This window comes from Pongo pygmaeus, chromosome 16 (genome assembly GCF_028885625.2).
Source record: "Pongo pygmaeus isolate AG05252 chromosome 16, NHGRI_mPonPyg2-v2.0_pri, whole genome shotgun sequence".
Classification (NCBI taxonomy): domain Eukaryota; kingdom Metazoa; phylum Chordata; class Mammalia; order Primates; family Hominidae; genus Pongo; species Pongo pygmaeus.
In genome coordinates, this window is record NC_072389.2 from 95,810,216 (window position 1) to 95,948,746 (window position 138,531).

The following is a 138,531-nucleotide window of genomic DNA, read 5'->3' on the forward strand; positions in this document are numbered from 1 at the left end:
CTCGTGGCCAGGCTGGTCTTGAACTCCTGACCTCATGATCCACCCACCTCAGCCTGCCAAAGTGTTGGGATTACAGGCGTGAGCCACCGTACCCGGCCCAAAACAGCTTTTTCAAAAATTCGTTACTATGAGATTCTTTGAGATATCAACCTGTATAACTTAAATGACCTATTGATATTCTCGGCTTTTCAGAAATGTATTTTCTTGAAAGAAGGAAGGAAGGAGCGAAGGAGGGAAGGAGAAAGAAGAAAGAAAGAGAGAGAGTGAGAAAGAAAGACAAAGAAAGAAAGAAAGAAAGAGAAAGAGAGAAAGAAAGAAAGAAAGAAAGAAAGAAAGAAAGAAAGAAAGAAAGAAAGAAAGAAAGAAAGAAAGAAAGAAAGAAAGAAAGAAAAGAAAAAATGAATGGTGCAAATTCTCCAAAAAGGCCAACATGCTGCGTGGCTCCTGGCCACGAGGGGGCATGGTCTCCCTAGTCCTAGGCTAAGGAACCAACGATGGGGACCCCAGCTGTGTCCAGCCTCAGCCTAGTGGAGCTGGGAGGAATGCCCTCTTGGCCAAGATCCAGGAGTTCCAGGAGACTCCAGACCTCTTTTCCTGTACTAGCAACTCCCCGCAGCAGAGTGTATGTCTGGGGTGTAGAAAGCCATGAGCGCTCTAGGCTGAAGAGGACTTCATGTTTAAATTACAGACTGAGCAGGAGTGCTGTGCTGGCAGCTTCACCCAGGAGCCAGCAGGGCGGGTGGTGTCTGGGGCATGACCTTGGGTGGCTGTGTTGCTGGTTAGGGTGCCGGGTGGAGCCTGGCTGGCGAGGCTGGAGAACATGGGCGTGGCAGCCACAACACAGATGGGGCCACACAGAGCCTGTGGGAGCCGCTCTGACTGGCCAGCTGCTCCCAGCCCTGCCAGCGTTGGGATTGTGTGGTGTAGTCAAGGCAAAGACCATGCTTTTCCGCAAGGTTGTCTGCAGTCTGGCTTCAATCTCCCTCCCTCTGCATTACCTTTTCCAAAAGGACCTCTTCTCCAGCCCAGCTGAATGACCTGCTCTTCCCGAAAATGACTTAAACTTTGCTTCATTGATTCATTTTTGCACTTACTTCGACACACAGCGAACACTTATTGAGCGCGTATGGTAGCCAGGCACTGTGGAAATACAGGACCTTGTCTGTGACTTCATAGACACTATAGTTTTTGTTTGTTTGTTTGTTTGTTTAACAGAGTCTCGCTCTGTTGCCCGGGCTAGGGTGCAGTGGCGCGATCTCCGCTCACTGCAGCCTCCACCTCTCTGGCTTTTCTGCCTCAGCCTCTCAAGTAGCTGGGACTACAGGCACGCACCACCATGCCAGGCTAATTTTTGTATCTTTAGTGGAGATGGGGATTCACCATGTTTGCCGGACTGGTTTTGAACTCCCGACCTCAAGTGATCCGCCCGCCTCGGCCTCCCAAATTGCTGGGATTACAGGCATGAGCCACCGCACCCGGCCCATAGGCACTACAGTTTTATGCCTTTGAATCTTTATTCATGTTTTTCTATTTGTGGAAAATTCTCCTCATCCCTCTCTGCCTGGCCAGATTTTACCATCTTTCAAGTGACCTCCTCAGGCCCCACCAACTCCAGGATCCCCCTCTGATTACTCCAAAGTGAGAAAAGAGACCAGGCCCTTCTCATTCACTGTTACATCCTGAGTGACTAACAGGTGCCTGGTACAAGCAGGCACTCAAAAATATTGACAGAATGAATGAGGCAGTCTTGTGCATCTCTGACTTCACAGCCCTATTGCCCAGAACTTTCACTTCCAGTCCTGCCCACGACATTTCTCCTACTGAACTCTTGCGTTTATTGCTACTCAGTGCTGGGTGGTTGGGTTAGGCAGTGCTCTGGATTTGCCAGGAACAGAAAGGAATTTATTGGTTCATTGAACCACACCATGGGGGGGGCAGCAGGAACCATAGGGGTCTGGGAATACAACGTCAGGACACTCTGCCACTCACACTGGCTTCTTTCATTGATGTCTTCATCCCCTACTACTGCAGAAAGCCTTTTGCCACCCAGAAAATGGCTATCAGCTGGTCAGGATTCACATCCTACCAGCTTAGCAATCCAAGAAGAATAGTATTTCCCCTCCAATTACTTTTTTTTTTTTTTTTTTGTCTTTTTGAGACAAGTCTCACCCTGTTGCCCAGGCTGGAGTGCAGTGGCACAATTATAGCTTACTGCAGCCTCGACCTCCCAGGCTCAAGTGATCCTTCTACCTCAGCCTCCCAAGTAGCTGGAACTACAGGTGTGTGCCACCATGCCTGGCTAATTTTTTTAATTTTTTGTAGGGACGGGCGGTGGGGGTCTCATTATGTTACCCAGGCTGGTCTCGAACTCCTAACCTCAGGCAATCTGCCCACCTTGGCCTCCCAAAGTGTGAGATTACAGGTGTGAGACACCACACCGGGCCTATTTTATTTATTGTTTGTTTTTTTTGGCGGGGGGTGGGGAGGCGGTGGGCGGTGGTTTGAGACAGCATCTCACTCTGTCGCCCAGGCTGGAGTGCAGTTGCATGATCTTGGCTCACGGCAACCTCCACCTCCCAGGTTCAAGCGATTCTCCTGCCTCAGCCTCCTGAGTAGCTGGGATTGCAGGCACCCACCACCACACCTCGCTAATTTTCATATTTTTAGTACAGACGGGGTTTCGACATGTTGGCCAGGCTGGTCTCAAACTCCTGACCTCAAGTGATCCACCTACCTCGGCCTCCCAAAGTGCTGGGATTACAGGCATGAGCCACCACACCTGGCCTTTCCCTAGACTTTACAGGAGACTACAACAGTCCATCTTGTCCTCTTGTCACCACTGCTGTGGGTGGGGTCATTTGTCCTGTCTGAGGGTGTGGAAATAGAATCCTGGTAACCATGTTATGACTTGAGCGGTCACTCAAACCAGAGTTTTTCTTCTGAGAAAATCTTCTGAGCCCAGCTGTATGAGTAATATTGGCTTTTTGTCTCAAATGGGAAATGGCTCTAAGACCGGTTTTTCTATTTGTGTTTCTTTGTTTATTTTGGTAGAAAGCAAAGAGGGCGATACGTAAAACGGCATCTTCCTTGGATGGTCTCAGGATCACAGCCTTCTCTAAAGAAGTATTCCTCTCCAAAGAGCTGCAGGCCTTCAACAGCCTTATTAGGTAATCTTATCACACCTGTTTACTTGAGGAAACTGATTCTCAGTGGTAGTAACAAGCCCAAGGTCACAGAAATATGGTGGCAGGGAGGGATGAAGACAAGACCTGTGGATTCAGATCCTGGTGCCAGAGGCTTTGCTTACATCCAGTCATTCAATCCGCACTGCAGTCTTCTAGGGTCAGAATCAGACGACAGGTTCTATGAAATGTATATATCTTGCCCAAGGTCACAGAGGAAAACAGGGTTGGGATTTGCTGATTCCAAAGCCCATACTATTTTCACTTCAGGTCACCTTACCTCTCTGTGCTTGCATTTCCTAATCGTGAAATGGGAATAATAATAATAGTACATGCCTCTGGGTTTGTTGTGGGAGTTAAATGGAGTGATACACCTGGCCCGTAGTGAGCTCCGTAAGTGGACGCTATTGTTGTTATCGTTATAATGTTATCACGAGGCCTCCTTCTGGTCAGGAGTTGGCCACTCCCTGTTGCAGGAGAACCAGATCCCGCGGGAGCCCCTTCGTGGCCCAGGTGCTCCTGAGGCTCAGTGCAGGTGCTGGGAAAGTTTGCAACAGGAGTAAAGGGAACAAAGGCTCCAGGTGCCTGTCGATGCTTTGTCTGGCTGGAGGCCAGCTTCCTGCTGGATCAGGTTGCTCTTGGCTGTCTGGGTTCATGGAGCTGACCCGTCCTCCCTGTCCCTGCCAACTGAGGGCTGAGGGCTAAGTCTGGTGACACCAAACAGGGCCCAGCATGGGCAACGTACTTCCTTTCTGGAACCCAGTGCTGGGATCTCACTGACTAAACCAGGAAACCTTGGGGCACTGAGAGAGACCTATTCTGGGTCCTCATTCCACAGTGTGGCCTCAGTGAGCCCCCTCCCAACCTCTCCTGGAGGGGTAGTCTTGGGTGTAGAGGCGGCACCTGGGATCTGAGATCTGGGTTTGAATGCCAGCCCAGGATGAGGCACTGGAGTGACCTTAGGCAAGCCAGCTCTCTGTGTCTCAATTTTGTACTATGAAGGTTCGGGAGGTTGTGCTAGTTCATGCATAAAGCCCTTGCAAGCCCTTAAAACTCACTGCTGTCCCCAACACCGCCTATGGAGATGAACCTTTTTTTTTTTTCAGACAGGGTCTCTGTTGCCCAAGCTGGAGGGCAGTGGCGCGATCTCGGCTCACTGCAACCTCTGCCTCCTGGGTTCAAGCGATTCTCCTGCCTTAGCCTCCCGAGTAGCTGGGATTACAGACACACACCACCACACCAGGCTAATTTTTGTATTTTTAGTAGAGATGGGGTTTCACCACGTTGGCCAGGCTGGTCTTGAACTCCTGACTTCAGGTGATCCGCCCACCTTGGCCTCCCACAGTGTTGAAATTACAGGCATGAGCCACTGCACTCGGCCTAGGAAATGAAACTTCAAACCCAGCGGAGGGTAATCTTTGCGTAACACAAACTAGACTATGTCTTGCTTGTCCTCAAAACCTGCCACAAGCCCTGGCCTGCTCCCTTCCAACTTCTGCTGTTGCTCCCAGTCACCAGGCTTCTTTAAGTTCCTTGAATAGGACTTTGTTCCTGCCTTAGGGCTTTTGCACCCGCTGTCCCTTTGTCCTGAAACACTTTGAGCTCCAGGTCTTTCCATTGCTGTCTTTATCACTCAGGTCTTGTGCTCAGGTGTGACCTCTTCAGAGCAGCCTTCTGTCACCCCTGCCTTGTCCCTCTCAACCAACATCATCCAGTTTTATATCCAGAGCATACCTCTCTCTGAAATTATCCTTTTTGTATTTATCTCCTTTTTTTTTTTTTTTTTTTTTTTTTGAGACAGAGTCTCGTACTGTCATCTGGGCTGGAATACAATGGCGCAATCTTGGCTCACTGCAACCTCCGCCTCCCGAGTTCACGCGATTCTCCTGCCTCAGCCTCCCGAGTAGCTGGGATTACAATTATACGCCACCACACCCGGCTAACTTTTTGTATTTTTTAGTACAGATGGTGTTTCACTATGTTGGTCAGGCTGGTCTCAAACTCCTGACCTCATGATCTGCCCGCCTCGGCCTCCCAAAGTGCTGGGATTACAGGCATGAGCCATCACACCTGCCATGTCTCCCTTTTTATTGTCTGCCTCCCTCCACCAGAAGCTAAGCTCCGTGAAGACAGGGAACCTGTCTGTCCTTTCTCCCTTTATCTCCCCAGAAGTGCCCAGAGCAGTGCCTGGCAGAGTAGGCACTCAGGGACTCTGTAGACTTCCCATTCTGTAAGAACCACCTTGAAGTAGGGTCTGGGCTGCCTGTGCCCATCGTTTCTCTGTGCTCTGGGTCAGTGGCCCTGGCACCGCAATGAGGCAGCTTTGTGAGCATGAAACACTGTCCATTTCCAAAATACTTTCACCTGTGGTGCCTCATTTGCACCTCCCAATAACTCTGTGAGACAGGTAGAGCAGGATCATAAACTCCATTTCATAAATCAGAAAATCGACGTGTTCAGAGGCTTACAGGAACTTGCCTAAGGTCATATCCCTCATTTGGTGCAGAACCAGGAAGAGAACGATTAGTCTTAGGAAGCTCCAGGACCTCCAGCCAGACATAGAATGCCGAAGATCCACATATCAATCCCATTTCTCCATTAGGTCATGTTATCCATGTACACATGTTGAGAATTACTGCAATGAGGGGGTACTATTCTGATCTCTGAAATGCTTTTGAGCTCTAAATTTTTCTAGGGCTCTTGGATATATATGATGAGACTTACCTTTAGGTCTCTTCCAGGGAAACTAAAATTCTTGCCCTCTTCCTGGACTGAGAAGTCAAAGTCTCTGCCCTATTCTGCCACAGAATCCCAGTAATGCCTCTACGGAGTACACAGCACATAGTACTGAACAGCCGGTTTCACATATATTCAACTGCAGATGAGGTTCAAAGAGGTGAAGGGACTTGCCCACATAGGAAAATGGCAAAGGGAAGTCTAGAACTCAGCTGGTCTGACTCTAAGCACAGTGTTCCTCCTGCCATGACCGTATGCATGTAAATTCACTTCCAGCTGCATGGAAGATGGAGTTCTTCACGGCTAAATTGTTAAAACCATAATGCCATCTTTAGATGCCTTTATTAGGCTCATTAAAAGCATATCTGGGCCGGGCGCAGTGGCCTACACCTATAATCCCAGCACTTTGGGAGGCCGAGGCAGGTAGATCACCTGAGGTCAGGAGTTCAAGACGAGCCCTGGCCAACATGGTGAAACCCCGTCTCTACTAAAAATACAAAAATTAGCCGGGTGTGGTGGCGCATGCCTGTAATCCCAGTTACTCGGGAGGCTGAGGCAGGAGAATCACTTGAACCCAGGAGGCGGAGGTTGCAGTGAGCCGAGATCGCATCATTGCACTCCAGCCTGGGTGACAGAGTAAGACTCCATCTCAATTTAAAAAAGAGAAAAAGCTTATCGGCCGGGAGGCCAGCCATGTTGGCTCACGCCTGTAATCTCAGCACTTTGAGAGGCCAAAGTGAGAGGATTGCTTGAGCCCAGGAGTTTGAACCAGCCTAGGCAACATGGCAAAACCCCATCTCTACCAAAAATACAAAAATTAGCCAGGCATGGTGGTGAACACCTGTGATCCCAGCTACTCAGGAGGCTGAGGCAGGAGAATCACTTGAACCTGGGAGGTGAAGGTTGCAGTGAGCCGAGATCATGCCGTTGCACTTCAGCCTGGGCAACAGAGCAAGACTCTGTCTCAAAAAAACAAACAAACAAAGATTAGCAGTATGGTGGCATGTCGCTGTAGTCCCAGCTACTCGGGAGGCTGAGGTGTGAGGATGATTTGAGCCTGGGAGGTTGAGGCTGCAGTGAGCCAAAATAACATCACTGCACTCCAGCCTGGGCAACAGAGACAGACCCTGTCTAAAAAAAAAAAAAAAAAAAAAAAAGAAAGCTTTTTAAGTCCTTGCCATGGCCTTCTGTTAGATCTGCAGCAGGAGAGGGAGGAGACGAGAAGCACCCTTGTGATGGAATATGGGGCAGCTCCTCCAAATGAGGGCAGAAATCTATACTTATTGGTAACTTTGCAAATATGTGTCTCCATTGTGTGCAGACACACATAGAGAAAGTCTGGAAGGATGTGCTCCAAAATGCTAATAGCAGCATCTCTAGGAATCACCTTATGGGTGATTTCACTCCCTTCTATATACTTATCTGAAATTTTATTTTATAATGGGCAAGCATTTCCTTTATAATCAGCCTTTTTTTTTTTTTCTGAGATGGAGTTTTGCTCTCATTTCCCAGGCTAGAGTGCAATGGCACAATCTCGGCTCACTGCAACCTCCACCTCCCGGGTTCAAGTGATTCTCTTGCCTCAGCCTGCTGAGTAGCTGGGATTACAGGTGTGTGCCACCATGCCTGGCTAATTTTTTTGTATTTTTAGTAGAAATGGGGTTTTACCTTGTTGGTCAGGCTGGTCTTGAACTCGTGACCTCAGGTGATCCACCTGCCTCAGCCTCCCAAAATGCTTGGATTACAGACATAAGCCACTGCACCCAGCCAATAAAGCCATTTTCATTCTGAAAAAGAATTGAAAAAAGCTACTGAATAGGCCAAGCATGGTGACATGGGCCTGTAGTCCCAGCAACACAGGAGGCTGTGGCAGGAGGATCACTTGAGGCCAGGGACTGGAGGCTGCAGTAAGCCATGATTATGTATGTGAATAGCCACCACACTCCAGCCTGGGCAAAACAGTGAGACCCTATCTTACGAAATAGGAAGGAAGGAAGACCACTGAATAGAAATAAAAGAATGGGAAGAAGTCCTGATACATGTGTCTAATGTTTTCAGTCAGATCACTCTGGGGATGCAGATGGAATCTGTGTCACCCGTGAATGGGCCCTCTACTTGGGGGGGCATTCAAAATATTAAGTTAATGAGGACTAAGTAGACATCTTCCAATGAATGACACAGAAATTATAAACCTCTTGGCAGTCTCTTTGAACAACTCTCATCTTTCTCAGGATCGTAATGATTCATGTCACAGGCCCTTCCCAAAGATTGTGTGGTGGCTCTGGAGGAAAACCGAGAAGTGATATTACTCGTTTCTGGATAATTGTCAGTGAGTCAGACCTCGTTCAGTGCTCTGGAGTTTCCAGGCCGTTAACTTCTCTGCCTGAACTCATGAGTCAGGGTCAGTCAGCCCAGAGTTGTAATGTGTACGTGCTTCCCGGCCCTGCTCTTCTGGCCCGCCCCCCACGCTTCACACATGCACACCTGCAGGCACTTACCAGCCTCCTCATCCATATATCCCGGAAAGGGTGCAAGCATGCCTGGCTTAGTCATCCATCCACAGGAAGCTTGCACAGCCCTACCTGAGTGCTAAGATCAGGCTGTAAACTGCCAGAATGAAACAAAAGAGGGAAAATAAATATCAGCACTCTCCCATAAATTTTGCAATAGTCAGCTGTAGTCTAGCTGTGATTTAGAACATTTGTTTTGTGAATAACCGGATGTGAATAATCTGTATGTGAATAACCTATACGTCTGTCAATAGTGATCCATTATGATACATTGTGGTGGTGGGCACCTTGTAATCAGCTACTCAGGAGGTTGAGGTGGAAGGATCACTTGAGTCCAGGAGTTCTGGATTGTATGTGCTCTATGCTTATAGTGTGTCCTCACTAAGTTGGGCATCAATATGGCGACCTCCTGGGAGCTGGGGGGACCACCAGGTTGTCTAAGGAGAGATGAACCAGGCCAAGTCCGAAACAGAGCAGGTCAGAACTCTGGTGCTGATTAGTAGCAGGATGGTTCTGTGAATAGCCACTGCACTCCAGACTGCACAACTTAGCAAGACTCTGTCCCTAAAAAAATGTGTGTGTGTGTGTGTGTGTGTGTGTGTGTGTGTGTGTGTGTGTGTTTGTATAAAATACATTGTGGTATATCCAGAGAACAGATTACCATGCAGCTATTTAAAAGAATGAGGTAGAGCTATGTAGGTTGACACAGAAAGGGTCAGTTTGGCCGGGCACGGTGGCTCACACCTGTAATCCTAACCCTTTGGGAGGCCGAGGCAGGAGGATCATTGAGCCCAGGGGTTCCAGGCTGCAGTGAGCTGTGATCACACCACTGCACTCCAGCCTGAGTGACAGAGTGAGATCCAGTCCCTAAAAAAACCCAAAAACCAAAAACAAAAACGTAGGGTCAGTTTTAAGAATAAGAGGAACATTGGATAGCAGTGTATATATTATGCTCCCATTTGTGTGCATGTCTATTATTCTTATTTTTTAAATTATTTTGCTCACTGTGTCACCCAAGCTGGAATACAGTGGCACAATCTCGGCTCACTGCAGCGTCGACCTCCCAGGCTCAGGTGATTCTCCCACCCCAGCCTACCGAGTAGCTGGGACTACAGGCACATGCTACCACGCACAACTAATATTTGGGGTTTTACCATGTTGCCTAGGCTGTTCTCAAACTGCCAGATCAAGAGATCCTCCCGCCTCAGCCTCCCAAAGTGCTGGGATTACAGGTATGAGCCGCCATGACAGGCATATTATTTTTATTTTTAAAAATTATAAATGGCATTTTCTCATTGTAAAAGGATAAAAATACAGAAAAGGCTAGCAGAAGACACAAAACTCTCTCATAACCACTTGCATCAGTCAGGACAGGCTAGGCTATGCTGTAGTAACAAACATCTCTAAAAATGTCAATGGCTTAAAACAACAAAGATTTATTTCTTGCCCATGCTTTATTCCTAACATGGACACAGAGATTCAGCTCATTGTAGTCAGCACCATAGTCACAGCACCACCAACATATGATGCCACCATCCCATTGTGATACTTCACAGTTCACCATTATAGAGGAAGAAAGCTTGAGAACCAACACAGGATCTCAAATGCCTCCTCTGGAAGGGACTCTTGACACTTTTCCTCACATTTCACAAGCAAATCTTAAGGATACACCTAACTTCAAGACAGTGTGAAAGTATAACCTTCCCATGGACACGGGAAGAGAGCTGGAAATATTGATTCACCTTGGTAATGTCTACCACCCCATCCCAAACCACCCTCCTTCCCAGAGGGGAGTTAACACGTTGCTACTGAATCCCTCCAGGCCTTTTTGATATATAGGCATACCTTGGAAATATTGCAGGTTCAGTTCCAGACCACTGCAATAAAGCAAGTCACATGAATTTTTTTGGTTTCCCAGTGCTTATAAAAGTTATGTTCATACTATCCTGTAGTCTATTAAGTGAGCCATCATATTATCTCTAAAAAATATGCAGATATCACAGAAATTAGCCAGGCATAGTGGCGGGTGCCTATAATCCCAGCTTCTTGGGAGGCTGGGGCAGGAGAATCCCTTGAACCCAGGAGGCGGAAGTTGCAGTCAGCCAAGATTGTGCCAGTGCACACCAGCCTGGGTGACAGAGAGCAGTCAGAACACGCAAAACGTTTATCAATTGTGGCTGGGCACAGTGGCTCACACCTGTAATCCCAGCACTTTGGGAGGCCGAGGCGGGTGGATCACCTGAGGTCAGGAGTTCGAGACCTGCCTGGCCAATATGGTAAAACCCCATCTCTACTAACAACACAAAAATTACCCGGGCGTGGTGGCACACTCCTGTAATCCAAGCTACTCCAGAGGCTGAGGCAGGAGAATCGCTTGAACCCCGGAGGCAGAGGTTGCGGTGAGCCGAGATCACACCACTGTGCTCCAGCCTGAGCGAGCGAAACTCCGCCTCAAAAAGAAAAAAAAGAAAAAAAGTTTATCAATTAAGTTTGCCATCTTGTATGGGCCCGGTTCATGGTACCCCAAAACAATTAAATAGTAACATCAAAGATCACCAATCACAGATCACCATAACAGATATATTAATAATGAAAAAGTTTGAAATGTTGAAAGAATCAGCAAAATGTGACACAGACACTAAGTGAGCACATGCTGTTGGAGAAGCTGTGCTCATAGACTTACTTGACCTTGCCACAAACCTTCAATTTATTAAAAAATGCAGTATCTATGAACCGTAATATCTTCAAAGAGCAATAAAACGAAGTTTGCCTGTATATAGTTTTGACATACATTAATAGTTTTACAATAAATTTAAAATATATCTGGCTGGGCACAGTGGCTCATGCCTGTAATCCTAGCACTTTGGGAGGCCAAGGTGGGTGGATCACCTGAGGTCAGGAGTTTGAGACCAGCCTGGCCAACATGGTGAAATCCCATCTCACTAAAAATACAAAAATTAGCTGGGCATGGTGGTGAGCACCTGTAATTCCAGCTATTCAGGAGGCTGAGGCATGAGAATCACTTAAACCTGGGAAATGGAGGTTACAGTGAGCCAAGATTGTGCCACTGCACTCTAGCTTGGGCAACAGAGCAAGACTTAGTCTCATAAAAAATAAAATAAAATAAAAATATACCAGCCTAGACAACATAGTGAAACCCCCAACTCTATTAAAAAAAAAAATAGAAAAATAGCCGGGCACAGTGGCTCATGCATGTAATCCCAGCACTTTGGGAGGCCGGGGCGGGTGGATCACCTGAGGTCAGGAGTTCAAGACCAGCCTAACTAACATGGTGAAACACTGTCTCTACTAAAAATACAAAAATTAGCTGGGCATGGTGACACATGCCTGTAATCCCAGCTGCATGGGAGGCTGAGGCAGGAGAATCACTTGAACCCAGGAGACGGAGGTTGCAGAGAGCTGAGATCACACCATTGCACTCCAGCCTGGGCAATGACAGCGAAACTCCATCTCAAAAAATAAATTAATTAATTAAATAAAAATACAAACATTAGCCAGGTGTGGTGGCATGCGCCTGTAGTCCCAGCTACTTGGGAGGCTGAGGCACAAGAATCGCCTGAACTTGGGAGGTGGATGTTGCAGTGAGCCGAGATCACACCACTGCACTCCAGCCTGGGTGACAGAGGAAGACTCTGTTTCAAAAAAAAAAAAAAGAAGAAGAAGATATTAGCCAGGCATGGGTGCATGCCAGTAGTCCCAGCTACTAGGGAGACTGAGGTGGGAGGGTCGATTGACCCCAGGAGGTCAAGGCTACAGTGAGCTGTGATCATGGCACCACACTCCAGCCTGGGCAACAGTAAGACCCTACCTCAAAAAAAAAAAAAGGAAAAAATATATATATATGTATACATATATATTAATAAATATATAGGCTGGCACGGTGGCTCATGCCTGTAATCCCAGCACTTTGGGAGGCCGAGGTGGGTGGATCACGAAGTCAGGAGATCAATACCATCCTGGTTAACACGGTGAAACCCCGTCTCTACTAAAAATACAGCTGCTTACAAAAGTTGTAATAGTGATGTCTAACTTGGAATGAGGAGTTTTTGAAAGTGACTGTTTAGAGTGCTGGAGGTAGGATATGCAAAAACACATGCAACAACAAAAAATCCATCCATCAGAGTTTTCTAGGTCAATATCTGGACCAGTTTCTCATATATCCCGTAGCCCTTGTTGTGATGTGGGGTAGGAGAAAGGGACATGGACATCTTACTGGCCAGGTCTTATCTTTTTTTGTTTTGTTTTGTTTTCTTGAGACAGTCTTGCTCTGTCACTCAGGCTGGAGTGCAGTGGTGCAATCTCGGCTCACTGCAACCTCCGCCTCCCGGGTTCAAGCAATTCTCCTGCCTCAGCCTCCCGAGTAGCTGGGACTACAGGCACGCGCCACCACGCCCAGCTAATTTTTGTAGTTTTAGTAGAGACAGGGTTTCTTTTTTTTTTTTTTTTTTTTGAGACAGAGTCTCTCTCTGTCACCCAGGCTGGAGTGCAATGGCACAATCTCGGCTCACTGCAACCTCTGCCTCCCAGGTTCAAGCGATCCTCCTGAGAGACAGGGTTTCACCATGTTGGCCAGGATGGTCTTGATCTCCTGACCTCGTGATCCGCCTGCCTCAGCCTCCCAAAGTGCTGGGATTAAGGTGTGAGCCACTGCGCCTTAATGGTGTCTTAATGCCTGGGCACATGGAGGAGTGAGTCAGGTACAAAAAACAAAAACAAAACAAAAAAAACCCCTGCTCAACCCTGCTCTCTGTCCATGGACCAGTACCCCTTCAGCCTATCTGGGCTCTCCTTCCTACACCCTCGGGTTTCCCAAAGCTGAGTGTTGTGTTGAAGAGAGCAGCTTTCCAGGTAAAGAAGGACTGGCCAGGACCAGTGCCTTATACCTGGAATCCCAGCACTGTGGGAGGCCAAGGCAGGAGGATAGCTTCAGGGTAAGAATTGGAGACCAACCTGGGCCACATGGCGAGACCCCTGTCTCTACAAAAAATAAAAAATTATACTTCTGGAATCTTCAGAAAGAAAAATAAATAAACTAATTAAACAAATAAAATAAATTATCCAGGCCTGGTGACACACACCTATAGTCCCGGCTACTCAGGAGACTGAGGTGGGAGGATCACTTGAGCCCAGGAAGTTGAGGCTGCAGTGAGCAGTAAGCCATGATCACACCATGGTACTCCAGCCTGGACAACAGAGCCAAACCCTTTCTCGGAAAAAAAAAAAAAAGAAGAAGAAGAAAAGAAAGCAAGAAGGACAAGTCTTCATATAGAAATATGTTGAAATATGTTAAGAAATAACAATTTTCACAACATTTCTCACGAACAATCTGACAGTGTATCAGAAGCCTTTAAAAAATATAGAGATCCAAGCCAGGCACCACCTGTAGTCCCAGCCATTTGGGAGACTGAGGTGGATCACTTAAGCCTAGGAGTTTGAGTCTAACTGGGCAACATAGCAAGACTTTGTCTCTTTAAAAATATATGTGTAAAAAAATAGACAAAAATTTAAATGAAAAAAATATATGTGCACATGTTGGCTGGGCGCGGTGGTTCACACCTGTAATCCCAGCACTATGGCCGCCAAGGCGGGAGGACCGCTGGAGCCCAGGAGTTCGACACCAAAGTGGGCAACATGATGAAATCCCATCTCTACAAAAAATACAAAAATTAGCCTGGCAGGGTGGCAAGCACCTGTGTTACCAGCTACGTGGAAGGGTGACGTGGGAGGATTGCTTGAACCCAGGAGGCAGAAGTTGCAGTGAGTAAAGATCGCACCACTGCACTCCAGGCTGAGTGACAGAGTGAAACCCATGTATACACACACATACACATACACAGACCCTTTGATCCAGCAGTCCACAGAGCGTAGTTTATTCTAAGAAAATAAAAGAAATGAATAAAGATGAGTGTATCTTGCTCATAATAATGTAAATATTGAAAACCTAAATATCTAGCTAGAGGAGATTAGACAAACTATAGAATGCTTTACTTATCTATCTAACTATAGGTAGACATTAATGGATGTAAATTATCCATTGAAATGTTAAATAGAAACAAAAAGAGCTAGTTCATGGCAGGGTTAGGCAAAAAAATAAATAAATAAAATAAGAGCAACAGGAATGTAAAAGCATATGTATCCTATGATCCATCTTCAAAAAAATTTCGTAAATACACACCTTGAAACTATGAAAGGATAAACACCAGAATTTTAGCAGTTATTAACTCCAGGGGATGGGAATATAAATTTATTTTTCTACGTGCTTATCAGAATTTTCTTTTCTTTTTTTATTTTTTATTTATTTATTTATTTTTTGAGATGGGGTCTCACTCTGTCACCCAGGCTGGAGTGCAGTGATCCAATTACAGCTCACTGCACCCTCAACCTCTCTGGACTCGGATGATACTCTCACCTTAGCCTCCTGAATAGCTGGGACTGCAGGTGTGTGCCACCACGCCCAGCTAATTTTTGTACTTTTCTGTAGAAAAAGGGTTACACCATGTCCCCCAGGCTGGTCTTGAACTCCTGGGATCAAATGGTCCATCCATCTCAGCCTCCCAAAGTGTCAGGACCACAGGCCTGAGCCACCATTCCTTGTCAGAATTTTCTAATTTTTCTACAAAGAACATGATTAAGTAATAAAAGACAAAGATTATTTAAATATGCCTTCAGCCACTTTTATTTTTTTGAGACAGGGTCTTGCTTTGTTGCCCAGGCTGGAGTGCAGTGGTGCAGTGGCGGCAGTGGTGGACTGCTGCCTCAACCTCGCAGGCTCGAGCTATCCTCCCACCTCAGCCTCCTGAGTAGCTGGGACTACAGGAACATGCCACCATGCCCAGCTAATTTTTTTTTTTTTTTTTTTTGAGACAGAGTCTTGCTCTGTCGCCCAGGCTGGAGTGCAGTGGCACGATCTCGACTCACTGCAACCTCCACCTCCCGGATTCAAGCAATTCTCTTGCCTCAGCCTCCTGAGTAGCTGAGATTACGGGCGCCCACCACCACGCCCAGCTAATTTTTTTGTATTTTTAGTTGAGACAGGGTTTCACCATGTTGGTCAGGCTGGTCTCGAACCTCTGACCTCGTGATCCACCCGCCTCGGCCTCCCAAAGTGCTGGGATTATAGGCGTGAGCCACTGCGCCCGGCTGTCCAGCTAATTTTTTAATTTTTTTGTAGAGACGAGCTCTCACTGTGTTGCCCAAGCTGCTCTTGAACTCCTGGACTTAAGCCATCCTCCCCTTTGCCCTCCCAAGGTGTTGGGATTATTGGTGTGAGCCACCACGCCCAGCTTCAGCCACTTCTTATTTTCTATGATATTGATGCTCAAGGTGGTAATCTGTGGGCAGAGGTGACTGGGCTTGAGGCTGGGATCAGGAAGCCTTGTTTTGTGCTGTGTGTGACCTTGGGCAAGCCACCTGACGGGGAGGTATTTGCATCCACTTTTTACAGATAGATAACTGATGTGCAGAGAGGACCCATGCTGTGCTCAAGACCCCACAGTTCTTAGTGCCAGAGGTGGATTTTTTTTGTCATTTTATTTTTTGTTTTGTTTTTTCTTTTCTTTTTTTTTTCTTTGAGACGAAGTCTCTCTCTTGTCCCCCAGGCTGGAGTGCAATGGTGCGATCTCGGCTCACTGCAACCTCTGCCTCCCGGGTTCAAGCTATTCTTCTGCCTCAGCCTCCCAAGTAGCTGGGATTACAGGCGCCTGCCACCACGCCCAGCTATTTTTTTTTAATTATTTTTTTTTATTTTTAGTAGAGACGGGGTTTCACCATGTTGGCCAGACTGGTCTCGAACTCCTGACCTCAGGTGATCTGCCCTCCTCGGCCTCCCGAAGTGCTGGGATTACAGGCATGAGCCACCGCGCCCGGACTTGTTTTGGTTTTTTGAGATGGAGTCTCATTCTGTCGCCCAGGCTGGGGTGCAGTGGCGTGATCTCGGCTCACTGAAACCTCCACTTCCCAGGTTCAAGCGATTCTCCTGCCTCAGCCTCCCGAGCAGCTGGGATTACAGGCTCCCGCCACCATGCCCAGCTAATTTTTGTATTTTTAGTTAAGACAGGGTTTCACCATGTTGGCCAGGCTGGTCTCGTACTCCTGACTTCAGGTGATCCGCCCGCCTCGGCCTCCCAAAGTGCTGGGATTATGGGCGTGAGCCACCGCGCCCAGCCCCAGGGCTGAATTTTGAACCCAGGTTTCCCAATTCTGGTTAAGGATTTTGTCCACTACACCAGAGGTACCCTTTTCTGAGCCTCATCTCTAAAACGACAGGGTCAGGATACAGTCCCTTCCAGCTGAAAATATTCAGTGTCCGCAGGAAGTTTTTCTCCTCCCCCATCACTCCTGGCACGTCTACAGGCCGGGAACAGTTGGTGTATGTGCCCCATTTATCGGATGGGGCCGATAATTCCCTGGCCGGCGGGATTTCAGGCTGGGTTAAGAGAACTCCAGCCTGCCCCATGGCCACAAAGTGGGGAGGGTGGGGGTGCTCTATGGTTGGGCATCTGGCCGGGTGCCTGCAGAACCAGGCAAGAACTGCCCATGAAAGCTGGCTGGCTGCCGGGAACTCGTTGTCTTTCCTTTAAACAGACACTGGCTGTCTGTTGAGTTTCTGGAAACATCTGACCTTTTGCAGAGCATCTCAAGAGTTGTCAGGGAGGGCTGGAGGGAGGCTTCTCACTTTCTGTAAACGGTTTAACCCTTCCTACAAAACCCTTAACAATAAAAAGAAGAGGTCAATTTCCAGGGAACTAGAAAGGTTTGTTTGTCCTATTTTTTTTGGGGGGAGGGGGCGACAGAGACAGAGGGTCTCGCTCTGTCGCCATGCTTGAGTGCAGTGGCTTAATCTCAGCTCACCGAAACCTCCGCCTCCCAGGTTCAAGCGATTCTCCTGCCTCAGCCTCCTGAGTAGCTGGGACTACACGCACGCGCCACCACGCCCAGCTAATTTCTGTATTTTTAGTAGAGACGGGGTTTCACCATGTTGATCAGGATGGTCTCAATCTCCTAACCTCGTGATCCGCCTGCCTCGGCCTCCCAAAGTGCTGGGATTACAAGCGTGAGCCACCGCGCCCGGCCTGTTTCTCCTATTTTGTTGTCTGGGAAGGTAGATCATGTCTGGGAGCAGGGAAGAGACATTGAACCCAGGGACCTCCTGTGTAGTTTTTTTCTGATCCTCTGTTTCTGGGACTGGAGGCTGCGGCTCCCGGGTGAGTGAGGGGGAGGGGGTGGGTGAGATGGAGGTCCTGGAGGAAGGGGAGGGGCTGAAAGGAGGCAGCTCCCTCTGCCCAGAGCAGAGGCCCTACTGAGGACAAGAGTTTGGCTCACTAGAGCAGGGACTACTTCTCTGACGTAGTGAGCAATGTACTTTATCCTGCAAATGTTTGTAGCGCACCTCCGATGTGCCAGACACTATGTGAGGCACTGGTGACATGAGAGCAAGCAATCTCAGACAGACATGTCTCATGCCTTCGTGGAATGCCATTTTTTTTTTGAGACGGAGTTGCTCTGTCACTCAGGCTGGAGTGCAGTGGTGCGATCTCGGATCACTGCAACCTCCGCCTCTCGGGTTCAAGCAATTCTCCTGCCTCAGCCTCCCGAGTAGCTGGGACTACAGGCACAAGCTGCCACGCCCAGCTAATTTTTTGTATTTTAGTAGAGACGGGGTTTCACCTTGCTGCCCAGGCTGGTCTTGAACTCCTGAGCTCAGTCAATCTGCCTGCCTCGGCCTCCCAAAGTGCTAGGATCACAGACGAGAGCCACCGCGCCCGTCCGGAATGCCCATTTTATGGACGAGTAAACTGGGAGCACGAGCACAAATGTCAAAAAAGCCTTAAGTGCTATGAAGGAGACTTTAATGTAGGAAAGTTGGGGATGCTTTTCCAAGGAGCCTGTTGAGCAGAGATTTAAAGCTTTACTGCCTGAAGATAGTGCACAGCATCGCACTCATATTGAAATGTGTTAAAATGAAGAATCTTCAGCCCCAGATCTACAGTTTCTAAATGTGCTTTTTATTTTTATTTTTTATTTTTATTTTTATTTTTTGAGACAGAATCTCACTCTTGTTGCCCAGGCTGGAGTGCAGTGGTGCTATCTCAGCTCACTGCAACCTCTGACTCCCGGGTTCAAGAGATTCTCCTACCTCAGTTTCCGGAGCAGCTGGGATTACAGGCACTCGCCACCACACCCGGCTAATTTTTGTATTTTTAGTAGAGATGGGGTTTCACTGTGTTGGCCAGGCTGGTCTCAAACTCCGGACCTCAGGTGATCCACCCACCTTGGCCTCCCATCGGCCTCCCAAAGTGCTGGGATTACAGGCATTTGCCACCGCACCAGGCCTAAATGTGCTTTTTAACAAGATCTCCCAGGTGCACAGCAGCATACATATTAGGGTTTGAGAAACAACGCCAAGGGTGTAACTAAGTTACCAGTCTGGGTGCAGCTTGGAACCAGAGGAGAGCATTCTAGCTAAGAGCCCTGGGATGGGAAGGAGCTTGGAGCAGGATGTGAAAGTCAAGGAATATTTGTGAGTATTTGCAATTTTTTTTTTTCCCGTAAGTGGGAGAGACTTGATGATGTTGAAAAGTCTTTAGGCCATGTGCGGGGGCTCAGCCTGTAATCCCAGCACTTTGGGAGGCCGAGGCAGTGGGATCACTTGAGGTCAGGAGTTCGAGGCCAGCCTGGCCAACATGGTGAAACCCCATCTCTACTAAAAATACAAAAATTAGCCAGGTTTGGTGGCACACACCTGTAGTCCCAGTTACTTGGGAGGCTGAGGCAGGAGAATCACTTGAATCTGGGAGGCAGAGGTTGCAGTGAGCTGAGATCGCGCCACTGCACTCCTGCCTGGGTGACAGAGCGAGACTCCATCTCAAAAAAAAAAAAAAAAAGGCTTTAGAAGTAAACCAGTTGAGAGGGAGGGAGTGGGAGACAAAGTACAGTGGAAGCATAGATAGGACGAGGGGCAGTTTCTGTAGGACTGGCTTCCCAACCCCCAACCTCTGCTGCTGGCTAGAATCACCTACAGAATTAAAAAATTCACATGTGTTTGGCTGGGCACAGTGGCTCGTGCCCATAATTCCAGCACTTTAGGAGGCTGAAGCGGGCGGATCACTTGAGGTCAGAAGTTCGAGACCAGCCTAGCTAACATGGTGAAACCCCGTCTCTATTAAAAATACAAAAATTAGCTGGGCATGTTGGCGGGTACCTGTAATCTCAGCTATTCTGGAGGCTGAGGCATGAGAATCACTTGAACCCGGGAGGCAGAAGTTGTGGTGAGCGGAGATTGCACCATTGCATTCCAGCCTGGGCAACAGTGCAAGAATCCATCTCAAAAAAACAAATAAATAAATACTGATGTTGGTTGGGCGCAGTGGCTCATGCCTGTAATTCCAGCACTTTGCAGGGCCAAGGCAGGCAGATCACCTGAGGTCAGGAGATCGAGGCCAGCCTGGCCAACATGGTGAAACCCCGTCTCTACTAAAAATACAAAAATTAGCTGGGCCTGGTGGCACATGCCTGTAATCCCAGCTACTCAGGAGGCTGAGGCAGGAGAATCGCTTGAACCCAAGAGGTAGAGGTTGCAGTGAGCCAAGATTGTGCCACTGCACTCCAGCCTTGGTGACGGAGTGACACTCTGTCAAAAAAAAAAAACAACTGATGCGTGGACTCACCCCCAGAGAATCTGATTGAAATGATATGCAGAATTGGCCAGCTCCTCCAAGCGATTCCAATGAGCAGCTGGGGTGGAGAACCATTACTTTGGTGAGAAGAAGGATAGGAGGGGACAGGGCAGTGGGGGGCTTGCAGGGAGTGGCTTGGAAGTGGATGAAGCCTGTTACGTACCAAGGAGGGACCATTTACCTAGGTTCCCAATTCAGAAAGGGCTACAGATTTAGACTTTGTATGTTATTGCAAAATGTATTTGCATCTATAGTCATTGTACTTGCATGTGTTAAAGAGCACTGTTTTGTTGTGTCTAAACACGTAAAATAACTGCATTTCTTGTAAACAGCTATCTATCCATCCATCTATACCAAGACCACCCCCCTTTTCATGAAAGTAGACTGGGTGTCTCTCAATGCAAATGGAAAAAAATAAGGAAGACCCCATCTGATGACTTTAATTTTGTTTGTTTGTTTGTTTGAGACAGGGTCTCACTCTGTTGCCCAGACTGGAGTGCACTGGCATGATCATAGTTCACTGCAGCCTCAACCTCTCAGGCTCGGGTGATCCTCCCACCTCAGCCTCCCAGATAGCTGGGACTACAGATGTGTGCCACCACACTTGACTAGTTTTTAAAAATTTTTGTAGAGGTGGGGCGGTGTCGCTATGTTGCCCAGGCAGGTCTTGAACTCCTGGGCTCAAGTGATCTGCCCACCTTGGCCTCCCAAAGTGCTGGAATTACAGGTGTGAGCCACCACGCCTATTATGACTTCTATTTTGGTTTTTGGTTGTTGTGGTTTTTGCAATCTCAGGCCAGAGATCTTCACTTCTATTTTGTATGTGAAGTAAAGGACAGAAGGGAAAATGTTTAAGAGAGTTGGTCCAGAGAGCAGTGTAGAGAGGTGGCCAGAGAAAGGAGGACAGCCCAGGTGGTGCTGAGGGCCTGAGGCTGATGACCTAGATTTGCGATGGAACCCTCCAGCCTAAGTGACTCTCTCCAGCCACTGTTGAGGAAGAGGTACTGAGAAAGTGGGTCACAGAGCTCATCTAGAGCTTTCTTTCTTTCTTTTTTTTTTGAGATGGAGTCTCACTCTGTCGCCCAGACTGTAGACTGGAGTGCAGAGTGCAGTGGTGCAATCTCAGCTCACTTTAACCTCCATCTCCCGGGTTCAAGCCATTCTCCTGCCTCAGCCTCCCTAGTAGCTGGGACTACAGGTGCGCGCCACCCTGCCTGGCTAACATCTAGAGCTTTCCCACATGGTGAAAATGACCACAAGGGACGTTAGAGAATTGAGGCAATAGGTTGTTGGAATGGTGGGAGAAAGGCTAGTAGATCGGGAGAAGGTGGGACATCAGTGACCTGGAGAGGCTGCTGAAGTCCAAGGAAGGTCTGAGCGAGTGTGTTAAACCAGGAAGTAGGAAGGAAAAGAGATGGGAGTTAGAGAGTGGGATGCCTGAATTTGGGATCTTGCTGATGGAGCTGTGACTGCTGGTAAAATTGGAGTGGCGGTTGAAGTGGCGTCAGGGAAGTCATCAGAGATGTAAGAAAGTAGATGCAGGACTTGTCACCAAGACAGTGACTGGAGCTTTAGGTGAAGAACTGGGAGCCACATGCCAAGTCTCTAGTGACAAGGAAGTGGCCAGAGGTGGGTGGCCAGCCTCAGGGCTTTTTTTTTCCTTCCAGCAGTTTGTTATAGCCTCAGGGTTTTTATCAGAGGATGGAAGACAATCATTCAAGAGGGGCATGGGGATGCCTCAGGTCCTGGGGAAGGAGAGGAAGATAGGGGAGAGATGCAGGAAGCAGCAGAAGCAAGGAAAGGCAGGGGTTCTGGAGGATGCCAGTAATGTAGAGAAAAAAGTCAATGAGTCAATGAGGCAGGCTCACACCTGTAATCCCAGCACTTTGGGAGGCCGAGGTGGGTGGATCACCTGAGGTCGGGAGTTTGAGACCAGCCATGGCCAACATGGTAAAACCTTGTCTCACTATAAATACAAAATTAGCTGGGCGCGGTGGCACATGCCTGGAATCCCAGCTACTTGGGAGGCTGAGGCAGGAGAATCGCTTGAACCCGGGAGGTGGTAGTTGCAGTGAACTGAGATTGCACCATTGCACTCCAGTCTGGGCAACAAGAGCAAAACTCCCTCTCAAAAAAAAAAAAAAAAAAAAATTACATTAAAAAAATCACAATGAGATATTACTATGCACCTATAAGAGCAGCTAAAATAAAAAACAGTGATAACAGGAAATGCTGGCAAGAGTGTGGAGAAAATGGATCTCTCTCCACATTCCTGGTGGAAATGTAAATGGTACAGCCATTCTGCAAAACATCATGGCAATTTATAAGACTAAATATGCACTTACCATAAGACACAGCAATGGCATTCTTTGTACATATATCTCAGAGAAATGAAAACTCACATTCATATAAAAACCTGTAAACAAATGTTTAGAGTTGCTTTATTTGTAATAGCCCAAAACTGGAAACAACCCAAATAGCCTTCAATTCAATGGGTGAATAAACTTGAGCTGGATGTAATGGCTTATGCCTGTAATCCCAGTACTTTGGGAGACTGAGGTGGGAGGATGGCTTGAGCCCAGGAGTTGAAGACCAGCCTAGGCAACATAGTGAGACCCCCATCTGTACAAAAAAAAAAAAAAAAGTTAAACTCTAGTACATGCATTCCATGGGATACTACTCAGTAATCAAAAGGAAAGAACTATTGATACACACAATGACTTGGTTGGATATATCTCAAAGGCATTATGGTGATTGAAAAAAGCCAATCTCTGCACTCCAGGCTGGATGACAGAGAGAGACATTGTCTTAAAAAAAAAGAAAAAAAAGAAAAAGAAAAAAGCCAATCTCAAAAGGTTATGCACTATATTTACATAACATTCTTGAAATAACAAAACTATACAGATGGAGAAGAGATTAATGGTTGTGAGGGGACAGTGACAGGAGTGTGACTATAAAGAGGTACCATGAAGGAGTACCCCACAGGGATGGAACAGTTCTTGATGGTGGTGGTCAGTACACAAATGCATTCATGGGTTCAAATTACATAAAACTATACACACATATATATGTGCAGGCACAAATAAGTACATGCAAAAACTGAACGATAAGGTCTGCAGTCTATTTACAGCACTGACCAATGTCAATTTCTTGATTTTGCTATTCTACTACAATTATATAAGTTCATCATTGGGGAAAGCTGGTGAAGTGTTCATGGGACACTATGTACTATTTTGCAACTTCCTGTGAATCTATAATTATTTCAAAATTAAAAAGTTAACAGGCCGGGCCCGGTGACTCACACCTGTAATCCCAGCACTTTGGGAAGCCGAGGTGGGCAGATCACGAGGTGAGGAGATCGAGACCATCCTGGCCAACGTGGTGAAACGCCGTCTCTACTAAAAATACAAAAAAAATTAGCCAGACATGGTGGCGGGTCCCTGTAGTCCCAGCTACTTGGGAGGCTGAGGCAGGAGAATCGCTTGAATCCAGGAGGCAGAGGTTGCAGTGAGCCGAGATCGTGCTCCTGTACTCCAGCCTGGCGACAGAGAGAGACTCCGTCTCAAAAAAAAAAAAAAGAAGTTAACAAAAACATGTATCTAATTCTAAAATTACACATTTTAAAGAATGCGTAAGAACAAAAACATGTATATTAAACACCTTAATGGTTTTCTATCAGGAGAGAGAGCGGGAGGAGGAATGAAATAAACAGCTGCATTAATCAAGGGTCCCTGTGTAGACAAATGATAATAGTGTGCTGTGAACCGAAAAGGTATTAACTCAAACCTCTCTGCACCTGAGGTCCTGCAGAGAGGAAAGGGTATGTGTGTTGGGGGTCGGGGGATGAGATGAGAGAAGGGGGGATCAATAACATTAAAGACAGGGCTTTGTTTCAAATAAAGATTCAAAAATCTTTATTTAAAGATTTTTCTCTTTATTCAATAGAAGACTGGAGGAGGTTGGAGGAGAAGGAGCAGGAAAAGGGAGGAGGCAGTGGAAAGTACTCTTCTGGTCTGGGGACCACTAGCCGAATCCCTGCGGAGCTCTGAGGCCCCACGGGGGAGTCCTAGTTTCCAGGTGCTTCTCTGAGCAGTGGTGCTCCCAAGGTGCTCTGTGTGCTGGAAAATTGGAAGTGCTGATTTTAATTTTTATCAAATCTGCTTTAATTATTTTAATATTTTTTCTACAGGGTGTTATGAAGAAAGAAGTGCTGATTTTTAACATTGCCTCTTGCAAGGCACAGCTTGCAGGGGCTGGGTGACCTTAGGCAAGACCTCTAATTTAGCTGTGCTTTCCATATCCTTAGCAAGGAGTGTCCCCGCCCCAGCACTGTTTGAAAGGCAGAGCTAATAAGAGGATTGAGAGGATTTTAAAAGCCGTTTGCACAAGTTCATGGCCTTAGTTATAAACGCAGTACGTATTGCTGCTAATTGGATGACTATAAGGAGGAAGAAAGAATATAAGGGGCAAAAGGAAATAATTCAGGAAGTGCATAAAGGTTTATTGACAAGGATACTCATCTCAACATTACTTAAGATAATAAACAATTAGAAACAACTTAAATATCCACTTGGTTAAAAACGTACGGTACATTCGTGTGATAGAATACATTAAAATGAAAGTACGCAAGAATTCTTTTATTTATTTATTTATTTATTTATTTATGTTGAGACGGACTCTCACTCTGTTGCCGAGGCTGGAGTGCAGTGGTGTGATCTCAGCTCACCGCAACCTCTGCTTCCCGGGTTCAAGCGATTCTCCTGCTTCAGACTTCTGAGTAGCTGGGATACGCACCACCACGCCCTGCTAATTTTTGTATTTTTAGTAGAGACGGGGCTTCACCCCATCTCTACTAAATACCCCATGTATTTTTAGTAGAGACGGGGTTGGTCCAGGTTGGTCTTGAACTCCTGACCTTGCGATCCGCCCACCTCAGCCTCCTAAAGAGTTGGGATTACAGGCGTGAGCCACTGCGCCCGGCAAGAATTTTTAATGTTATAGAAAAATGCGATATAGGCCGGGTGCTGTGGCTCACACCTGTAATCCCAGCACTTTGGGAGGCCAAGGCAGGCAGATCATTTGAGGTCAGAAGTTCGAGACCAGCCTGGCCAACGTGGTGAAACCCCGTCTCTATTAAAAATACAAAAAATACAAAAATAAAAATACAAAAATTATCTGGGTGTGGTGGTGGGTGCCTGTAATCCCACCTACTTGGGAGACTGAGGCAGGAGAATCGCTTGAATCTGGGAGGAGGTTACAGTGAGCCGAAATCACACTGCTGCACTCCAGCCTGTGCAACAAGAGAGAGACTCCATCTCAAAAACAAGAAAAGAAAAATGTAATATAATGCTGTCCTAAGTAAAAGTTAGAAAACAGTATGTACTGAATAATCTCTTTTCTAAAAGATGTAAGTGTATAATTATGCATAGGAAACACACAGGAAGATATTCACCAAAATGTTAACACCAGTATACCTAAGACTTGTGCGGTTTACTACATGCAAATTAATCTCAATTTTTAAAAACTTTTAAAAAATATTAACGCTGCCAGCCGGGTGTGGTGGCTCACGCCTGTAATCCCAGCACTTTGGGGGCCAAGGCAGGCGGGTCAGGAGGTCAGGAGTTCGAGACCAGCCTGTCCAATATTGTGAAACCCTGTCTTTACTAAAAATACGAAAATTAGTCAGGTGCAGTGGCGGACGCCTGTAATCCCAGCTACTTGGGAGGCTGAGGCAGGAGAATTGCTTGAACCCGGGAGGCAGAGGTTGCAGTGAGCTGAGATCAAGCTGCTGCACTCCAGCCTGGGTGACAAAGCAAGACTCCGTCTTGGAAAAAAAAAAAAATTAACACGGTTGATGCCGATGTGTAGGTAAAATGAAATTATGAGTGATATTATTTTTGATTGTGTTTTTGTGTTATCTAACTTTCTTGTACTAAATATGTGTTTACTTTTATAGAGAGGTAACAAAAGTAACCACTTTTTTCTTTTTCTGGAGGAGCTAGGCAGCAATTCCCGGAGAGGAGAGGCTGCAGAAAGACAATGTACACTTAGGCCAGGCCTGCCCGGCCCTGGAACGGGCTGCCACTTGGCCTCTGGTTTCTGCAGTCCCTTGACCAGTCAGCTCAGGCCAGCTCAGCCACTTACAAGTCCAGAACTGGTTGTTTCAGTAACCGCCCTGAAAGCTGCTGTTGCTTTCCTGGAAGATAGCACCGGGACGCAAGAGCTGGAGAGCGAGGAGCCAAGGTCACTTGATAAATGAGGTATATTTATAACCCTATCTTTCACCCCTCCTGCAGATCTCCGTTTCGTTTTACTCTCTGAGCACGCCCGCCCACTGCATGTTAAGGGAGCAGTGAGCAGCATTTATCTCGGGTGGAGACGTAGGTGGTTTCACAGAGTGTGGCTTTGCCCTCCTCTCTTTCACTTGCCTCCTTCTGTAAACAATATTACCATTATTGAGAGCTGACCATGTGCCAGGTGTGTGCCTCCACCGTTGCATTTCCCATCACAACCTTGTGAGGTCTCTAGTGTTCTGATGCCCACTTTACAGATGAAAAACTCAAGGCTCAGAGAGGTTAAGGAACTCGTCCTAGGTAACACAGCCAGTTAGGTGAGAGTGGATCTAGGATTTCAACCCAGGCCAGCCCAGACTCCAGCTAGTGAGGCTGCCCCCGGTGGCCCAGGTCCAGCGAGGCCAAGTCTCCCAAGGTGAAGGACCGCACAGTCCCTTGGGCTCCACGGCTAACTTGGGCCGACGAGCGGTCGTGGAGAGGCGGACCCGACAGGCCAGGGTGGTCGTGGCATCGAGTCCAGCGTTGGTGCAAATGGCCGGGGGCCGGTGGCGGTGGTGGGGCGGGGGGCACGGCCCGCATCAGGCAAATCCCGGAGGCGCCCTCTGGACAATTCCCGTAAACACGGGCAGAGCGGGGCGGGGCTGGGCGGGGCTTGGCGGTGGCCCAGCATTTCCGGGGACGCCGCGCCGGACTGAGGCTGTGCGCCCGAGACTCCGGATCCCCAGGGACTGCGCCGGGCCGGCCTGGCAAGGGGGACGAGTCAGTGGACACTCTAGGAAGAGCGGCCCCGCGGGGGGCGATGACCGTGCGCTGGCCCTGACTCACTCCAGGTAGGCGCGGGGGGCGCCCGGCGAGGTGGGAGCCGCGGCCCGGGAGGTGGCGGACCAGGCGAAAACCGCCGCGCAGTCGCTGCCCCCACCCCTGCACCCGCACCTCCCGCCCGGCCCCTCTCCCCAGAGGGCGCCACCTGCACGCTCTGATGGGCACTGGTGCCCGCCGCCCGGGGAGCCTGTTGCCATGGCAGCGCAGGAGGCTGGGCCCGCGTTCCCATGGCCACCGGGGGCCTTTGAGCAGCGTTCACATCGCGCCAGTGCACCACCCCTACTCCTAAATCCGGGACCTGGCCCTGGGGGGAAGTCATTTGGAATTCGGAAAAGGCCTGGGCCCCTGCGGAATGGTCGTGGGTATGACCTCCGAGTTAGGCCCTTTGTCATGGCTTCTTTCTTCTCACTGAGCACCAAGGTGATGGATACAAGGCTAGAAGGAGAAGGAAGTTGGGGTTCTGGGCATGAAGCTGTAGTTGCGGCTACTCGGGAGTTATTCTGGTCTAGCAAAAAGGCGCAGGAGCCCTGGGTCATCTCGGGAAGGTCATCAAATCTCTGCCCACATTTCCTCACCTGTAATATGAGTATGTTATTTGAGTTAAACACAGGATTCTTCTAAAGGTTGAAATGCCTTAAAGTTTTGTGTGGGAAGCATACAAGTTTAAAAAAGTTTTTTTTCCCATAATGCCTTAGAACTGGAAAAGATTTAGAAATCACCTTGGCCCATCCCCCCTCATTTTCATAAGGAAAACTGAACCCAGAGAGATTAAATCGCTTCCCAAGATGACAGTGAGCTAGTGGGAAGGTCAGGATTTGAAATCAGGCCATGCATGGCCGTTTCTTTTGGTGATTTTTTTTTTTTTTTTTTTTTTTTTTTTTTTTTTTTTTTTTTTAGACAGAGTCTTGCTCTATCCTCCAGGCTAGAGTGCAGTAGCGCGATCTTGGCTCACTGCAACCTCCACCTCCCCGGCTCAAGTGATTCTTCTGCCTCAGCCTCCTGAGTAGCTGGGACTACAGGCGTGCGCCACCACGCCAAGCTAATTTTTGTATTTTTAGTAGAGACAGGGTTTCACCATGTTGGCTAGGCTGGTCTCCAACTCCTGAGCTCAGGTGATCCGCCCACTTTGGCCTCCCAAAGTGCCTGGTTTATAGGCTTGAGCCACCGCGCCCGGCCGTTTTGGAGATTATACCTTCTGAAGCTCAGGAAAATCTAGGATATGTCTCCTTGCACCTGGGGCTCAAACTGTTGGTGACAGGTAATCTAAATATGGGGACATTGGCCAGGCATGGTGGCTCATGCCTGTAATCCCAGCACTTTGGGAGGTCGAGGCAGGCGGATCACCTGAGCTCAGGAGTTTGAAACCAGCCTGGTCAACATGGTGAAACCTGATCTCTAGTAAAAACACAAAATTAGCTGGGCATGGTGGCGCATGCCTGTAATCGCAGCTACTTGGGAGGCTGAGGCAGGAGAATCGCTTGAACCTGGGAGGCGGAGGTTGCCCTAAGCCAGCCGAGATTGTGATTGCATTCCAGCCTGGACAACAAGAGTGAAACTCCATCTCAAAAAACAAACAAAAAATAAAATAAAAAATAAAAATAAAGGCTGGGCGCGGTGGCTCACGCCTGTAATCCCAGCACTTTGCAAGGCCGAGGCGGGCGGATCACGAGGTCAGGAGATTGTGACCATCCTGGCTAACACGGTGAAACCCCGTCTCTACTAAAAATACAAAAAATTAGCCAGACGTGGTGGCGGGCGCCTGTAGTCCCAGCTACTCGCGAGGCTGAGACAGAAGAATGGTGTGAACCCCCGAGACGGAGCTTGCAGTGAGCCGAGATTGCGCCACTGCACTCCAGCCTGGGCGACAGAGCGAGACTCTGTCTCAAAAATAAAAAATAAATAAAAATAAAATAAATAAAGATTGGGGACATTGGCAACAGTTGAACTAAAGATGGGAAACGGAGACTTGTGCCTTGGGGAGAGCTGAGTCTCCCTGCTGCATGGGTCTTTTGCCTTGAGGCTCTTGCTTTAATGTAGTATCTGACTACATTGGACAGGATGGTCCAAAATGAGTCCCTGGGAGCCAAGCATTCAGCCACTCTCCAAAATACCATCTCTTCTGAAGCCAGCAAAGCTGGTGAGCCTGGAGCTAAGCAAGAAAACTGTTTAGCTTCCCTAAAGCAGGGAAATGGGACTCTAGTCCTGCCTCTATCAGTGTGGTGCTGTTTCCTTTGAAAGAGATAACAGAAAAGTGGGGGAAAAGATCCAGGAAGGAACACTTGAATGAATCCTTTGGAAATAATTTGAGACAGCTAGAGCAGAAAACATTTGCTGGGTACCTGCTATTTCCATGTTCTGTCCTGGGGCTGGAGATGAAAAAGCTGAGTTAGGCAGGCCTTGTCCCTGCATTCAAGGAGCTTGTAGAAGAGAAGGGAAGAAAGGGATGTGATGTGTAAATGAGTATTTCACTGCAGCATAATGAGGTCCTAATAAGAATCTGAGCAGAGTGCAGAGGGAACTCACAGGAGCAACTCTGGAAATTAGTTGAAAACAGCAGGATTCTAGTCTGGGAGCACTTCTAGAACTCTGCCAAGTTGGCCCTGGCCACTACCTTTGTTGGAAACAAAGAATAAGGGAATGAAAGTGTCTAAAGAAAGGTGAGGGCCAGGTGCAGTGACCCACGCCTGTAATCCCAGCACTTTGGGAGGCCGAGGCAGGCAGATCACGAGGTCAGGAGATCGAGACCAGCCTGACCAACATGGTGAAATCTTGTCTCTACTAAAAATACAAAAATTAGCCGGGCATGGTGGTGCATGCCTGTAATCCCAGCTACTCAGGAGGCTGAGGCAAGAGAATCGCTTGAACCCAGGAGGCGGAGGTTGCAGTGAGCTGAAATCATGCCATTTGCACTCCAGCCTGGGTGACAGAATGAGACTCCATCTCAAAAAAAAAAAGAAAAAAAAAGAAAGAAAAAAAAGAAACGTGGGCCAGCCATGGTGGCTCATGCCTGTAATCCCAGCACTTTGGGAGGCCAAGGTGGGTGGATCGCTTGAGTCCAGGAGTTCAAGACCAGCCTGGGCAACATGGTGAAACTCAGTCTCTACATAAAATACAAAAATTAGCCGAGCATGGTGGCCCACGCCTGTAGTGTCAGCTATCCAGGGCGCTGAGGTAGAAGGATCACCTGAGCCAAGGGAGGTTGAGCCTTCAGTGAGCCATCATCCTGCCACTGCATTCCAGCTTGGGCGGCACAGTGAGACACTGTCTCAAAAATAAAATAAAATAAAATAAAATAAAAGTAACCAGGCGAGGTGGCTCACGCCTGTAATCCTAGCATTTTGGGAGGCCGAGGTGGGCGGATCACCTGAGGTCAGGGGTTCAAGACCAGCCTGGCCAACATGGTGAAACCCTGTCTCTACTAAAAATACAAAAATTAGCCAGGCGTGGTGGCACGTGCCTGTAATCCCAGCTACCCAGGAGGCTGAAGCAGGAGAGTTGCTGGAACCCGGGAGGCGGAGGCTGCAGTGAGCCGAGATCACACCACTGCACTCCAGCCTGGACGACAGAACAAGACTCCATCTCAAAATAAATAAATAAATAAAAATAAATGTAGATCAGGATACGTATTCTGTTTTTTGTTTGTTTGTTTTTTGAGACAGAGTCTTGTTCAGTCTGGGTGCAGTGGCGCGATCTCAGCTCACTGCAAGCTCCGCCCCCCAGATTCATGCCATTCTTCTGCCTCAGCCTCCCGAGTAGCTGGGACTACAGGCGCCCACCACCACGCCCGGCTAATTTTTTTGTATTTTTAGTAGAGACGGGGTTTCACCATGTTAGTCAGGATGGTCTACGATCTCCTGACCTCGTGATCCACCCGCCTCAGCCTCCCAAAGTGCTGGGATTATAGGTGTGAGCCACTGCGCCCGGCCAGGATGAGTATTCTCTGAAAGAACAGTTTAAAGGATCCTGATAAACTAAGCTCTGTGAAGGCAGCAACCATGTCAGTTTCCTTAAACTTCAGCAATACTTAGAAGGCAGCAAGTGCACAAGAAATATGTGTTGCATGAATGAAAGAAGGAAGGTGGGGGGGAGGAAGGAAAAGGAGGAAGTGAGCAAGGGCAGGAAGAAAAGGGAAGGAAGGGAGAGGAGAGGAGTGAAGGAAGGAAGGAAGAAAAGGTAGGAAGGAGGGAGGGAAGGAAAGAAGGAAGGATAAACATTGGCTTATATTATCAGAAGAGGTGGATGGCTATAACTTGAGACAAAACGTCGTTGAAATTCTGACTATAGGTTGAATATCCATATGGGTTCTGGAGTCAGCAGATCTGAGTTGTGGTCCTAGTCCTGACTTATCACTTGTGTGACCTTAGTAAGTCCTGGAACCTCTCTATGCCCCAATTTCTCACTTCTGAAATGGGAATACAATAATAACTCATATCTCACCCTGTAGTGAGAATTAACTAAATGACTGAATGTAAAAATTTGGCACGGTCCTCACTTATAGTAGGTGGTCAATAAATATTAATTAGCTATATAAATGTCAACTTTGATGTAGGTGGAAAGAATTTGCCAAATATTTCATGTCAAGGTTATATAACTATTCCAAACTGAGGTATAATTTGTTTTTTCTGATAAAGGCTAATTTTGAAAGTTCCCTGTGTCTGCAGACTAACACACGTTACAGAAATGGTTCTTTACTTTTTTCGGGGGGGGAGTGGGGGCTGGTAGCAAGGAGCTTTTGAAATTAAGTGAAAGCTCTGATTCCCTATCTCCTGAAATGGCATCTCATTCTTGGCGTTCACAGCTCCCTGAAGCCCACCCGTGTGGTGAAGGGGATCCCTGCTCTTCTGCACTGCTCACAGGCTATAGTGAAAGAACTCAGGCAGCATTCATAGAAGAGGTGGCTGGGAGGAGCAAGCAGGGTCAGCTGTCTTTCGAGGGCTTTGTGGAAACCAAAAGATGAGATGGCTAGAGATAAGCACATATGGCCCCGTGGGTGGGTCCTCTTAGAGCCCACTCTCCTGCTAGGGCCAAGCTGGGCTCACTCAGAACCTTGTGGGCTCCAGAGTCCCTGGTGTGGTGCCCACCAGCCGGACCCTCATTCACAGTGCATAAATGGTGCTGCAGGGTGGCTGCTGTGTGAGATTCCTATCCAGGCATGGATCTTTGGTGCCACCCTCACATCAGCTTTCTGTGAGTGTTGTCTCCTAATACCACTGCTTTAGGGTGGCAAGTGGGCACACTGCCACAGGTGGTGCATTCCTCAGAACCTCCACCCTGGCAAAGCAGGGTGAGAGTACAGCCTACAGAGCCTTAGGAAATCCGTGGCAACCCGTCTGTGCATCCCCGCCACCCTCCTAGGCATACCTGTTCCTGCCCACTCTCTGGGATCAGCATCAGAACCAAGAGCAAGGCTCTGTCTGGGATTAAGAGCGGCAGCCACCAGGCGACCTGAGGTGATGGGGAAACTCCAGGGTCAGAGAGCTCCTCCTCTCTGGGAAGGAAGGGGCAGAGGGGAGAGCCTTGGGCCTTTGGGAAGGAAGGTTCGTTTCCTGAGGTGGAGGGAGGGCCCTGGCCTGTTCCTCTTTCCCCTCACAGGGGTCTGGGGATCAGACTGGGATTTTAGAGGGAATAACTCGATAGCAAATGGGGAGGTAGATTCCTCACTTCATGGGATCTTTGGAACCAGGGCGCGTGTCTGTGTGTGTGTGTCAGTGTCTTGCTCTGTGTGTGTGTGTGTGTGTCAGTGTCTTGCTCTGTCACCCAAGCTGGAGGTGCCATCGTGACTCATTGCAGCCTCTACCTCTCAGGTTCAAGTGATCCTTGCCCCTCAACCTTCCAAGTAGCTGGGACCACAGGAGCACACCACCACACCTGGCTAATTTTTAATTTATTTTTTGTAGAGACCGGGTCTTCCTATGTTGCCCATCTGGTCTCCCCTGGACAGGCGAGTGGGTGCAAAGGCAGAGGCAGACAGCGCCTCCTGAACTCATATTGGGGGAGCAGAGGAGTGACAGTGGCAACTTCATGTTCTACCCTGTCAGGACAGGGACAGGTTGAGCCCTGCTGATTGCCCCACAGCCCTGTGGGGCGGAGGGATCCCCTCCCAGGGAGTGGCCAGCTCAGGCCCCAACAGGCCCCAGTGGGGGTGGTGCTGGGTGTCGGGCTTCTCACCACAGCGGACGCACCTGGGACTTGGGCTGGGCGGGCCGGTTCTTTCTCCCCATGAGAGTTGCAGCCTCAGCACCAGCTTTGCAGGAGGTGGCTGAACTTGAGGGAGTACCCAGAAGGGGGTCCTCAGAGATGGGCATCTAAGATACTTCAGAGTTGTTGATGCCATGGGGCAACTTTCAGATGGGGAGGTGAACCAATAACATAGCAGGCATGGCCTTGTTCGTTGAGCATTCACTACATGCCGTGCTGCCTGTGGCTTTATATGTACTCTCTCCAGCCACCCATGACGTGCTGTTCATAGCGCTCCGCCCTAGATGAAGAAGCTGAGGTTCAGAGTGATTGTGTGGCTTGCTAAAAGTCCACAGAATACGGAAGGTACTGAATTCTTCTGACAGAAGAACCTGTGTGCTCAACCACTGGACTCTACCACTTCCAGGAGCAAGAAAAACAAGAGGCCGGTAGCAGGGAAAATGGTTTGGGGAACGGAGATGAAGCCATTTATTTACATTTGTTGCCAGACCCTGAGTAAAAGCTGCCAGTGAGTTTTGAAGGCAGTATAAGTGCTGACCCGGGGTGGATGCCCTCTGCTGCAGAAGGCGCTGCCCCAAGGAAGCTCCCAGCCCTGAGGACTTGGCAGCCATTGGCTGATTTGAAAGAATACACAGGGTGTGCCAGCTGGTGTCGCTTCCTCTTCAACATGTATTGATGCTGCAGCTGAGCTGCTGCCCAGCCCCTGGGGAGAAGACACCAGCAGCGTGCCCAGCCAGGGCAGGGTGGAGAGCTGCAGCTGCAGGTTGGCATAAGAGGAGAGCTCAGGGCTACAAGGGGATGGTGGTGGGGGGCCAAGACCTGGAGAGCCGGGCTGCAGCCAGTGTATGTCTGCGAGGCCTTGCTGGGCAGCCTGCCAGTCAGCACCCGAGAATGGGGAGGAGCTTGAGTGCTACCCCAGGAGGGGGCGGGTGGGACCTTTGGGTTCAAGCTCCACTGGGCTTGGCAGGAGGCCGCTCCCCCACAGCCAGCAAACAAAGCAACAACTCCCAGAGTAGAACTGTGGGAGCTCCAGAGCCAGGTTCCCCTGGGTGGGAATTAGAGCAGGCAGACCTGGCCAGGAGCTGCCTGGCAGGGGCCATCCGTGCCCAAGGACATGGCCTGCATGCAGCTGGGCAGAGGCTGTACCCATGGATGATTAATGGGTATTGATCACTTGGGAGGCCAGATGTAGCCTGGACACTGCTGGCACTTGCCCTGCGTCTGTTCCCTTTGTACTAGGCAGGGTAGATAAGCCGCAGGGATATGTGTTCATTTGCTTTATACTTTTAGCCATGCTTCCCTTTATTTTCTTTCCCTTGTAGCTTTTCTTTTTTTTTTTTTTTTTGAGACGGAGTCTTGCTCTTGTCACCCAGGCTGGAGTGCAGTGGCATGATCTTGGCTCACTGCAGCCTCCGCCTCCTGGGTTCAAGCAATTCTCCTGCCTCGGCCTCCCGAGTAGCAGGGATTACAGCCTCACGCCACCATGCCTGGCTGATTTTTGTACTTTTAGTAGAGATGGGGTTTTGCCATGTTGGCCAGGCTGGTCTCGAACGCCTGACCTTGTGATCCTCCCGCCTTGGCCTCCCAAAGTGCTGGGGTTACAGGCGTGAGCCACTGTGCCTGGCCTCGTTTGGGCCTCTTTTTAATGGATTCCTATGCACAGTTTATCTTTCATTCTTGTGCTTCTGTCCTTATGTATGTATGTGTGTGTGTATGAGAGAGAGAAAAATGAGGAAGGTCCATGGGGAGGAGGCGCCAGAGCGTGTGAGTGTGGATGGAGAAGGGGCCAGCCTTGATGATGACTTCATTTTGCTGGCCAAGGCACGAAGGAAGCAGTGCTTTTCTCTTCGTCTCTTATTTTGGTACTCCCTTTCCAAGCTGCCTCCTGAGCTCTTTATAAACACTGGCATTCTGGCCGAGAAAGACTCGCCAACATCCAAGAGTGGCAAAGGGGAACAGGAGACACATCGTTGGCTTGGGAACCGCTCCCGCTCACAAGAAGTCTGCTCACAGGAGATTTTTCTCTCAGCGTCCTCCTGTGGTTTCTAGTCTGGGGAGAACACATCAGCACACTAACGGAAGAAAGGGGAGCCTGTGAAGACCAAGGCTGCTGCGCTGGGGGTGTGGATTCGAGGGCTCTTCTCCAGCCTGACAGCTGGGACCCTCATTTTGTCAGCCCTGTGGAGTTCCTACTAGAGTGCCATGCAAGGCAGTGGGGGTTTGGAAGACGGAAGTCCTGTCACTGCCCTCAAAGGGCTTGCTGCCCAGTTGACATAAGACATATTGGAAGCATTTGAGCAGGATATAATTATCCGTTTAGTGAGGCCGCATCAGCCCCTGTCTCCTCTCCTCTGAGATGAACACAGCAGTCACACAACTCATGTGTTGCCAAGACACCAGGGCAAAGCAGCCCCACTGCCATTTTAGGATCTGCCTGATGTGGAGATTCAGGCACTCAACAAATAGTGATTGAGCATGTGGCCAACATCAGGTGCTGTTCTAGGTGAGTGCAGTAGGCAGAAGGTAGAAGAAGGAAATGTTGTAGCTAGTACCTTGACTTTGACAAGATTTCTTGCAATCTTTTTCATAATATTCTCTTTTTTTTTGGGGTTGGTGGGGGGAACGGAGTTTCACTCTTATGCCCAGGCTGGAGCGCGGTGGCGCGATCTTGGCTCACTACAACCTCTGTCTCCCGGGTTCAAGCAATTCTCCTGCCTCAGCCTCCCGAGTAGCTGGGATTATAGGTGCGCACCACCACGTCCGGCTAATTTTCGCATTTTTAGTAGAGACAGGGTTTCACCATGTTGGCCAGGCTGGTCTCGAACTCCTGACCTCAGGTGATCTACCTGCCTCAGCCTCCTAAAGTGCTGGGATTACAGGCATGTGCCACTGCTTTCGGCCCATAATAGTCTTATGGATAACATGGAGAAATGTGGGCTGAACAGTGCAGTTAGGAGGACACATAGCCAGTTGTTCAGCCTATAAAAGATATTGATCAGGCCAGGCGTGGTGGCTCACACCTGTAATCCCAGTACTTTGGGAGGCCAAGGCAGGTGGATCACCTGAGGTCAAAAGTTCGAGACCAGCCGTGACCAACATGGTGAAACCTCATCTCTACTAAAAATACAAAATTAGCCAGGCATGGTGGCGCGTGCTTGTAATCCCAGCTACTGGGGAGGCTGAGGCAGGAGAATCACTTGAACCCACGAGGCAGAGGTTGCAGTGAGCTGATATCATGCCGTTGCACTCCAGCCTGGGCAACAAGAGTGAAACACCATCTCAAAAAAAAAAAAAAGATATTGATCTGTTTTAACCTTGATGGAGGTCTCTAGTGGCGTGCCATTGGGCTCCGTTTGTGACTCTGTCTCGCCCATTGATTGATTGATTGATTGATTGATTTTCAGGCTCCCAAAGTGCTGGGATTATAGACGTGAACCACCGTGCCTGGCTGTCATCCATTTTTTTTTTAATCACTCAAATTTTTAAATGGAAAGATTAGTACAAAAACACCCAATAACTCTTCACCTATATTGACCAGTTTTTGCCAGTCACATTCATGTTCTTTCTCTCTAGTACATGCACATACATATATATGCACGTTTGTTTTTGCTGAATCATTTGAAAGTAAGTTGTAGACATCGTGACACTTCACCTGTAAAGCTTCAGCAGGTGTCTCTGAAAGACCAGGACTTAATCATATCTGAGAAATGCCATTATCATACCTAAAAAAAATGAAGAATGCCATAATATCATCTAATACACAGTCCATATTAAAATTTCCCCAATTGCTCCATGGCTTTTTTTTTTTTCCTCAACATTCAATCTTCAATCAAGTTTCACACATTGCTATTGATTTTGTTTGTTTGTTTTTTTAGACAGGGTCTCATTCCGTCTCTTAGGCTGGAGTGCAACAGCATGGCTCCCTGCAGCTTTGACCTCCTGGGCTTAGGTGATCCTGCCACCTCAGCCTTTTGAGTAGCTGGGACTACAGGTGCGCACCACCATGCCTGAGTAATTTTGCATTTTTTGTAGAAACCAGTTTCACCATGTTGCCCAGGATGGTCTTGAACTTCTGGGCTCAAGTGATCCACCTGCCTTGGCCTCCCGAAGTGCTGGGATTACAGGTGTCAGCCACCTCGCCTCGCTGCATTTGATTATTATGTCTTTTTAGTCCCTTAACCTAAAACAGCCCCACTCCTGTCTGTTTTGTCTCTCACTAGATTGCCCTTTCTGAAGAGTCTAGGCTAGTTGTCTTGTAGAATACTACTCATGCTGGATGGGTCTGATTGTGTTTTCATTATTAGATCAGGGTTACAACACACCTTTGACAAGAATGCTGCAAAAATTGATGATGTTTTGTACTTGTTTTTTTTCTTTTTTTGAGACAGGGTCTCACTTTGTCACCCAGGCTGGAGAGCAGTGGCGTGATCTCAGCTCACTGCACCCTTGGCCTCCCAGATTCAAGCAGTCCTCCTGCCTCACACCCCCGAAGTAGCTGGGACTACAGGCATGCGCCACCATACCTGGCTAATTTTTGTAGAGACGGAGTTTTGCCGTGTTGCCTAGGTTGGTCCCGAACCCCTGAGCTCAGGCAGTCTGCCCACCTCGGCATCCCAAAATGCTAGGATTCCAGGCCTGAGCTGCTGGGCCCAGCCTGTTTTGTACTTCTATTTGGTTTTTTTTTTTTTTTTTTTTTTTGAGACAGAGTCTCGCTCTGTCGCCCAGGCTGGAGTGCAGTGGCACGATCTTGGCTCACTGCAAACTCCGTCACGCCATTCTCCTGCTTCAGCCTCCCAAGTAGCTGGGACTACAGGCGCCCGCCACCACGCCTGGCTATTTTTTTTTTTTTTTTTGTATTTTTAGTAGAGATGGGGTTTCACCGTGTTAGCCAGGATGGTCTCGATCTCCTGACCTCATGATCCGCCCACCTCGGCCTCCCAAAGTGCTGGGATTCCAGGCTTGAGCCACCACGCCCGGCCTGTTTTGTACTTCTTATTGCATCATATCAGGAGGAAAATTACGTCCAACAGTCCCATTACTGTGATGCTACTTTCATCTACTTGGTTAAGATTGTGGCCACGAGATCTCTCCCTTAGAGATAAATGTTCCCTTTGGTAATTAGTAAGTCATCTGTGGGACAGACTTTGTTAATGTATAGTTTCCTAACAATCTTCCACCCAATGGTTTCCCATCCACTGATGATTCTTACTTGAATCTAGATTTTCTAATTCTATCACCATTTCGTCTACATTTTTTTTTTTTTTTTTTTTTTGAGACAGAGTCTCGCTGTCGGTCAGGCTGGAGTGCAGTGGCGTGATCTCGGCTCACTGCAACCTCCACCTCTTGAGTTCAAGAGATTCTCCTGCCTCAGCCTCCCAAAATAGCTGGGACTACAGGTGCCCGCCACCATGCCTGGCTAATTTTTTTGTATTTTTAATAGAGACGGGGTTTCACCATGTTAGCCAGGATGGTCTCGATCTCCTGACCTCGTGATCCGCCCGCCTCAGCCTCCCAAAGTGCTGGGATTACAGGCATGAGCCACCGCGCCCGGCCTCTTCTACATTATTAACCAGCATTTTTTGGTAAAGAAAAGCTTCCTTTTCACCCCTTATTTTTTCTCTCTCTCTGGGTTTCACTGTGGACTAATGGATTGTTTTTAAATTTAATGTATTAATCCATAACTTCATTATGTTTTAATGCTCAGATTGGTCATCAAGCTGGTTCCAATGTCCTTTTAACATGACTTCATTAGTTTCTGATCACTACTTTCTGGCCCAACAAAATGTCTCATGTTTACGTTGTACTTTCCCTTACATTCACCCAAAGAATCTTGGTTCTCTTATTAGTAGGATTAGGAAACCAAGATTGGCCAGGTACAGTGGCTCATGCCTGTAATCCCAGCACTTTGGGAGGCTGAGGTGGGCAGATCACTTGAGTCTAGGAGTTTGAGACCAGCCTGGGCAACATGGTGAAACCCCTTTCTCTACAAAAAAATTACAAAAATTATCCGGGTGTGGTGGTGCACGCCTGTAGTCCCAGCTACTCAGGAGGCTCAGGTGGAAGGATTGCTTGAGCCTGAGAGGTGGAGGTTGCAGTGAGCTGAGATCTTGCCACTGTACTCCAGCCTGGGTGACAGAGTGAGACCCTCTCTCAATAAAAAAGAAAAGAGTAAACCAAGATTTAGGTGCTAGATCTGCTTACCCAATTTTTTTTTTTTTTTTTTTTTTAGACAGAGTCTTGCTCTGTCGCCCAGGCTGGAGTGCAGTGGTGCGATCTTGGCACACAGCAAGCTCCGCCTCATGGGTTCACGCCATTCTCTTGCCTCAGCCTCCCGAGTAGCTGGGACTACAGGCGCCCGCCACCACGCCCAGCTAATTTTGTGTATTTTTGGTAGAGACGGGGTTTTACTGTGTTAGCCAGGGTGGTCTCAATCTCCTGACCTCATGATCCACCTGCCTCAGCCTCCCAAAGTGCTGAGATTACAGGCATTAGCCACCACGCCCGGCCCTGCTCACCCAATATTTTTATCAATAGCTTGAATAAAGGCATAAGAAATGGTTATCATGTTTACAGATGACTCCAAACTGGGAGGGGAAGCCAAATGTATGATAATAGAATCAGTTTTCTTTTTTTTTTTTAATTTTTATTTATTTATTATTATTATTATTATTATACTTTTTTCAATATGACTTCAGTGGGATGACATCTGAGCCAGAACCACTAGATTTATTTATTTTATTATTAATTAATTAATTATTATTATTTTTTTTTTGAGATGGAGTCTCGCTCTGTGGCCCAGGCTGGAGTGCAGTGGCACGATCTCAGCTCACTGCAAGCTCTGCCTCCCGGGTTCATGCCATTCTCCTGCCTCAGCCTCCTGAGTAGCTGGGACTATAGGCACCCGCCACTGCGCCCGGCTAATTTTTTTTTGTATTTTTAGTAGAGATGGGGTTTCACTGTGGTCTCGATCTCCTGACCTTGTGATCTGCCCGCCTCAGCCTCCCAAAGTGCTGGGATTACAGGTGTGAGCCACCGTGCCCGGTTGGTAAAACTCTTTATTGGACCAAAGTTGATATAAAAAAAATAGTTCTGGTTGTCAGCTGACATGAGTCAGCAGTATTCTGTGACTCAAGTTGCATTCATTCATTCATTCAGCCAATAATTACTGAAGTCCTGCTTACCATGTGCCAAGCACTATTCTAGAGGCTTGAGATACATTACTTAACAAACCAAATAAGCAAAAATCTCTGCCCTCTCAGTCAGCATTCTGGGGGAGATGGGATGTCAGACAATAAAGAAAAACCATAACTAATATATCGTATGTTATTCAGTGATGAGTGCTCTGAAAAAATATCTCAAGGTATTTTTAAGGAGATAAGGGGCATATTAGGAGGAAGTTCAGATTCTTCAAGGTGATAAATGAGCAAAAGGAAGCAAGGGACTCAGTCCTGTGGTTATCTAGGGGGAGAGTGTGCCAGGTGAGGGAGCAGCCAGGTCAAAGGCCCCGCTGGTTCAGGTTACTATACATGTACCTGGTGTGAATGAGTGAGGGGAAAAGTAGTAGAGGATGCAGTGGTACTGGTGGTGAGGATGACATGGAGGGCTTTGCAGACCACTGCAAGTAAGGTCATTCTGAATGAGATGGGGGAACCCTTGGAGGGTTTTGAGCAGAGGAACGCCGTGACCTGGCTTGTGTTTTGTTTTGTTTTGTTTTGTTTTGTTTTGTTTGAGATGGAGTCTCGCTCTGTAGCCCAGGCTGGAGTGCATTAGCAGAATCTCAGCTCACTGCAACCTCCGCCTCCCAGGTCCCAGTTCAAGCAATTCTCCTGCCTCAGCATCCCGAGTAGCTGGGATTACAGGCACACACCACCATGCCCAGCTAATTTTTGTGTTCTTAGTAGAGATGGGATTTCACCATGTTGGCCAGGCTGGTCTTGAACTCCTGACCTCAAGTGATCTGCCCGCCTCCGCCCACCAAAGTGCTGGGATTACAGGCGTGAGCCACCACGCATGTCCTGGCTTGTGTTTTAAAGACTCACTCCAGCTGCTGTGTTGAGAATAGATTGTAGCGGAACCAAGGAGGAAACGGGGAGAACAGTTAGGAGGTCCTTGCAGTAACCAGGAGAAAGAGGGTGGTGCCTGGGCCCTAGGGAGCTGGGAAGTGGTCAGATTATAGATTTTCTAATGGACTGGATGTGAGGAGTGAGATAATGAGAGGAGCTGAGGGTTTTGGCCTGAGCAACTTAAAGATGGAATTGCCATTAAATGAGATGGGAAAGCTGTAGGTGGAGCACATTTTTGAGAAGGGGGAGAGATCAGGAGCTTAGTTTGGGACATGTTGGGCTTGAGATGCTTTTCAGACAGCCAAGTAGAAATGTTGAGGCCGGGTCAGGTGTGGTGGCTCACACATGAAATCCCAGCACTTTGGGAGGCCAAGGCAGGCGGATCCCAAGGTCAGGAGTTCAAGACCAGCCCGGCCAACATTGTGAAACCCTGTCTCTACTAAAAATACAAAAAATTAGCCGGGCGTGGTGGTGTAAACCTGTAATCTCAGCTAGTCAGGAGGCTGAGGCAGGAGAATCGCTTGAACCCAGGAGGCAGAGGTTGCAGTGAGTGGAGATTGCACCATTGCACTCCAGCCTGGGCGACAGAGCAAGACTCTGTCTCAAAAAAAAAAAAAAAAAAAAAAAAAAAAAAGTTGAGGCCATTTGGAGTTAAGGGCTGAGCAGGGCTGGACTAGGCAGCAGATAGGAGTTTGGGTATCACTGGCTGTAGGTGGATTGAACCCATTTAGAGTAAAGCATCCAAACCTGGGCAATAGTAGCACTGTGGGTGCTTGGTGCTGTCCATATCCCATGTGGAATTCTGTGTCCAGTGCCGGGAGCCCCTTTAAAAGGGATGCTGCTAGCCTGCACCATGTCCACAGAAGGGTGATGGAGGTACAGAAATCATGGAGCATGAGGAAACTTAGCTGTAAGAAAGGAGACCTGGGACCATGTGGGTGCTGTGCCCACCCTCTTGACAGCATCCCTATTGTGGGAGCAGATGTGGCAGACCCTGAAGGTCGGGAGGAGAGGAAAAGAGGTGCTCTGAGGAGGCTGATTTTGGCTGGGGGTGAAGAGGAGCTTTCCTGCAGTTGCAGCAAATTTATGGAGAGATGGTCTCTACTGCCACAGAAATAACTAGAAGAGGCTTTCACTCTTTTGGACTCTTAACTACAGGAGGAACTACTACATTTTTCTGTAATCCTGTGCACACTTAGGAAAAGTTGAAGTAGCTTTCCCAAAATTACTTATCCTTTGAGATTATTGCTTAGATAGTTTCTATGTTTTGTTTGTTTCTTAATGCTGTTGGGATCCACTAAATTGATTTCAGAATCTGCTAATGGTCCAGGCTGCAGTTGGAAACCCCTGGTCTCAGCAGAGCTGAGCTCCACCCCTGGAGATGTTAGGAGCCAGGAGGATTGGGGATGGGTGCCTCTGGGCTTCCACTCCAGTCTTAGGGGTTCCCTTCCCCTGCCGGGTCACGTGCAGGTTGTGAAGGTCTTACCTCCTCAGCAGTACATTAAATCCTATTATCCCACTTAAGCTAATCTTGCCCTTCCCCCACCCGAGGGCTTCGCGTGGACAGAATATTAAGTGGACAAGCCCGCAGGGTTCCTAGACTAAGTGCTGAGCTTGTAGTGAATGCCCGGCCATGACTTGCAGTGGATTGACCTGTGCAAAAATTGGACTCTCAAGCTGCTAGCCCCGGTGTCAGCACGAGCTCGGCCGAGTTCATTTGGTCGCAGGAACAAGGGGGGCGCCAGGAGCAAGAGGGGAGGGGGCGCCTAAAGGGAGGAGACCAAGGCCTAATCACCAGCCGCCCCCTAACTCCCTAGGCGCATAGCGGGGACGCAGCGTGTCCCCAAACCAACGCTACTAGCAGAGGGTCCCAGAGGAGCCGGAAGGGGCCAGGGCCTGGGCGGCGGTGGGAGGGTCTGAGCAGTGGGGGCGGGGAGCTGGGGGTCGGCTTTCGTCCGCGTCCCAGCGCTCCGGCGGCCGCCGGGGCTACCGATCCCGAGCTTGGCCCCCTGCGGCCGCGCCCCGAGCTGCCGCCCCTCGCGCTGCCAGCGCCCGGGAAGGACGAAAGGGGAAGGGGCGGGCCGGCCGGGCTCACGGCCGACTTCCTCCTTCGGCCCCGCCCTCCGCCGCCTGCGGGTGAGCTCTGCCCAAGCCGAGGCTACGGGGCCGGCGCTGGCGGGAGGACTGCGGTGCCCCGCGGAGGGGCTGCGTTCGCCAGGGCCCACGTGACCCTGTTTCCCACCTCCCGCCCACCAGGTCCGGAGGCGGGGGCCCCCGGGGCGACTCGGGGGCGGACCGCGGGGCGGAGCTGCTGCCCGTGAGTCCAGCCGAGCCACCTGAGCCCGAGCCGCGGGACACCGTCGCTCCTGCTCTCCGAGTGCTGCGCGCCGCGATGGGCCCGAGGAGCTGGCTCGCCGCCCCATGGGGCGTGCTGCCGCCTCGGCCACCGCTGCTGCTCCTGCTGCTGCTGCTGTTCCTGCTGCAGCCGCCGCCTCCGACCTGGGCGCTCAGCCCCCGGATCAGCCTGCCGCTGGGTGAGTGCCGGGGACCCGGGGGCGCGGGCCGGGGGAAGGAAGGCTGCCGGGTACGTGCCTCGTGCGGAGGTGGCCGTGACAAAGGACCGAGGAGGGGACCTGTCGGAGGCACGGGATCCATTAGGACCCCTTCTTTTTTCAAAGCGCTGCGCGGAGGGAGGGAGAGGAGAGGGGAGCTGTGGGGCCGCGGGCCCCTTTCTTCAGTTTTCTTTCTGGGCAGGGATGGGGTCTAGCCTGCTCTGTCGTCCCTGCTAGTTCCCTTAGGAGGATGAACTTTCGGCGGGGTCCGCCTGCCCATCTACTTGTCTTTGATGCTGACCAGAGCCGACCGCGGTGCCGCCCCCGAGGGCGGCTCGGGGTAGAGGGAGGCCACTGCTTGCAGTCCTATAAACACTGGGGTTCTGGTATTCCCAGCAAGTCGCAGCAGGGCCGGGAGCTTTGGTGGGGCGGGCGGGCGCCCGATCCTCCCTCTCCGCCCCTCCATCCCTGGCTTGTCAGTGCAGCCCCAAGCCCCAGCATGGAGAGACCTCCGGGCCCTGGGAGCGACCAGACTGCGGATGGGGGCAGCTCTGGGCGCTGACATTCCCAAGTCCTGGGCGCGACCCCTCCTCAGAGTGACCTGGGAGTAACATCCTGGTTGGCTGGGTTCCTTTCCTGGTCCTCACATCTGCTTCTGTGGCCACCTCCTGTTTCAGCCCTCCGCCCTTCCCTCTCCTTTTCCCTTCCCTCTCCTTTTCCCTTCCATCCGGTTGCTTCTCCAGCTCTTCTTGGGGTACTTGGGCTTTAGATTCAGAGGGGCCTGGATCCCAAGTCTGTGTTCTTCCACTGGGCAAGTAAGTGCCTTCTACTCCCAGTGCCCCACTTTTCTCATCTGCAAAATAGGCAGAGTCATAGGTGCCTTGCAAGGTGTGTTACTCGGGTATGAAGTTTATAAGTGCCCAACAGATGTTGTATCTGCAAGCCCTTTAACTTGTTGGTTGTCATATTGTATGAATTGGAATAAAGCATGTATAAATTAGAAGTTACAGACTGAAACTGTACCAGACTTCGATCTCCTCACAGCATCCCCACCTCTAAAAGCATCCTATTTACAAAGGGAAATAGTAGAATCAGCACTTAAATTAAGGCAGGGCCCTAGCGGCTTCAAGTGACCCTGTCTGAACCCCTGTCTGAAATATTGCAGATGACCTGGGTTCAAATGCTACCTCAGCCACTTAGTAACCATGTGACCTTGAGCAGGCTACTTAAAGTTTCTGGGTCTTGATTTCTTCATCTGTAAAACAGGTATAATAACAGAACCTACCTCAAGGTAGTGAGGATTGAATCAGCTCATGTTTGAAAAGTCGTTAGGACAGGGCCTGGTACAGGAACCGCTGAATGAGTGTTACTCAGCTCAGAGTTTACTCCTGTACATCTCGCCCAGATCTGGGGTGATTCTACCTGGGGTTAGGACAGGGTTGGGGTGTTAGTTTGACTGTAGCCCCTTGGGTGCTTCAGCTTGTGAAGTCAGGATGAACAGGTGTAACCAGCCCCAGGCCTGCTGCCTTGCTACTTCTGTTGTTGCCACAACTCCCTTTGCCCTCAGACCCTCTCATTTTTGGGAGAAGGCAGGGTGAGATGGGGGCAGATGCTCCAATGGACTCCACTTATGGCCTTGGGAAAGCTGGGCTAGCTCATGGGACCATGTCAAAAGACAGTAGGTTTCATGTCCAACTCTGGAACTGGATGGGACAATCATAGGGTAGCTAGAAGGCAAAACTGGAGAGCAGTGAGGGGAATCGAGAGTACCTGCTTCCCGAGGAGCAGCTAGAATACTTGGTTATTATTACCAACGCAGCTGCAGCTGCAGGACCTGGCCCACTTCTACAAGCCTGTGACTGTTCCCAGGCTTCTGTCACACACCAGCATTCACCTGTCAGGGCTGCCGTAGGCGGGCTTGCATTTTGTGCATTGTACCAAGGTGCCCAGCTGAGGGTTGAGAGGACCTGAAATGCAGTCCACACTCAGCTCTCCAACCTGGGAATCCTGGAGCAAAAGACCCCTTCTGCTATGTTCTTGGGGCTAGGTCTGCCCAGAGTGGCCCATTTTTCCAGTCCCACCAAAGCCCTGGAATAGTGTAGTGGCACCTAGCTACCTGAACTTGTGAGCAGGTATCTACAGTCGACTGAGTTGCCACTATACCCTGGAGTGCCCCCTCTCTGGGCTTCCTCTTGGCCCTCATACCCACCTCCTACTCTTACCTACGTGCAGGTCCTAGGGCTGGCTGGGAGTCCGGGAGGGGAATGCCCTGGTAACTGAACAGGCTCACCCTTGAGTGTGGCCTAAGGCGGTTTCCTGCCTCATCCCAGTGGGCTCATTAGATGTTCCTGGCAGTGTGCCTATCCTGGGCAGGCTCGTGGTGACCATGGGACGCCGGGCCCAGGGCCCTAGTGCCCTCCCTCACACGCATCTTAGGAGAAAGGGTCACGGAACTGGAGATTACACACCCCCCTTTCCTCCTGCCACTCACTCCTCTACTGAATTCCCACCCACGCCCCGTAAGGACCCAGATGCCTAGGGACAGTGGGGCTATCTATGTCTGTGGTTTAAAACAAAATCCCTTGAAGTGGAGCATCCAGCTTGCCCTGCATCTGGGGTCCTTCATAGGGAACCCTAATTGTTGTTGATGAACAGCACGTTCCTGGGGTGCTTAAGATGCAGGGGGCCGATTTGTGGCCTTGCCCAGTGGCCAGTAGGGGGAGGAGGATGGGGGGACAGCCACTGGGGGCTCCACAGTCAGCTGGAAGTCTCTGAAAGGAATACTTCAAAGAAGTTGTAGAATTTGGGTTCTCTTTCGTTGGAACTACGATGCAGAGCTCCAGGACCAAAGCCTCGGTCAGGAGCAGGAGTGGTGCTGAGTAGAAACAATGGCGCCCAGTGCCTCCCAGCCTGGCCGTGTGGGGAGAAACAAAACACACCTGCTCTCATGGCCCTCCAAAGTCTTTTTGGGCCACCTTATTTGGACACTTAAAGGGAGTTATTATTATTATTATTATTTTGAGATGGAGTTTCGCTCTGTCTCCCAGGCTGGAGTACAGTGGTACCATCTCCGCTCACTGCAGCCTCCACCTCCCAAGTTCAAGTGATTCTCCTGCCTCAGCCTCTCGAGCAGCTGAGACTACAGGTGCCCGCCACCATGCCTAGCTAATTTTTGTATCTTTGTAGAGATGGGATTTCACCATGTTGGCCAGGCTGGTCTCGAACTTCTGACCTTAGGTGATCTGCCCATCTTGGCCTCCCAAAGTGCTGGGATTACAGGCATGAGCCACCACGTCCGGCCTTAAAGGGAGTTATTAATTCCCTCCTGCCCCAGAAGTGCCGGGCGGGAAAGCTCTGGACGCAGTATTTCTGAAGCAGATTGGACAGAAATCTGTAGGCCTGCAAACTGCAGTCAACAAAACCCCATTGAGCAGAGAGAATGGAGCATTTGGCACAAATCGGCTGCTTGCCCTCTGGCCCTGGAGGAGGCAGCCAGGGTCAAGGCTGCCCTGGGAAGCCCTGATGCTGGTCGCTTGTTGAGCCTTCAGCCCGGTTACTGGCTTCCCTCCTTGACATGGTCTCAACTGGACATGAGCCTTTGTGTCCAGCTCTGTCCTGGAGGCCGGCATCTCTCTGGCTCTGCAGAGGCTAGTGGAAGGCGCTCTAACTGTGGATGCTCAGAGCCTGGCTTTGTAAAGTAGCTTGCCACCCTTACTAACCGCACAATCTTGGGCAAGCTCCTGGCCTTCTCCAGGCCCATTTTCACATTAGCAAGATAGGAATAATGGCCATCTTCACAGTGTTCTGAGAGGATTACATGAAATGATGTATGTAAAGTGTTTGGCATGGTGCCTGGCACGTGCTGCATCCATAGTAAAAAGGTAGCTTCTGCTCTGGTGTGCTAGAAATCCCCTGCCAGCCTTGCTTGGTGAGGTTATTTGCATCCATTTTTGTGCACACTGGTGGTATGCAGGCCCTCTGCTAGGTGCCAAGCCTGTCAGGCTTAGCGCCTGCCCCGGTAGAAAAGACAAAGCAAGGCCCCCAGGGGCTGATTGGAGGTCATTATCAGGGGTCCTGCTTAATTATAGCCCAGTTATTAAGTGCTCCTGATTCAGCCTTTTCAAAGTCCTCCTTTGCATGAAGAACCTCCTCTGCATGGGGCTGGACCATGCCTCTCCCTGCCTGCCCTTCACTGGTTCTGCTCTGCCTTCTGCACAACCCACATCCAGCTGGTGTTGAAATACCTATGTGCCAACCCAGGAAAGCTCTAAACTTGCACAACTTTTGGGGCACATCTGGATATACCAGCATGTTCATCCTCTAGGCAAGAGGCAGAGGGTGGCACGGGGCCTGGAGAAAAGGCTAGACTTGGGTCATGTCATCAGTCACTCCTTCCTTTATCTTCTTAGAGCCTGTTGCGTCTCACTCCACCCCCATGGGTGCTCAGGCTGGCACAGGACTCAGGGGGCCTCTGATGTGGCGCTCCCTGGGGATTGGGGGAACAGGAACAACACAACGCAAGACTCGTGTGGTCGAAGCCTGCCTTCCCTCAGATTAGCTTTTTGGGAAGTCTGCTCCCTTGGACTGCATTCTCCATGCTTTTCCCCAGCTGGTTTCCCTGCCCCTCGTCTTCACATTCTGACCTCCCTGTGCTGGGAGTGGGACAGCTAGCCTGTCTGTAAGATAAGATAATTAAAAGCCTGGTGGCTCTTTCCCTGCCGCCGCCAAGTCATGCAGAGACGGAGGCTCAGGCTCGGTTGCGTTCAAGATTCGGCTTCACCCGTAACCCACTGCCACGGCCGAGGAAGGCATTGCTGCTGGAGGTGTAATGGACATTAATGCTGCTTTACAAGAGGTGCTGAAAACAGAGGTGCCTCTTCCACGATGGCCTAGCACGTGGAATTCGCAAAGCTGCCAAAGCCTTAGACAAGCGCCAAGCCCATCTTTGTGTGCTTGCATCCAACTGTGATGAGACTGTGTATGTCAAGTTGGTGGAGGACCTTTGTGCTGAGCACCAAATCAACCTAATTAAGGTTGATGACAACAAGAAACTGGGGGAATGGGTAGGTCTCTGTCAAATTGACAGAGAGGGGAAACCCCGTAAAGTGGTTGGTTGCAGTTGTATAGTAGTTAAGGACTATGGCAAGGAGTCTCAGGCCAAGGATGTCATCAGAGAGTACTTCAAATGCAAGAAATGAAGAAAATATCTTTGGCTCACAAAAAAAAAAAGCCTGGTACCCACAGTGGCTCTATACTTATTAGCTCACCATCGACCCTCTTCTGGGCGCTGAATACTGGAACACTAAGGGCTGGCTCCTGCCCTGTGGCAGAGATGGTCACAGAAGGGCAGAGTGGCTACAGAGTGATACACAGAGGTGGAGTGTTCTGTCCAGCTGCTAGAGTTCTGCCTCCCAGGCCTGTGATCTGACCTGTTGTGCATGGAAGCTCTATTCTGCACTCCTGGATCCATCTGGAAGCCCATCCTGCAGTCTAACAGGCTTCCGAGAGGTGGGGGGCCTGTGGCGAGGGGGTTTCAGTGGGGATGGTAGGTAGGAGACAGAAGCCATCATTTTACCATATTCCTAAAGAGGAGCCAAATTAGCCAACTTGTGTCCTCTTTTTTGGCATCTTTTGGCCCATCCTCTAGGAAGAGCAAAGAAAAGCGGCCATTATGGTGCACTCACTGTGTGCCAGGCACTGCTGTTGGGTGTGGAAGTGCATTGCTTTATCTCATGCAGATGAGGAAACCCAAGCTCAGTGAAGCTAACTCATTATCAAGGTCATGCAGCTATAGAAGAGTTTGGGACCAGGCCTTGGGCCACAGTTCTTGATTCAGCAACCACATTCTTTCCATTAGAACAGCTGCCTCCTGCTTCACCTGTGAATCGTACAAAAGCAGCAAGATGACCCGGCTCAGCCCTTGAATAATTGCAGGTTATATATTTCCATCTGTTAAAGAAATCTGTTGAGGTCAGTCTCTGGACGGGGCAGGGGATCCAGCCGAGGCCCCTGGTGGCATGGCCATGGTTGGAAAGAGGGCAGAGCTGGCAGACTTGGTCAGGAATGTGGCACACAGGAGACTGGGGCACACATCTCAGACATAAGTTTGCAAACTGAGGGGTAGTGGGCCACAGCCAGCCTGGAGATATTTTGTTTGACTTCAAGGTTCTTTAGAAAAATTTTGATTAGGCCGGGTGCGGTGGCTCATGCCTATAATCCCAGCACTTTGGGAGGCCGAGGCGGGTGGATCACCTGAGGTCAGGAGTTTGAGACCAGCCTGGCCAACATGGTGAAACCCCATCTCTACTAAAAATAGAAAAATTAGCTGGGCATGGTGGCGGGCACCTGTAATACCAGCTACTCAGGAGGCTAAGGGAGGAGAATCACTTGAACCTGGGAGACAGGGGTTGCAGTGAGCTGAGATTGTGCCATTGCACTCCAGCCTGGGCAACAAGAGCAAAACTCCGTCTCAAAAAAAAAAAAAAAGAAAGAGAAAAATTTTAATTAGTCACTGATATTTAAAACTTAGAAAATTTTACATAAAAATCTAGGTTTCCAGCTTTTCTGAAGATCTGGTAAGGTTGGACCCCCATTCCATGTAGCAGCACACGTCTGGGGCTACTACGTCTTGCCTGTGAAAAAGGGCTAGAGTAAAAGTAGAAGGCAAGAAGCAAGGGGAGGAGTAGGGAGCATGGAGAGAACCCATCTTGATTATTGATGGTCACTGACCCCTAATCTTTGCAGAACTTGGCACTGCCACTTACTGTGTTTATTTAGTCTTCTCAGCAATCCTGCAAGGCAGCCCTCTCAGGGCTGAGGATTTGTTCGGGGTTGCACAGCGGGTCAGTGATCAAGTGAGGATTCACACACATGTCTTGTGCACCTTCCAGTCCCTGAAGCTTGTTTCCTGTCTCCCTACCATACTTTCAGCTGTCATACTTCCATCTGTCATACTTCTTAATTCTTTTTTCTTTTTGTTTTTTTGAGATGGGGTCTCACTCTGTCACCCAGGCTGCAGTGGTGAGATCTTGGCTCACCGCAACCTCCGCCTCCCAGGCTTAAGTGATCTTCCCACCTCAGCCTCCTGAGTAGCTGGGACCACAGGCATATGCCACCATGCCCAGCTAATTTTTGCATTTTTGGTAGAGACAGGGTTTCATCATGTTGCCCAGGCTGGTCTAGAACTCCTGTCAGCTGTTATACTTCTGTGTGTTCAGTGCTTTTGGGAGAGGTCAGAGTGGTAGCAGTGCTTCTCAGACACACTTTTGTGAGTATGATGCTTCAGGACCCCCATATTGCCCCATTTTTCTCTGGGGCCCCTCTCTGGGCTGGAGCACTCTGACTGGGACTGTGTCATTCATTTGTTCAGTCAACAAACATTTATGGAACAACTGCTGGGAGCTCACCTGACCAGTTGATACAAATATGAATAAGACATGGTCTTGATCTTGAAGATGCTCTCAGCTTGGTGGAAGAGAAGAGCACAAAGACCGGGCGCGGTGGCTCACGCCTGTAATGCCAACACTTTGGGAGGCCGAGGCAGGCGGATCACCTGAGGTCGGGAGTTCAAGACCAGCCTGGCCAACATGGTGAAACCCCATCTCTACTAAAAAAAAAAAAAAAATACAAAAATACAAAAATTAGCCGGGCATGATGGCGGGTGCCTGTAATTCCGGCTACTCAGGAGGCTGAGACTGAGGCGGAAGAATTGCTTGAACCCAAGGTTCAAGGTTGCAGTGAGCCAAGATCATGCCATTGCACTCCAGCCTGGGTGACAGAGCAAGACTGTCTTAAAAAAAAAAAAAAAAAAGAGTAGAGCACAGAAAGACCATCATCATCATCATCAAACATTGCCATCATCAGATAGTGTCACCAGTGCACTGCAAGATGTGTGAACAGGAAATGATGGGCATACGGAGAAGGGCCCTTGCCCAGCCGGGGATTCAGGAAGTCCTCCTGGAGGAGGGGGAACTGAGCTGAGTCTCAAAGGATGAGTGTGAGTTAGTCAAAAGGAAAGCCTTCTGGGTGGAGGGGACTTCCTGAACAGACTGGAGATGAGAATTGGGCCCTTGAGTTGCAGTTCCATGTCACTTGGTCAAACCAGGAGGTGGGTGGGTGGCAAGGGCTGGCAAGTTAGGAGCTCGGACGATGGGGTGCTATTGAAGTTTTTAGGCAGAACAGTGATGGCTCCCAGATGCAGCATAGCAGCTAGCCTGGAGGTGGGAGGCTGGTTGGGAGGCTGCTGTGGTGGTGGCCTAGGTGAGAGAGGATGGTGCCAGGCTCAGGACTGTGGTAGTGTGGATGGTGAGGGGAATGGATTTGGAAAATATTGAGAGAAAATTGGCAGGATTTGATTATAGACTGGACTTCCGAGGGAGGAGGATGGTGAGACACCCAGGTGAGTGGTGCTACACACAGACACAAAATCCCGAGCCAGGGAGTGGGACTGGAAGGGGGCGGTGAGGTGGTGGGAGGCACCCACAGAGGCCCTCCTGCACTGTGTGTGGGGTCTGATGTGTTGGAGGAAGATCTGCTCTTGGATGAAGAGATTTGGGGATCGCCAGCATCCACGTCATTGAAGTGATGAGCATGGACGTGTGACCCAGGGGCTTGAACAGAGTAAGAAGAGCAGGGCCAAGAGCAGACGGACCCAGAGAGCAAGAACATTCAGGAGAAAATTCTGAGGCAGGAGGGTGGTCAGCAACACAGACGCTGCAGCCAGGTGGCCCAGGGTCAGGTGGCATCCCCCCCACTCCTCCCGGGGACGACTCGCACCTGAAACAAAGGTAATAAAACACGGCAGCCTTGTGAGGATGACATGACTTAATCCATTTAAAGGGCTGAGGAAGTGTTCACATACTTTAGCTCTTTGAGGGCTAGAGGCCCAGAAGGCATGCGAGGGAGACATGGGGTGATGCTTGAGACTAGGGGCACAGACACCTAGAGGACGGGGCGGTGTGGCCCGTGTCTGGGATCTGTCAGCGAGGCAATCCCTGGGATCTTGGCAGGGCTGGCCCTGCTGAGCATGGGGCTGGCTGAGGCCCAACTTCTGTGGAGGAGTGAGTGGAAGGTGAGAGGCAGAGATGGCATGGGGTGGCTGTTCTCTTTGGGAGCTTGTCTAAGGCAGGTGGAGGGAGGCACAAAAGTTTCTAGAATGGACATTGGAACAAAAACTGCTTTCTGAGAGGCAGAGTTGGTGACATAGGATTTGGTCTCTGAGGAGATGGGGCGGGAAGTTGAGGTTGTTTATGCCTGATGACCCCGATTTCCTTGGAAGAACTGGAGACATCTATAAAGGCAGGAAGGCAGACCCAGGGCAGAGGCCCTAGGAGCGGGGTTGTTAGCGGGGAGCCAGCCCCTGAGCAGAGGGACTGAGCGTGGCCCTGGGTAGGCCTGTGAGGAGGCAGGCGGCGGGCAGGCTCCTAAGGTGACAGCAGTGGTCTCTGCAGCCGTGGCACAGGCCCTAGGTCGGGGCTGGGACTGCCTGGGGGTTCTGGAAGAGGCTCTTGGTCTGCCCCCTTGGGGCTGTAGCAGTGGCTTTCCAGGGCATGCCCCAGGAGCACAGATGCTGTGAGGCCAGGTTCCCTTGCCCTCGTTGCCACTTTCTTGGTGACCTCAGTCCATGGGAGGACCCTTGGCACACAACACCCCCAACCTCTGCCCAGAGTCCCTGGTCAGAGACTCGACTCTGGCACTGGGCTGGTGTCAGCAGAATGTGGCCCCCCTCCTCCATGCTCCGTGAGGAAGAGGTGGCTGCCCTGCCCAACACTGGCCGTGTGGAGGAAGGAAGTGCACCCAGGTTGGCAGTGTGTCCCAGTTTCCTGCTGACTGCGGCCCCGTCAGCACTCCTGCCCTGGAGGTGGGGCTGCTGCTGGGATAAGTGGGTCCAAGGTTCTGGTGACTTATTGTGACATCCCTGGGGACGAAGGGCTACAACAGCCTTTCAGGAGGCTCTCTGGGGACTTGTCCCGCCCAGACCCCTCTCTGAGAGTGGGGGAGGCCACTGGCTGCCTCCTTGTACTGGAGGCCCCTTCCCCGCCGACTCCACAGGGAAGCTGGTGTTTTCTGGCCTGATCCTGCTGGGGCCTGTAGAGGGTGGGATGTTAGGGCCAGGTCAGCGTCTTGCTGCCGTGCCCGGACCCACAGTAGAGAGAAAGGTGGGGTGGGGCTCTGAGTCACAGCGCTGCTGCAGCTAGCTGGCTGGCCTGGGGTGGGGACTACCCAGGGCGGGGATGGTGCTGAGCCCTATTCCTGTCTCACCCCAGAGAGCTCCAGGCTTCCGGCTGAGTCCCATGGAAGGAGGACCCTTACATGGGGCTGGGGGCTGAGTATTCCCATATCACTTCCTACTCAGAACCCCACTTCCTGGGGTGGGGGGTGGGGACCCTGCAGGTGACTCTTATGCGCCCAGTCCATGTGCCGTCTCCCTCCAGGGAGGGACAGGGCAGCCCCAGACCAGCCCCATTCTGCCTTCTTGAAGGATGATCTGCCTAGTGGGATGCACTGGCCTTGGAGAAGCCCCTGGCTGAAGCCTGTCGGGGTGGAGGGAGAGGGTTCACCCTGAGTGGGAAAACCGGCCGCAGCCTCGGCGTGCCCTGCTTTCTTCGTACTGGACTAACCCACTGGATAGATGGATTTAGAGGATGTCCGAGCAGCACAGGCAGCCCAGGAGAGCGAGCGAGACACTCTTTGACACAACGGAAAGCATAAAAGCTAAGACTGACCCCAAGGTGCGCCAGCCCCTCACAGGAAGTAAAGTGCAGAAACACCCTCTCCCCGTCACCCCTGCACAAAGAGCACCTAGGAGTGAGTGTGCAAGCGTGGACAAGCCCTGCGGTACCGTGTATACACACACACACACACACACACACACCACACAGGCAAGCTCAGGCAGGGTCCTGCACAGATGTCTGCAGTCACTCTGGAGGTGACCCAAGCACCTGGGCCCTTAGACAGTAACACCACTCACACCGACCACAGACTAGCTCGCGCCCACAACATGAGCCTGTGACACGCAAGTCTCTGTTTCTGAGCTGATGCTGTCTGGCTTTGGCCATGAGACCCTCGTGTGACCAGGTGTGTGCCTAAGTTAGAATCGCCCAGGCTAAGTTCGTGAACCCCCTGGATGAGGGAGGCCCGACTCCTGCAAGGAGCCCTGCCCTTCTGGCAGCTCTCACTGGGCCGGATTTTCCTGCGGGGCTTTTGGATTTTGTTTTTGAGTCACTCATTGACTGTTGGTCGTGTGCCAGACACCATGCCACACTGCAAACCATGTGCAACGTTGTTTTGAGGAAAGCTGTCTCAGTAAATGTGGGTTATTATGTATATTATTATTTACATACGTAATCTCATTTTTTCTACTAACAACCCCATGAGGCAAAGTGTTATTATTTTCCCCATTTTACAGATAAGGAAAACGGGGCTTTGAGAGGTTAAGTGGCATGTCGTGGTGGCACACAGCCAGTAAGTGGTAGAGGATGGCTTTGAACCCAGGTCTCTAACTCCACTCTGCACACCATGGCTGTCTGAGTCTCAGAGCAGAGAGATGAGGGCAGGTGTGGAAGGGAAGCCCCAGAAGGAGAAAGCCTGGTTAAGGGGCCCTTCACCCCCATCTCCAAGGCACATTCCACTTTCTGTCCCTTTGTCGTTTCATTCACTCTACTCCCAGCATGGCTGGAGGGCTTGTGGCTGGCTCGTTTGGAGGCCTGGGCTGAACCAGGGACTGGCTGGTCTGTAGGTTTCCCCTCCAGCCGGCTGCACTCTCTAGTGCCCGAGGCAGGTTTCCACCCCTTCTCCCAGGCGTAAGTGGGATTGAGTTGCCACCTGGGACTGAGGCTTATCTCTGACTCTTGGCATTTCTTTGTCTGGACAGATTCCAAGGGCGGTCTGCTGCCCAGTCTTACAGGGCCCGCCCAGGTGGAAACGCTCTTCTGCAGGTAGATAAGCACGGGCAACCAGCTTATCTGAACCAGCCCTTGCTTCCAGAGAACTATGGAAAAATCCAAAAGATAAGGAGGGACCGCAGTGTCTGTCTTGGTCTCACTCCTCATGAGACTCCTGTGATCTTTATATGTCTCATTCCTCCCGTGACATGTATGAGAAACTACAGCTCAGTGAGACGATGTCTCTGCTGCCTGACAGAAGGGCCTACTTGAGGGCCGGGCTCGCTGGCTCAGCCACCTGACCCCCGTCATCCTGTTGACTAGTGTCACCCCCACCCGAGGGCTTCCTTCCCCATTTGCTGCCAGGTGTAAAGCTGAGCTTCAGCTGGGCGCGGTGGCTCAGGCCTATAATCCCAGCACTTTGGGAGGTCGAGGCGGGCGGATCACCTGAAGTCAGGAGTACGAGAGACCAGCCTGGCCAACATGGTGAAACCCTGTCTTTACTGAAAATACAAAAATTAGCCGGGCATGGTGGTGGGCACCTGTAATCCCAGCTTCTTGGGAGGCTGAGGCAGGAGAATCACTTGAACCTGAGAGGTGCAGGTTGCACCATTGCACTCCAGCCTGGGCAACAAGAGCGAAACTCCGTCTCAAAAAAAAAAAAAAAAAAAAAAAAAAAGCCTGAGCTGCTGGGCGTGGTGGCTCACGCCTGTAACCCCAGCACTTTGGGAGGTCGAGGCGGGTGGATCACCTGAGGTCAGGAGTTCGAGACCAGCCTGACCAACATGGAGAAACCCTGTCTCTATTAAAAATACTTTGCCAGGCATGGTGACGTATGCCTGTAATCCCAGCTACTCAGGAGGCTGAGGCAGGAGAATCGCTTGAACCTGGGAGGTGGAGGTTGTGGTGAGCCAAGATTGTGCTATTGCACTCCAGCCTGGGTAACAACAGCAAAACACCGTCTCAAAAAAAAAAAAAGGCTGAGCTTCCCCCAAATGGCTGGTATGTGTTCCTCCTTATGGACATTGAGGATGGAGTAGCTTCATTTCCCATTTTTCTTTGGCCACCAGGAGGCCCAGCACTAAAGGCACAGCCCTTCTCTACCAGCTGTGCGAAGACTCATTGACCTACTCGTGAATTTTTACTTCCTTGCTGGTTGAGATGTTTTTCTTCAGATTTGGGTTTTCTCTGCTCCTGATTTTAATGTTTATATTTCACTACTTTTTTTTCTTCACGTCTCCCCACCCTTTATGGAACCAGGCTGGGGGTATGTAAAAACACTCCACAGGTAAACACACATGAAGTCATCTTCACAGCTGCTTGGTTGGGCATGTTGCACTTTTTGCTTCCTCAGCTTCGTGAGAATGTTTGTGTGGTCATAACCAATGGTCCGCTACAGCGTGCCTGAGGTTGGTCAGGGTGCTGCTCTTTGCTTGTTTTTCTGTTCTCATCAGCTGCTTAGAATTTTAAAAATAATTTCTCTCCAAACCCTTTAGTTACCCAAAGCATAAACAGTACCTTGGTGGGTAAGTGTATGTGTGTTTCTTTTTTTTTCTTTGATTTATATATTTCACATTATATAAGGATAACCTGCTTATTAGAGAATCTAAAAATGATAACAAGTAAAAAAGAAAAGAAAGCTACCTGTAATTCTACCAGGGAGCTCATGTTTTAGTATTTTGTGATACATCCTTCTGGATTTTTTCCTATGCTTATATTTTTCCCACAAAAAATAGAATTCGACCATACATATTAAATATAACCTTAATTTTCACTTCGTGGTAGATAATTCGTGTCTTTCCTTGTTGTTGTTCTGCAAAAACAAAAGATACTTAAAATGTGTACCAAGGTCTGGGCGCAGTGGCCCACACCTGTAATCCCAGCACTTTGGGAGGCTGAGGCGGGCAGATTGCTTGAAGCCAGGAGTTCAAGACCAGCCTGGCCAACATGGCAAAACCCTGTCCCTACCAAAAATACAAAAGTTAGCCGGGCATGGTGGCACATGCCTGTAATCCCAGCTACTCGGGAGGCTGAGGCAGAAGAATTGCTTGAACCTGGAAGGCAGAGGTTGCGATGAGCTGAGATCATGCCAGTGCACTCCAGCCTGGGCAACAGAGTGAGACTCAGTCTCAAAAAATAAATAAAATAAAATTTGTATCAAGGATACATGCATGTATATATATATTTTTAAGTATAGAAGGGCTTATGATAAAAAGCAAAAATGTCTGTCCTCCCCCGCTCCAGGCCAATTTAAAAGGGACTTTTAATCATTTAGGGTTCTTAGGGTTCTTGTTCATTATTTCCTCCATTTTTTTTTTCTTTTTGAGATGGAGTTTCACTCTTGTTGCCCAGGCTGGAGTGCAATGGCACGACCTTGGCTCACCACAACCGCTGCATCCCAGGTTCAAGCGATTCTCCTGCCTCAGCCTCTCGAGTAGCTGGGACTACAGGCATGTGCTACCACGCCTGGCTAATTTTATATTTTTAGTAGAGACGTGATTTCTCCATGTTGGTCAGGCTGGTCTCGAACTCCCGACCTCAGGTGATCCACCCCAAAGTGCTGGGATTATAGGCGTGAGCCACCACACCCGGCCTATTTCCTCTATATTTTTAAGTAAAATACTTACACCACTATTTCTTGGCTTATTTGAATTCCTGACTTTCCCTCACTTACATCTCCCTTCCCTTCCTCCCCCCAACATATTCTGTCACCGTACTGTATTCATTTCCTTTATTGGTTACCTTTGCAATATAAAACAGTACACTTGACCTGTATTTATTATTCCATTAGCCATTGGCAGCAGCTTGTGACAACCCTGCTACCATATTATGATGTCTGTCATCAGTTCTGGTTTCTGAGGTCAAAATTGAAAACACTCCCATTCTGTGTAATAACCATCAATCTCAAAGTTAAAGACCAGTGCTTTTTTGGGAGGCTGACGCGGGCAGATCACTTGAGTTCAGGAGTTTGAGACCAGCCTGGCCAACATGGTGAAACCCCGTCTCTACTAAAAATACAAAAATTAGCTGGGTGTGATGGTGCATGCCTGTAATACCAGCTACTTGGGAGGCCGAGGCAGGAGAATCACTTGAACCTGGGAGGTGGAGGTTGCAGTGGGCCAAGATCATGCCACTGCACTCCAGCCTGGGCAACAGAGCGAGACTTCGTCTCAAAAAGAAAAAAAAAAAAGCCAGTGCTCAACATTTGCATTACTCTGTCAATGCAAATAGCATTCACTGCAGGGCCCACTTAACGTTTCCTTCTCTTTGGGTCTAATGTCACTCAAAGGAAAGTGTTAAATGTATTTTCCTTTCTTAATATTCTATTATGTGCTCAAAACTCATCACTTTATATTTTAGTTTGCTTGATATTTTGACCATGCCTTTCTTGCTTGTTTTTCTGGAGCTTCTAATACATCATCTTTTTCCCCAGCTGCATAGTATTCAGTTGGATTGGGGTATCATAATTTATTTTGACAAGGTCCCCTCTGGTTGGACTGACTCTTTGGTTTCCAGTTTTTTATTAATGTGAAGGGTGCCGTAGTAAGTATCCTTGTACATACATCTCTGCATCATTTCTTATGTAATGTTTGAGAGTCCAGGAATGCTGCTCGCCCATCAAACCTGATCCCCCTGCCCCCAGCCCCTTGCCACCCTTTGCCTTGCTGATTACCTTCCTTTAAGCCAGTCCATCTAGAGGTTGGTGTGAAGAGGCATCCCGTGGGAGGGGTGGCCCCAGGTAATACCCATCTTCCTCTCCCCAGGCTCTGAAGAGCGGCCATTCCTCAGATTCGAAGCTGAAAACATCTCCAACTACACAGCCCTTCTGCTGAGCAGGGATGGCAGGACCCTGTACGTGGGTGCTCGAGAGGCCCTCTTTGCACTCAATAGCAACCTCAGCTTCCTGCCAGGCGGGGAGTACCAGGAGGTGAGAGATGTTGCCTGGAGCTGGCTAGGCTGGGCAGAGGACCACAGAGGGAAGATGGACGGGAAGCTTGACCTTCTGGGTCTGAGGTTGATGCCAATGGGAGAGGAGGGAGGCTTAGCAAACCCTCCATTTTGTCCACTACCTTCCCCTTTCTCATTCCCCAGCTGCTTTGGGGTGCAGACGCAGAGAAGAAACAGCAGTGCAGCTTCAAGGGCAAGGACCCACAGGTGAGCCCACACCTGGAAGGGAGCTGAGCTGCAGGAGGGATGGAGGGTGGTGGACTTCCATCCAGGCCAGAGGCGGGAGGTGGGAGCAGATACAGCCATGTATGGTGGGAAGGGCATAAGCTTCTGAGATGGCCAGGCCTGGGTTTGAATCCCAGCACTACACTTACATCTCTATGACCTTCGACAAGTAGATTCACCTTTCTAAGCTTTAGTGAGCCCACCTGTGAAATGGGGATATGATCTGGTCTCACTGGGCTTACAGTGAGGATTCAGGAAACTAATAGGTGTAAGGCACCTGGCTTATAGATACAAGAACTAACAAGTCAGCTTCCAGCATGAACAGGGATTGGGTGGGGTGAGAGTTGTGTCCCTCTGCAGATGATTCCTGATGTAGCACATCTGACAGATTCTGGTGTGGTTTTGGACAAAGCACAGGATGAAATCTGGTCCAACCCAGGTTGTCCTGGAGGACTCATCATCATCCCTAGAGGCCTCCTGCTCCTGCTCCTAAGTGCAGCAGGTGCTGGGTAAGGTGAGGGCAAAAGAGTGCTGGACTTGGGATCAAGACACAGGTTCAAGTCCTGGCTGCCATTCTGTTATTCAGCTAACATTGATTAAGCACGCACTCTGTGTCCGTGTACTTTTAGGTACTGGAGATTTAATTGTGAAAAAGCAGGCTTGGCACAGTGGCTCACACCTGTAATCCCAGCACTTTGGGAGGCTGAGGCAGGTGGATCACAAGGTCTCCACCTCATGGTCTCCTGAGTGTCTCAGGAGTTCGAGACCAGTCTGGCCAACATAGTGAAACCCCGACTCTACTAAAAATACAGAAAACGTTAGCCAGGCATGGTGGCAGGTGCCTGTAGCCCCAGCTACATGGGAGGCTGAAGCAGGAGAATCGCTTGAACCTGGGAGGTAGAGGTTGCAGTGAGCCGAGATCGCACCACTCCAGCCTGGGTGACACAGTGAGACTGTGTTTCAAAAAAAAAAAAAAGAAAGAAAAAGAAAAAGTAGTCAGTTTACAAATGTTATTGGCGGGGGTGGGATGGAATAAGGTGGTCAGGTTACATTTCATTAAAAAAGTGACATTTGAGCCAAAATCAGGAGAGAGTGAGGAGCTGACCGTGGCACATCTGGAGGAGGGCAGGACTTTTCATTTCACTCTGAGGGAGGTATTTGGGAGGCTAGGGGAAGGCTGAGCAGAGATGTGACATGGTCCCACCTGTGTACTAAGAGGGTCACTCTGGCTACTGCGGTAGAGTAGCCTCCATGGGGAAGGACAGGAGGAGGGAGAGCAGTGAGGGGTGAGAGATGGGGTGGCTCGGACCAGTGAGGAATACTCAGATTCCGGATGCATTTTGAAGATGGAGCCACCAGGATTACTGGGTGGGAAATGATGGGGTATGACCAACAAGAAGAGTCAAGGCTGAGTGGATTTAGGGCCACGGTGACTGAAAAGACAGAATTAATGAAAGTGGCAAGATCTCGGGGGGAAGCGTGTCTTTTAGGGAGGACCAGAAAGAAGCTTGGTTGCAGGTGCCAGTTAGACACCCACTTGAAGGTGATGCATGAATCTGGGGTTCAGGGTTCAGGGCTGAGCATTCCTCCTGCTCTGGGCTGTGGCTTCATCAGCTCGCAGCTTGGTTGGGAGGGGCCTGTGGTTTTCAAGGACGCTTCTGGGGGCCAGTACAACTCAAGGAGGTAGGATTCTGTGCCCTCACACCTAGGCCGAAGGAAAGTTTGCCAGTCACAAAACTAGCTGAGCCCCTGGGCTCCCTGCAGCACACACACTCTACACACACTCTATGCACGCTCCACTGTGCCCCTAGAAAACCCGTGGGTTCTTTGTTCCTAGACTTGAGTGCCCCATCCCCAGTCCTGGGAGCAGAGGCCGGGCCTGGGTGTCGTGGGGGAGGGCTCGGCGGTGCCCCCTGGTGGCATGCTTGGGCATGGGACTGACATCCCCTCGCTTCTTCCCCCCAGCGCGACTGTCAAAACTACATCAAGATCCTCCTGCCGCTCAGCGGCAGTCACCTGTTCACCTGTGGCACAGCAGCCTTCAGCCCCATGTGTACCTACATCGTGAGTGCCCTGTCCTCAGCCCTGAGGCTGGCCTGGGAACTGCCCCTCTTTCTGCCCCAGGGATCCAGTTCTGTAGCGTAGACCCCGGGTGAAAGGCAGGGCCCAGAGGGAGGTTTCTAGGTACCACTGGCCTCCAAGAGCCCTGAGGTCCCACACCCTGGCACAAAGCTCAGCCCTGACAGCCATGTGTCCCTGTGCAGGGAGGCGGGGGCACATGCAGTCACTCACCCATGAAGATCCTGTGCCACCCAGGCCTTGCTGCCCTCTCCTGCTTCTTCCAGCATCTCTCCCTCTCCTTTGCTTGATTCTCTTGTCTTATCTTGTACACCCCCTCCTCAGCACACACCCCTAGCAGAGGGTGGCATTTGATGCTGTGAGTTGGAGCCCGGCTTTGGGGTCAGACACGCCTGGGTTTGAATCACATTGCTGCCCCTTCCAGGCTCACATCATTTTTTTTTTTTTTTTTTTTTTTTTTTTTTTTTTTTGAGACGGAGTCTCGCTCTGTCGCCCAGGCTGGAGTGCAGTGGCACGATCTCGGCTCACTGCAAGCTCCGCCTCCCGGGTTCACGCCATTCTCCTGCCTCAGCCTCCTGAGTAGCTGGGACTACAGGCGCCCTCCACCACACCTGGCTAATTTTTTCTATTTGTTAGTAGAGACGGGGTTTCACTATGTTAGCCAGGATGGTCTTGATCTCCTGACCTCATGATCCACCCGCCTCGGCCTCCCAGAGTGCTGGGATTACAGGCGTGAGCCACTGCGCCCGGCCAGGCTCACATCATTTTCTAAGCCTCACCTCCTCCGCCAGGTGGGTCTGATAACGTGTCCCGCGTCGGGTCACTGTGAGGCAGTGCGGCACTGTGTCTGGGTGAGGCCTCTCCAGAGGCCGACTGTCTGGGTTCAAACCTTTCAGCACCGTGTCCTGGCTGAGGACGGCCTCCCTGACACCTGACCCCTTCTGTCCCGCACACCTCACCTGCCTGCAGAGTTGCCTTTTCCTGCACTCCTCTCTTTTTCTCACCAAGCCCGCTCCTCATCCCTGGAGTGCCCCTGAGCCCATGTGTCCGCCCTCCTGCAGAACGTGGAGAACTTCACCCTGGCAAGGGACGAGAAGGGGAATGTCCTCCTAGAAGATGGCAAGGGCCGTTGTCCCTTTGACCCGAATTTCAAGTCCACGGCCCTGGTGGTTGGTGAGTGTTGAGGGCAGGATGGGTTCATTGAGGTTCCATGTAGGGGCACGCAGGGCCAGAGGGCTAGCTTTGGACAGGCTGGGTCCATGCCATGCTTATTTCCAAGGGGACAGAATGGCCAGGGGCTTGCCTTGGGTTTGGTTTTTCCAAGTTCCAGCTTCCTTCTCTGCCCACCACAGACAAAACGGGCAGTGCTGGGGTCACTCTGGGCCCTGAGCAGGGAGAAGGGGCCGTGCTGAGGAGCCTGTTCCCATGGGAATGTTTTCTTGGCAGATGGCGAGCTCTACACTGGAACAGTCAGCAGCTTCCAAGGGAATGACCCGGCCATCTCCCGGAGCCAAAGCCTTCGCCCCACCAAGACCGAGAGCTCCCTCAACTGGCTGCAAGGTGAAGTCCTCTTGCCACCACTCAGAGGGCAGGGATCCTGTTCACCTGGCCCTAGAATGGGACACTTTCCCCCAGCAGGGCCTGTCTCCAGGGTTCCTGGGCTGACTCTGAGCTCCTGACCTGGTCCCTACAGACCCAGCTTTTGTGGCCTCAGCCTACATTCCTGAAAGCCTGGGCAGCTTGCAAGGCGATGATGACAAGATCTACTTTTTCTTCAGCGAGACTGGCCAGGAATTTGAGTTCTTTGAGAACACCATTGTGTCCCGCGTTGCCCGCATCTGCAAGGTGAGGGGAACGGGCCAACAGGGTGGCCACCCCAGGGACCTCAAAGCCTCCACAGCTGCAAGATCACCCACATCCATGCATGGCCTTTCCCATCCCCCAGGGAGTACAGCTTGGCTAACAGCTTTTCTCTCTCACCTTTTAAATTAAAATATCTTACTACTTTTTTCTTTTTTTTCTTCTTATTTTTAGACAGGATCTTTGCTCTGTCACTCAGGCTGGAGTGCAGTGGCACAATCACGGTTCACTGCAGCTTCGACCTCCTGGGCTCAAGCAGTTCTCCTACCTCAGTCTCCCGAGTAGCTGAGACTACAGGTGTGCGCCCCCATGCCCAGCTAATTTTTGTATTTTTTGTAGAGATGGGGTTTTACCACGTTGCCCGGGCTGGTCTCAAACTCCTGGGCTCAAACAATCCACCCACCTCGGCTTCCCAAAGTGCTGGGATTACGGGCATGAGCCACTGCACCCAGCCATTTTTTTTTTTTTTTTTTTTTTACTTAAAAAATGTGGAAATAGCCGGGCATGGTGGCTCATGCCTGTAATCTCAGCACTTTGGGAGGCCGAGGTGAGTGGATCACCTGAGGTCAGGAGTTTGAGACCAGCCTGGCCAACATGGTAAAACCCCATCCCTACTAATAATACAAAAGTTAGCTGGGCGTGGTGGTGCACGCCTGTAATCCCAGCTACTCGGAAGGCTGTGGCAAGAGAATCGCTTGAACCTGGGAGGTGGAGGTTGCAGTGAGCTGAGATCGTGCCACTGCACTCCAGCCTGGGTGACAGAGCAAGACTCCGTCTCAAAAAAAAAAAAAAAGTGAAAATAGAGAACTATACACACAAAAATCACTTACAAGATAAAGAGGCACTGTAGCATCAGCTGGAGAGCACAGACCCCAGAGGCCAACTGCCCAAGTTCAAACCCTGCTGGCCTAGGATCTTGGGCAAGTCCCTCACCCCCTCGGTTAACAGTTTCCTCATTTGTTAAATAGGAATAATAACACTGACCTCAGAGTTGTTATGTGAATTAATTAATCCATGCCAAGCTCTTAGAAATGTGGTGGGCAGTGACTAAATGTGAACTATGAGTATTACCCCACCACCCCAGCACAAGAAGGAGTCACTGGTAACATTTTAGAATGCTCCCTCCGAATGTTTTTTTGTTTGTTTGTTTGTTTGTTTTGCATATATGTAACTCTGTGTATTTATATATATATTTTTTTCCCTTTTGAGACAGGGTCTCACTTTGTCACCCAGGCTGGCGTGCAGCAGTGAGATTTCACTGCGACCTCCGCTGCCCAATCTCAGGCAATCCTCTCACCTCAGCCTCTCATGTAGCTGGGACTACCAGCATACACCACCATGCCCAGCTAATTTTTTTGTATTTTTAGCAGAGACAGGGTCTCAAACTCCTGAGCTCAAGTGATCCACCCGCCTTGGCCTCCCAAAGTGCTGGGATTATAGGCATTAATAATATAAGTACAGTCCCGACCTTGTACTTACATTATTAACTCACTCACGACCATGGCATTAGGCTATATTGGGGTCCTTTGGCTGCCTTGTTTGCTCAGCAGTGAATCGCATCCATATTTAGGAAGGCTCTGCTTAGTCACAGTAAGGACCATCCTCCTGATGGATGTGTACACTGCTCTTCCTGACTTTAGATGGAACTTGGTCCTGGCCTTCTCCTGCCCTTCAGTCCTGGTGTCTGGGGTGGGTCCATCGAGGCAGTCCTGTGCCATGCATCCCCGTCATGGCTCAGCGTGTGCCTAAGCCCAGCCCATCTGCCTCTCCCTCCAGGGCGATGAGGGTGGAGAGCGAGTGCTGCAGCAGCGCTGGACCTCATTCCTCAAGGCCCAGCTGCTGTGCTCACGGCCCGACGACGGCTTCCCCTTCAACGTGCTGCAGGACGTCTTCACGCTGAGCCCCAGCCCCCAGGACTGGCGTGACACCCTTTTCTATGGGGTCTTCACTTCTCAGTGGTAGGGCCTCCAGACCTCGCTGGAGATGGAAGGGTGAAGGGTGGCTGGGACTGGGGCCCCCAGGGCTCCTGGGTTAATCTGGTTATTTCCTCTGCAGGCACAGGGGAACTACAGAAGGCTCTGCCGTCTGTGTCTTCACCATGAAGGACGTGCAGAGGGTCTTCAATGGCCTCTACAAGGAGGTGAACCGTGAGACGCAGCAGTGGTACACCGTGACCCACCCGGTGCCCATACCCCGGCCTGGAGCGGTGGGTACTGGCTCCCTGCACCCAGAAGAGGTGCTGGGAAGATGTGGGTCCCCACACCATGCTGGGACCAAGATTGCCTAGCCTCGGGCAGATCACTTGGCTTCTCTGAATCTGTTTTCTCATCTTTATTATGGGGATATAGGCCCAGGCCTGCTTGTCTACTAGGTTAGATATAACTATGAATGTCAGAATATCTTCAGTTCTGTTTCAGGATACAAGTGTGTCCCCATCAGCGCACTTGCTGCAGGCTGTTACAATCGTCTCTTCACTTGGTGCTCTCCCCTACTCAGCTGCAAGCTCCTTATTTCATTATCAAGTGACTGAATGGGCAAGCTGTGGGGAAATAATCCTTTCTTCCTCCCTTCTAGCCTAATGGGCTACCCTGAAAGCAGACCTTGAGACAAGGATACACATGCCAAATAGTTTATTGGGGAGGTGATGCCAGGGAGCAGCATGAAGGAATAGGAAGGTTGAGAGGAGGAGGGAGGGAAACCAAAAGAGGGTGTGTCAGCGAGCCGGTGTTGCTGTGGGCAGCTGGAGCTGGGTCCTGCTGGAGCCCCTGACAGATGGTGTGGAGCATCTCTCAGAATTTCAGGAAGCCCCAGGCAGGGCAGGAAAGAACTGCCGAGTGCACTGGGGCGCTCTGCCCAGCCAGGGCTTCCTGAGAGCACTGGTGAAGGGTGCGGAGGAGCAGGGAGTGTGGTCCTGGTTCTTGAGGCCCCTGGGCATATGAGGCTGGGGTGGGGGCGGGGAGGAGGCACAGCAAGGAAGCCCTCCAAGCACTCGGTTTCCCCACACCCTGGGCTTTGTCCTTGCATCCTCAGATGTGCACACCGGCTCTGTAGAGCACTGCCAGGGATATGCCCTGGCTCCGGGCGAGGGGACAGACACCGCTACTGTCCACTGGGGAAGCAGGGCCCGCATCCTGCCTGCTGCCCTGAGGTGTGGCTGGCCTCACACCGCTGCTTTCTCCCCAGTGCATCACCAACAGTGCCCGGGAAAGGAAGATCAACTCATCCCTGCAGCTCCCAGATCGCGTGCTGAACTTCCTCAAGGACCACTTCCTGATGGATGGGCAGGTCCGAAGCCGCATGCTGCTGCTGCAGCCCCAGGCTCGCTACCAGCGCGTGGCTGTACACCGCGTCCCTGGCCTGCACCACACCTACGATGTCCTCTTCCTGGGCACTGGTAAGTGTCTGCAGCCCAGCAGGCTCAGGGGAAGGGGTGCACATGACTGGTGGGTCATGGGCAGTGGGCTCCACCAGGGCCTGAGTCCTGTCCACACCCCAGGTGACGGCCGGCTTCACAAGGCAGTGAGTGTGGGCCCCCGGGTGCACATCATTGAGGAGCTGCAGATCTTCTCATCGGGACAGCCTGTGCAGAATCTGCTCCTGGACACCCACAGGGTGAGCAGGCCAAGGAGGAATCCTGGCAGGGTACTTGGGGGGTGCCCTCCATTAGCACCAAGCAGTCCCCACCCAGCTTCTCCTCCCTTGCCTCAGGAGGATGGAAAGATAAAGGGTCCAGTCATGAGCTATTAGAAATGGGGGTTGCCAGTTACATAACAGGCCTCTTGGGGGTGGCTCTGGGAGGCATACAAGCCGGGTGGCCATGGGTGAGGGCCCTGGCTGCCCGTGTCTGCTTCTCATCCCTGTGTCTGGCTGCGCAGGGACTGCTGTATGCGGCCTCCCACTCGGGCGTAGTCCAGGTGCCCATGGCCAACTGCAGCCTGTACCGGAGCTGTGGGGACTGCCTCCTCGCCCGGGACCCCTACTGTGCTTGGAGCGGCTCCAGCTGCAAGCACGTCAGCCTCTACCAGCCTGAGCTGGCCGCCAGGTGAGCACTCCCAAAGGCCCCTTCCCATCTGTCCAGCCCTGCACAGGTGGCCTCAGAGCACCATCCTGGGCCCTCCTCGGGACCACCACACGGCCTCGTTTATGTCCACTGTCTCAGCATAATTATTAATTAGCTCTCCTGCTTCCTCTCAAGTGCAATTCAGACAGGAAATTATGTCTTTATCTTGGCTACCTGTAAAATGAGGACATGATTTGGTAAAGTATGAAATACCACAGCTTTGAAAAGCCTTGCAGGAAAATGTGGATTAGCATGTGAACATGCTTTAGTAATAGTAGGGCTAGGAAACAGCCCATTAACAAACCCAGTAAAAATTGGTTTCAGAATAACCTATTTGGATTATAAAGTGTTCATTTAGAAAATAGGGATGAACACGAACCAAAACTACCCCTCATCCCACCACCTAGAGAGAATCACAGTGAGATTTTGATATAGTATTCTCTCAGGTTTTACTACATATGTGTATAGATAACAAAAATCCTTTTATTTTATTTTATTTCATTTCATTTCATTTCATTTCATTTATTTATCTTTTTTTGAGACTCGCTCTGTTGCCCAGGCTGGAGTGCAGTGGCACAATCTCGGTTCACTGCAACCTCCGCCTCCCGGGTTCGAGCGATTCTCCTGCCTCAGCCTCCCGAGTAGCAGGGATTATAGGTGCCCGCCACCACGCCCGGCTAATTTTTGTATTTGTAGTGGAGGCAGGGTTTCACCATGTTGGCCAGGCTGGTCTCGAACTCCTGACCTCAAATGATCTGCCCACCTTGGGCTCCCAAAGTGCCAGGATCACAGCCATGAGCCACCGCGTCTGGCCAAACATTCATATATTTCATATAACATTGGGAACTGTCCTGTTTGTAGTGTTCTTGCTTCACATATGGATACATCTGGTGTCAGTTTTTACAAAAACCAAGTGAGTTTTGGTGCGTATGCCAGGAGGGACACCCCAGAATGTTAACTGTCATGATCACTGGCTGGTAGATGCTGTGATTTTTGTAGTGTTTACATCCTTCATGCCTGGTTATCTGTCTCCTGAGTGTATCCAGAATTACTGTCCTTTATTTTTTATTACACAGATGTATGCATGTGCATTGTTTTAAAAAAAAGATGAGAACACATCAAAAAAAATTATAATTAAAAAAAAGAAAAAAAGAGAGAGATCTATACATACAGATCCCAGCTGTCCTTCCAATGTTTTTCTGAGGGTACATACTATTTTTTGTTATTATTTTTTGAGACAGGGTCTCTCTGTGTTGCTCAGGCTGGAGTGTAGTGGTGTGATTACAGCTCACTGCAGCCTTGACCTCCTGGGCTCAAGTGATCCTCCAACCTCAGCCTCCTGAGTTGGTGGAACCACAGGCATGCGCCACCATGCCTGGCTAATTTTTCTATTTTTTGTAGAGATGGGGTCTCGCCACGTTGCCCAGGTTGTCTTGAATTCCTGGGCTCAAGCGATCTACCGGCCTTGGCCTCCCAAAGTGCTGGGATTACAGGCGTGAGCCACCGTGCCTGGCCACTGAGGGTACATACTGTTTATGTAATTAAGGGAAGTGTTATCTTAGCTTTGACTTGAAAGAATGTGTAGACAGAGGAGATGCTGACTCCTGTGGGTGGGGAATCAGCTCAGGAAAGGCCCTTGCCCAGGCCCAAGTCTGCAGTGAGGGGTGAGGGAATGTGGGCTCAGGGGACTTCCTGGCCAATCCCAGAATTCCCTCTGGTCCTCAGGCCGTGGATCCAGGACATCGAGGGAGCCAGTGCCAAGGACCTTTGCAGCGCGTCTTCGGTTGTGTCCCTGTCTTTTGTACCAACAGGTGAGGTGCCCCCTCAAAAGGTGGAGGAGAGAGGTGGGGACAAGTGTGCTTGGAAGGCTCCCCCAGGCACAAATGTTATAAATGCCTTTCCTCGCTTCCTTGCCCCCACCCCTGTAAGCAGGTCCCCAGGAAGACTCAGTCCCAGGGGTCCCCAGAGTTGCCCATCATGGCACCAGGGGCATAGCCCAGAGGGAGGCAGGGGAGCTTGGAGCTACTGTGGACACTGGCACCCCCCTACCCCATGCCTTTTCTGCCTACAGGTGAGAAGCCATGTGAGCAAGTCCAGTTCCAGCCCAACACAGTGAACACTTTGGCCTGCCCACTCCTCTCCAACCTGGCGACCCGACTCTGGCTGCACAACGGGGCCCCTGTCAATGCCTCGGCCTCCTGCCACGTGCTACCCACTGGGGACCTGCTGCTGGTGGGCACCCAACAGCTGGGGGAGTTCCAGTGCTGGTCACTAGAGGAGGGCTTCCAGCAGCTGGTAGCCAGCTACTGCCCAGAGGTGGTGGAGGATGGGGTGGCAGACCAAACAGATCAGGGTGGCAATGTACCCGTCATTATCAGCACATCGCGTGTGAGTGCACCAGCTGGTGGCAGGGCCAGCTGGGGTGCAGACAAGTCCTACTGGAAGGAGTTCCTGGTGATGTGCACGCTCTTTGTGCTAGCCGTGCTGTTCCCAGTTTTATTCTTGCTCTACCGGCACCGGAACAGCATGAAAGTCTTCCTGAAGCAGGGGGAATGTGCCAGCGTGCACCCCAAGACCTGCCCTGTGGTGCTGCCCCCCGAGACCCGCCCACTCAACGGCCTAGGCCCCCCTAGCACTCCACTTGATCACCGAGGGTACCAGGCCCTGTCAGACAGCCCCCCGGGGGCCCGAGTCTTCACTGAGTCAGAGAAGAGGCCACTCAGCATCCAAGACAGCTTCGTGGAGGTATCCCCAGTGTGCCCCCGGCCCCGGGTCCGCCTTGGCTCGGAGATCCGTGACTCTGTGGTGTGAGAGCTGACTTCCAGAGGACGCTGCCCTGGCTTCAGGGGCTGTGAATGCTCGGAGAGGGTCAACTGGACCTCCCCTCCGCTCTGCTCTTCGTGGAACACAACCGTGGTGCCCAGCCCTTGGGAGCCTTGGAGCCAGCTGGCCTGCTGCTCTCCAGTCAAGTAGCGAGGCTCCTACCACCCAGACACCCAAACAGCCATGGCCCCAGAGGTCCTGGCCAAATATGGGGGCCTGCCTAGGTTGGTGGAACAGTGCTCCTTATGTAAACTGAGCCCTTTGTTTAAAAAACAATTCAAAATGTGAAACTAGAGTGAGAGGGAAGAGATAGCATGGAATGCAGCACACACGGCTGCTCCAGTTCATGGCCTCCCAGGGGTACTGGGGATGCATCCAAAGTGGTTGAGACAGAGTTGGAAACCCTCACCAACTGGCCTCTTCACCTTCCACCTTATCCCGCTGCCACCAGCTGCCCTGTCTCACTGCAGATTCAGGACCAGCTTGGGCTCCGTGCGTTCTGCCTTGCCAGCCAGCCGAGGATGTAGTTGTTGCTGCCATCATCCCACCACCTCAGGGACCAGAGGGCTAGGTTGGCACTGCGGCCCTCACCAGGTCCTGGGCTCGGACCCAACTCCTGGACCTTTCCGGCCTGTATCAGGCTGTGGCCACACAAGAGGACAGCGTGAGCTCAGGAGAGATTTAGTGACAATGTACGCCTTTCCCTCAGAATTCAAGGAAGAGACTGTTGCCTGCCTTCCTCCATTGTTGCGTGAGAACCCGTGTGTCCCTTCCTGCCATATCCACCCTCGCTCCATCTTTGAACTCAAACACGAGGAACTAACTGTACCCTGGTCCTCTCCCCAGTCCCCAATTCACCCTCCATCCCTCACCTTCCTCCACTCTAAGGGATAGCAACACTGCCCAGCACAGGGGCCCTGAATTTATGTGGTTTTTATATATTTTTTAATAAGATGCACTTTATGTCATTTTTTAATAAAGTCTGAAGAATTATTGTTTAATCCTGGCTCTTCCTCTTCAAGGACAGTTGCTTTTTGAGGTAGGTCTAGTTTTCTGAGTTCTGAGAGGTTCTGAACCTCCTCTTTGCAGGGTCAAGTGAGCCAGAGTCAGCCTAGCCTGGTCAGCAACATCTCCCTGTGGGGCGGCTCTGAGGTGGGGAGCTTAATGCACTGATAGGCAGAGGCAAGGGGTTCCTTGTGTTTACCTCAACCCCTTTATTCTGCATCGCCAATTCAGTTTAGCAAGGGTAGGGACACAAGGGATGGGATGGGATGGGGGGCCCTTTGTCAAAGTTTTTAATTCTTCAAGTCACGCAGCAAAATAGACTTCACTGATGTACGGTTCTCTACATTTTGACGCATATAGAGACTCATCTAACCACCACCCCAATCAGGGTACAGGAGAGTACCACGCCTCCTGCTGCCCCTTCATCCTCACACCCTCCCATGGGGACAGCCAGCATGGGTGCGGCTTGACTTCCCACTGGCCTCTGCTCAATATGCTGCTTCTTCCTAGGATGATTGAAGGCTCTTAGAAGAGAAGTCCAGTCCTTCCTCACACCAGTGTATCTCATGTCACACATAGGGTCAAACTTCTAAACCTTTATTACTGATTAGTACAAACACAAATGGAGCAATGACAACAGCAGTGAGGAGAGGCCCTGACAACGAGGGCTGCCCCTGCCCGGAGTGAGGCTGCACAGTGCCAGCTCCAGGCTGGGCCAGCTTGGCCCGCACTGGCAACACAGGCTTGACCTTGGCCACAGCTCAGCAGTAGAAAGGTTCTTGGACAGGGTGCCAGGATACATGATGGGGCTGCTGTCACAGGACAATCTTAAAGGAGCTGAACAAGAGAAAAGGGGTGGGTTTTCTGCTGGAAGAGGAGGGTAGGGACTAAACCCAAACTTGCCCCCTTCTCCCTTTAGACCCTTCTTTGGAACGGGCTGTGTCCCGTGTGTCAGCCCCCTCTGGAAGAACTCACTGAGACATCCAGAGGGAGCTTTCTGGACCCACAGACAGGGTCAGAGCTTCTAAACCTTTATTACTAATTAGTACAAACCCAGAGCAATGACAATGGCAGTGGGAAGGGGAGAGGCCTTGACAAGGAGGGCTGCCCCTGCCCAGGGCGAGACTGCCAGCTTTGCTGGCCCTGTGTGTGGGGACTGGGGCTTTCTCTCACCCTGGCACCACCTCCTGTAGCAATGCCCTAGGCCCAGAGGCAGCAGGTCGGAACCTGCAGGTACCCAGAATGAAGGGGGACCACTGTCATACCTGGCAAAGTCTGGAGAACGGGAGATGACGTGCTGGAACTCAGAGAGGTTGATGGTTCCATCCCTGTCAATGTCAGACTCCTCCAGGATCTGGGAAAGGGAGAGTTTCAGGCCGGAGCCTCAACCCCTCCCTCCCGCTCCCAGGCCCAGCTGGGGGCAGGGCCTGGTCAGCTGCTCACATTGTCGATGAGCTGCTTCATCTCAGATGCACTAAGCCGTGTGTCCTCGCCCTCCCCCGTGAGGCAGTTCACCAGCCGGCTCAGGTCTTCTCTGTTCAAGGTTCCATCATCATCAAAGTCTAGAGAGCAGACACAGGAAGCCAAAAGACACGGTTGGGAGGGGCTCTGAGGTTCCCCAAACGGCGCCCATTTCCCAAGCAGGGCCACCACAAAGCCCACGTGGGAAGGAGTGGTGTCCTGCCGGGCTGCTCCTGGTTCTCACCGAAGATGCGGAAGGCATAATGGGACTTGATGTCCGGCGTGGCTGTGTCACTGAACACACTGAGGAGATCCAGGAAGTCCTCAAAGCTAAGGCTGTCTCTGGCTGGGGATGTGGAGAAGACCCTGCAGATTCGCTCCTTGAAGGGGTTGGCCTAGGAGAACAAACGTCACAGGACGTGGCCCAGGTCACACACTCATTAAACCCTACCAGAAACTTGAGAGAGCAGGTCACAGGACCAGCACCAGGGAGCTCAGGCTCGTGGGGGTGAACGATCAGTGCTTTGGGGCCAACATGGAGGGCAGTGGGAGCACAGGAAAGCAAACTGACCCAGTTGGGGAAGGGACTGAGATGGCTTCCTGGGAGTCAAGTGTTTAACCCAAAGGCAGGTCACATACAACATAAGTGTGGGCAGAGAAGGAAGAAGAAGTCATCCTAAACAAAGGGAACGAGATGGGCTGGTTATTTTAAAACACAAATATTTAAATGAACAGTTATTGTGTTACAGGCACTGGGCCAGGCCCTTTGCACAGAAATTTTGCAGCAGCCCTACGGAGTGGCAATCAGCCTCTAGAATACGGTTCCTCAAACTTTAATAAGGTAACTCAACTCCTCTTAAGGGACAAAACTTCTTTGAACTTCCAAGATTATGCTCTAGAATCCCCATTTGAAAAGCACCATTCTAGATAATTCTGCCAGGTGATTTTGGTGAAGTCCTTGCCCCTAGAAAATTAGAACTAAGCAGAAAAATGACCAGAATGGGGACCAGTGACCCCATGATCTCAAAGCTAGTGGCAGATGGAGTTAGGGGGTCTAGCAGGGAGGGAGTAGTGGGAGAGGTGTCAAGGGGGGCGGGGAGCGCTTGCACCTTGAGCTCTGGAAGGCTGAGAATCTGCTCGAAGGGCACTTGTGCCTGAAGTGACGACTCCACGCTCCGCTGCTCCTGGGGAAGCAGCTCACAAAACCGCCTGTGGGCTCTGGTAGAGAGAGGGGAACTGTCGGTGTTCTCAGCGATGGGTCTCCCCTGTGTTCATTCCCACTCCTTGCCTGCTGCTCATTATCAACCAGGTGAGGAGCTAAAACCACGTACACAGAACTTCCAAGTCATCAGGCAACAGTAAGCAAAAGAACATGTCACAAGGTAGTACAGCCTAGGAGTCTATTCTTGCAATGAGTATTTACTGAGCATTTACTATGTGCTTGGCACTGATTCTAGAGATCCCCAAGGGATGAAGAAGTTGGGAAAGGAGCCAGAAGTTGGCCCTAAAGAATTGGCCAGGCACGGTGGCTCACACCTGTAATCCCAGCACTTTGGGAGGCCAAGGCAGGTGGAGCATTTGAGGTCAGGCGTCTGAGACCAGTCTGAGCAACATGGTGAAACCCCTTCTCTACTAAAAATACAAAAATTATCCGGGCATGGTGGCGGGTGCCTATAATCCCAGCTACTCAGGAGGCTGAGGCAGGAGAATAACTTGAACCCGGAGGTAGAGGCTGCAGTGAGCCGAGATCGTGCCCCAGCACTCCAGCCTGGGCGACAGAGCGAGACTCTGTCTCCAAAACAAAAACAAAAACAAAAACAAAAAACAAAAAAAACGGAGAAAAGAGCAAAACCAAAAATCTCATTCTCACCTTCACTCCAGGGATCTCTTGCCCTCAAAGCCTCCTTTTTAGCAGCCACACTGAACTGTCCTCCTCCTCAGCCTCCACCTCCTTCCCATGAGATTATCTTTGCCACAGGAAGCCCAGGCACCTCCTCACTCAAAGTGCCCTGGCCTGCATAAATCTGGCAAAAGGGCTTCCAGCCCAAGTTCAAATCTACTTACTCAGAGTGTTGTCTTAAGCAGTTACCAAACCTTTCTGAACCTGTTCGTTGTCCAATACCTCTCTCCTAAAGATTAAATTAGGTAATGCAGGCAACCATTTAGCACAGTCCCTGGCACATGGTGAGTGCTCAGAAAGCGATAACGGTTACTGTATTAGTCAGGTAAAGTTGGGAGAAGGAGCCAGGCTCCCCAAGGCTTCTGTGGTTTAGCCACTGGGCAAGGTCGGCCCCTGCCGGACTGGGGCAGGAAGTTCGGCAGTGCTGAAGCTAGTGGAGCTCAGGGTCAAAGAGCGCCTAACTTTTCCTGGAGGCTGTAAGGCAGCTCCGCGGTGCCACGCTGGGGCCTCAGGCGAGGGCAAGGAGGGCGTGCCCGGAGGAGGGCGCAGCCCGGGCTAGGTCTCCGGGCCTCCAGCTCCTGCTCCTCTGCAGACCTCAGGCCAGCCCCCGCCCCTCCCTCGGGACAGCGCCCCCGAAGCTGTCTTTAGAGGATCCCGGGGTCGGAGGCAGGGTTTAAGGCAGCACTTACAGGAGTATCTCCTGCTTCGTCAGGAACGTCAAGTCCTGGAAGGCAAAGCCAGAGCGGGGATTAGCGGACCGCTGGGAGGCCGCGACCGCCCCGCAGCCAGCTCCCGGATCCTGCTCCCGAGAAGAGGCCCGCACGCGAGCTCCCTAGGGCCAGGCGTCCCGCGCACCTGGTACTCGGCCAGCAGCTCCTTGGACAGGCGACTGCCCGAGCCCCCCATCGCCCCGCCGCGCGCACAGCTCCGCCAACTCGCCTCGAGACGCAGACAACTTTCTCACTTCCGCCCTTGGGCCGCGTCACTGCCCAGTCCCCGCGGCAACCGCTCCTGGGGCCACCACCCCCGGGCCCGCCCCCTCCTAAAAGCGGCCAGGCGTTCCCAGCTGGGTTTGGTAGGCGAACTGCCGGCTCCGAGCGGTCCTAGGCGAGCTGGAGGCGGGGCCCGGGGAGGGGCCCGACGCTCCGGGGCGGAGCCCAGGACTCACGGCCCCGCCTCCAGGGCGGGCGGGGGCGGGCCACGCCGCGCGCGTGCGTGCTGGCTGCGTATGCGTCACGGGCGTCGTGACCTCGCTGTGGCCCCGGCAGCGGCTGCGGGGAAAGTCGCGAGGAGCATCCGCTTCGGCTGCAGTAGGTGGTGGCGGCGGCAGCCCTGGGTGGGGTCCGATAGGGACGTCTGAGAAGTCACTGGAGCTAGCGTTTCCGGGAAACCTGGAGACTCGCTGAGTGGCCGGGGTCGTCGGCTGCCCCTCTGCCCAGCAAGGGCTTTTCTAGATGTTATCATTAGGCAAGCGCTGCACCTGTCGCAGCCCCCAAGCCACCTCTTCCAGAAGTAACCATAACCTTGCTTCCTTCTTAGGCTATTTACTGAGGACCCACTGGATGTCAAGTACTGTGCATAGTTTTCTTCGATTGTTGCAACATCCCTTGCAAGGTAGGTTCCCATTTTACAAAGATGGAAATACGTAAGTCCAAAGGGTTTTAGTGATTTTTCCGGGCGCCGGCATTTAGAAGGTAATCGGTCCAGTCCAAGGCACTTTTAAAGGCTCTCCACTGCTGTTCTCATCATTCCAGCTGACCTGCCGTCCTTTTGACTCCATCTCACCCCTAGGCTGCTGGCCCTTTGCTCTTGTCCCCTCTTAACCTCTGGGATAATGTTCGGCACATAGTAGGCTCTCAGTAAATATTATCGAATTTATAATAAATGAATGAACGTATACTACTGCAAAAGGTAAGGATTCCAAACTGCTGGGAGGAGGAAGTGGAGGTTGTGTTGGTCAGGCTGGGATTAATTCTTGATCCTTCCAATCGATTATACTTGCTGATCTTTGTAAAGTCTAAATCTGAGCATGTTAGTCTCAGTTTATAACCATTAAATGGTTAAAAACCCAAATCCTGGCCCTCTGTAACTGGACTTCCTCCTATTGGCTCTCTGTGTTTCAGCCACTTTGGGCCCTCACTCCCTCTTCCATCTTATCCTCAGGGAAGCCGTTCCTGACTCCCTAGACTGCCTAGGAATCTACTTTACACTTGAAGAATACCCAGTGCTTCTCCTTGGCAGCACGTGTTTAATAAGACCCACTGTATTAACATGTACATTCCATCATTGTAGAAATACTCAAGGCCAGGCGCGGTGGCTCATGCGTGTAATCTTAGCACTTTGGGAGGCCAAAGCAGGCAGATCACTTGAGGCCAGGAGTTCAAGACCAGCATGGCCAACATGACAAAACCCTGTCTCTACTAAAAATACAAAAATTAGCCAGGCATGGTTGAACCTGGGAGCTGGAGGTTGCAGTGAGTGGAGATTGTGCCACTGCAGTCCAGCCTGGGCAACAGAGTGAGACTCTTTCTCAGAAAAAAAAAGATAACTAGGGTATAGGCCCATCCCAACCTGATCATGTTTCTCTTTTTTTCTCTAGTCTCGCTCTGTCGCCTAGGCTGGAGTGCAGTGGCACCATCTCGGCTCACTGCAAACTCTGCCTCCTGGGTTCACGCCATTCTCCTGCCTCAGCCTCCCCAGCAGCTGGGACTACAGGCGCCCGCCACCACGTCCGGCTAATTTTTTTGTATTTTTAGTAGAGACGGGGTTTCACCGTGTTAGCCAGGATGGTCTGGATCTCCTGACCTCGTGATTCGCCCACCTCGGCCTCCCAAAGTGCTGGGATTACAGGCATGAGCCACCGTGCCTGGCCGATCATTTTTCTCTTAATAGCAGGCTCTTTCTGTCCAAGAAAGAGTTAGTCTTCTGTTAGTAAAAGCTTAGGCAAAAAGCAAGAAGCTATCATTATGTCTGCTGTACTAAATAGACCTTGTTTGCCTCTTACAAGCCAAGGCTGCATGGTAATAAGTATCTGTCTTTTTTTTTTTTTTTTTGAGACAGAGTTTCACTCTTGTTGCCCAGGCTGGAGTGCAATGGCATGATCTCGGCTCACCGCAACCTCTGCCTCCCGAGTTCAAGCAATTCTTCTGCTTCAGCCTCCTGAATAGCTGGGATTACAGGCATGTGCCACCACGCCTGGCTAGTTCCGTATTTTTAGTAGAGATGGAGTTTCTCCATGTTGGTCAGGCTGGTCTCGAACTCCCAACCTCAGGTGATCGCCTGTCTTGGCCTCCCGAAGTGCTAAGATTACAGGCGTGAGCCCCTGCACCCAGCCATAAGTATCTCTTTATAGTGAAGACATGAGGGTCAGCTTTGTGCCTGGTGACCAGCTGTGATCTAGATCTCTCAGCCACTTCACTTGGCTCTGAACCCTTCATGGAACAACCTTCTGGTTTTCATTTTGCTTCCTGATTCATTTTGTACACTGACCAGCCAGCAAGAACCTTTTGTGCCATTTGGCACATTTCTCATTGTAAATTATTATTTTTGAGACGGAGTCTCACTCTGTCACCAGGCTGGAGTACAGTGGTATGATCTCGGCTTACTGCAACCTCCGCCTCCCAGGTTCAAGCGATTGTCCTGCCTCAGCCTCCTGAGTAGCTGGGATTACAGGAGTGCACCACCACACCCAGCTAATTTTTGTCTTTTTTTTAGTAGAGACGGGGTTTCACCATGTTGGCCAGGATGGTCTCGATCTCCTGATCTCTTGATCCGCCTCCCTCAGCCTCCCAAAGTGCTGGGATTACAGGCATGAGCCACCGCGCCCGGCCTCTCATGGTAAATTATTAAATGCGCAGTCTGAATCATGTGGTAGTCCTTGGTGAATCTGGTTAGCATATTGTCCCTCCTATACCTGATCAACTCTTGGTACAGTGATAAAACCGAGCTGCTGATATACTTTTATTTTTTATTTTATTTATTTTTTTGAGACAGAGTCTCACTCTGTCGCCAGGCTGGAGTGCAGTGGTGCGATCTTAGCTCACTGCAACCTCCGCCTCCTGGGTTCAAGCGATTCTTCTGCCTTAGCCTCCCGAGTAGCTGAGATTACAGATGCCCACTACCACACCTGGCTAATTTTTTTGTATTTTTAGTAGAGACGGGGTTTCACCATATTGGCCAGGCTGGTCTCGAACTCCTGACCTCGTGATCCACCCACCTTGGCCTCCCAAAGTGCTGGGATTACAGGCGTGAGCCACCATACCCGGACTTCATTGTAATTTTATTTTTTTCCCTTTTTTTTTTTGTTTTGAGATGGAGTCTCGCTTTGTCACCAGGCTGGAATGCAGTGGCATGATCTCAGTTCACCACAACCTCCACCTCCCAGATTCAAGTGATTCTCCTGCCTCAGCCTCCCAAGTAGCTGGGACTACAGGTGCGCGCCACCACCACGCCCAGCTAATTTTTGTATTTTTAGTAGAGACAGGGTTTCACCATGTTGGCCAGGATGGTCTCGATATCTTGACCACGTCGTGATTCACCCGTGTCAGCCTCCCAAAGTGCTGGTCCAGGGATTACAGGTGTGAGCCACCGCACCCAGCCCCTCATTGTTATTTTGATTTGCCTTTTCTTATTGATTAATGATGTTAAACATCCCAAATGTGCTTGTTGGCCATCTTTATATCTTATTTGAAAAAATGTCTAAGATTATCTCTTTTTTTTCTCCTTTTTTTGGTTTTGTATTATTTTTATTATCTCATTTTAAATTTTTTCACCTGTCAGATAAGATTCTCTTTTATTAGAATAAGATACTACATTAGTCAGGCCTGGTGGCACGTGCCTGTGGTCCCAGCTACTTGGGAGGCTGAGGTGGATGGATTGCTTGAGACTGGGAGGTAGACATGCAGTAAGGTGAGAATAAGATACTACATTTTATCATCAAAATTATGCTTAGCTTCACTTTTTTTTTTTTTTGTCTTTTACCTTGCAGCTCCAGCTCGAAGGATTAGCTTCACTTTTAAACGTTTTTGGCCAGATGCGGTGGCTCATGCCTGTCATCCCAGCATTTTGGGAGGCTGAGGCGGGCGGATCACCTGAGGTCAGGAGTTTGAGACCAGCCTGGCCAACATGGTGAAACCTAGTCTTTCCTAAAAATACAAACATTAGCTGGGCATGGTGACACACACCTGTAGTCCCAGCTACTCAGGAGGCTAAGGCATGAAAATCGCTTGAACCCAGGTGGCGGAGGTTGCAGTGAGCCAAGATCATGCCACTGCACTACAGCCTGGCTGACAAGAGTGAGATTCTTTTAAAAAAAAAAAAAAAAATTGACCATCTTAACCATTTCTAAGCGTATAGTAGTGTTAAGCACATTCACGATATTGTGCAGCAAATCTCCAGAACATTTTCATCTTGCAAACTAAGCCTCAATACCCATTCAACTTAGCTTGACTTTTGATATGTAATTTTTTATATGTTTTGTTTCCTTTCTGTTTTATTACCATGAAGTTTCTGGACCAGCAAAGCTGAAGAAACCCAAACTTGGACTGAAGTGACTCTACTAAGGTAATGCCTCCTTTTGACATCCTACTGGGCCAGTGGCAGACCCCTCTCCCTGACAGTGCTGGGTCCAGGTCTCCAGGCAGCCACGGGGAAGATGAAGACAGGCACTAATTTCCCCCTTGAAAGGTTGGCCCTGGGCACTTACACACACACTGGTGCCATCCTCACCCAAATGTTTCTATGCATGACCAGTTGGAATCACTATGGAACATGGAAAAGCTTTTCCCACAAAAGAAGTGGTCATCTTTGAAACCCTGAGCACTCATACACTGGAACTCAGGTGTGATTTTCTGGAGGGCAGTTTGATGGTGTGAATCAAAAATCTGAGACATGGGAATTTGAGACCACCTGAACAGCGTAGCAAGGCCCTGTCTCTCCCAAAAACAAAACCAAACCAAACCAAAACCTGAGACATGGACCTACTCTGACCCAGTGGTATACCAGGATTTTATTTTAAAGGAAAATAGAAACATGACGTGTTCAATGATGAGTGTGTGAGTGTACAGGATGTTCATTGCTACATTGTGTATAATAGAATGAAACTAGCTACAACCTATAAAAACAACAGTTGAAGATTGGTTAAAAAGTCAAGATCCATCTATGTATGAAAATGAAGCTAAACATAAATTGTGATTTTTCCTTAGGCATTGTAACAAAGGGTTATATTTTATGTTTATTTTTTCTCCATTAAAAAAATTTACTCAATATATATAATTTTTAGAAAGAAAAAATAGTTGATCTATATGAGACATAACATGTGTGTGTGTGTGTGTGTGTGTATTAGTCTGTTCTCACGCTGCTATGAAGAAATACCCAAGACTGGATAATTTCTAAAGGAAAGAGGTTTTATTGACTCACAGTTCCGCAAGGGTGGACAGGCCTCAGGAAACTTATAATCATGACAGAAGGGAAAGCAAACACATCCTTCTTCACATGGCAGCAGCAGGGAGACGTGCAGAGCAAAGAGGGAGGTAAAGCCTCTTATAAAACCATCAGATCTCATGAGAACTCACTATCACCAGAACAGCATGGAGGTGACCGCCCCCATGATTCAATTACTTTCCACCGGGCCCCTCCCACAACAAGTGGGGATTATAGGAATCACAAGATGAAATTTGGGTGGAGACATAGCCAAACCATATCTATATATCTATCTATTTTTTTTTTTTTTGGAGACAGAGTTTCACTCTTATTGTCCAGGCCAGAGTGCAATGGCGTGATCTCAGCAGTGCCTGGTGGCACATGCCTGTAGTTCCAGATACTTGGGATGCTGAGGTGAAAGAATCCCTTGAGCCTGGGAGGTCAAGGCTTCAGGGAGATGTGTTTGCACCACTGCACTCCTGCCTGGGTGACAGAGTGAGAACCTGTTTCAAAATAAAATAGGCTGTGGCTGGGCGCGGTGGCTCACGCCTGTAATCCCAGCACTTTGGGAAGCCGAGGCGGGTGGATCACCTGAGGTCAGGAGTTCAAGACCAGCCAGACCAACACAGTGAAACCCTGTCTCTACCAAAAATACAAAATTAGCTGGCTGTGGTGGCACATTCCTATAATCCCAGCTACTTGGGAGGCTGAGGCTGGAGAATCGCTTGAACCTGGGAGGTAGAGGTTGCAGTGAGCCAAAATAGTGCCATTGCACTCCAGCCTGGGTGACAGAGTGATAAATAAATAAATAAATAAATAAATAGGTCAGGCACGGTGGCTCAGGCCTGTAATCCCAGCACTTTGGGAGGCCGAGAGGGGAGGGTCACCTGAGGTCAGGATTTCAAGACCAGCCTGGCCAATGTGGTGAAACCCTGCCTCTACTAAAAATACAAAAATTAGCCGGGCCTGGTGGCGGGTGCCTGTAATTCCAGCTGCTTGGGAGGCTGAGGCGTGAGAATCACTTGAACCCGGGAGGTGGAGGTTGCAGTGAGCCAACATCACGCCACTGCACTCCAGCCTGGGCGACAGAGTGAAACTGTCTCAAAAGAATAAATAAATAAGCTGGGCATGGTGGCTCATGCCTGTAATCCCAGCACTTTGGGAAGCCAAGACAAAGGGATCACCCGAGGTCAGGAGTTCAAGACCAGCCTGGCCAATATGGTGAAACACCATCTCTACTAAAAATACAAAAATTACCCGGGCGTGGTGGTGCCTGCCTGTAACCCCAGCTGCCCAGGAGGCTGAGGCGGGAGAACTGCTTGAACCCAAGAGGCGGAGGTTACAGTGAACCAAGATCACTGCCACTGCACTCCAGCCTGGGTGACAGAGTGAGACTCCATCTCAAAAAAATAAATAAATAAATAAAATTAAAATCTCTGGAAGTGGGTTACCATCATGTGTTTTTCATCTTTTATGATTATTTCAGGTCAGCTCTATGGCTCTTCCACATGATTCAAACGAAACTTCCTATTTGCTACCTCCAAACAATGAGGACTGGGACGGGCAAGCCATTCCTGACTTTGTTTATGGGCAGAAGGATCTCATGGCAGAAGGGATTCAGTGGCCAAGAAATGCACCTGGCATCCTGGATGCTCTGCCGCAATCTCCCTTTGATGCTGCACTCTGCTCTACCTGGAAGCAGCGGGTGGAGCTGGGGCTGTTTCGCTACCGCCTAGGGGAGCTACAGACCCAAATCCTCCCTGGTGCTGTGGGTTTCGTGGCTCAGCTGAATGTGGAGCGTGGTGTGCAGAGGAGACGCCCGCAGACCATCAAGAGCGTGAGGCAGGCATTTGACCCTGAACAGTTCAACTTCAACAAGATCCGGCCCGGAGAAGTCCTCTTCCGTTTACACCGGGAGCCTGATCTCCCTGGGACTCTGCTGCAAGAAGACATCCTCGTGGTGATCAACGTCAGCCCCCTGGAGTGGGGCCACGTGCTGCTGGTGCCTGAGCCTGCCCGCCAGCTCCCCCAGCGCCTGCTGCCGGGTGCACTGAGGGCGGGGATTGAGGCTGTGCTGCTGAGCTTACACCCGGGCTTCCGTGTCGGCTTCAACAGCCTGGGAGGCTTGGCCTCGGTGAACCACCTCCACCTGCATGGCTATTACCTGGCCCACAGACTGCCCGTGGAGCAGGCGCCAAGCGAGCCTCTGGACCCTGGAGGCCATTTGCATCTGCTCCAGGGCCTCCCAGCTCCCGGCTTCCTCTTTTACACTCGTGGGCCAGGGCCTGACTTGGAGTCCTTGATAAGCAGGGTATGTCGGGCCACTGATTACCTGACTGACCATGAGATTGCACATAACTTGTTTGTGACCCGGGGAGCTCCGCCGGGAAAGACATCACCTTCCTCAGCCCTCACAGGGGTCCGAGTAATTCTGTGGGCCCGGAAGTCCAGCTTTGGGATAAAGGATGGTGAGGCTTTCAATGTTGCCCTCTGTGAGCTCGCTGGGCACCTCCCTATCAAAACATCCCAGGACTTCAGCAGCCTGACAGAGGCAGCTGCTGTGGCCCTCATTCAGGACTGTCGGCTGCCCCCATCCCAGGCAGAAGAGGTACAGGCAACACTGGTGGCCCTGATGTCCCAGGAAGAGCAATGATACTTCTGGATGTGTTTATGTTCTTTTTTTCTTTTCTTTTGAGATAGGGTCTCACTCTGTCACCCAGGCTAGAGTGTAGTGGTATGACCCTGGCTCACTGTAGCCTCGACCTCTGGGGCTGAAGTGATCCTCCCACCTCAGCCTCTTGAGTAGCTGAGACTACAGCCACACACCTGGCTTTTTTTTTTTTTTTTTTAACGATTAGGTGATTTTGTATTTTTTTATATAGACAGGGTTTCACCATGTTGCTCAGGCTGGTCTTGAACTCTTGGGCTGAAGCAGTCCTCCCATGTCAGCCTCCCAAAGTGCTGAGATGACAGGAGTGAGCCCCTGATTCTTTTCTTTTTCTTTTTTTTTTTTTTTTTTTTTTGAGACAGAGTCTCGCTCTATCACCTAGGCTGGGGTGCACTGGCACAATCTCGGCTCACTGCAACCTCCACCTCCAGGGTTCGAGTGATTCTCCTGGCTCAGCCTCCAGAGTAGCTGGGACTACAGGCTCCTGCCACCATGCCCAGCTAATTTTTTTGTATTTTTAAAAGAGAAGGGGTTTCACCATGTTGGCTAGGCTGGTCTTGAACTCCTGACTTTAGGTGATCTGCCCGCCTCGGCCTCCCAAAGTGCTGGGATTACGGGCGTGAGCCACCACGCCCAGCCAGGATGTATTCATTTTCTACCTGATGAGTCCCTTTCCAGAGCACTGTCCATCATGGTCATTTGGACATTTGTTTTCATGGCTGCCTTCTCACCTGTCTCAGCCTAAGAAGAAGGATGAAGAAAGAGCTGATAATGATCTCTTAAAGGGGAGAAAGATAATGGTCTCTTTAAAGGGGAGCTGATAATGGTCTCTTTAAAGGGGAGAAAGCCTGGAATAATTCTACTGAGTAAGACTTCTTGAATGTATCTGCTACCTCTCCCCGTTCTTCTTGTTCAAGCCCCAGGGGTGTTAAAAAGGAGTGTGTGTGACAGTTACACACTCCTGATTTTACATTTGGACTTTGTCTTCCTTTGATACCAAATGTTAGCAAGGTGATAGTGCATGTGCCTCCAGTATTGAGCTGCCACTTCTGTTCTCAGCCTCTCTGTTTATTCCCCTTTGCTCACCACTTATTTTTATTTCTTCGTCCCTTCTTTCCATTTAGCCCTGCTCCACCCAAATGCCCCACTCCTTCACTTTCCCAGCCACCTTGAGCTTTCCTCTAGCCCCCAACACCAAGTTGAATGCTCTTCACTGACATCTGATGTAAAAACACAGTGTCGTCACAACTTTCCAGGTGCCCGTCTTTTTTTTTTTTTTTTTTTTTGTAAGGCTGGGGTGCAGTGGTGCAATCACAGCTCACTGCAGACCCAAACTCTTGGGCTCAAGCCACCCTCCCACCTCAGCCCCCTGAGTAGCTGGGACGATAAGTGTGCACCATCACACCTGGCTAATTTTTAAATTTTTTGTAGAGATAGTGTCTTGCTATGTTGCCCAGGTTGCTGTCAAACTCCTGGCCTTAAGAAATCCTCCCACCTCGGCCTCCCAGAGTGCTAAGATGCCACCACACCTTGCTGCAGGTTTTTTGTTTGTTTGTTTTTTTGACACAGGGTCACTGTCACCCAGGCTGGAGTGCAGTGGTATGAACACAGCTAACTGCAGCTACAACCTCCTGGGCTCAAACAATACTCCCATCTCAGCCTCCCTAGTAGCTGGGACCACAGGCATGCACCACCACACCCGGCTATTTTTTTGGAGAGACAGCGTCTTGCCAAGTTGCCCAGGCTGGTCTCGAACTCCTGGCCTCAAGATCCTCCCACCTCAGTCTCCCAAAGTGCTGAGATTACAGGCATGAGCCACTGTACCTGGCCTGAGTTGTTTTTTTTTTTTTCTTGAAACGGAGTTTCACTCTCTTGCCCAGGCTGGAGTGCAGTGGCGCGATCTCGGCTCACTGCATCCTCCGCCTCCCGGCTTCAAGCGATTCGGCCTGAGTCTTCTTAATACCCACATTCAAAACAGGGGATGGAGACTGACAGTTTGTACTTTGTTCAAGGTCAGACAGCTGGAGTCGGGACCGCAGCACAGGCAGGTACCAGAAGATGAGCTGGGACAATGTGTGCTTGTGACCGCCTCTGCAGTCAGTGGTTCCCATGGTAGGTAGCGCTGTCCTTAACGGTTTGCCCTTCCTGAGCCTCAGCCATCCCTCTTGGGGTCTTTCCCAAGCACTTTAGAAGCTCCTCTTGATGTAGACACAAAATCCAGAGCTAAGTCGTCGTTCCTCTATCTGCATCTGAGTCAATGTGGGAAATTTTTTTTTATCTCATTGCTTTGTTCTGTCCTGTTACTCCAGAGATTTCACACTGGTTCCAGAGGAACTAGTCAGTAGACACTATTCTAAGAGAGTATGTGGGTGTGAAATCTCATTTTCCTTTTAGCTCCCTTGAGTGTTATACAGCAGAAGTAAAAGAAGTCTTGGGTTGGCTGGGCACGGTGGCTCACACCTTTAATCCTAGCACTTTGGGAAGCCGAGGCAGGCAAATCACTTGTCAGGAGTTTGAGACCAGCCTGGCCAACATGGTGAAACCCCATCTCTACTAAAAATACAAAAATTAGCCGGGCGTTGTGGCAGGCGCTTGTAATCCCATCTACTTGGGAGGCTGAGGCAGGAGAATCACTTGAACCCAGGAGGTGGAGGTTGCAGTGATCTGAGATTGCACAACTGTACTCCAGCCTGGGCGATAGTGCAAGACTCAGTCTCAAAAAAAAAAAAAAAGTCTTGGGTCTAGCTCTCAACAGAGATTATCACCGCCACCACTCCTTCCTCAAACATCCTGAAGGAATGAGAGTCCCTGTTCATAGTGTAAGGGTGAAAGGAGGCTCACACACGTGGGTTCTGGCTGCTGGCTGAGTGGGCTCACCCAGGAAGGGTTTTGATTTCTCTGCTTCCCAAAATGTGGGTCCTAGCCCTGGCTTAGGCCTTCAGGTGGTTGGCTCCCTATACCCAGGCCTGTATAAAGCCTTAGTTTCAAGTTTTCATTAGAGGTTTTACATCCCAAATGATGTTACAAAGTCTCCCTGTGATAAAGCAGAATATGCGTCCATAACCCATTTTATAAGAAAAACAGTTTAGGCCAGGTGTGGTGGCTCACGCCTGTAATCCCAGCACTTTGGGAGGCTGAAGCAGGTGGATCACAAGGTCAGGGGTTCAAGACCAGCCTGGCCAATATGGTGAGACCCCGTCGCTACTAAAAATACAAAAATTAGCTGGGCGTGGTGGTGCACATCTATAGTCCCAGCTACTCGGGAGGCTGAGGCAGGAGAATTGCTTGGACCTGGGAGGCGGAGGTGGCAGTGAGCCGAGATCGCGCCACTGCACTCCAGCCTGGGCGGCAGAGAGAGACTTTGTCTCAAAAAAAAAAAAAGAAAAGAAAAGAAAAAGAAAAACAGTTTAACATTCTAGCAGAAAATGTTGACCACCCTCATATTTTTGGTAAACTGCAGTAATTTTTCCTTAATACTTTTTGCAAGCTTTTGCATGCATAAGCTCCAGTATCACACTTGATTTTGCTTGCTTGCTCTCTGAAGGGAGTTCGGATGACCATTACAGCAAAGTGGATTTTGCGTCCAAAGTGATAAGCCAAATATCAGGGTTTTCCCAGTTTCTCCCTAGGACTGATGTTTAGAGGAAAGCCTTCCCTGACTCAAATATGTTTCTCCATATAAAAGGGGGAAAGTAAAATGGGTTTTCTTTCTGGTGGTATTTCTCAGATATTTATATGCTTTGTGAATCTTCAAGAAGGGCATTTGGACTGCAGCTTTTTCTGCTGAGTAGGAAACATGTAGGGGCCCTTTGTACTCTGAGCCCTGGGCTTTGAGTATGGTAGGAAATGCTGACCCAGCCCAGGACCTCCCCACGTTTTTGCTTAACTCTTCATGCAGAGGCCGGGCACAGTGGCACACTCCTGTAATCCCAGCACTTTGGGAGGCCGAGGCAGGCAGATCACCAGAGGTCAGGAATTCAAGACCAGCCTGACCAACATGGTGAAACCCAGTCTCTACAAAAATACAAAAATTAACTGGGTGTGGTGGCATGCGCCTGTAATCCTAGCTACTCAGGAGGCTGAGGTGGAAGAATGGCTTCAACCCGGGAGGCAGAGGTTGCAGTGAGCCAAGATCGTACCATTGCACTCCAGCCTGAGTGACAGAGCGAGACTCCATCTCAAAAAAAAATACAAAACAAAAAACGATAATCAGAATTCTTCATGCAGGGCCTCATGTACTAAGAGGGTTTAGACTTGATCTAATGGGAAACCTTGAAGAATACTTAATGTGGAGTAACAGCTTTGCATTTGAGGAAGAATACTTATGCTGTAATGGGGAGGATGGATGGAGTGAAGAATAGAATCAGGGAATCCAGTTAACAGACTGCTGAGGCCAGGTGCGGTAGCTCACGCCTGTAATCCCAGCAGCACTTTGGGAGACCAAGGCAGGTGGATCACCTGAGGTCAAGAGTTTGAGACCAGCCTGACCAACATGGTGAAACCCCGTCTCTACTGAAAACACAAAAATTAGCCCGGTGTGGTGGCAGACGCCTGTAATCCCAGCTACTCAGGAGGCTGAGGCAGGAGAATCACTTGAACCCGGGAGGCAGAGGGTGCCGTGAGCTGAGATTGAGCCATTGCACTCCAGCCTGGGCGACAGAGTGAGACTCTGTCTCAAAAAAAAAAAAAAAAAAATTGCTGAATTGTGGCAATTCAGGCAAGAAATGATGGTCCAGGTCCTAGAACAGTCCCTAGAACACTAAATTGTTTGTTGATGCAATGAGTGTCCTGGAAGTCAAGGGACTGCAGAACATTTCCAGGAGGACCATTTCTTTCCTTTTTTTTTTCTTTTGAGACGGAGTCTCACTCTGTCATCCAGGCTGGAGTGCAGTGGCACGATCTCAGCTAATTGCAACCTCTGCGTCCCGAGTTCAAGCAATTCTCCTGCCTAGGCCTCCTGAATAGCTGAGACTACAGGCGTGCGCCACCATGCCCAGCTAATTTTTGTATTTTTAGTAGAGACGGGGTTTCACCATATTGGCCAGGCTGGTCTCCAACTCCTGACCTCGTGATCCACCTGCCTCAGCCTCCCAAAGTGCTGGGATTACAGCCGTGAGTCACCGCACTGGCCTTTTTTTTTTTTTTTCTTTTTTTTTTAAGAGATGGAGTCTCGCTGTATTGTCCAGCCTGGTCTCAAACTCCTGGCCTCCAGTGATCCTCCTACCTCAGCTTCCCAAGGTGCTGGGATTAGAGATGTAGGCTACCACACCTAGCCAGGAGGAGAGTTTCATATGAGAGTATCATATGCTGAGGAAAGATCAAGAAGTCTGTGAATCGGGCAGCCCATTTCTCCATCAGCCAGGAAGGACATTGGTGTTGAGGTTAACATACCTATCAAGGACAATAACTACCATGGCTTCCAGTGTTTTGATGAAACCTCAGAGGCATGACCTCTGGTTTCACATTGCTGTATCCCTGTATAGAGGGTTGTAGCCCCCTATACATTTGCTGTGGCTGAACCAGGAAAGAAGGCATATGCAGATTTCTAGAGAAATTATAATTCCATCAAAGATTTTTTTGTTTGCTTGTTTTTTTTGAGACAGAGTCTCCCTCTGTCGCCCAGGCTGGAATGCAGTGGCGTGATCTCCGTTCACTGCAAGCTCCAGGTTCACACCACTCTCCTGCCTCAGCCTCCCAAGTAGCTGGGACTACAGGCGCCCCCACCACGCCTGGCTAATTTTTTTAAATTTTTTATTTTTAGTAGAGAGGGGGTTTCACCGTGTTAGCCAGGATGGTCTTGATCTCCTGACCTGGTGATCCGCCCACCTCAGCCTCCCAAAGTGCTGGGATTACAGGCATGAACCATCACACCTGGCCAGATATTTGTTTTTTTAAATACGAGTTCTCACTCTGTCACCCAAGCTGGAGTGCAGTGGCATAATCATAGCTCACTGCATCCTCTTAACTCCCATGCTCAAGAGATCCTCCCATCTCAGTCTTCCTAGTAGCTGGGACTACAGGGCCTGCCACCTAGCCCGGCTGATTCTATGAAAGATTTTGAGGAGATGAGGAAGGCTGGTATCTTTCAAAGTGCAAAGTGATTTTGGAATATAAACAGTTTCTTTGGGTTGAATTACATAGAAGTTTATCACTAACCTATGTTCCTGAACTATGAAACATGAATATGTGGGCAAAGAAATAGTTTATTTTTATAGACAATTAACAACAAAAACAGTCTATGAATTAGAGAATGTCCATGCCTTTTTAGGCCGGGCGCAGTGGTTCATGCCTGTAATCCCACCACTTTGGGAAGCCAAGGTGGGCAGGTCACTTGAGGCCAGGAGTTCAAGATCAGCCTGGCCAACATGGCAAAACCCCGTCTCTACAAAAAATACAAAAATTAGCCAGGCATGGTGGTGCGCACCTGTAGCCTCAGCTACTTGGGAGGCTGAAGTGGGAGGATTGCTTGAGCCTGGGAAGCTAAGTAAAGTTGCAGTGAGCTGTGATCACACCACTGCACTCCAGCCTGGGCTACAAAGCAAGACCCTGACTCAAAAAAAAAAAAAAAAAAAAAAAAGTCCATGTCTTTTTAAAAGGGTGGAAAAATTTTAAGTGTTCTCTAGACTTAGCCACAGTATAATTTTAGGGTGACAAGTTGAGCTGAGTTGGGTGGAGGCGGTGAGCAGAAATCAAAGTGGGTGCATGTCAGGAAGAGAAGGTGCCAGTGAAGAAGCACTGTGATAAGGCGGTTTGGTTATTCCTTAATGGAGCTGTCTTAGTCCACCAGAGGGAAAGCCTTGAAAGGCACGTGGCCTTACCATGGCTGTCACTCTTGAATGCATAGGCTTTGCTAGCTAAACTTAGAGTTACTAAAGAATTGAGCCCGGCGTGGTGGCGCGCTCCTGTAGTCACAGCTACTGGGGAGGCTGAGACAGGAGGATTGCTTGAGCCCAGGAGGTCCAGGCTGCAGTGAGCTACGATGGTGCATTCCACTGCACTCCAGCCTGGGTGACATGGCAAGACCCCGTATCAAAAAAAAAAAAAAAAAGAATTGAGGAAAGGCAAACAGCTATTTGCCCTGATCATATGCTTGGCCAAATTCCTTGGCCCGGGGTTTAGGGAAAGATGGGAGTGCGGTGAGAACTGGCTTCGAAGCGGGAGGGCTGCAAGTCCCATGATGCACCGGAGGAATCTGGCCTCGAGGCCGGCCAGCTCCAAAGGGCAAACGCTGTCTCCCCCGCCCAAGGCGGCCTCCGCGGGCGCCCAAGTGGGTGTGGCTGCGGGAAAGCCCCGCCCCCAGAACCCTTCTCCAATGGGACCTGCCCTCGTGTCCATGGCAACGGCGGCGGCCACGGGCTTGCTTAAGGAAGTGCTGCCTCTGCAACTGCAGCCACGGCCGCTGAGAGCTAGGAGTGAACCCCTGAGGGGGAGCAGGTTCCCCCTCGCGATCGTGGGGACAGCCAGTCCTGTGAAACGAGGAGGCGGTTCCGGATGCCCAGAAACGCCCAGGGATAAGTGGAGCCGGGGGAAGAGGGGACATGAGCGGCCAGCTGAGTCCATCCCCAGGCCGCTAGGGGCGGACCCAGCAGCCCCTCAGCTCTCCTCGGAACCACGGGTGGGCAGTGTCCACCGTCACAGCCCAAAGGGTCTTAGCCATTGGGTGCCTGTCCCTAGTGTGTACACGTGCAGAAAATGAGTCCTGGGAGAGGGAAAGGGCCAGCGTAAGGGGCTTTTGGTCTTCGGCTGTATTTTATTTTATTTATTTATTTATTTATTTAGAGACAGACTCTTGCTCTGTCGCCGAGGCTGGAGTGCATTGGTGTGATCTCGGCTCACTGCAACCTCCACCTCCCAGGTTCAAGTGATTCTCCTGCCTCAGCCTCCCGAGTAGCTGGGATTACAGGGAACGCACCACCAAGCCCAGCTAATTTTTGTATTTTTAGGAGAGACGGGGTTTCACCGTGCTAGCCAGGCTGGTCTCCAACTCCTGACCTCAAGTGATCTGCCCGCCTCAGCCTCCCAACGTGCTGGGATTACAGGCGTGAGCCACCGCGCCTGGCCGATTCAGCTGTATTTTAAAGCGAAGTTCCCCCCAGCACTCCCAGCCATCCTCTTTCCCAATCAGGAACAAAAGAGCCATGGTCATGGCCCGTACCATCTGTGTCCAACTCCTGAAGGCACCCCTGTGCGTTGTATGATCCAGTGTGATCCTGGATGATTGGGGCTTGTCATCAGGGAATCCACATCTCACTGGTATCTTCCACCCCCATGCACCTCCACCTACCTGGACACATCCCATTCCTCAGTGAAACTGTTTTGTCCTGAAGGGGCAGCAACATTCCCTTATAACAGCATGAAGGTCGTTCTGGTGGATTCCTTCAGGCTTTCTAGGGCCTGAGGGAGGTCTGATATACACTTCATTCCCACCCCCCAACCCCTCCCTCAGAATCTGAGAGAATGGAGCCCAGTACCTGTAGGACCAGCGTATCAGAGGAAGACTATGTTGAGGAAAAGGAATCTAAGAAGTGTGTTAAAGAGGGAGCTACCATCCCCTCTAACTCTTCACAGCAGTCTCTCTTAAAAGCTGACTATAAGGCATTAAAAAATGGGGTTCCCTCACCCATTATGGCCACAAAAATTCCGAAGAAAGTCATAGCCCCAGTTGACACAGGCGACTTAGAAGCTGGGAGGAGGAAGAGAAGGCGGAAACGCAGGTAACTATTCCCTAGATCCCCTCAACTGCCCAGCTCCAGGGAGTCACCCATTGGCCTCCCTTCAACATTTGGGGGAGCTGGGATCTAAGGTCTTCCCTTTAGCCTACAAAAGAGGACAAGAAATGCTGGAGCATCATTAACCCTTTGATACAACAGAAACAAAATGCGGAACTATTTAGGCTGGCTCATTTTGGAATCCCAGCCTGTTTATGTCATCCTGGTCTTTCTTTTAAGTGGCTTCTAGAGAAAAGGAATTGTGTTGTGAATTTGTTGGATGTCTCTTCATCTGAGTGCCTGTCCTTCCCTCCCACTCTGCCTGATTTATGCTATTCCTCCATTCCAGATCCCTGGCCATCAACCTGACCAACTGCAAGTATGAGAGTGGTAAGCACCCAGCCCGTCGCTCACACTGTGGTGCATAACAGGGTGCCTACAGCTGCTGTTCTTCCTCTGGAATGGATCCCCCCATCAGGCTTCCAGCCCCTGGGGCCTGGCAGGCTTGCCTATAATCTGTACTGAGCTTCCTAGGTGTCCTCTGCCTCAGACACTGGAAGCTGAGACATTGCTGTTCCAGGTAGTCTCAGTGTTAGGGAGGGTATCTTCACAGTAAACAAGAAAAAAAAAAGTTAAAGAGCCACTACTGCCCCACACTTCCCAGATTTTATTTATTTATTTTTGAGACAGAGTCTCGCTTTGTCATCCAGGCTGGAGTGCAGTATTGCAATCATAGCTTAATGCAGCCTTGAACTCCCGAGCTCAAGCCATCTTCCTACCTGAGCTTCCCAGTAGCTGGGACTACAGGCCTGCACCACTATGCTCAGCTAATTCTTTTTTTGTTTGTTTTTTGAGACCGAGTTTTGCAATTGTTGCCCAGGCTGGAATGCAATGGCATGAACTTGGCTCACTGCAACTTCCACCTCCCAGGTTCAAGCGATTCTCCTGCCTCAGCCTCCCAAATAGCTGGGATTACAGGCATGTGCCACCATATCTGGCTAATTTTGTACTTTTAGTAGACGGGGTTTCTCCATGTTGGCCAGGCTGGTCTTGAACTCCTAACCTCAGGTGATCCACCCACCTCAGCCTCCCAAAGTGCTGGGATTACAGGCGTGAGCCACCGTGCCCAGCCTGCCCCGCTAATTCTTAAATGTTTTGTAGAGACAGAGTCTTACTATGTTGCCCAGGCTGGTCTTGAACTCCTGGGCTCAAGTGATCCTCCCACTTCAGCTTCTCAAAGGCCTAGGATAACAGGCAGGAGCCACCATGCCAGACCCTTCCCAGATTTTACCAGAGATGAGACAAGTTTGAAACAGTTTTTTCAAGGAAGATTTGAAGGGACTTCAACGATTAAGAAAAAAAAAAAATCTCCAGCTAGGTCCTTCCCCTAATATTCCCTCTGGCATCTTTATAAAGAGCCACACAAGTATGGAGTGTGAAGTGCCAGTGTGACCCCTACCTGTAGGCAGCTCTCCAAGCCATAAACATCCCTGATTGAGAGATAAGACTGACAGGAGCAGCCAGGCACATCGGCTCATGCCTATAATCCCAACACTTTGGGAGGCCAAGGCAGGCAAATCTCCTGAGGTCAGGAGTTCGAGACCAGACTGGCCAACATGGTAAAACCCCATCTCTACTAAAAATACAAAAATTACCCAGGTGTGGTGGTGGGCGCCTGTAGTCCCAGCTATTGGGGAGGCTGAGGCACGAGAATCGCTTGAACCTGGGAGGCGGAGGTTGCAGTGAGCCGAGACCATGCCACTGCACTCCAGCACAACAAGGGCGAAACTCCATCTCTAAAAACAAACAAATAAACAAACAAAAAACCAGGTTCTAGTTTTCTCTGCTAGGTATTTTGGAAGGGCCCTGACAGCCCCTAAGAACTTGAAATTGTCATGTGGTAACTAAAGTACAGGGCTAAGGCAAGAACTACCTCCCTCTTCAACCTGCCCTCCAGTCAGGTGTATGCCTTACCTGACCCGGCTACACAGTTCCAGGGCTTGTTGCTGGTGTCCATGCTGGCACTACTGATCTCCCTGTCTCTGCAGTGCGTCGGGCAGCCCAAATGTGTGGCCTGAAGGAGGTGGGGGAGGATGAAGAGTGGACTCTGTACTGGACAGACTGCGCTGTCTCGCTGGAACGAGTCATGGACATGAAAAGGTTTCAGGTACCCATCTCCTGACCTGAGAGCCGACAGGGGCTAGGGCCCCAGAATGACTATTCCCACCTCCTTGCCCAGGCACCCAAGACTCTTACTCTTTGTGGCTGTCCCCTTGTGCAGATAGGAAAGACCACCCCCAGGGTCTTCTTTTCCAATGGAAAGATCTACTCTTGGAGATCTTGGGTTTCTGGAATTACCCGAAGGAAGTGTCTGGTGGGCACATCTTATCTCATTATTTGCACTTTGCTTGGTGGCATCTGTGTGTAGCTGGCCCTCTCCAGGGTAGGTGAGCACATCTTAGGGAGAATACTGGGAGGCAGTTTCAGAACTAACAGCAGGGCCAGTTGAATGATCCAGCCTTCTAAGCAACTTAGCTTAGCATTCCACATCCACTAGGAGACTGCGGGGTCCTGCCTGCTGGCAAGAAATTCAGGAATGATCCACCGGGGTCCACAAGAATAGAACTGCTAGGCCAGGCGCGGTGGCTCACGCCTGTAATCCCAGCACTTTGGGAGGCCGAGGCGGGTGGATCACCAGGTCAGGAGATCGAGACCATCCTGGCTAACACAGTGAAACCCTGTCTCTACTAAAAATATAAAAAATTAGCCGGGTGCGGTGGCGGGCGCCTGTAGTCCCAGCTACTTGGGAGGCTGAGGCAGGAGAATGGCATGAACCCAGGAGGCAGAGCTTGCAGTGAGCGGAGATCTCGCCACTGCACTCCAGCCTGGGCAACAGAGCAGAGCGAGACTCCGTCTCAAAAAAAAAAAAAAAAAAAAGAATAGAACTGCCTTGTGACATTTTAAAAATATTATCCTCTAATTGGGCGTTTGTGGTGATCAGCAATAAAATAATTTAAAAGAGTCTGCAGGCTTATTCTTTGGGGAAGCCAGGCAGGAAGTTGAGGAAATTAAAACCTGTCACACGACTAGTCTTGGGAGAGATGCCCAAGAGAGAAAGCAAGTGCTAGAAGTTCTCAAGAAGCTCCAAAGGAGGTTGGGTGTGGTGGCTCACACCTGTAATCCCACCACTTTGGGAGACCGAGGTGGGTGGATCAATTCAGGTCAGGAGTTCGCTTGAACCCAGGAGGCAGAGGTCGCAGTGAGCAGAGATCATGCCACTACACTCCAGCCTGGGTGACAGAGTGAGACCCTGTTTTTTTTGTTTTTTTTGTTTTTTAAAAAAAAAAGGCTGGGCACAGTGGCTCACACCTGTAATCCCAACACTTTGGGAGGCCAAGGCAGGCGGATCACGAGGTCAGGAGTTCAAGACCAGCCTGACCAACAGGGTAAAACCCCATCTCTACCAAAAATACAAAAATTAACCAGGCGTGGTGGCGCACACTTGTAATCCCAGCTGCTTAGGAGGCTGAGGCAGGAGAATCACTTGAACCCGGAAGGCGGAGGTTGCAGTGAGCCAAGACTGCATCATTGCACTCCAGCCTGGGTGACAGAGCGAGACTCCATCTAAAAAAAAAAAAAAAAGGAAGCTCCAGAGGAGGGGCATTTGTAAAATGAGGATTGCAGGCTGGGCACAGTGGCTCATGCCTGAAATCCCTTTGGGAAGCCAAGGCAGGCAGATTGCTTGAACTCAGGACTTTGAGACCAGCCTGGGAAACAGGCAAAACCCCATCTCTACCAAAAATACAAAAAGAAAAAATATTAGCCAGGCATGGTGGTGCATGCCTTTAGTCCCAGCTACTTGGGAGGCTGAGGCAGGAGGATCTCTTGAGCCTGGGAGGCAGAGGCTGCAGTGAGCTGAGATCACACCACTGCACTCCAGCCTAGGCGACAGAGGGAGACCCTGTCTCAGGGAACGGGAAAAAAAAAGGATAAGGATAACAATAATTAGCAGCATTTATTGAGGGATTACTGTACAACAGACTCTGTGTTAAGTGCTTTTATATTCTTACCCCATTAAATCCTCAAGAACAGCCCTGAGCAGCAGATATCCCTTGGTTAGGACATGGAGGGTCAGAAATACTAAGTTCATACAGTGAGTGCAGCCAGTGATTGGGAAACCCAGTGGAGAGCACTTAGCATACTCTTTGTGGCTGTCCCCCTGTGCAGACAGGAAAGACCATCCGCAGGGTATTCTTTTCCAATGGAAAGATTCTCCTCCTGGGTCTCTGGAATTACCTGGAGGAAGTGTCTGGTGGGCACATCCTATCCCATTATTTGTTCTTTACTTGGTGGCATCCCAGATGCTGCTACCCATCCGGCAGGACAGAGCAGCCAGGGGTTTCTGGCAGGCACCAGGGTGATGCCATGCCCTCTGTGGGTGCCATGGCACCACATTCCTTGGGGCTGGTTCTTAGTTTCCTATTATCTTTTGTGTCTTTTGGGGAATGCTTTCGTCTCATTGTCTGCTTTGTGCTATCATGCATTAGTTAGTGTTAGAGGACTAGGCCTGGTGGTCTGAAGGATGCTAGAAGGTGGACTGTGGAAGCCACAGTCTTGGCTAGGTACATCCTTTCTCACTGCCCCCCATTTGCTGAGCTCAGTGTGGATGTGTGTGTTGAGTAGGAGTCACAGAGGGTTTTCTCACCTGCCTTAAGGAATCTTCCTATTTTTGCCCTTGGGGTCCTTGGTGCAGTGCTTACCTCCACTGTGACTTCTCCCTTAACCTTCCCAATCCTCCTCCACTGCTTCCTGGGATGCCCAGGTGCTAGGAAATGCCACTCACTCTGGGGGCTCATACTAACTGGCTGTGTTTCAGAAAATCAACCACTTCCCTGGCATGACAGAAATCTGCCGCAAAGATCTGCTGGCTCGGAACCTCAACCGCATGTACAAACTCTATCCCTCTGAGTACAACATCTTCCCCCGCACCTGGTGCCTCCCCGCAGAGTGAGTGGGTCTGGCTTCCCATGCTGAGATACCAGGGGGAGGAAAAGGGTCGCTCTCAGAGTTCCCTCCAGGCTTGGTCTTGTGACCTAGGAATGTCTCAGAGGGATGGAAGTGGAACAAGAAAGTTTCAGCTGGTCAAAGAAAAGAGGGTCTGAGACTGAGTGCTCCAGGAAGAGCATGGACTAGATAGCAGGAAGAGCTCCATGGGGCCCTGGGAAAGCCATGATGCACAGAAACCTTCTGACCAGGCCCTCTCTGCACATAGCTATGGGGACTTCCAGTCCTACAGTCGTCAGCGAAAAGTCCGCACGTATATCTGCAAGCCAGACAGTGGCTGTCAGGGACGTGGCATCTTCATTACCCGAAATCCCCGGGAGATCAAGCCAGGAGAGCATATGATCTGCCAGCAATACATCTCCAAGGTGAAGGATGCCTCAGGACCATCAGCCTTCCCCAATCCCCAGCACTGGGCTGCCTCATCTCTCCCAAAAGTCAGGGGGGAAGCTGGTCTTAGGCTTCTACCCTTCCCACTAGCCCTGTTTTCCTGGAGGCAGTATCCAGCCATGGTTCAGAACCAGCCTGCCTGGGGTTGAATCTCAGCTTTCCACTTCCCAGATATGTGACCTTGGGCAAGTTTCTTACCCTCTCTCTGTGCCTCCGTCTCCCTCTTTCTTTCCTTCCTTCCTTTTCTTTCTTCCCTTCCTTCTTTCTTTCTCCCTTTCCTTCCCTTCCTTCTTTCCTTCCTTCCTTTTCTTTCTCTTTCTCTCTCCCTCTCTTTGTTTCTTTCGATGGAGTCTCACTGTGTTGCCCAGGCTGGAGTGCAGTGGTGCGATCTCGGCTCACCGCAACCTCCACCTCCCGGGTTCAAGCAATTCTCTGCCTCAGCCTCCTGAGTAGCTGGGATCACAGGCACCTGCCACCATGCCCAGTTAATTTTTGTATTTTTAGTAGAGATGGGGTTTCACCATCTTGGCCAGGCTGGTCTTGAACTCCTGACCTCGTGATCCACCCTCCTCGGCCTCTCAAAGCGCTGGGATTACAGGCATGAGCCACCATGCCTGGCCTCTCCTCATTTATTAAGTGGGAGTAATAACAGTAACTATTTTACATGGTTATTGTGGAAACTCAATGAGCTGTGTATGTGAAGCACTTACAACAGCACATAGTAGGCACTTGAAAAGTGTTATTATTCCCTCATGGGTTTGCATGCTCCCAGCCCTTCCTCATTGATGGCTTCAAGTTTGATATGCGAATCTACGTCCTGATCACATCCTGTGACCCTCTCCGGATCTTCATATATAAGGAGGGCCTAGCCCGTTTTGCCACCACGCCCTATGTGGAGCCCAGCCATAACAACCTGGTAAGGGGACTGGGAAGCACTCTTCTTTTCCACTGCCATAAGTGCTGAGGTTCTCTAGAGAAACATGGTAGAGAGGTTTGTCACTGTCACCAAAGAACAAGGAATGAAGCCAGCAAGAGCTGCAGCATCTAGCTGGGAGGCAAGTGTTTGGTAGGTGGTGAATGGGAAAAGGTCAGCACCCGGAGGAACCCAGCACACCCTCTTCCCCAGGATCATCCAGAATAGCAGTCCTCTGGTGGAGAGAGACAGGAGACGAGAGATCCTTGGGAGGGGTGGGGAGCAACAAGGTAATGAAGGGCTGGAGAGGACGGCAGCATGCAGACAGTCTGAGACCACAGGGCCACTCTCTCCACAGGACAATGTCTGCATGCACCTGACCAACTATGCTATCAACAAACACAATGAGAATTTTGTCCGGGATGGTGCTGTGGGCAGTAAGAGGTACTCCCTACTGTTTTTTTCTGCTTCCTCTGCCCCTTAGCCCCATAGTCCCAGTAGCCCATGAAACCGAGCTGGCTCTTGGGAGGCTAATTGCCCAGGGAAACTCAGCCTTTATAGACCCTGTCCTGTGCCTGCACTTTGGAGCTCTAAGTGCAGCCCCAAACCCCACCCTGATAACTAGTCCCTGCTCCAAACTGCTAGCAGCCTCTCAAAGCCCGGGCATGCAATTAGCGTTAGTGTGAGGGAGCCTCCTGCCTACAGCCTGGCCCCAGTGGCCTAGAAACTGGCCTTCCTCTGAGCACTGGGCCTCGCAGGAAGCTGTCGACACTCAACATCTGGCTGCAAGAGCACAGCTACAACCCTGGAGAGCTGTGGGGGGACATCGAGGACATCATCATCAAAACCATCATCTCAGCCCATTCTGTTCTACGCCACAACTACCGAACCTGTTTTCCCCAGTATCTGAATGGAGGTACATGTGCCTGTTTTGAGATCCTTGGTTTTGACATCTTGCTGGACCACAAGTTGAAGCCCTGGCTGCTAGAGGTGAGGATTATCTCCTAGGCTTTGCAAAACCAAGGTCCAGAGGCCTCCTTGAATAGGACACCTGGGACAGGGGGTATATCAGGTGGTGGAACACAGAATGGATGATGTGAAAGCCCTGGGGTGAGCAGGAATCAGCAGAAGGCATAAGATCTCTACCCTTTTGACCTGCTGAGTCAAATCTTGGTGGTTTTTGGCCTCTACCATAGGAATGCAGGTTTGGGATCCCCAGTGCCCTAATGTAAATCTTTAGGGACACACTATCTAGAGAGGCAGGCCAGCTGATTTGCTGTCACTGGTCTGTGAATTGGAGATCTCTATGGCAGAGGTTTGTGGCCTTGGAAGCCAGAGCATCCAGCCTCCCTGGCTGAGGCCATGGGCGAGGAATATCTTAGACCCTCTAGTTATGCCTGCAAGAGGCCACCACCTGCTCAGGTGGTCTGGGAAAGGGGTGTATAATGGCTCCTCCTGGCAGGTAAACCACTCTCCAAGCTTTACCACGGACTCATGCCTTGATCAAGAGGTAAAGGATGCACTTCTCTGTGATGCTATGACCCTTGTCAACCTCCGGGGCTGTGACAAAAGGAAGGTGATGGAGGAGGAGAAGCGGCGAGTCAAGGAATGGCTTTTCCAGTGCCACCAACAGCCACGAGAATCTAGGTGTGCTAGGTGTCTGGCATGTGTTTAGTTCTTCATTATTCCTGAGAGTAAAAGTCCTCCTTTAGATGAAGAATGTGGCCTGGGGCTGATTTGCTATCAAAAACAACTTTTTGCATAGATAATATGTTCATATTTGCATTAAAAAAATCACAGGGCCAGGCTTGGTGGCTCATATCTGTAATCCCAGCACTTTGGGAGGCCAAGGCAGGAGGATTGCTTGAGCCCTGGAGTTCAAGACCAGACTGGGCAACATGTGAGACTCTGTCCCTGAAACACATAAAAGAAACAAAAGAATAATAATTAAAAAATAAAAAATTAGCTGGGCATGGTGGCGTGCCTGTATTCCCAGCTACTCAGGAGGCTGAGGTGGGACGGCTACTTGAGCCCAGGAGGTCAAGGCTGCAGTGAGCCATGTTTGCACCACTGCACTCCAGCCTGGGCAACAGAGTGAGACCCTGTCTCAAAAAAAAAAATAAATCATATGTCATAGATAAGTTCAAAATTTTAAAAATACAGAGGATAGTCTTTCTCCTCTCCTTCTCCTCCAGGTACTCAGTTTTCCTCTCTGGAGCCAATCAACATTCCTACTATCATGTGTATATAGTAAGCATTTAATATATATGTATTTATACAAAATATTTTTCTCCCTGCCTACCCAGACAGAGGCATAACTTTCACACTGTCTGCACCCTGGTTAGCAATGTATTTTAGAGCCATTCTCATGTTAGCACATAGGAGCTTTCTGTGGTTTGATTAGCTCGTTTGTTTTTCTAACAAAGCTCCTTTAGAAACCAGTTCCTGAGAAACTCTGTAATAAAGAAACACAGAAAACAGTTTAGTCATTCAATAATAGAGAATCGTTTACATCCATGTTGGTCACCCATTGTTGTTTTCTTTGTAAAATGAGAACAAACATGGTAATTGGTTACTGATACTAAAACTGTCATTTGTTAATGATACATACAAATGAATTTTGAGTAGATGTATAGTTATCACTATGATCACATTGCTCTTCCCACTTGCATTCCAATATGCAGGGGCAGTGTGTGTTTGATTCCCCATGAGAGCCACAGGGCCTGGGACACCGTAAGCACTCAGATGTCTGCACGATGAATGGGAGTGAAGTAGAACTGTAATATACTGGCTATTCCCACAAGACTGGACTGTGTACCTGAGGGTCATGAAATGTGTCTTTCAATAAGGAAAAATGGTTGAACAGTACTGGACTAAATAAACAAAATACAATCGTACACTAGAGTACTAGGCAGCCATTTAAAAATATTGTTGTGGCCAGGTATGGTGGCTCACGCCTGTAATCCCAGCACTTTGGGAGGCCAAGGCGGGTGGATCCCTTGAGCTCACGAGTTTGAGACCAGCCTGGGCAACATGCAAAACCCTGTCTCTACAAAAAATACAAAAATTAGCCAGGCGTGGTGGTGCGCGCCTATGGTCCCAGCTACTCAGGAGGCTGAGGTGAGAGGATGGTTTCAGCCTGGGAGGCTGAGGTTATAGCGAACTGAGACTGCATCACTGCACTCCAGCCTGGGCGACAGAGTGAGACCTTGTTTCAAAAAATTAAATTAAAAAATAAAATAAAAATATTGTTTTATTATTTCATTTTCATTTGAAGAAAGCAAGCAAGTGGCCGGGCGCAGTGACTCAGGCCTGTAATCTCAGCCCTTTGGGAGGCCGAGGCAGGCGGATCAGGAGGTCAAGAGATCGAGACCATCCTGGCCAACATGGTGAAACCCCATCTCTACTAAAAATACAAAAATTAGCTGGGCGTGGTGGTGCATGCCTGTAGTACCAGCTACTCAGGAGGCTGAGACAGGAGAATCGCTTGAACCCGGGAGGCGGAGGTTGTAGTGAGCTGAGATTATGCCACTGCACTCCAGCCTGGGCGACAGAGCACGACTCTGTCTCAAAAAAAAAAAAAAAAAAGAAAAAGAGAAGAAAAGGAAGGAAGGAAGGAAGAACGCACGCACACACGCATGCACGCACAAGCTAGTGAGTGGCAGAGCCAGGATTCAAAGTCAAGAGGTCCTGCCTTAGATCCATGCTCATAATCAACATGCTAATTGCATAGTAAGATTATGGGAGGCTTTATCTTCTTTCTGCTCTTCTAAATTTTCTGTAATGAACATATATTACTTTTTTCTTTTTCTTTCTTTTTTTTTGAGACTAGTCTCACTCTGTTGTCTAGGCTGGAGTGCAGTGCCGCAATCTTGGCTCACTGCAACTTCCACCTCCTGGGTTCAAAAAATTCTCTTGCCTCAGCCTCCCAAGTAGCTGGGATTACAGGCATGCACCACCATGCCCAGATAATTTTTGTATTTTTAGTAGAAACGGGGTTTTGCTATGTTGGCCAGGCTGGTCTTGAATTCCCAACCTCAAGTGATCCACCTGCCTTGGCCTCCCAAAGTGCTTGCATTACAGGAGTGAGCCACCATGCCCAGCCCCTTTTTTTCTTCAAATGGAAAGCTTATATCAAAACATATGTTACTTTTACAATCAGAAACCTAAAAGACTATGATAATGGACTGCTACTTTACGAGCAGACCCCTCTCCACTTAAGATGAAAATCAGGCCGAGTACGGTGGCTCACGCCTATAATCCCAGCACTTTGGGAGGCCAAGGTAGATGGATCACTTGAGGTCCAGCCTTGCCAACATGGTGAAACCCTGTCTCTACTAAAAATACAAAAGTTGGCCAGGCATGGTGGTGCATGCCTGTAATCCCAGCTACTTGGGAGGCTGAGGCAGGAGAACTGCTTAAACCTGGGAGGCAGAGGTTACAGTGAGCAGAGATTGTGCCAGTGCACGCCAGCCTGGGCAACAGTGCAAGACCCTGTCTCAAAAAAGAAAAGAAAAGAAAATCAGATTTCTGGAAGTCAAGCCTATGTTCATGGCTACCCACACGTGGGGCTTGCCAAAGATGGGCTTGGCAGCTTTCCCTACTTGGGCAGGGGCCCGGGAGGTCAAGAAGCCAGCAGGAGGGTCTCCAAACCTTAGTCAGTCGTCCTTTCCCTACTGAACATTCCCACAGCCCTCCTCTGACTCACTGAGCTTGCTTTCCACAGGAAAGAAAAAACTGAGTCATCCCATGTGGCAATGCTGGACCAGGAACAATACGAGGATTCTCACCTGGGAAAATACCGGCGGATCTACCCTGGGCCTGACACGGAGAAGTATGCCCGCTTCTTCAAGCACAATGGCTCCCTCTTCCAGGAGACTGCTGCTTCCAAGGCCAGAGAGGAGTGTGCCAGGTACTTTGACCGACATTCTCCTCTGCACCCCTATGTGGGAACAAGTCCTGAAGCTGCATTGCTTCCCAGCAGGGAAAGAGGAAGCCAGACAGGAGCAAAGAGGAATGGAGCTATATCCTATCCGACTCTTAGTGACTCTTTTCAGTTTAGCAGGTTTCCTATCTTCCCCTCTCATTGCTCTCCCATCAGTCCTAAGAACAGATTGTAATTTCCTACTCTTTCCTCATCCCCATTTTTCCTCACCCCTCTTCTCCCCAACACCATTTCTCTAGTGTCTGAAGTTGCTGTGTCTTGTCAGGCAGCAACTAGAGGAGATCCGCCTTAAGCAGGAACAGCAGGAGACCTCGGGCACTAAGAGGCAAAAGGCCAAGGACCAGAACCAGGGTGAATCAGCTGGGGAGAAAAGCCGACCCAGGGCAGGGCTCCGGAGTCTTTCTACCCGCTTGGCTTACAGGAACCGCAACTGGGAGAAAGAGGTGCCAGGGGTTTTGTAGCTCTTATCTTTCCACAGGAAAATGGGTTGGGACAACTAGAGAGGGGAATGAATCTCTGCTGTCCTCTCCTCCCCATGCACAAGAGAGAGAGGAGTTCCTAATCAGTAAATTGAATCCGATCCTTTGGAAGATGAAGTGAGAGAATGGACAGCAAAAGGAACCTTCCTGGGTCAGGGAAGGGATGAGGGTAGAGTGGGCAGGAGGCCTGCAGCCATCCTGGGCGATGGTTTGGGACTTATCCTTGGAGATCCTGCATTTATCTCTCATGTACCTTGTAGCTGCTGCCGGGACAGCTGGACACCATGAGGCCTCAAGAAATTGTGGAAGAGGAGGAGCTGGAGCGGATGAAGGCCCTGCTACAAAGGGAGACTCTCATCCGAAGCCTGGGTATTGTAGAGCAGCTCACCCGTCTGCAGCACCCTGGCCCCCAGGGCCAGAAAAAACTTCATGAGAGTCGGGTGAGGGTCCCTGTGAAGTCTCCCAGAGGAAAAGGGAACAAGGGCTGTCATCCCAGGACATGGTGTTGATCTCAACAAAGGAGGCTTGTGTGACGGTATCTGTCAGTGGAGCCTGGGAAAGCAGAGTGTGCTAGCTGGACCTTGGGAGAGGGTCTGTTGATTCCTTTTGCGTCTGTTCCCAGGCTCCTTTGTTTTAGATATGACATCCAGCAAAGTGCAGCTCCAAACCTTCTCATTTACAAGAAACTTGCTCTCTATATTCCTGTCCCAAAATAACCCCATACTCACGACTGACAAATAACAAGCCCACCACCCTCAGTGGCTTCTGTATAATTTTCTCCCTAGCACTGCCAGTGCCCTGGCTCTAATGGGAGATAAGTAAACAGATTTGGGCCAACAAAAGAGCTCCCGCTTTCACTATTCCCTGGGCTAGTAGCAAACCTGTTGGGTCTTCTGTTTTTGTTGAACCCCAAAGGAGTATCTGGTTAAATAGTGCCCATGGCCTAGAAGAGATTTTTTTCAGTTACCTCCTTCTTCCAACGCTCCATCCAAACTTACATAAAAACGTGGTAAGGGGCTGCTCTTCTCCTCTAGCCTAGATTTTGTTAGGACAGGCTGGGCAGTCAAGAACTGAAATCTATGAGTCTGGTCCTACTGGTGCTCCTAAGAGGGGCTGCCACAGAGCAGGGTGCTCCTCATTTCCTGCATCCAGTTCTGCCCCATGAATCAATCCCCAGGATCTTAGGGGCACTGCCAAGCATGAATGCTGCAATCCCACATGTTCCCCGGTGCCATCTGCAGCCCAAGAACTTCAACTGGACAGGAGAGCCAGCAGCCATCAACTCCTGTTCATTGTCAATGAAGAAGGCTGGGAGGCGCTATTTTTCCAGTGCCAGAATCAGGCTCACTAGCCGTAAGTATGCAAAACTAGCTTTGGTCATTTTGACATATGTAAATCCCACTAGCAAGCATAGAGCTTGGATGCCCTTAAAATATAATATGGCACTTCAACCAGTGTAAGAATGGGGACGTTAGGGTACCCATTTATTTACTCCTTTTTTTTTTTGAGACAAGGTCACGCTCTGTCGCCAAGGCTGAATGAAGTACATGGCTTGATCTCACTTCACTGCAAACTCCACTCACGGGCTCAAGTAATTCTCCTGCCTCAGCCTCCTGAGTAGCTGGGACTATAGGCACACACCACCATGCTCGGCTAACTTTTGTATTTTTTGTTTTTGCCATGTAGCCCAGGCTGGTCTTGAACTCCTGATCCACCCGAATCAGTCTCCCAAAGTGCTAGGATTACAGGTGTGAGCCACCACACCAGGCCTATTTAATCCTGTCTGTACACTAGACCCTGGTGATAGAAATGGCAGAAATACAGTCCCAGCACTCAAGAGGTAATAGGAACATGGACAAGAAGACATACCACACCAATTACAATACAGTGTGGGAAAGACAGTGGAGGGAAGCATGAGATGCCCTTCCTCTGTGTTGGTAATTGGGCCACAGTTGGGAAAGAGGTGAACAAATCTCTTCTGTGAATACCAACTCAGGGACATCAATGTTTCCACTGCAGAAGGACAAGCCAGCAGAAGGCTAGAAGCCATAAACCGAGTCCTGGCAGGATCAGTGCCACCCACTTTAACCCCAAAGCAGGGCTATTTTCTGCAACCGGAAAGAGTGGCATCTGACTCATGGACTGAATGCACCTTGCCCTCCATGGTAAACTCTGAACACAGAGCAGCCAAGGTTCCCCTCTGCCCTGCGTCTGCACCCGTGCTGCAGCGTTCCAGAGCACTCCTCAACATCAATCAGTTCAGGTAAAAGCAGGAGGGAAGCACTCTACCTCTCCTGGAGAACCTCCCCAGCTTTCCAAAGGGCATTCAATCTTTGCTAAATGAATGACTGCCACCAAGTTCCACTTTGAAAAGCCCTGCCCAGGAACCCCATTTGTATAAGGCAAAATACAAAGACACCAAGAATTCCTCAATACCCTAAGATTAATTGGGGATCGGTAAAGACTAGAAGATGAAGAGGCGCCAAGGCCAGCCATGTACTCATTTCTGCTCATCAAGCCTTAGCCTGGGTTTATCGCTAGGTGATGGGTCTGAACCCTAGGTGCGGCCCGGGGCTGGAGGCCATCCAGGAGACAAAGAGCCCCTTTCCCAGAGGAGCCGAGTGCCCAAGGCACTGGGCTGTCGCCGTCAAAAGACTGCCGAGCGGAAGCCCTGCCCACCGAGGTGGCGGAGACAGGCAGGCCTGGGCAGCCGCTGGGGCGGAGGGACGGCTCTTGGAAACGGAATCCGTACTTTAATTAAAGTTTATGCAGTTTTCCAGGAGCGTCCTGTACCTCATTTCGGCCCTCACGTTTCAAGGAAGCCCTCTCCACAGCTACAGCCAGAAAGGGTGGGCTACTAAGAAGCGTGAGCCCAGATCTTACCCCCACCAAGTGAAGCGGGAAATACTTGCTACTACCCAGCTTCCGGCCCGCCCCTTCCACTTCCGGTCTTATCCGGCTACTTCCGCTGCTGTTTCGTAGCCTACTGCTGAAGGCTGGTTTGCGTCGACATGGCGGTTACTCTGAGTCTCTTGCTGAGCGGGCGCGTTTGCGCCGCCGTCGCTCGCTGTGGGTTCGCGACCCGGGGGGTGGCGGACCCAGGCCCTATTGGCCGGGAGCCGGACCCCGATTCCGACTGGGAGCCGGAGGAACGGGAGCTGCAGGAGGTGGAGAGGTACCGGCTTCTCCCCGGGCCCTCAGCTTGAAGCAGGGCCTCGCGCCCCGGCGTTCCAGGCCGCGCCCCCTTGGCGCCGGGTGTCCTGCCGCTGCTTGCGCAGCGGCCCTTGTTTCTTCTTACCCGTTGTTAGGGGCGCAGCGTCAGGTGTTCAGCCCCCCTGGGACCACTGGTCCCTTCATTAGTGACGTATTTCATCATCAATTTAGAGAGTTCGGCATGCTTACAGGTAGTTATTGTTCTAGGTGTTAGCTTTCTGGGTGTACAGAGCAGCTCTAAGCCGGCAACATGGCCCGGTTGCCCTTGCGATCAAAGAGAAAAGGGCTGGGCGCTCCATGATTTAGCCTGAGGCTCTTCGAACATCCATTCTGCTTCCACGCATGGCTTCTGCCATTGGTTCTCTTCCCCCAGCACCCTGAAACGACAGAAAAAAGCAATCCGATTCCAGAAAATTCGGAGGCAAATGGAGGCGTCTGGTGCCCCGCCCAGGACCCTGACGTGGGAAGCCATGGAGCAGATCCGGTAAGACTCAGGATACCTTGTTTGTATCTGCTGTGACGAGAAGTGAACGGATGCTGGAGCCCAGAACACGGGTTTGGCTTTTTTGATACTGCTTTTATATTTTCGTTTACTTTTTGTCATTGAAATTTATTATCAGAAAAGTAGAGTAATGTAACGAACTTCCCTAAACCTGTCATTATCTAGATTTAATAGTGTTTTGTTTTGTTTTGTTTTTTAAAGAGACGGGGTTTCGCCATCGCCTCGAACTCCAGACCTCAAGTGATTCGCCCGCCTCGGCCTCTCAGAGTGCTGGGATTACAGGCATGAGCCACTGCGTCCCGCCTGGTTTTAATAGTTTTTAACGTTATGACGTGGTTGGTTCATTTTTGCTGAAATTTTTAAATAGTAAATTGCAGACATCACAACATTTAACCCTTGAATGTAGATCGTGACGTTCCCAACCTAAGGTACAGGGATGCGGGTGCTTCCATAGTTAGATGCATTTTTCTGAAGACAGGATCTATAATTTAGGAAAGCTTAAAAGAGATTTTAAGTTTTTTTGTTTTGAGTAGGTAAAGTATTACATATGGCTCAACCAAACAGTATAACATGGTATACACATTGAGAATTATTTGTCCCACCCACTCTCCTGTGGGTACTTTTTTTTTTTTTTTTTTTTTTTTTGGTAGGTGGGGGTCTCTGTCGCCAAGGCTGGAGTACAATGATGTGATCACAGGTCACTGCAGCCTCTACCTCCTGGGCCCAAGCCATCCTCCCACTTCGTCCTCCCAAGTAGCTGGGACTACAGGTGCATGCCACCATGCCTGGTTAATTTTGTTTATTTTTTGTAGACAGCCTCATCATGTTGCCCATGCTAGTCTCCAATTCCCCCGGCTCAAGCGATCATTCCGCCTCAGCCTCCTAAAGTGTTGAGATTACAGGCATGAGTCACTGTGTGCAGCTGTACTATTTTTAATAGTTTTTCTCTATCAAAAACCAGGCTCCGTGCCCTGAGTGAGCCACTGCGCCTGGCCCTCAATTCTTTTTTATAGATGGTGTTATTATATTTTTTTGAGGCAGTATATGACAGTGGTTTTTAATTTTTATTTAAACAATTTTTTCTCGTATCTATTTATTTGACAGAGATGGGGGTCTCACTGTGATGACCAGGCTGGTCTCAAACTTCTGGCCTCAACTGATCTTCCCATCTTGGCCTCCCAAAGTGCTGGGCTTAGAGGCGTGAGCCACCACGCCTGGCCAGAATGCATTATTTAACCTGTCTTTTATTGTGGGCATTTAGTTGGGTTGTTTCCATTTCTGTTGCTCACTAATAGTGCCCCAGTGAATAACTACATATGTGTATCATTCTGCATACCTGCCAGGAATATTTGTTATGTACATTCCCAGAAGTAAGGTTGCCAGGTCAAAAGACAAATGCATTTGCATTTTGATAAATATTGCTAAGTAACCCTACACATATTTTTCATTTCCATCAGAATGACTCTGGAATTGAAATTTAAAATAAAGGGGATTCTGTAGAGCTGCTCAAGATTTTGTGAGCCTGTAGCACCTTCTGGGTCCTCAGTCAGGTCTACCTCCTCTTTTTTGTTTGTTTGTTTGTTTTTTGTTTGAGGCAGTCTCACTCTGTCGCCCAGGCCAGAGTGCAGTGGCAAAATCTCAGCTCACCACAGCCTCTGCCTCCGGGTTCAAGAGATTCGTGGGCCTCAGCCTCCCAAGTAGCTGGGATTACAGGCGTGCACCACCACACCTGGCTAATTTTTGTATTTTTAGTACAGACAGAGTTTCACCATGTTGGCCAGGCTGGTCTCAAACTCCTGAACTCAGGTGATCCACCCACCTCGGCCTCCCAAAGTGCTGGGATTACAGGCATGAGCCACCATGCTGGCCTCTATCTCCTGTCTTCAACAATAGCTTTTTCAAACCTTCCACCTTCCTACTTATCTCCCTTTTTTGTGGTCAATAAATGTCCTTTTAAGAGAAAAAAAAAAAACAGTCCATTAAGTAAGAACTTTCAGCTTCCTGGTCTTCCTCTTTGCCTACTACTCTCAAACTTATACTCTACTCCCATCTCAGAGGAAATGGGAGCCCGTCACTTATCTGGGACCAATTCTCTGTATACTTCAGGTCATATTTCTCCCTGTGTAAGATTACTCAGGGACCTCTGTCCTCAACCTAAAGCTCTCTCTCATTCTTTTGTTCCCAGCTGGTTCCCAGGGTGCCTACCCTTTGTTTGTTTGTTTGTTTGTATCACTGCAATAAAACTGCTCTCCTTAAATCCATCAGTGATTTCCTCAGTGCTAGACTGAAATGACACTTTGTAGTCTTTAGCTTCCTTAATAATTCAGCAGCATTTGCCCTTGTAAAAACTGCCTTTTAAATTAAAAAATATATATATTTTTTAAATAAAGACAGGATTTTGCCATGTTGCCCAACCTGGTCTCCAATTCCTGAGCTCAAGCGATCTGCCTGTCTTGGCCTCCCAAAGTGTTAGGATTACAGGTGTGAGCTACTGCACCCAGCTGAAACTGCTTTCTTCTCCCCGCACATTTATTTATTTATTATTGACACTGATTCTCTCTTCTTCCTTTTTTTTTTTTTTTTTTTTTTTTTTTTTTTTTTTTTTTTTTTTTTTGAGGTGGAGTCTCACTCTGTCGCCAGGCTGGAGTGCAGTGGCATGATCTTGGCTCACTGCAACCTCTGCCTTCTGGATTCAAGTGATTGTTGTGCCTCAGCCTTCTGAGTAGATGGAATTACAGGTGCACACCACTATGCCCGGCTAATTTTTATTTTTTTTATTTTTTTTTATTTTTAGTAGAGGTTGGGTTTCAGCATGTTGGCCAGGCTGGTCTTGAACTCCTGACCTCAAGTGATCTGCCTGCCTCAGCCTCCCAAAGTGCTGGGCTTACAGGCGGGCGTGAGCCACCATACCCAGCTTTTTTTTATTTTTATTTTTTTAATTTTACTTTAAGTTCTGGGGTACATGTGCAGAATGTGCAGGTTTGTTACATAGGTGTACATGTACCATGGTGAACTGCTTTCTTAAAATTCTCTTCTCCCTTGACTCCAGGGTGCCAATCCCCTCTGATTTTTTTTTTTTTTCTTTGTTTCTAGGGCTGCTTTTCTCAGTTTCCTTCCTGGACTCCTCTTCTACCTCCTATATCTTAAATATTGTTATTTCTTAGAGTTGTGTCCTTGTCATTTTAGCTCACTCTGCATATTTCCCTGCCTGATGCTCGCCACTCAGTCACTCCTGCTGTTGGCTTATGACTTCCAAATCTGTCATCTCCAGTTCATGTTTTTTTTCCTGAACTCTAAAGGCATATATTCAACTGTGTACCAGACATCTCTGTTTTGGATATCACAGTTTCCTCAAACTCAGCATGTACAAAATAGAATTCATCGTTGTTCCCTGACAACTTCATTCTGTTCCTGTTTTTCCTACAACCTACTAATTACCCAAGCTAAAATCCTGCATCTTGGCCTTGATGCTTCTTCCCCCAATATTTAGTCCCTTAGTACCAAGTTGTACTATTTGACTTTCCTAAAATATTTTTCAACTCACTTTCCTCCTATGCTCCATTGACTGTCTCACTTGAGACTGTCTGGATTACTGTAAAAGCCTCTTGACCAATCTTTCTGCCTATACTTTTGTCACTGAAAAACTACCACTAGGTTGAACTCCTTTTTTTCTTTTTTTAATAGAGATGGGAGCTCACTGTTTCCCAGGCTGGTCTCGAACTCCTGGGCTCAAGCAATCCTCCTGCCTCAGCCTCTCAAAGTGCTGGGAGTGAGCCATTGTGCCAGGCTGTAGGTTGAACTTCAAAATGAAAATTTATCCGTGGCATTCCACTGCTTAAAATTTTTCCTTGACTTGCTGTTGCCTTGGGATAAGCTCCAGACCCCTAAGTGTGATCTACCTCTTACCCTCACTGTCAGTTGAGCTATTCCCAACAAAGGTGATGTGCCGCTTTACATTTCACGAGCTCTTCACTTTATCATCAGTACCTTTCATCTCTCCTCCTCTCCTCCCTTCTGCCAGCTTATTACTCCTTTCGTCCTTTCAGACCAACTCTAGCTTGGACTTCATGAAGCAATTCCTGGGCCTGGCTATAAGTGTTCTTATTCCCTATATCTGGGTCTCCCTCCTGGGGTGCTGTCTTTGCATCCTGTGCTATAACCTTTACCATAATGTCATTCATTGTGTCTGTCCCCACTCCCAAACTATGTAAAGGGAAGGTCAGTCCTCCTACGTCCCCAGGATCTAATGTGGTGTTAGATGTCAGTGAGAGGAGCTGAGTTGATGTGAAATGAAGTGACCTAACTGACAGTGGTCAAGTGTTGCTGTTGACACACAGGAATTGAACACAGCCATTTAGCTAGCACAAGATAGGGACTACATTTGCAGTTTTTCAAGCTCTCTTTTTTTGTTTTTTTTGGGAGAGTCTCACTCTGTTGCCCAGGCTGGAGTGCAGTGGTGCAATCTTGGCTCACCGCAACCTTCACCTCCCAGGTTCAAGTGATTCTTGTGCCTCAGCCTCCCAAGTAGCTGGGATTACAGGCATGAGCCACCACGTCCAGCTAATTTTTGTATTTTTAGTAGAGATTGGGTTTCACCATGTTGGCCAGGCTGGTCTCGAACTCCTGGGCTCAAGCGATCCGCCTATCTCGGCCTCTCAGAGTTCTGGGATTACAGGTGTGAGCCACCATGCCAGGCCTCAACCCCCTTCTTTATCATAGGTATTGCGAGTTAGATGTTCTGATAGGAGACTTCTTCACAACTTGCAAACCTGCTCCTTCTTCCCGTAGGTATTTACATGAGGAATTTCCAGAGTCCTGGTCAGTTCCCAGGTTGGCTGAAGGCTTTGATGTCAGCACTGATGTGATCCGAAGAGTTTTAAAAAGCAAGTTTTTACCCACATTGGAGCAGAAGCTGAAGCAGGATCAAAAAGTCCTTAAGAAAGCTGGGCTTGCCCCCTTGCTCCAGCAGCTCCGGGGCTCTGGAAATACCTCAAAGCTGCTCCCTGCAGGCCACTCTGTATCAGGCTCTTTGCTTATGCCAGGGCATGAAGCCTCATCCAAAGACCCAAATCACAGCACAGCTTTGAAAGTGATAGAATCAGACACTCACAGGACAAATACACCAAGGAGATGGAAGGGAAGAAATAAAGAAATCCAGGACCTAGAGGAGAGCTTTGTGCCTGTTGCTGCACCCCTAGGTCATCCAAGAGAGCTGCAGAAGTACTCCAGTGATTCTGAGAGCCCCAGAAGAACTGGCAATGGTGCGTTGCCAAGTGATCAGAAGCTGGAGGAGTTGAAGGCAGAGGAGCCAGGTAACTTCAGCAGCAAAGTAGTGCAGAGGGGCCGAGAGTTCTTTGACAGCAACGGGAACTTCCTGTACAGAATTTGAGTCGGGGCTTGGCTTGTGGAGATGCCTCGTGAAACACGGCTGGGCAAGTATTAATGTATATGGAGCAGCCTGGATTTCTGCATATGGATAAGCCACCTTGGAGTAGGAAGAAGTGTTGAGCCTGGACTGTGGGAGGAAAGAGCTGCATGGATAGATTCAAACTTCCTGTAGTAGTGCTCCCAGTCTGACCTCTGTAGACCTTCAGTACTCACTCTTCTTGCTTGGGCTCTCTGTGTTGAAAACCATCCCGTGTTGCATGTGTTGTTACAATTTTCTGTGATACTTGCAATTTATGTTTGAGAGGAAGTGAAGTTTGCCTTCTGACCTATTTCTTTATTGATCAGTGAACACTAACATTTTGGGGACAACTTAGTCAATTGGTTTTCCTTACAACAAAATAAAGTAAAATGTAGCAGTCTGCTTTTTCGGTGCTCTCTGGGGTGGGATGGTTTACCTGTGAACCTTGGAGAGTGAGGGAAGGACAAAGGCAGAAAGGAAGGATCCCTGGTCAGTAAACATTGGGAGAGAGATGGAACCAGAGGAATTTCCCAGCAAAGGGCTCTGTGCAGAGCATCCTGCCTAGTGATGGATTCTGACAACTGAAAACTGGACGCCTTTCTCTTAGTTGCTGGGGTTCTGGCCGAGATTGGGAAATGAGGGGTTGGCAGAAAATACAAAGCAGGCAAAGGCTTTAGGGCCCTTATAATCTCCAGCCACCTTTTAAAGTTTATATTAAGAGCTGGGCATAGCAGAATGTGCCTACAGTCCCAGTAACTTGGGAGGCCGAGGTGGGAGAATTGCTTGAGCCTTGGAGGTTGAGGCTGCAGTGAGCTATGATTGCACCACTGCACTCCAGCCTGGGATAACAGTGAGACCCCCATCTCTAAATAAAATCAATCAGTCTTCAATTATGTCTCATTATACAGTTAACCAGATTTTTACAATGGCGCCATGATGTAGGCAATCCCAGATTAAGAGGTCCCTTTTACAAATAAGGAAATAGACATCAAGATGGCTGCCAAAAAGTGGCAGTGCTGGGACTTAAACTCGAGTCTCATCATTAATCCAGGGCTTCTGGAATTCCAGGAATATGGCACTGTCTGCCATCATTTTGTAGATTTACTGCTTGTTTTAGAAATACATCTGTTACAACCAGAAATTCGGGGACAGCTTAGTCAATTTGTTTTCCTTACAAGCAAAATAAAGTAAAATGTAGCAATCTGCTCATTAGCGCTCTGGTGGGATGGTTTACCTGTGAACCTTGGAGAACCATGTCCTGCTTTCACAATTTACCAGTAAAAATGGCTACTCCGAATTTAAATATATGTAGGACATTAATGAAAACACCTGCATTCCAACTCAGTCATTGCCGCTCTGTAGAATCTTACTGCTATTTCAAATGTCCAATTGCAGCAATTAAAATACTGATTGCTGTTGCTTTTATCAATTATTATTGATAACTTGAGGATCTGTTCTCAGTATAAATGACAAAGCCCTATCACATGCCAAGCAAAATTCTACGATCCAGATGCTGGTACTACAACAGTGGGCAGATAGGACCTTTGCTGTCACTGCCCTGTCACTATCATGTAGTTCATAGTAGAAGCTTATCAATATTTTTATGGTTTTGTTATATTTATGGTATTTATTTTTAATTGTTAAAGATGTGTTAGATGCTGTTTGATTGTTTAAATTTGCATTTCTAACTCCTGCAAATATCTGATCATGCCATACCCTTTTCGCAGTGGGCTATAGAAACCTAAAGGCTGTTCTTAAAACTTTGTTTTTTAATTTATTTTTGAGACAGACTCTCGCTCTGTCGCCCAGGCTGGAGTACAGTGGCACAATCTCAGCTCACTGCAACCTCCGCCTCCCAGGTTCAACTGATTCTCCTGCCTCAACCTCCCGAGTAGCTGGGATTACAGGCGTCTGCCACCATGCCCAGCTAATTTTTGTGTTTTTAGTAGAGATGGGGTTTTACCATGTTGGCCAGGCTGGTCTCAAACTCCCGACAAGTGATCTGCCTGCCTTGGCCTCCTAAAGTGCTAGGATTACAGGTGTGAGCCACCACGCCTGGCCTTTATTTTTCTTTTGAGACAGAGTCTCACTGTTGTCGTCCACACTGGAGTACAGTGGCTCAATCTCAGCTCACTGCAACCTCTGCCTCCCAGGTTCAAGCGATTCTCATTCTTCAGCCTCCTGAGTAGCTGGAACTGCAGGCAGGCACCACCGTGCCCAGCTAATTTTTTTAATGTTTTTAGTAGAGACAGGATTTCACCATGTTGGCCAAGCTGGTCTCAAACTCCTGACCTCAAGTTATCTACCTGCCTTGGCCTCCCAAAGTGCTGGGATTATAGGCGTGAGCCACCATGCCTGACCTTTATTTCTTTTCTTTTGAGACAGGGTCTTGCTCTGTCATCCACGCTGGAGTGCAGTGGCTCAATCTCAGCTCACTGCAATCTCTGCCTCCTGGGTTCAAACTATTCTCATTCCTTAGCCTCCCGAGTAGCTGGGACTACAGGCATGCACCACCACACCCAGCTAATTTTTTATGTTTAGTAGAGATAGGATTTCACTATCTTGGCCAGGCTGGTCTCGAACTCGTGTGCTCAGGTGATCTGCCTGCTTCGGCCTCCCAAAATGCTGAGATTACAGTGTGAGCCACCACGTGAGGCAGGCGGATCACCTGAGGTCAGGAGTTTCAGACCAGCCTGGCCAACATGGCAAAACCCCATCTCTACTAAAAATTCAAAAATTATCTGGGTGTGGTGGCAGATGCCTGTAATCCCAGCTACTGGGAAGGCTGAGGCAGGAGAATTGCTTGAACCCGGGAGGCAGAGGTTGCAGTGAGCCGAGATTGTGCCACTGCACTTCACCTTGGGTGACAGTGAGACTCCATCTCAAACAAACACCTCCAATGCTCTATCTCAAATACCATGGCTACCCTTCTTCCTGCTTTACTTCATCTATCACACAAGTAATACATACTCATCAAAGAAAAAGAGAAGCAAAATGAAAACAAAAGTCATCCCTGATCCCACCAGTGAAGAGTTACTATCCTACCAACATTTTTCTAAGCATATGTACAACTTTAAGACAAGCACGAAAGAATAATACTGTGCCAGGCGCGGTGGCTCACGCCTGTAGTCCCAGTAGTTTGGGAGGCCGAGGCGGATGGATCACTTGAGGCCAGGATTTCGAGACTAGCCTGGCCAACATGGTGAAACCCCGTCTCTACTAAAAATAGGAGAATTAGCGACTCCCAGCCGCTGCCTGGGCCCGCGCGCTCCTCCGCCCCGCTCCGCTCGGCTCCTCTCGACCCCACACCGCCGGTCGACATGATCCGCTGCGGCCTGGCCTGCGAGCACTGCCACTGGATCCTGACCCTGCTCCTACTCAGCGCCATCGCCTTCGACATCATCGCGCTTGGCCTGCCGCGGCTGGCTGCAGTCGAGCAACCACGTCCAGACGTCCTCGCTGTGGTGGAGATGTTTCCACGAGGGCGGCGGCTGCAGCGGGTCCTAAGAGGATGGCTGCCACAGCCTCATGGAGTACGCGTGGGGTAGAGCAGCTGCTGCCATGCTTTTCCGGGGCTTCAGCATCCTGGTGATCTGTTTCATCCTCTCCTACTTCTTCGTCCTGTGTGTACCCCAGATACTTGTCTTCCTAAGAGTGATTGGAGGTCTCCTTGCCTTGGCTGCTGTGTTCCAGATCATCTCCCTGGTAATTTACCCCGTGAAGTACACTCAACCTTCAACCTTCATGCTAACCCCCGCTGTCACTTAACATCTATAACTGGGCCTACGGCTTTGGGTGGGCAGCCACGATTGTCCTTATTGGCTGTGCTTTCTTCTGCTGCTGCCTCCCCAGCTACGAAGATGACCTCCTGGGCAATACCAAGCCCGGGTACTTCTACACATCCGCCTAACTTGGGAATGAGCGTGGGAGAAAATCGCCATGCCAAGATGGGCTCCAGAAGAAGAAACTGTTTCTCTAGGCCACTTTGAACCTATTTTTTGGCAGTGTTCATATTCTCAAACTAGTCAAAAATGCTAAAATAATTTGGGAGAAAATATTTTTAAAGTAGTGTTATAGTTTCATGTTCATCTTTTATTATGTTTTGTGAAGTTGTGTCTTTTCACTAATTACCTATGCTATGCCAATATTTCCTTATATCTAACCCATAACATTTATGCTACGTTTGTAAGAGAATATGAACATGAAACTTAACACTTTATAAGGTAAAAATGAGATGGTTTCCAAGATTTAATAGTCGGATCAAGTTCTTGTTATTTCCAAATAGAATGGACTTGGTCTGTTAAGGGCTAAGGAGAAGAGGAAGGTAATGGTAAAAATTGTCAATGACTGGCCGGGTGTGGTGGCTCACGCTTGTAATCTCAGCACTTTGGGAGGCCAAGGCAGGCCAATCACCTGAGGTCACAAGTTCAAGACCAGCCTGGCAAACATGGTGAAACCCAGTCTCTACTGAAAATACAAAAATTAGCCAGGCGTGGTGGTACATGCCTGTAGTCCCAGCTACTGGGGAGGCTGAAGCAGGAGAATCCCTCGAACCAGAGAGGTGGAGGTTGCAGTGAACCGAGATTGTGCCATTGCACTCCAGCCTGGTCAACAGAGCAAGACTCTGTCTCAAAACAAACAAAAATTGTCAATGACCAAACATTGTAAAAGAAATGCCAAAAAAAAGCTTTTTTTTTCAAGCCTTCAAACTATTTAAGGAAGCAAAATAGTTTCCTAAATGCATATTGTTTGTGAGAATTTCTCATTAATATCCTGAATAATTCTTTTTTTTTTTTTTTTTTTTTTGAGATGGATCTCACTCTGTCTCCCAGGCTGGAGTGCGGTGGCGTGATCTCGGCTCACTGCAAGCTCTGCCTCTGGGGTTTACGCTATCCTCCCGCCTCAGCCTCCCGAGTAGCTGGGACTACAGGCATCCGCCACCACGCCCGGCTAATTTTTTGTATTTTTAGTAGAGACAGGGTTTTACCGTGTTAGCCAGGATGGTCTCGATCTCCTGACCTCGTGATCCGCCCACCTCAGCCTCCCAAAGTGCTGGGATTACAGACGTGAGCCACCGTGCCCAGCCCTGAATAATTCATTTTTGCTAAGCTTCATGTTGACTGTATATCATCTAAGAAAGTATTGTTTTGTGGTCCAAACCTGTTGCCGTGGTTAGTAAGGCTTTCTTAGGTGTGAAATATTTAGATGAAATTTTCTCTTTTAAAGTTCTGTATAGGGTTAGGGTGTTGGAAAATGCTATATTAATAAACCTGTAGTGTTTGTGTTTATAGGTTCGGAACCAGAGTAACTGGATTGAAAGATGGACTGATAGATTAGATATATCAGTCTAATTTATCATGACTGATAGATCTGGTTAAGTTGTGTACTAAAGGATTAGGAGAGCCATTCCTGTCACAAAAGTGCCACTAAAACAGCCTAAGGAGAAAAATGGCTTGCTTTTCTAAACTTCAGGTGTATCTGGGCTCTAATCATATAGACAGGCTTCTGATAGATTGCAACTGTAAGTAGAAACCTACATATAGTTAAAATCCTGGTCTTTCTTGGTAAACAGATTTAAAATGTCTGATGTAAAACATGCCACAGGAGAATTCAGGGATTTGAGTTTCCCTGAATAGCATATATATGATGCATCAGATGGGTTATTACTATTTTTTACCATTTCTGCTTACATAATGAAAAGCAATTCATTTTAAATATCACATTATTATTTTGTAAGTTGTGGAAAAGGGCAATTGAAGTTTTCATTATGAAGTTTTCCCAATAAACCAGGAATTCTAAACTTGAAAAAAAAAAATAGAATTAGCCAGGTGTGGTTGCACAGGCCTGTAATCCCAGCCACCCGGGAGGCTGAGGCAGGAGAATCACCTGAACCTGAGAGGCAGAGGTTTCAGTGAGCCGAGACCACACCACTGCACTGCGGCCTGGGTGACAGAGACTCTGCCTCAGAAAATAAAAATAATAATGAAAGTAATATTGGGATTATACTGTACACTCAGGTGTACATTCTTTCTTACATGTATGGTGAATATATTTTGACAATAAATGTCTACATCAGTTAAAATAACCACCTCATATTTTGTTTTATGGAATACAATATTATTTTGTTGTATGAAGTCAAATATTAGATTGAACCATATATCTGACCATTTTTTACCTATAAAAATAGCAGTTGCCTGTAGTCCCAGCTACTTAGGAGGCTGAGGCAGGAGGATCCCTTGAGCACAGGAGTTCAAGGCTACAGTGAGCTATATAATTATTCTTTTGTTGTGGGACATTTAGGTCATTTCTAAATTTTCACCACTGTTGTGATAAACCTCTTTTAGTGAATCTTTTTTGTCTTGTTTATTGACATATAATTTTATCATTTCCTTAGAATTCCCAGAATTAGAATTGGTGAGTCAAAGAATAGATACATTTTTTTTTTTTCTTTTTTTGAGACAGAGTCTTGCTCTGTCACCCAGGCTGGAGTGCAGTGGCATGATCTTGGCTCACTGCAACCTCCGCCTCCTGGGTTCAAGCGATTATTCTGCCTCAGCCTCCCAAGTAGCTGAGATTACAGGCACCTGCCACCACGCCCAGCTAATTTTTTGTATTTTTAGTAGAGATGGGGCTTCACCATGTTGGCCAGGCTGGTCTTGGACTCCTCACCTCAAGTGATCTGCCCACCTTGGCCTCCCAAAGTGCCGGGATGACAGGCGTGAGCCACTGCACCCTGCCAGGAGGTGACATTTGAACAGAGCCTTGAAGATGCTGTGTAGAAAGTCTGACAGGTGGCCAGGTGTAGTGGCTCACGCCTGTCATCCCAGCACTTTGGGAGGCCAAGGTGAGAGGATCACTTGAGGCTGGAAGTTTGAGGCCAGCCGGGGCAGCATAGTGAGACCCCATCTCCTAAAAAAAAAAAAATAGTCCGGGTGCGGTGCCTCACGCCTGTAATCCCAGCACTTTGGGAGGCTGAGGCGGGCAGATCACGAGGTCAGGAGATCGAGACGATCGTGGCTAACACGGTGAAACCCTGTCTCTACTAAAAATACAAAAAACTAGCCGGGCATGGTGGTGGGCGCCTGTGGTCCCAGCTACTCGGGAGGCTAAGGCAGGGGAATGGCATGAACCCGGGAGGCAGAGCTTGCAGTGAGCGGAGATCGCGCCACTGCACTCCAGCCTGGGCGACAGAACGAGACTCCATCTCAAAAAAAAAAAAAAAAAAAAAATTATCCCAGCATGGTGGATGGTGGCCCTTGCCTGTGGTCCCAGCTGCTTGGGAGGCTGAGGTGGGAGGATCACTTGAGGCCAGGGAGTTGAGGCTGCAATGAGCCATGACTGTGCCACTGCACTCCAGCCGGAGCGACAGAGCAAGACCCTGCCTCAAAAGAAAAAAAAAGTTTGATAGGGCATGTGGAACAAGAGACAGACCTGAGGGAAGAGCATGAACGAAGGTATTGAAAGTAGAGGGACACTGTGTGTTGGGAACTGAGTGGTGTGGGGTGCACAGTGGTGGAAGGAAGGGAAGACAAGAGTTTCCAAAAAATAGTTGGGACCAGACTGGGAAAAGCCTTGAATGCCTTCCCAAGGAGTTAGGAATTTATTCCATGCCTGGTGCCCATGAAGGAAGCAGATTGCTTCAACGTTAAGCTCAGGCTTTGGAGACAGACTCTCCAGGTTTGGATTCAGGCCCTGCCGCTTATTGGCCATAGGGCTGAGTTCACCCAGCCTCAGTTTCTTCATCTGTAAAATAGGAGTGATAATCACAGGATTGTTGTGGGGTTTCAATGAGAGAATGCGTGTAAAATGCTTCGTACAATCACTGCCACTTACTTCTCAATAACTGCTGGCTTTGGTCATTAATAAAAGAGGGAAACAACATTATCAGATCTGTGTTTAGAAGGAGTTCTGGCAGATAGGGACAGATTTGGGCCAAAATCTCAAGCCAGTATTTTTCAAGGGTACACTAAACCTTGGTACATATCTAATTATAATACATTTTTTAAAAGGGTTAAATGAGTATAATTGAAACGGCAGAGTTCTTTTTTTTTGTTTCTTTGAGACAGAGTCTAACTCTGTTGCCCAGGCTGGAGTACAATGGCATGGTCTCGGCTCACTGCAACCTCCACCTCCCAAGTTCAAGCAATTATTCTGCCTCAGCCTCCCAAGCAGCTACGACTACAGGCACGTGCCACCACACCTGGCTAATTTTTGTATTTTTAGTAGAGATGGGATTTCACCATGTTGGCCAGGCTGGTTTTGAACTCCTGACCTCGTGATCCACCCGCCTTGGCCTCCCAAAGTGCTCGGATTACAGGCATGAGCCACCATGCCCAGCCAGTTCCTTTTTTAGGAAAGTCATTGTAGTACACATGGCTAGCCACACATGTGTTAACATGGTGGGCGTGCTGGCACCCAGAGAAAGACAGAGCCAAAGCTGTCCATCCTGCAGACCGACAGGAGGGAGCCAGGACACAGCTGGGCTTGCTCGTGCCCGGAGAGAAAGAGTTAAGCTGCTTAACCTGAAGGCAAGGGAGAGTCGGCTGCGCAGCTGTGTGTGGGGGCAGCTGGCTCAAGCAGCCAAGACAGGGCTAACAGTGTTAAGAGTAAGCTGCTAATAAGAGAGCTAGTGTAAGAAAGCTGTTAATGAGAGCTGCTGCTGAATAAAACTATCTTTCACCTGCCTACAGCCCCCCGGAATACTCTTTCTGCTTACCCACCCACTCCCCTCAGACTTCAACATGGGCAGGACCTGGACCCTGGGATCTGACACACATCTCTACTAAAAATACAAAAATTAGCCGGTATGGTGGCACATGCCTTTAATTCCAGCTACCAGGGTGGCTGAGGCACGATCACGATGATCGCCTGAACCCAGGAGTCAGAGGTTGCAGTGAGCTAAGACCGCGTCACTGCGCTCCAGCCTGGGCAACAGAGCCTGACCCTGTGTCAAAACAAAAAAAAGTTAAAGACCATTTGTCCAGTATAAACTCTCAAAATATATATTCAAGCATAGAAAAGTCTAGAAATGTCATCAATGGTAATTTCAGGAAAGAATTTTAAGGTGACTTTTTTGGTTATCTGCATTTTTTTTTCTTTTATTTTTTTGAGATAGGGTCTTGCTCTGTCACCCAGGCTGGAGTGCAGTGATGCGATCAGGGCTCACTGCAGCCTTGACCTCCCAGGCTTAAGCCATCCTCCCTCCTCAGTCTCCTGAGTAGCTGGGACCACACCTGGCTAATTTTTGCATTCTTGTATTTTTTGCAAAGATGGGGTTTTGCCATGTTGCCCAAGCTGGTCTCAAGTGATCCACCCACCTTGTCATCCCAGAGTGCTGGGATTACAAGTGTGACCCATGTGTGCCAGGCCTACGTTTTCTTTTCTGTAATGACCATGACCATGGATTTCATGTAGCAACATTTTTCTAACAATAATATTTACAAAGCATACTATGAAAAATGTTCAGAGAAAAAGAAGAATACACAACTGTAAAAATCATATATAACTAGTTTCTTTTTGTTTGTTTTTAAACCCAAAAAAGAAACAAAGTATAGATTGTCCAGGAAGATAGTTACTTCCACTTTGTGTTTCTCTGGTGAACTCATTAGGAACTCTAAAAAGTTCCAGGAAGGCTGGGCATGGTGGCTCATGCCTGTAATCCCAGCACTTTGGGAGGCCGAGGTGGGCAGATCACGAGGTCAGGAGATTGAGACCATCCTGGCTAACACGGTGAAACCCTGTCTCTACTAAAAATACAAAAAATTAGCCAGGCATGGTGGCAGGTGCCTATAATCCCAGCTACTCGGGAGGCTGAGGCAGGAGAATCGCTTGAACCCGGGAGGTAGAGGTTGCAGTGAGCCAAGATCGTGCCACTGCATTCCAGCCTGGGCGACAGAGTGAGACTCTGCCTCAAAAAAAAAAAAAAAAAATTCAGAAGTAGAATCACGGGGTCAAAGTACCCTGGCTTTAACTTCTGGTTTAGAGAATTTTAACAACTTACATTATCGCCAGCAAGGTCTTTGACTGTATGAGCAACTCTCACGTTAAAGCATTTCCCATTTGACATTAGTTGCCCGGCTTTCTGCTGATACGTTGACTCCAGGAGGCTCCTTGAGTTCTGAGTGTTTGGCTGGCCTCTGGTGGCCCCATTATTATTTTCTGCCAGGTAAAGGTCAGTCACCTGCACACAGATCTCATCACTCATGATATGCTGCAGCTGGAATCAAAGGCAAGCTGTAAGTGAACACAAAACATTTCTCCATTACACAGTCAACGTTCCTTTGACTCAACTCAAAAAAGGTTTTTTTTTTTTTTTTGGCTGGCAATTTTAGAAAATTCATCGCACAAACCACTGTATCATTTTCTCGGAGAATAATCAAGCCAAGATTTTCAACCATATCTGTGGTCCATTGTAAAACTTTCATATCTATTTAAAATAAAAATCATAGAGAACTGAGGTTAATGTGCTGTTTAAAATTCTAAGGCTCTTTAAATAATTTTCCATGGGTCATATTTTTATTGCATTTTAAAATCATTTATAATTTGCTTTCATCCTTATTCTCTCTCATTTGATCCTCACAACTGCCCTGGGAAGTAGGTTGGAGACAGAGTTGGGCCTGTTAGGAGAGAAATTTACACAATGCATAAGAAAGCTCACTGTCAGCCAGGGTGAGGAGGGGAGACTTGGAGAATCATGAATGCAATATCTATGTCTATATTCCCAGACCAACAGCAAAGCCTAAAACTCATTAGGCATTTAAGAAATAGCTGCTGAGTTATTGCCTAGGGGTGCTCAGCTGAAGAAGCAGGGTTGGGACTAACAGTCAAGTTTTCTAACTCCTACCCTAATGCTTTTCCAAACACACCACCAATTTTTCTATATCTGATAGAAAGTAAAGTGCTTAAGTTGTACATAATGTTAACTCACTTTCCCTACAGGCCAATCATGATTGACTATCAGTAGCTTTTGTGACAATCTTAGGAAACTAATGACTAGAAAGTTGAACCTTTCAGAGTTCCCATTCTCATGGCATATGCTATTTGTATTTTGAAATAAAAATCCTTCCAAATGAAACTTTCCCCATCAAAATCACAGATAAGTGAAAAATAGATACAAGAAGAAAGCAAAACGTTAACTTAAATATCGATTTGTCTATTTTGCTTTAAAATTATCATAACCACCAAGCCATTCTATTTTTAGGAAGATACATTCATTTTGAAGTGTTAGGAACTATGATAACTATTTATTCTTAACTATAAGTCCTAAATGACCAGTATGTGTATTAGTAGATAACTGGACACAGAGCAAGTTCAGAAGGGTGACTGAGTGTGGCAGAAAGGGCAGTATCTCCAGCAACTGCAGACGGATAAATGACAATGAGTCCAGATAATGGATTCTGATACAACCATTTAGATAATGCTTATGAGTACTTGATAATAGGGAAAAGCTTAAGATACAGTGTTTTAGAGAGAAAAAAGGCAAGTTGGAAAAAATATATGGAAAGCATGACTTCAATCATGCATAGAGATGCTTCTACTTTAAACTTTTTTTTTGAGACAGGGTCTCGCTCTGTCGCCCAGGCTGGAGTGCAGTGGCATGGTGATCTCAACTCACTGCACGCTCAACTTCCTGGGCTCAAGCAAGCCTCTCACTTCAGCCTCCTAAGTAGCTGGGACTACAGCCATGTGCCACCATGCCCAGTTAATTTTTTGTATTCTTAGTAGAGATAGGGTTTTGCCGTGTTGCCCAGTCTGGTCTCAAATTCCTGAGTTTAAGTAATCTGGTTGCCTCGGCCTCCTAAAGTGCTGGGATTACAGGCGTGAGCCACCACCTCTTTATACTTTATTGTTGAAGTAGACTGTACTACTGATTCCCCACCCACACCCTCTTTTTGGATATCTGGCCCCTCCTTGAGTATCTGGAAAGGGCAGCACTACAAATCCAGGGACAACTAGGGAACTCCCACCCCCACTGCTAGGCAGATCAGATTCTCTATCCTGCCAATTGGAAATGACACAGAGAGTGTTCGATAGATTTTTTGCAGAGGAGCATCTGTATAGAAAAGCCCAGTAACACTGGAACCAGGGGTACTCCCAGGGCAAGCCAAAGCCTCAGAGGCTGGAGGAGCCTGGAGCACGTGCTGAATGTCCATCTGCAAAGCAAAGCACAAGCATGGAGCAGAAGTCCAGAGTGAACGCGTGCAGGAGAGGAAAATCACCTCCCAGCACCGTCCTTCCATGGTGTGGTCACATGTCCAGTTCTGTACTTAGATGTCTGTGAGATTGCCTATTGTATTCTTAATACAAATCCCTCTTAAGCCAGCCTAGAATAGGTTAAGATAAATGTAATGACTTGACTTGGCTGGAGTGCAGCGGCATGATCATGGCTTATGGCAGCCTCAACTTCCTGGGCTCAGGTGATCCTCCCACTTCAGCCTCCTGAGTAGCTGGGACTATGGGCATGAGCCACCACACCTAGCTAATTTTTTGTATTTTTTCTCATAAAAATATTATGTTTTCCAGAAGAAATATTATATATAATACATTGAAAATCACTGATTGCTTTTTCTTTTTTTTTTTTTTTTTTTTTTTAATTTCTGAAGTATTTATTGATCATTCTTGGGTGTTTCTCGGAGAGGGGGATATGGCAGGGTCATAGGATAATAGTGGAGAGAAGGTCAGGAGATAAACACATGAACAAAGGTCTCTGGTTTTCCTAGGCAGAGGACCCTGCGGCCTTCTGCAGTGTTTGTGCCCCTGAGTACTTGAGATTAGGGAGTGGTGATGACTCTTAAAGAGCATGCTGCCTTCAAGCATCTGTTTAACAAAGCACATCTTGCACCACCCTTAATCCATTTAACCCTGAGTTGACACAGCACATGTTTCAGAGACCAGGGGGCTGGGGGAAAGGCCATAGGTCAACAGCATCCCAAGGCAGAAGAATTTCTCCTAGTCAGAACAAAATGGAGTCTCCTATGCCCACCCCTTTCTACACAGACACAGCAACAATCTGATCTCTCCTTCCTTTCCCCACACTTCCTCCCCTTCTCTTCAACAAAACCGCCATCGTCCTCATGGCCCGCTCCCGATGGTCGCTGTCTCTTCGGAGCTGTTGGGTACACCTCCCAGACAGGGCAGCCGGGCAGAGGCGCTCCTCACCTCCTAGACGGGGCGACCAGGCAGAGGCGCTCCTCACTTCCCAGACGGTGTGGCAGCCGGGCAGAGGCGCTCCTCACCTCCCAGACGGGGTGGCCGGGCAGAGGCGCTCCTCCCTTCCCAGACGGAGTGGCCAGGCAGAGGCGCTCCTCACCTCCCAGACGGGGCGGCCGGGCAGAGGCACTCCTCACCTCCCAGAGTGGGCGGCCGGGCAGAGGCGCTCCTCACTTCCCAGAGTGGGCGGCCGGGCAGAGGCGCTCCTCACTTCCCAGAGTGGGCGGCCGGGCAGAGGCGCTCCTCACTTCCCATAGGGGGTGGCAGCCGGGCAGAGGCGCTCCTCACTTCCCAGATGGGGCAGCTGGGCAGAGGTGCTCCTCACTTCCTCCCAGACGGGGTGGCGGCCAGGCAGAGGCGCTCCTCACTTCCTCCCAGACGGGGTGGCGGCCAGGCAGAGGCGCTCCTCACCTCCCAGACGGGGCGGCCGGGCAGAGGCACTCCTCACCTCCCAGAGTGGGCGGCCGGGCAGAGGCGCTCCTCACTTCCCAGAGTGGGCGGCCGGGCAGAGGCGCTCCTCACTTCCCAGAGTGGGTGGCCGGGCAGAGGCGCTCCTCACTTCCCATAGGGGGTGGCAGCCGGGCAGAGGCGCTCCTCACTTCCCAGATGGGGCAGCTGGGCAGAGGTGCTCCTCACTTCCTCCCAGACGGGGTGGCGGCCAGGCAGAGGCGCTCCTCACCTCCCAGACGGGGCGGCCGGGCAGAGGCACTCCTCACCTCCCAGACGGGGCGGCTGGGCAGAGGCGCTCCTCACCTCCCAGAAGGGGCGGCTGGGCAGAGGCGCTCCTCACTTCCCATATGGGGTGGCAGCCGGGCAGAGGCGCTCCTCACTTCCCAGACGGGGTGGCGGCCAGGCAGAGGCGCTCCTCACTTCCCAGATAGGGCAACAGGGCAGAGGCGCTCCTCACTTCCTCCCAGACGGGGTGGCAGCCGGGCAGAGGCGCTCCTCACATCCCAGATGATGGGCGGCCGGGCAGAGGCGCTCCTCACCTCCCAGATAGGGCGGCCGGGCAGAGGGGCTCCTCACATCCCAGACGATGGGCGGCCAGGCAGAGACGCTCCTCACTTCCTAGAGGGGGTGGCGGTGGGGCAGAGGCTGTAATCTTAGCACTTTAAGAGGCCAAGGCAGGAGGCTGGTAGGTGGAGGTTGCAGAGAGCCGAGATCACACCACTGCACTCCAGCCTGAGCACCATTGAGCATTGAGTTAGCGAGACTCCGTCTGCAATCCCAGCACCTCGGGAGGCCGCGGCAGGCAGATCACTCGAGGCCAGGAGCTGGAGACCAGCCCGGTCAACACGGCGAAACCCCGTCTCCACCAAAAATACAAAAACCATTCAGGCGTGGCGGCGCGCGCCTGCAATCCCAGGCACTCGGCAGGCCAAGGCAGGAGAGTCACAGGAGCCCGAGGCAGGGAGGTTGCAGCAAGCCGAGATCCCGGCAGTACAGTCCAGCTTCGGCAACAGAGGGAGACCGAAAAAAGAAGGAGAGGGAGACCGAAAAAAGAGGGGAGAGGGAGAGGGAGAGGGAGAGGGAGAGGGAGAGGGAGAGGGAGAGGGAGAGGGAGAGGGAGAGGGAGAGGGAGAGCTGATTGCTTTTTCTTCATCTTTTTTTCTGTGAATGTGTAGGTGTTTGAGTCTCTTGTATTTCTTCTTTTACACAGGATATGGGCTGTTTGAAAACTATTTTGTTATCTTCATCATCGTCGTTCATTTCAGCCACTTCAGATTTTCGTCTTTCCAAAAATGTTGATGTACAAACCGGTGTTGGGCCCTGGCTATCCACAGTCTTCTCAGGAGTGTCAGGAGTGCCTAAAACCTTTTGCTGCTTCTTATGTAAAACCTGGCCTTTTGTTGTTTGTTTGTTTGTTTGTTTTCAGATAGACTTTCGCTCTTGTTGCCCAGGCTGGAGTGCAATGGCGCAATCTCGGCTCACTGCAACCTCTGCCTCCCAGGTTCAATCGATTCTCCTGCCTCAGCCTCCCGAGTAGCTGGGATTACAGGCGCCCGACACCATGCCTGGCTAATTTTTGTATTTTTTAGTAGAGACAGGGTTTCACCATGTTAGCCAGGCTGGTCTCGAACTCCTGACCTCAGGTGATCCGCCTGCATCGGCCTCCCAAAGTGCTGGGATTGCAGGCGTGAGCCACGGTGCCCAGCAAACCTGGCCTTTTGTAGACGTCTGATAATTCGTTTTTGAAATACTTTCTGTTTTCTGTAAAATCAAAGAAGGAAAATCATAATCAATTCCTTTTTAAGCTAATTTCTTCCTGAGTAATCTTTCTTTTTAAATCGCCCCTCCACCCACAGCTTTTGTGTAAGTGCCGATTCTGATTATACCGTTTCACTGATGGATATGATGCCTGCTTAAACAGAATATCCCAGTCTTTAAAGAGTTCTTTCTGTACTTTTTCAGGTGGCATAAAATGACACTCCCAGAGTCTTTCACCAAATAGGTAGTTGTTCATTGTTTCAGCAATTGTCCTGGCAACATCCTCAGACTCACACTCCACACATGCATAGCCTTTGCTATTTCCAGTCCTTTTCTGTCTGGATAGTCTGAAGCTTGTAACAGTGCCACACTGGGAGGAATATGAAAGGATCTGGGTTTCATTCAGTAGGTTAGGTCGGTGGCACACATAGACCACTCCAGGAGTAAGTTCTTGTTTTTTTCGCCGGGTTATGCGCAGAAGCTGTGCCACCTCCTTCTGAAACCCGCATCTTTCTATGGGTTCAGCAACAGGATTGACCCAGCCGGGCCGGAAAAGGCAGCCATGCCAAAAGCCGCGGACACCAACTCCACGCGGCGCTCCCGGAAACGCCCAATTTTTTATATTTTTAATACAAACAGGGTTTCGCCATGTTGCCCAGGCTGGTCTAGAACTCCTGGACTCGAGCGATCTGCCTGCCCTGACTCCCAAACTGCTGTGATTATAGGCGTGAGCCACCGCACTCAGCCTTGACTTTGAAATATAGGTTGTGGGCCGGGCGCGGTGGCTCACGCCTGTAATCCCAGCACTTTGGGAGGCCAAGGCGGGCGGATCACGAGGTCAGGAGATCGAGACCATCCTGGCTAACACGGTGAAACCCTGTCTCTACTAAAAAATACAAAAAATTAGCCGGGCGTGGTGGCAGGCGCCTGTAGTCCCAGCTACTCGGGAGGCTGAGGCGGGAGAATGGCGTGAACCCGGGAGGCGGAGCTTGCAGTGAGCCGAGATCACGCTACTGCACTCCAGCCTGGGCAACAGAGCGAGACTCCGTCTCAAAAAAAGAAAAAAATAAATATATGTTGTACATCCAGTCAGCAGTGAACGCTGGGGGAACACCAGAGATGAGGACAATGAGAGACGAGATACCTCCAATTAAAGGAGTTAAGAAGATATGCTTGAACTTATGTTTTAAAAAATCACTGCAGGCTGGGCACAGTGGCTTATGCCTGTAGTCACATCACTTTGGGAGGCCGAAGTGGGTGAACCGCTTGAGCCTGGAAGTTTGAGACCAGCCTGGGCAACATGGAAAAGCCCCATCTGTACAAAAAATATAATAAATTAGCAGGGCACAGTGGTGCCTGTGGTTGCGGCTGCTGGGGAGGCTGAGGTGGGAGGTTGAGGCTGCAGTGAGCTGAGATCCACCACTCCACTCCAGCCTGGGCAACAGAGTGAGACCATGTCTGAAAAAAAAAAAAAAAAAAAAAGTCACTGGGGTTTTCTGGATGAAACCTCTGTTTCCATAAAAAAGAGAAAAAGAAAAAAAGGGTGGAGACAGTATGCATTATTATTTCAAAATCATAACCAGATGCTTAAATAATTATATCCATTGTTTCAAAAACCAATCTAAGGATTATTAAAAGTTAGTTTTATCGGATTTTTTTTTTTAAGCTGCGCTGATTCACTCAGGTCTGTCACTTCCAAGTCCATATTTTACTACTCTGTAACCCTATTTGGAAGGAAAACTGCAACTAAGACTATGATCTATGCTGAGATGAAAAGTTTCACACGTATACACCCCACATACCCCCCACCACAGTATGATGACACGGTGCCAACCTTAGGCAAAAGGATACCACTGACAGCAAATGCATTTTTTTCTTTATTTCATCTAATTTTTTTTCTTTATTTCTTCTAAAAGCAGCAAATGCATTTAACATTTTATTGAGATTCTCAACAGCTGCCATTTGGTTTATATAGCAAATTGTTTCTAAAGTAACTTTTTTGTATTTTTGATATTTTAATGAAAATTATGTTCTTTAGTTTTAAAGCCCTGTCCCTCTCCCAAAGAAAGATTAATAACTACCTACTAAGTAATGAGCATTTGGGAAAATAACAAAAGCAAAAACAGCTTTTAAACACTTGTGAAACAGGGGTAAGGGTCCAAGGTCAAGACCTTCTGGGCCCATTGGAGGTGCTAGGCTTGCCTGGTGACACTATCAGAACTTCCCTATCCACAACATCCTCAACAGCTGGGAGCCCTGTGCAGACCCCGGTGTGTGTGTGGGGGGGCTTCCTGTTCCACAGGCTCCACTCTCTTTTTCCTCTCCACCGTTGCTGTTGGGCCTCCCTTCCAAATCTGCCTAACAAAGGCAGCAGGATCTTTAATACTGTTCAGCTTTGTAAATGAAGACAGGATACTCTAGAAACTTGAGAGATTCCCTGGTCCAGTCTGGGAGAGGAAAATATATGCAATGTAGCATGGATGGTTCCACTTTCTTGTCCACTCAGCCACATGCTCATACTTATTAAATGGATGTATCAGATGCTTCAAAAGTCCTGACATGTAGCACAAAAGTTGCTTGTAAAAAACAAGTTGCAGGCCGGGCGCGGTGGCTCATGCCTGTAATCCCAGCGCTTTGGGAGGCCGAGGTGGGTGGATCACAAGAGGTCGGGAGTTCGAGACCAGCCTGGCCAACCTGGAGAAACCCTGTCTCTACTTAAAAAATACAAAATTAGCCAGGCATGGTGGCGCATGCCTGTAATCCCAGCTACTCGGGAGGCTGAGGCAGGAGAATCACTTGAACCCAGGAGGCAGAGTTTGCAGTGAGCCGAGATCACACCATTGCACTCCAGCCTGGGCAAAAAGAGTGAAACTCTGTCTCAAAAAACAAAAAACAAAACAAAAAAAAAACAGTTAAGTTGCAAAATGATGAAAATTCCTGCAGCAGTTCGGGCTCCTGATGACAAAGCTGGTTCTGATAAGTAGTTACTTTGACATATACGGCAGCTTCGCCTGTAAGTCCTGTGTTCTGAGGGTTTCATTTAGACCATAGGAAGTTGGAATCCAAGTTTAAAAGGCTCTCTGCTGACAAAATGTGCTATATCCATCAATGGACTTCTACTCAGTAATGAAAGGAACAAACTACCAAAACATGTCATGTCATGGGTCAACCTCAAAAACATTAGCTAAGTAAAAAAGCCAGACACGAGACCACATATTGTATAATTCCATTGATTTGAAAAGTCCAGAAAAGGCAATTTATAGAGACAGAAATGGGCTGATTTACCTCAAGAGGCAGGGATTCAAGCTCTCTAGACTGCGCATGATACATACATGAAAAAAAATAAGGAAAATAAAAAAAACTTAAATAAATGAAAATTTATTTTATAAAAAAAATCACATTCTTAGAGGCTGGGCATGGTGGCTCATGCCTGTAATCCCAGCCCTTTGGAAGGTCGAAGTGGGTGGATCATGAGGTCAGGAGTTCAAGACCAGCCTGTCCATTATGGTGAAACCCCGTCTCTACTAAAAATACAAAAATTAGCCGGGCGTGGTGGTGCATGCCTATAATCCTAGCTACTCAGGAGGCTGAAGCAGGAGAATTGCTTGAACCCAGGAGGCAGAGGTTGCAGTGAGCTGAGATCACGCCACTGAACCCCAGCCTGGGTGACAGAGTGAGACTCCATCTCAAAAAAAAAAGAAAGAAAATCACATTCTTTTGTAATAATTTGGAAGACAAAATATGAAGAAAAGTTTTTAATTTTGCCACTCAAAACATTCTGGTTTGTTGCTTTTTATACTTTTTTATGCATATAAACATTTTTAAAAGTAGGATCATAACATATAGTCTTTTGTCACTATGTTTTCGGCAGTAAATTTCTATGGCAGTAAATATATCCTTGGCATCATCATTTTTAATAGCTGGATGTATATTAAGTTAATCATTGCCACCCTAGAAGTAAATTTTCTTTTATATACATTTTAATGGACTCGAGCAAGCATTTTTGGACTGAATTTATAGAAGTAGAATTTCTGGAGGAAAATAACATAAAACAGTTCTAGTGTTTTTAATAGAAATTTTCAAATTATACTGCAGGAAAATTGGTTCAGTTTATAGTCCCACCAACAGAGACAGAGCTCCAGTTTCCCCCTTCCATTTGTCCTCTTTGCTAGTCTTTAAGCAGAAAAGCTCATTGTTTTCATTACATTTCATTACATTTCTTTAGTTTCTAGTGGTTTTGAATCTTTTTTACATGCTTATTGGCCATTTTTATTCCTGTGGGAAGTGCCTGTTTCTCCATTGTCTATTTTCTGGCCAACCTCCAAAGTCATATTTCACTTAATTTTTATCCTGCTGATTGAAAGCACTTTAACTTAGTGATTTTAATGTAAACAGGAGCAGGACAGACTGTAATTATCTAAGTCTTGCCCTGTCACCAGCCTGGAGTGCATGCAGTGGCATGATCATAGCTACCACAGCCTTGAACTCCTGGGCTCAAGCGATTTTCCTACATCAGCCTCCCAAGTAGCTAGGACTACAGGTGTGTGCCACCATGCCCAGCTAATTTTTAAAATTTTTTGTAGAGTTGTGAATTCACTGTGCTGCCCAGGCTGGTCTTGAACTCCTGACTTCAAGTAATTCTCCCACCTTGGCTTGCCGGTGTGCTGGGATTACGGCATGAACTAGTGCTCCCGGCCAAGAGCTCACTTTTGTTTGCTAGTGGTGTTCTTGGTATCTTTTCATATTTGAGGCTTTGGTGCTAGTGCTGAAGTATTACACTCACCATCCGAGGTTTACAGGACTTTTATTTTAATATTGAACAGATGAAACTGTTCAGTTCTGCATCTTTGCAGGTAAACAAAATGTGCCTACCAGGAGTCTGCTTTATATTCATTGAAAGCCAGAAGTAATACAGTAAAATTTTGCCTGGCTAGAGGATTTGAAAGAATGGCATATTCTGGTTTAATTCTATTAACTTGGAAGTATGAAGGTGAAAAAAATTCAAAACTTTAATTTCCTGTTGAATGCAATTTGAAAATATAGCCAATGATTCCACTTTTCTTCTCTAGTAAGGTTGGACATTCTGACCTACTTGGTGTTTTATTATAGAACTCCTAGTGTGCCTGAGACTTACATTGTGAAGATACTTTTTAAAAACTTGAGATATAAGAGGATGTAAATGGTTTTGTATGAGATCAGGCTGGATGAGAACTGACACTTGTAAATATATGTTTTAGACTAAATCTCTGATTGCCACTTATTTTCTTATTGAACTCATAAAAATAAAACACATTGGATGGAGGGTGTGAGTAGAAATGAGATTTATGTGTCTTAATTGCATGTCATTGTTTCATATCAAGACAGAATATATAGTATCCCTGGCTTTGGACCTAGAGAAGGAAACATTTTTCTACCTGCCGTATGCCAGAGGTTCTTGAACACCTGGAGGGATTACTGCAGCACAGATTGCTAAGCCCTATGCCAGAGTTTCTGATACACCAGGTCCAGGGTGGGGCCTGAGAATTTGCACTTATAAAAAGTTCTCAGGTGCTGCTGGTGCTGCTAGCCCAGAGACTACATTACTGAGAACCACTCTTGTCTATTAACTGTAAATTGTAGAACTCTGGAAAAAAGCTTAGTTTGGTCTGGGATAAGAAGCACACAGGTTATGGAGAAAATCATGAAAGATTCAACCCTTGATCCCAGCCTAGTGTAGATATCAGGTAACAAGCAATACACAGTGACATAACACAATTCTTGGTTTTCATGATTGCAAGTCATAGCCAGGTATCAAGTGAGAAATTCAGTTTCATTTGCAAGGCTTAGAGAGGCCAGGTGATTCTAGAAAAATGGGCCTTGTATTTGTTTTAAATCAGTAAAGAGCTTTAAGTGCTCGTTAAATTGAAAGCTTTGTGTTCTTATTTTGTATTTTATTTTATTTTATTTCTTTTGAGATGGAGTCTTGCTCTGTTGCCCAGGCTGGGGTGCAGTGGCGTAAGCTTGGCTCACTGCAACCTCCGTCTCCTGGGTTCAAGTGATTCTCCTGCCTCAGCCTCCCAAATAGCTGGGATTACAGGCACCCACGACCACGCCTGGCTAGTTTTTGTATTTTTAGTAGAGACGGGGTTTCTTCATGTTGGCCAGGGTGTTCTCGAACTCCTGACCTCAGGTGATCCACCTGCCTCAGCCTCCCAAAGTGCTGGGATTACAGGCATAAGCCACTGCACCCGGCCCAAAAGCTTTGTGTTTTTCAAGATATTTGACATGTTTCTTGTTTTAAAAAAAATCTTAATAATGTAGGAGAATAAAAGGAACATTTTTCCAAAAGAAGAGAAATCATTGTGATTATTTTATTTTATTGGAATATTGGATACTGTAGTCTGCTTCGTTAATCATCAAGCATGCTATGGATTTTCCATTTTTATAGGATCTGTATCTCAGTTAAGGTAATACTGGTAATTATTGTACTCCATTTGAAGATGAAAAATATAGGCCAAAATTATAGACCTTGCATAGAAGCTGGATAATGAAGACAGCTATGGAGGAACACATAGATACACATACAGAGACACACACATATATATAAAGAATACATATTTTTTTAAAGTTTATTTTTTAGAGTTTTAAAGCTTTTAAAGCAAAAGCCAGCCCCTCCCCTCTCCCTGAGTGGGCGGCCCCTCCCCTCTCTCTGAGTGGGCGGGGACAGCGGTTGCATGGGGAGCTTTCCTTGTGAGCCGCAGGTCCCTCTGGACATGCTGCTACCTGGCCACGCCTCCTTTACCTTTCATCTTTCTCATTGACCAATGGGCTTGGAGCATTAAGGCCACACCCCTATTCTGCATTCTAGTGGGGCCCTGGTTATGCCTCTTCTGGCTCAGTCGCACAGCTGCCGGGTAGCTGACTGGAGGCATTCAGCAGTTCTCACTGGGATTTCGCTGATGTGGCTCCAACCCTGCCTCCCTCCCCACCCCGCGATGTCAGAAAAAACACGACAGGGCAAATTGGCTGAAGCCAGGAAAAAGGTAAAACGCACCAGGTCATGACCCCCAATCCAGCCACAGATCCCCTCCAACAACAAGACCATTGCCGGAGTCCATACCACCCCTGAGGCACACCGGACTGGGCCTCCCAACCCCAGCCCTCCTCCCTAGCCCTCCAGGCCTTTGTTTCCCCACCTGTAAAATGGAGCAGTGTAGCCCTCACGTGAAATGGTACTTCTAAGACACCTGTGAGCCAGAGCCCTGCTCTGATGGCTGTGGGAGAGAGGGGATGATTTTTCTAACCTGCCTCCACCCTTCCGGGTGCCAGGGGAGGCAGACACCAAGTTCTGGGGTCTCCAGCTGCAGTGGGTGGCCGCTGATTGCTTCTCTCTGTCCAGAATGAGAACAAGAGCGCACTGCAGTTGGAGCAGCAAGTAAAGGAGCTGCAGGAGAAGCTGGGCGACCTGAAGGGGACAGTAGCCTCCGACCTATCCAAGAAGGTCTGGGAGGCAAGCACCAGCTTCTGGGGAGGGGAGGTGCCAGGCCAGAGATAGCTGCAGCCTGGGGGCAGGTGACCCCAGCACCCTCCAGGGCAGTCCTATGACTGTTTCTTGCTTCCTGCCCTCTGACTTTTAGAGGTGGGTAGCCCTGGGCTCCTCCCAGGTCTGGACATCATCATCCCAGCTAGAGGCATGGAGCCCCCCAATCACAGCGGAAGAGACAGTGGTATAAGAGGCTCCTTATACCGGGTGCAGTGGCTCACGCTTGTAATCCCAGCACTTTGGGAGGCTGAGGCAGGAGAATCACTTGAGGTCAGGAGTTTGAGACCAGCCTGGCCAAAATGGAGAAACCTCATCTCTACTAAAATTAAAAAAAAAAAAAAAAAAAAAATTACCTGGGCATGGTGGTGCATGCCTGTAATCCCAGCTACTCAGGAGGCTGAGACACGAGAATCACTTGAGCCCAGGAGGTGGAGGTTGCGGTGAGCTGAGATCACACCACTGCACTCCAGCCTGGGACACAGAGTGACACTGTCTCAAAATAAAACAATATGAAAAAACCAAACGACTCCTTAGATTCAAACTGGATTCCGGCCTCGGTTCCACTGGTCATCATTCAACTACTTTGCATCTCTAAGTCTCTGTTTCTTTAACTTCAAAAGGAAGTGAGCATTTTCCTTGCAGAGGTGCTGAGGGTTAAATGAGATAATACATGGAAACATGAGGCACGTAGCACACTTAGCAGATGGTGGTTGGCTCCCCCTGCTTTTCCACCAGTCTGTGGCCTACAGTTTAAATGGTTGGAAGAAGGATGTGAGCTTTGAGGCTGGGGAAGGAGGCATGGGGCTCTAGGCAAGGGAGGCAGTCTCTTAGGCCTGGAGCAAGGGGCCAAGGGCCTGGGCAGGCCACAGAGCCCCACAGTGCCCTCACTACCCTGTTAATGGGCCAGGAATCTGGAAGCCAGCCACCAGCTGCCCTCATGCCCAGGGTGTTCCAGCAGGTGGTGGTGAAGAGCCAAGAGGCTCAGAGTCTGCAGCAGCAGCAGCGAGGCCAGTACCTGGGTCACCTGAAGCAGTACGTGGCCACTTATCAGCAGCAGGTGGCAGCCTTTCAGCAGCTGACCTCTGAGAAGGAGGCGCTGCACAGGCAGTTACTGCTGCAGACCCGGCTCGTGGACCAGCTGCAGCAGCAGGAAGCTCAGGGCAAAGCAGTAGCTAAGATGGCCCGCCAAAAGTTGCAGGAGACCCAGAGGAGGGAGTTTCTGAGGACAGGGACCCGAGAGGGACAACCTAGCAACCTCTGTGACTTCTCACCCTCTTTCCTGGTGCCTTAGGAGCACCTGGAAGCTACCAGCCAGCAGAACCAGCAACTACAGGCCCAGTTGAGCCTCATGGCTCTCCCTGGGGAAGGTATGGGAGACCACTCAGAGGAAGAGGAGAGAGCCCCAGGAGGAAGGGGGGACTGTTAGCAGTGTAGGATTGAGGAGTTGGAAGAGAACTTTAAGATAGCTGGTCATTATGCTGACCGGGTGTCTGCACTAAGTTTGGCATCAATATGGTGACCTCCTGGGAGAGGGGGCCACCAGGTTGCCTAAGGACAGGAGAACTGGTCCAGGTCAGAAAGGGAGCAGGTC

At 49.4% G+C, this 138,531-nt stretch overlaps 7 protein-coding genes and 3 pseudogenes across 17 annotated transcripts in view; 8 read left to right on the forward strand and 2 right to left on the reverse strand.

The window, feature by feature from the left end:
• The first annotated feature begins 27,083 nt into the window (after positions 1–27,083).
• On the forward strand, positions 27,084–71,930 carry SEMA4B (semaphorin 4B). 3 transcript variants are annotated; one of them, XM_054450403.2, is made up of 15 exons: positions 27,084–27,247; positions 43,757–44,034; positions 59,699–59,862; positions 60,027–60,089; positions 62,073–62,171; positions 63,248–63,359; positions 63,633–63,746; positions 63,880–64,031; positions 65,823–66,004; positions 66,102–66,252; positions 67,230–67,440; positions 67,543–67,658; positions 67,922–68,088; positions 69,832–69,917; positions 70,178–71,930. In XM_054450403.2, exons 2-15 carry the CDS (start codon positions 43,893–43,895, stop codon positions 70,915–70,917), a joined length of 2,499 nt encoding a protein of 832 aa, XP_054306378.1. In that variant the 5' UTR covers positions 27,084–27,247; positions 43,757–43,892; the 3' UTR covers positions 70,918–71,930. The 3 variants fall into 3 exon arrangements, with proteins under 3 accessions (XP_054306378.1, XP_054306380.1, XP_054306377.1); XM_054450402.2 differs by lacking the exon at positions 27,084–27,247 and adding an exon at positions 33,631–34,200; XM_054450405.2 differs by lacking the exon at positions 43,757–44,034 and having other exon boundaries at positions 27,134–27,247.
• Positions 46,882–58,307, forward strand: LOC129014510 (small ribosomal subunit protein eS12-like; annotated as a pseudogene).
• Positions 71,931–72,515: 585 nt separating the features above from the next.
• CIB1 (calcium and integrin binding 1) lies at positions 72,516–76,525 on the reverse strand. Its single transcript, XM_054450412.2, has 7 exons — positions 76,151–76,525; positions 75,985–76,019; positions 74,505–74,613; positions 73,640–73,790; positions 73,378–73,496; positions 73,200–73,288; positions 72,516–72,771 (listed from the first exon to the last, which is right to left on the reverse strand). The coding sequence occupies exons 1-7, from the start codon at positions 76,199–76,201 to the stop codon at positions 72,750–72,752; spliced, it is 576 nt and encodes a 191-aa protein (XP_054306387.1). The 5' UTR covers positions 76,202–76,525; the 3' UTR covers positions 72,516–72,749.
• Positions 76,491–87,786, forward strand: GDPGP1 (GDP-D-glucose phosphorylase 1). Of its 5 annotated transcripts, none has more exons than XM_063652942.1 (5): positions 76,491–76,605; positions 76,835–76,909; positions 80,801–80,857; positions 83,202–84,183; positions 86,396–87,786. In XM_063652942.1, exons 4-5 carry the CDS (start codon positions 83,211–83,213, stop codon positions 86,443–86,445), a joined length of 1,023 nt encoding a protein of 340 aa, XP_063509012.1. In that variant the 5' UTR covers positions 76,491–76,605; positions 76,835–76,909; positions 80,801–80,857; positions 83,202–83,210; the 3' UTR covers positions 86,446–87,786. The 5 variants fall into 5 exon arrangements, with proteins under 5 accessions (XP_063509012.1, XP_063509013.1, XP_054306383.1 ...); XM_063652943.1 differs by having other exon boundaries at positions 83,202–84,026; XM_054450408.2 differs by lacking the exon at positions 86,396–87,786 and having other exon boundaries at positions 83,202–85,634.
• Positions 87,787–91,718: 3,932 nt separating this feature from the next.
• On the forward strand, positions 91,719–107,656 carry TTLL13 (tubulin tyrosine ligase like 13). Of its 5 annotated transcripts, XM_063652938.1 has the most exons (16): positions 91,719–91,998; positions 92,830–93,097; positions 93,441–93,481; positions 95,140–95,258; positions 97,968–98,098; positions 98,364–98,520; positions 99,315–99,458; positions 99,814–99,899; positions 100,214–100,445; positions 100,918–101,102; positions 104,182–104,367; positions 104,666–104,843; positions 105,140–105,319; positions 106,121–106,232; positions 106,899–107,142; positions 107,441–107,656. In XM_063652938.1, the coding sequence occupies exons 2-16, from the start codon at positions 92,841–92,843 to the stop codon at positions 107,634–107,636; spliced, it is 2,448 nt and encodes an 815-aa protein (XP_063509008.1). In that variant the 5' UTR covers positions 91,719–91,998; positions 92,830–92,840; the 3' UTR covers positions 107,637–107,656. The 5 variants fall into 5 exon arrangements, with proteins under 5 accessions (XP_063509008.1, XP_054306381.1, XP_063509009.1 ...); XM_054450406.2 differs by having other exon boundaries at positions 91,738–91,998; positions 106,899–107,656; XM_063652939.1 differs by having other exon boundaries at positions 91,744–91,998; positions 106,394–107,656.
• A 169-nt stretch (positions 107,657–107,825) lies between these two features.
• Positions 107,826–114,401, forward strand: NGRN (neugrin, neurite outgrowth associated). The gene is made up of 3 exons (XM_054450410.2): positions 107,826–108,054; positions 108,466–108,576; positions 113,383–114,401. The coding sequence occupies exons 1-3, from the start codon at positions 107,891–107,893 to the stop codon at positions 113,981–113,983; spliced, it is 876 nt and encodes a 291-aa protein (XP_054306385.1). The 5' UTR covers positions 107,826–107,890; the 3' UTR covers positions 113,984–114,401.
• Positions 114,402–115,205: 804 nt separating this feature from the next.
• LOC129013752 (p53 apoptosis effector related to PMP-22-like) lies at positions 115,206–120,349 on the forward strand (annotated as a pseudogene).
• An 8,451-nt stretch (positions 120,350–128,800) lies between these two features.
• LOC129013754 (MKI67 FHA domain-interacting nucleolar phosphoprotein-like) lies at positions 128,801–129,982 on the reverse strand (annotated as a pseudogene).
• Positions 129,983–136,392: 6,410 nt separating this feature from the next.
• The window catches only part of LOC129013898 (golgin subfamily A member 2-like), a 2,159-nt gene continuing 20 nt past the window's right edge, over positions 136,393–138,531 (forward strand). The window contains exons 1-3 of the mRNA XM_063652353.1: positions 136,393–136,440; positions 136,797–136,898; positions 137,848–138,531. The exon at positions 137,848–138,531 is cut by the window's right edge and continues 20 nt beyond it. Coding sequence (XP_063508423.1) covers positions 136,393–136,440; positions 136,797–136,898; positions 137,848–138,231 — 534 coding nt within the window. The 3' untranslated portion in view covers positions 138,232–138,531. The remainder of the gene's footprint in view (positions 136,441–136,796; positions 136,899–137,847) is intronic.
• The window catches only part of LOC129013899 (uncharacterized), a 3,050-nt gene continuing 2,807 nt past the window's right edge, over positions 138,289–138,531 (forward strand). The window contains exon 1 of the mRNA XM_063652354.1: positions 138,289–138,307. Within this exon, the coding sequence (XP_063508424.1) occupies positions 138,289–138,307 (19 nt within the window). The remainder of the gene's footprint in view (positions 138,308–138,531) is intronic.

What these genes read in the sequence shown, in the direction of transcription:
- TTLL13 (XM_063652938.1), top strand. Translation starts at nt 92,841, where the DNA reads ATGGAGCCCAGTACCTGTAGGACCAGCGTATCAGAGGAAGACTATGTT. An exon ending in AAAAACTTCATGAGAGTCGG is followed by an intron (nt 105,320 to 106,120) that starts GTGAGGGTCCCT and finishes TGCCATCTGCAG; the next exon opens with CCCAAGAACTTCAACTGGAC. An exon ending in CTCAACATCAATCAGTTCAG is followed by an intron (nt 107,143 to 107,440) that starts GTAAAAGCAGGA and finishes TCTGAACCCTAG; the next exon opens with GTGCGGCCCGGGGCTGGAGG.
- NGRN (XM_054450410.2), top strand. Translation starts at nt 107,891, where the DNA reads ATGGCGGTTACTCTGAGTCTCTTGCTGAGCGGGCGCGTTTGCGCCGCC. An exon ending in GAGCTGCAGGAGGTGGAGAG is followed by an intron (nt 108,055 to 108,465) that starts GTACCGGCTTCT and finishes CTCTTCCCCCAG; the next exon opens with CACCCTGAAACGACAGAAAA. An exon ending in GAAGCCATGGAGCAGATCCG is followed by an intron (nt 108,577 to 113,382) that starts GTAAGACTCAGG and finishes TTCTTCCCGTAG; the next exon opens with GTATTTACATGAGGAATTTC.
- CIB1 (XM_054450412.2), bottom strand. Translation starts at nt 76,201, where the DNA reads ATGGGGGGCTCGGGCAGTCGCCTGTCCAAGGAGCTGCTGGCCGAGTAC. An exon ending in AGCTGCTGGCCGAGTACCAG is followed by an intron (nt 76,020 to 76,150) that starts GTGCGCGGGACG and finishes TTTGCCTTCCAG; the next exon opens with GACTTGACGTTCCTGACGAA. An exon ending in TGAAGCAGCTCATCGACAAT is followed by an intron (nt 73,289 to 73,377) that starts GTGAGCAGCTGA and finishes TCCCTTTCCCAG; the next exon opens with ATCCTGGAGGAGTCTGACAT.
- GDPGP1 (XM_054450408.2), top strand. Translation starts at nt 83,211, where the DNA reads ATGGCTCTTCCACATGATTCAAACGAAACTTCCTATTTGCTACCTCCA.
- SEMA4B (XM_054450403.2), top strand. Translation starts at nt 43,893, where the DNA reads ATGGGCCCGAGGAGCTGGCTCGCCGCCCCATGGGGCGTGCTGCCGCCT. An exon ending in TGCTCCTGGACACCCACAGG is followed by an intron (nt 67,659 to 67,921) that starts GTGAGCAGGCCA and finishes CTGGCTGCGCAG; the next exon opens with GGACTGCTGTATGCGGCCTC. An exon ending in CCTGTCTTTTGTACCAACAG is followed by an intron (nt 69,918 to 70,177) that starts GTGAGGTGCCCC and finishes TTCTGCCTACAG; the next exon opens with GTGAGAAGCCATGTGAGCAA.